The 111,152-nt window shown below is 47.7% G+C and overlaps 3 protein-coding genes across 20 annotated transcripts; all 3 read right to left on the minus strand.

The window, feature by feature from the left end:
• Positions 1 to 7,152: 7,152 nt before the first annotated feature.
• On the minus strand, positions 7,153 to 33,602 carry ST14 (ST14 transmembrane serine protease matriptase). Of its 8 annotated transcripts, XM_083808415.1 has the most exons (20): positions 33,468 to 33,602; positions 31,338 to 31,568; positions 18,987 to 19,146; positions 18,659 to 18,786; positions 18,050 to 18,120; positions 17,423 to 17,583; positions 16,881 to 16,916; positions 16,207 to 16,444; positions 15,833 to 15,972; positions 15,304 to 15,401; positions 14,641 to 14,750; positions 13,558 to 13,688; positions 13,164 to 13,268; positions 12,041 to 12,148; positions 11,500 to 11,613; positions 11,182 to 11,307; positions 10,606 to 10,792; positions 9,579 to 9,838; positions 9,157 to 9,293; positions 7,153 to 8,589 (listed from the first exon to the last, which is right to left on the minus strand). In XM_083808415.1, exons 3-20 carry the CDS (start codon positions 19,141 to 19,143, stop codon positions 8,428 to 8,430), a joined length of 2,469 nt encoding a protein of 822 aa, XP_083664541.1. In that variant the 5' UTR covers positions 19,144 to 19,146; positions 31,338 to 31,568; positions 33,468 to 33,602; the 3' UTR covers positions 7,153 to 8,427. The 8 variants fall into 8 exon arrangements, with proteins under 8 accessions (XP_083664541.1, XP_083664540.1, XP_083664544.1 ...); XM_083808414.1 differs by lacking the exons at positions 31,338 to 31,568; positions 33,468 to 33,602 and adding an exon at positions 31,001 to 31,244; XM_083808418.1 differs by lacking the exons at positions 31,338 to 31,568; positions 33,468 to 33,602 and adding an exon at positions 30,771 to 30,939.
• A 9,231-nt stretch (positions 33,603 to 42,833) lies between these two features.
• On the minus strand, positions 42,834 to 61,485 carry NFRKB (nuclear factor related to kappaB binding protein). Of its 2 annotated transcripts, none has more exons than XM_083808410.1 (26): positions 61,278 to 61,485; positions 60,483 to 60,636; positions 59,832 to 60,033; positions 59,615 to 59,742; positions 58,377 to 58,551; positions 58,057 to 58,158; positions 57,407 to 57,480; positions 56,913 to 56,997; positions 56,280 to 56,460; positions 55,436 to 55,544; positions 54,825 to 54,951; positions 53,859 to 53,924; positions 52,987 to 53,066; positions 52,857 to 52,900; positions 52,338 to 52,395; positions 51,282 to 51,456; positions 50,565 to 50,671; positions 49,975 to 50,098; positions 49,437 to 49,516; positions 48,544 to 48,764; positions 48,166 to 48,439; positions 47,622 to 47,840; positions 46,326 to 47,111; positions 45,495 to 45,601; positions 44,609 to 44,744; positions 42,834 to 43,843 (listed from the first exon to the last, which is right to left on the minus strand). In XM_083808410.1, the coding sequence occupies exons 2-26, from the start codon at positions 60,615 to 60,617 to the stop codon at positions 43,718 to 43,720; spliced, it is 3,921 nt and encodes a 1,306-aa protein (XP_083664536.1). In that variant the 5' UTR covers positions 60,618 to 60,636; positions 61,278 to 61,485; the 3' UTR covers positions 42,834 to 43,717. The 2 variants fall into 2 exon arrangements, with proteins under 2 accessions (XP_083664536.1, XP_083664535.1); XM_083808409.1 differs by having other exon boundaries at positions 52,338 to 52,398.
• A 270-nt stretch (positions 61,486 to 61,755) lies between these two features.
• Positions 61,756 to 106,591, minus strand: PRDM10 (PR/SET domain 10). 10 transcript variants are annotated; one of them, XM_083808422.1, is made up of 25 exons: positions 103,371 to 103,561; positions 101,205 to 103,270; positions 97,656 to 97,770; positions 97,384 to 97,573; positions 95,369 to 95,533; positions 93,655 to 93,714; positions 90,746 to 90,865; positions 89,514 to 89,721; positions 88,907 to 89,148; positions 87,648 to 87,851; positions 85,510 to 85,582; positions 84,916 to 85,033; positions 83,846 to 83,975; positions 81,455 to 81,682; positions 76,560 to 76,907; positions 74,584 to 74,739; positions 73,387 to 73,566; positions 72,515 to 72,625; positions 71,228 to 71,428; positions 70,503 to 70,646; positions 69,242 to 69,412; positions 67,954 to 68,094; positions 66,982 to 67,150; positions 66,240 to 66,352; positions 61,756 to 65,261 (listed from the first exon to the last, which is right to left on the minus strand). In XM_083808422.1, the coding sequence occupies exons 4-25, from the start codon at positions 97,474 to 97,476 to the stop codon at positions 65,025 to 65,027; spliced, it is 3,612 nt and encodes a 1,203-aa protein (XP_083664548.1). In that variant the 5' UTR covers positions 97,477 to 97,573; positions 97,656 to 97,770; positions 101,205 to 103,270; positions 103,371 to 103,561; the 3' UTR covers positions 61,756 to 65,024. The 10 variants fall into 10 exon arrangements, with proteins under 10 accessions (XP_083664548.1, XP_083664551.1, XP_083664549.1 ...); XM_083808425.1 differs by lacking the exons at positions 101,205 to 103,270; positions 103,371 to 103,561 and adding an exon at positions 106,340 to 106,587 and having other exon boundaries at positions 97,656 to 97,767; XM_083808423.1 differs by lacking the exons at positions 101,205 to 103,270; positions 103,371 to 103,561 and adding an exon at positions 106,340 to 106,587.
• Positions 106,592 to 111,152: the final 4,561 nt, after the last annotated feature.

Genomic DNA, 111,152 nt, shown 5'->3' on the forward strand with positions numbered 1-111,152 from the left:
GCACTAGGAAGCTGTAGGCAGCACCAGGGGTGCTGGGAGATTATTGAGGGGCTCTAGAAAATACTGGGAGGGCACTGGGAGTGTACTAGGAGGGTCTAGACAATACTGGGGGCTGCTAGGAAAATCCTTGGGGGCTGTAGGTTGTACTGGAGGGCACTGGGAGAGTACTGGGTTCCCTGGACAGCACTGGGGGACACTGGGGCTACTGGGGGAGGGTACTGGAGAGCTACAGGCAATAGTGGGTTCGCTGGGGTGGTATTGGGGTCCTCGAGGTGGTGCTGGGAGTGCGCTGGGGGAGGTTCTGCAGTCTGGCAAGGCACTGGGAAGTTACTGGGTGGCTCCAGGCAGTACTGGAGGGGAATGGGGCTCCAGGCAGTTCTGGGGTTCTGGCAGTGCTGGGTGGTTCTGGTATTACTGGGAGGGTACTGGGAGGCTCCAGGCAGCCCGGGGGGGGGTACTGGGATGATACTGGGATGATGGAAATGGCTTGGAGGAAGAAGGCAAGACCCCCGAGTCTACTAGTTTGTGAGGGATGTCAGACGCTTCACTGCTTGCGCTTATTTTTTGTCTAATTGCTTTCTCCGGCGCTCAGGAGCGGTGGGGACAGGCTGGTGTCAGAGCACACCTCCCTCCCTGGCAGCGTGAACGCGCGCTCTGCTGCGGGCAGGCGGCTGTGGTTGCACAAAAGGCTGCTTGCCGGAGAAGACAAAGCCCTAAAACATCTGCAGAGTGTCCCCCCTTCAGCTCCACTTAGGCAACGTGAGGTTTGCTGCTCTCACCTGCCCTTGCTGCAGTGAATTCCCCACGGTTAGGATGTGCTGTCTGCCCTTTGCCTGCTCCGAAAAGTGTGTAGCAGCTCTCCCTCCCCTTGGGTTTGCGGTGCACGTGCCAGACAAGAAGGAAGCAAAGTGGGGTCTCTAAACCTTGCCTTGCTCTGTCGCAGAAGGGAGCAAACGCCTGGGATAATGGTTGTAAAGGACACGGTCACGTATGGTGAGATACAGGGACTGGGGCAGGAGGAGCTGCTGGGGGGCAGGAAGAGAAGGCAGAGACTTGCCAAAAATGCAGGACTGGCAGAGGCTGGTCGTCGGGACGTGGGCACCCTGTGGGGTGTCTCTGAGTGAGGCTGAGCCTTCATGCCTTGTCTAGAGAAAAGCGGAAGCTTTCAAGGAAAAGAGAGCAGGAGAAAATGCTTCAGGTGCCCTAGGTCAAATCCTCTTTGAGCCCAAGAGGGCTTTTTAAGCACCCAAGGCTGCTCTGTTGGTAAAACTGCCTGGAACAGCGCCACGAGGGCTGTGGGGCAGGATGCTCTGTGCAGCTCAGAACCCGGGGGCAGACCCGGTCCTGTGCATGTCCACGGGAGCAGCCAGGCTGCCCCGCCAGGCGGTGTGGGCAGGTTTTCCAAACAATCGTGTGGGATGTTTTCCTTTGATTCATCGGCTGTAATTCCTCCCGAAGACCTGGCATGTTTCCTGGTGGCTCGCCTTCCACGTGTCATCTGTTCCCCTTTGGGACTGGCCTCTCGAGGAGCTGACCTCCCGGCGGCCCTGCCTGGGGTCACTTCCACGGGACGCGGCTTTTCCTCGTCCCCAGAGGTGTCCGGGGGGCTCCCAGCAGCACAAAACCCTCCCGGCTCCCTGTTCCCTGACCCCGGTGTTTGTGTCGGCTCCCTGGGGTGAGAGGTTGCCCCTGCGATCGCGCTCGGATCCCCGATCTCTTTACTTTTCTCACAGTTTCTAAGACAACCGGTGCAATGAGACACAAATGTCAAACCCTCTTATTTCTGTGTGCCTGGGGACCAGGCTGCCTGCGCCACCGCCAAGCTGCCGCCGGATTATACAAACCTTGTGTTTCCGCTGCTCAGTGTGACTGCTAACAGCTCCCAACCCCAGTTCCGCAACGTTTCACCCCTACCTGCTTGAGTACGAGCTCGGGCTGGGCTTACATCGCTTCTGACTTGCGTGGGATGTTTCAGGTCTCATCTGCTGCCTCTGTAGAGCTCGCGTTGGCGTTTTGCTTCCATCCCGCGTGGGGACTGGGTCCGGGGTCTGCAGGAAGGAATGCTGATCCTCTCCGGACTCTGGGGAGCAGAGAGCTGAGCAGTGGCACTTCCACCTCTCCCAGGGAGCTGCTGCCGGCCTCACTCGCGGCCCTGCCGCAGCCCAGGGCTCGCAGTCTTGCCTGTCCCTCGCAGGTGAGGTGGGACACGCAGCTGGGGGACGATGAGGCAGGGGGAGATGAAGGAAGCACAGGAGGAGGAGGCCAGAGCGGGGACTGAAGGTACCACGGTGAGGACGGTGTCCCACCACCTTCATATCGCTTAGCCTTGTGGATGCTGGGGTTCGTGCTTTGGGTTTTGGGGTTGGGCTGGGTTTAAGCGCTGGGCTGGGCTGTGCAGAGGGTGACAAGCGTAAGGCCGTTCTTCCTTCCGAGTGGTGCCTGAACCCTGCGGTACCAGAAATGCCCCGCATCGAAACGCACCGTGCAGCCTGGGGTTACAGCTCCGTTCTATAACGAGCAGGAGGAGGAGCGCTTCCTCCAGCACCTTTCAGCTCTGCGATCTGAACGACTGCAGAGGGGAAAGAGTTTGGGACCGTCTGGGGATCTGGGGAACAAACCAAGTGGGCTGCTGGCCACCAGCTCGCACCTGTAACCCGAGGGGGGGGACTTTCCGGGCTGATTCAGAGCCGCTTTCCCCCCGAAACGAGGAACTCACTGAGGCACCTGGCAGGCGAGGCCAGCTGCTGTGGCTGCCTGGCTCTCTCCTACACGAGTTTCCTTCCCTGCCTGCTCACTCTTTCTCTCTCCACTCGCTCCTCTTGGCTCCCTCCCCTCTGGCCTTGGGAGAGGTGCCTGGTGCGGGGGCCTGGTGCCTTGGCTGAGGGAGACACCTAGTGGGGCCGCGCTCCTGGGCGCAGCTGGGGTTTGCCTGGCTTTTATTTCCCCCCTCCATTTATTTTCAGTCCTAGTGAGGGGCCGGAGCAGGAGCCGAGGTTTCCAAGTGGTCCCTCTGGGTTTTTCCTCACCTGGTGCTGTGGGAAGGCCGGTTGGGATGCGCTCGGTTCCTCCGGCACCGCGAGGTGCCCGCCTGGGCCCTGTCAGTCCGTGTCCCCTCCGAAGTGGAGGTGTTTTCCATCCTAAACCCTGCCTCGTGACAAGGCTCGCTGGACCCTGGGAGCCAGGTGGTCGTCACCTGGCTGCTGAGGGATGGGGTCGCCTTCAGAGGGGCATGTCGGTGAGGAATGTGCCTGTAAAACAGCTTTTGTTACCCCCCAGGGCCTGTTCGCTCTGGTTGCAGCTGGGCCTCCAGGAGTCCCTCACCCCCTGAGCATCTCCAGGACAGGGACGATCGGTAATGTTTCATCTGAAATCCCACTCCTGGCACTCCTCCCCGCCGTGCTATATCAGGCTGAAATAAGGCAGTGAGAGCAGCAGGGAGGAGAACGTGAGGAGGAAGGTACCTCTTACACGGGGGCTCCTCGTTGAGCCTCATTGAGGAGCCTCCGTGTAAGAGATGCAGCTACGGGCTTGCAGGGGGCGTGCTGGCAAAGGCCCCGGGTATAGTGCTGGGAACACGAGAAGTGAAGGAGGAAATCGGATCCTCTTGGGAAAATACCTTCCCCTTGGTCTCTCTGCCCCCTTCCTGGGCCTGCAGCATGTCAGCAGCCAGCACCAGGAAGCCAACAGCCAAGGTAAGAACTGGGCACTGATAGCAAACCTGGGCTCTCTGCTGCTCCACTGCTTCTCTCCTGTCTCCTACAGGAGGTTTTGGATGCCCCTGCCGTTAGCTTCACCCAGCTGAGAGCGAGCTGCCGCGCTGTGTTGTACCTACGAGTCCTCAGGAGACGGTGAGCACAGAAACTGGGCAGCGGGAACCAAAGCAGTAAGTGCGCTGCTTCAAAGCAGTGAGCCTTTGCAAAGCTTTGGAGTAGAGCAACGGCACTGTAACGGCAGTTTCCTCCCTCTTCTAGGGAGAATTGCACTCGTTCTTCTCTCTGTACAACAGAAATGCCCTGGACCAGGTTATCAAACCCTGGAGGCAGATTTGAGGATACTGGTCTTTCTCTGGTGAGGTGAAGGTGACGCTGGAGTCATAGCTCAGCCATCCATTAACCTTCTCGGCTCTTCTCCCAACCACTTCTTTGAGCTCTGCTTTGCCAAACCCTCAAGACCACAACGCAAACAAGACTCATCTTGTGTTACAGGCACAGTAAACACACACCCAAATCTATGCCAGGAGTGAACGCAGTGTTTTCTCCCCTGCTCACCCCCCTCGTGCATCAGACGGTGTTACAAAAGCCTTGCAATTGCCCCCTTCTGCCTTGGGTGATGCTGGGAGCCTGCAGAGGTGGGAGGAAGGAGCTTTTTTTTCATCGGGGTCACCAAGGGGTGGTCTGGAGCAGAAGCGAGCACAGCCCCTTGCAGACAATCAGAGTCTGGTTACGCATATGTTTGGGGCATAAAGGAAATGTGCTGGCAAAAGCAGGGATGAACTTGACGCGTGAGCCAAAAAGGCTTTTAAGAAACACCCCCCTCTCTCCCCCCAATAATTCAGGGCAGATGATGCTTAGCGTAGAGCCTATCTCAAGTGATAGCTGAGACCGACAGCTGAGCTGCGTGCTCCAGCCTGAGGCAGGGCTGCACACGGAGCCAGCCTCTCGGGACCACCCTGCTGCTGTGGGACCGAGCTGTTCCCTCAGAGCCCCTCGTCTGCTTCGTACCAGTCACCGGGCTTTTAAGGAGGAAAAGAAGCACTGCGGGGCTTTTGTGCCTCACCAAGAAGGGTAGCAGCAGCTTGAAAAGTGCCGAGGGAATTGGTGTTGCTTGTGGAAGCACTTGCGTGCAGTCTGGTAGCAGAAATGCAGTGTCTCAGGCTGATGGCCAATCTTTTCAAAAATAGCAGTGGAATATTCACTTGGTGATATTTATTTATTTATAGTGAGGAAAAGGAAAAGCTTCTGTCCCACAGGAGGCTTATAGCAGGGTCTCCAGGCCCCTCTGCATGCAGAAACGTGGAATTCTCTCTGGGGTAACACCTGCTGCATCAGACACGAGCAGGATCAGGCCTCTGGGGAAGAGTGGTGCTGGGCACCCAGGCCTGGTGTCACAGAGCTGGTGCAGTGCAGGGAGGAACTTTTGAAGCCAGGTTTCTTGGTCTGACTGCGTGAGGAAGAGCCTTGCCTCCCAAGGTCAGGGGGTGACGGGAGCAGAGTGACTCTGCCCTGCCCGCTCCAGCTCTGTGAGACAGCACCAAGTCCTAAATATTAGGGCCGTTGTTCCGTTCCCTGTCCTGCCTCATGCCTGCAGGCATTCAGAGGTGGCCTCGCATCCGTGGCAAGTTGTACCAGTGGGCACAGCGTGCCGCAGCAGTCCAGCGGCTGTGGTTCAGCAGGCGTCCCCCCGCAGCGGGTGGAAGCCCCAGTGCCCCAGCCGAGGCAGGCAGCTCCAGCCCCAGGGCAGGTTCCTGTTCTCATGCTGATGAGAGCTCATGGCTGGGGATTTAGCAAAGCAGCTGTTTCCTGCCTGCTCTGCGGAGAGCCTGTCACCACAAGGGCTGGGCCCCTCTGGATGGAGCTCGATCGATCGGGAGGTGGGGAGCAGCAGTTTTGGGGCCTGGATGACTTTTCTGTTCCCATCCCGTTTCTGTTCCAGTGATGCCATCGGCCTGCTCTGGGCTGCGGGCAGCAGACGGCTCCTGCATACAAAGAACAGCCAGCGCGGGACTCATCCGCACCCACGCCTGGAGCCACGCAGCGATGAGACTGGACAGAGGTAGGAAAAACTACAGGAACTGCAAGAGGGTGTGTGGGGAGAGGGAAGACCCCTGAGCAGGGCAGCCCCCAGCAAAGAGGGGTTTGGACACAGAAGCAGCGTTGAAGCTGCACGTTGTGCCTACGGCAGCTTCCTGCCACGAGGTGCTGAGGTGCCAGCCGCAGGGCGCCGCACAGCAACGCGCAGCCCGGCTCTGCAGGCAGCTGCAGAAGCTACAGCGTGACTTTGGGCAGGGTCCTCCTGCTGCAGTCCGTCCCTTGGGGTGCAGAGTGGGTTTAGCACACCCCCACGCTGCAGCCGCTCCCAGCACTGCCGTGCCTTGCGGCAGAGGCGCCCTGTACCAGGACATCTGGCACACGGCTTCAGGGCGGCTGTGCCAGAGCCGGCGTCGCTCCCAAGGGAGCTGCTGAGAACTCGGCCAGGAGGGAGAGCTGCAGCTGGGGGTCCCCTGGCGCCCAGCCCAGCCCTGGGCCACCCAGGTGCCGGTGTTGTGTCAGACAGATCAGGGCTCACGGTAAACACTTTTCCGTTGCAGCATTGTGGAAGCACAGATATTAAAAGGTTTCTTCTTTTTTCTTTGTAGAGAGAAGCGAGGCTGAGGCTGTGTCCTACAAACCCTCGGAGCCCTGCTCCTGGCGTGCCTGGACACTATTCCAGCTTGCCGGCCATCTCCTCCTCGGAAGCTCGGTGGTGAGATTACAGAGCAGTTAAAATCCTTTTGTCACCTGGAGAAAGAAGGGGGCAGGAACAGAGCAGCCACGGGCTGCACAAAACCAGCTGCACCCTGTACCCAGGCTGGAAACAGGTCGGTGCTGTGGGGTTTTGTTTGTTTGTTTTCCTGCTTTTTCCTTAGGGCCCGCTTTCCCGCATGAGGAGGAGGCAGCGCACTCGCGTGCCCCGATGGCACTGGTGCCAGCCGTGGAGGGAAGCCCAGCAGCTCGGCGTGGTGACCTGCACCAGCTCCCACTGGTCTGATGGGAGGCGAGTGCTGGGCTGGGGGGATGCTGCTGTGTGTCTCCAGGTGGGAAGCTGCCTCCAGAACTGCCCCGTGTCAGTGCTCAGCGCCCCTCCGTGTGTGCTGTGCGTGGAGTAGTGCGAAAAACACCCTCCTGGGCCTCTCCAGCCTCTGTAAACACTGGAACCTGGCTGTTGTCCTTGAGGATGCCTGAAACAGCATGCTGGGGCCCGGCGGAGCTGCTGTGGATAGGAGAGGTAAAGGGTTTTGCAGTATTTCCATTTAGGATGCTCAGCCTCCTCCTTGGAGAGCTGTTCACAGGGAATGGTTGGGACTAGGGCTCTGTGCTGCAGGTTCCCTAGGTCAGGAACACCTGCACAGACGCCCATGAAGAACCACATAAGAATCACACAGCCAGAGGATTAGAAAATATCCCAGTTTATTAGAGCATCTCCACTTCGCAGAGTTTTACAAAAAGATATATTTACAGGTAAAGAATGGTCTGACTAATCTTGATGGGAGTGTGCTCTTCTAGGGCAAGGACCTGGCTACACAGAAAAAAAGAAATCAAATCAGCACATTCAGAAGTCACATTGTTGCATTTTTCTTTACAAAAGTAAAAAGAGCAGAAGAGTCTGGTGTCTGTCAGCCTTGGAGCCGGCAGAGCCAACCCGCGTTGTCATTGCAGGGACAAGCTGCAGGAACGCGTTCAGTCAAGCCCTTCGGCTCCTTCGCCAGCTTGTCCCTGGAGGCTGCCTTCAGCGAGGAAGTCACCGTGTGGTGGGCCTGCCCAACACGGCTACCGGAGTGCGGGGCTGCCTGGTGAGAACAAGCAGCTGCAGCTGCCGGCTACCCCAGAGCATCGCGTTACGGCACACGGGTAAGGCCACCCTGCCCAGCCCTCAAGGCAGAAGATGGCACCCAGGGAGCGCTGGCAGAGCCCTGCACGGTTTCCCTCGAGGTGAGTGGCAGCACGTTTCAGCCTCACTGCTCTCCTTCAGTGCTGCGGGCCTTGGATCCTCACAAGGCCTTGGGCGCAGAGGAGGACAGAAGCTAAGTCAGGCAAAGGACGGCAGGAAACCACGGCCCGGGACAGCGCCAGTGGTGGGATCCAAAGGGCTGAACCCCCGTGAGAAATTCTTCCCCCCACCCTCCATCACTGAAGACCAGACAAAGGGGTGCAGATGGCAGTTCAAAAACAAGCAAAGAAGGTGGAATATATTTTGAAAGCTTGATTTTGAACCTGTCACAGTAAAATTTGCCTCTAAAAACACAGTTTTTAAAAAAAATCTTTAATCTTCTTTCTTTAGTTTAGTTTTGTATGTATTTGGTTGTTCATTCACGTTCTTCATGGGAGCTGCACAAGCTTGCCCACGAAGGGAAATTTCTTATATCTAGGCATTGATTTCAAAATTGAGATTTGGGTTCAGGGCGGAAGTACTAAGGCCTAAACTACATCAGCTCTGGCTGCTCGGTACACACACGCTTTAAATATGGACAACAGTCCAAGGCTGGGAGTCCCAGGCACTCACTCACAGTGAGGTAGAGGGAGGGTTCAAGTTCACAGTCGAGGCAGCTCTCTGCTTACCACCGCCACGTGCAGGGAGGACAATGCCACGGGCCCGCTGGTTGCGGCTGGGTCAGTGTCCAGCCGGCGGTGTACAAGAGACGTTCGTGTCCACAGAGGGCTGAGCGTGTCCCTAAAGGCCCGTGTGCTCTTTGATCCACCCTCGCAGGGCGGTGAGCCGGCTGTAGACGCCAGGCTTCTCCCGCTGTGCACAGCCGTCGCCCCAGCTCACGATGCCAGCCAGGAACATCCGACTGTTGGCTTCCACACTGACCAGCGGCCCTCCGGAGTCTCCCTGCACAAAAACAAACAGTACCGTAAGCACCAGCTCAGTGCAAAGTCTAGCAAAGTATTAACGACAAAAACAATCACAAAGTAGTATGAAATAACCCCTAACGCCAGGCTTCCCTTCAAAGGCCAAAGAATTATTTTTGAGATTAAATCGATACCATTTCCTGCTCACATCCATTCCAACTGAGCCATTCCCTGAGTCAAGAAAGACTCGTACAGATTTGTAACAAATATTTAAGTGTGGCAATATGAGTCAAAATGCTAGAATAAGAACACCCAAACAAAGGGCCTGTCTTGCTAACTAAGGCTCGCGGTAGCTGTGATAAAGCAGAGGAGAGGACAGCTGCACCGCTCTCCTACCTGGGGAGCCATTTTTGAGACTAAGTCAATTTGCTGCTGACAAGCATTCCAAGTTGTTGTCTGAACCAAGAAGGCTCCACATAGCTGTGTAGCGTGTTAAGTGGGGAACTGCGAATCAATGCGCCAGAATAAAAAGTGCTGAGCAAAGGGCCTGGCTTGCTACGCCTCCTGCTACCAGCACTAAACCAGTGCTGTCGCACCACTTGCCTACCTGGCACGCATCCACGCCTCCCGTCAGGATCCCCACGCACATCATGCGTGGCGTCAGCTGCCCGGACAGCAGCTGGTTGCAGATGGTCTGGTTGATCACCCGGATCTCTGCCTTCTGCAGGATGCTGGCACCACTGCCTGCGAGGACAGAGGAACAGCTCAAGCACGTGGTCTTTTTGAGCAGCAGTTCCCTCCCCTGCGCAGACATCAACCCGTGCACTTCTCTCGGCCCCAGGCTCTGCCACAACTTGCTTTTTCCTAATACCATTTTCCCAGCAGAACTGAGACATTAACTGCGTGTACTCCCAGGGGAACCGCATCTGATGCCAGCCTCAAGGCAAACTGCTCTGCTTAAGTTGGAATCGCCCCTCTGCCCTTTTCCCTATAGCCACACGCAGCCCCAAATCCACTGCTGGTGCTCACCTCCTTCCACAGTTGCTCCCCATCCAGTCACCCACAGGTCCTTGCCCACGGGGAACTGGTGGGTGGAATCGGGCAGGCAGATGGGCTGGACGACAGAGGAGAAGGTGACAGGACTCTGCAGCTCCATCACAGCAATATCGTAGTCATAGGTGTAGTCGTTGAAGTAGGGGTGGGAGATGATGCGCTTGATTTTCCTCGTTTGCACGTTGGCGTCGTTGCGGTTGCCCTGGTCGGTCAGGCCCAGGTAGGCTGTCCACTGGCTGGGGGGGAGTAGAATCACAAAATCATTAAGGTTGGAAAAGCCCTCCAAGATCATCTGCTCCAACCGTCCCCTACCACCAATGTCACCCACTAAGCCATGTCCCCAAGCACCAGATCCAGCCTTTCCTTGAACACCCCCAGGGACAGTGACTCCCACCCCCTCCCTGGGCACTGACCGCCTCCCAGTGCCTGACTGCTTTCTGAGAAGAAAAGTCTCCTCATTTCCAACCTGAACCTCCCCTGGTGCAACTTGAGGCCTTCCTGATTTTTTTCTCTGCATGTGCTGCCAGCTGCAAGAGTCACAAGGCACGGGGCAGCGTGAGGCTCCGGCTCGCAGAGCTGGCACAGACAGCCTAGCTCGTGAACCGTGCCCGCAATCTTAAAAAGTTTTCTGGAGAAGTGCCTGTAAAAACGGTCATTTCTTTCCGAGACAAGCAAATGGCTAAAAGTGGGAGTGCAGCTGTCCGGGTGCCCCGTCACCTTGAATCCCACCACGTGTCAATCACTGTAGTGACTGCAAGAGCGCAGGGCACTGATCTGACATCTCAACAAATGAACACTTGTGTACTTCAAATGTCTGCTTCCACTTTGCTACAAGACTCTTCCCAAAATCCAGCTGTCTCTGAGGGTGCTACATCAGGCAGTGGCCAAGCCCAAAATCTGTCACGGACAGTAGCTGCAGCAAGCGTCCCCAGGCTCTGCAGCAAAGCGAAGTGGTCCCCAGCTCAGTGAGCCCGGCAGACGCAGCCCTTCAGCTCCCACCTACCTGGTGTCCTGCAGTTGCAGGAAGCAGTGCGCTGCAGACACCAGCCAGGTCTCCGAGACGAGCGAGGCCCCGCAGACGTGGCCCTGGCCCTTGACGTGGAGGCTGACCTGCCACGGCCACTCTCCCATGTCCGAGTTCTGCCCACCGACGATCCGTGACTTCCTATTAAAGGAGCGGGTCCCGCAGTCTGGGGTGAGGAAGGAGAGGGGGCACTTAAATACTCTGGTTTCTGTTCAGCACCTCCCCTTCTTTCCTCTGGGACACCTCCTGCAGCACAAGTGCCCCATTACCTACGCCAGGGTGGCTGATGCTATCAGCTTAGGAGCACAAACACCAAATTTGCTAAAACATTTACTGGCCAAGTCAGTAAATGTGCAGACAAATTACTGTCTGTTATCTGTGTAAGCCCTCTCTGAATGTGTTGCACAACACAGACACTCAGCACAACACAGCTCAGGTATTTCCAGATCTGAACTGTCGTGTAGAAATGCCCAGGGGCTCTCTCCACCCCGCTTTAGTGTTTATCTGAGGGGTCCATCCCAGAAAGCCTCGTTCCCCCTTTGCGTGGGTACTCACTGCAGTTGTCCTCATCGGAATTGTCCTCGCAGTCCTGCTCGCCATCACACTCTGGGTTCTGTTTGCTGACGCAGAGTCCACTGCGGCACTTGTACATGTAGTCCTTGCAGGTGACTGTTGCACCTCCTGCAGGCAGGCCAAAGGGAGAAGGATTAGTCCCAGTTCTGGGGAAATCGTGCTGTTCGGGAGCCCTTCACCACTTCTGCCCTCCCCAGGACATTGCCGCCAGATGCAGGAATGCTCTCCGGGACGCCCGGCCAGGAGCACATCCATAAGAGGCTGCATTTCAAGGGAGGTCCCGTGCAGACCCATCCTCACCTTTGCTACAGCTGCCCTCATCACTCCCATCTCCACAGTCGTCCTTGCCGTCGCACTTCTGCTTGTTGGGGATGCATTTCCCATTGTTGCACTTGAAGCTGCTGTTTCCACAACCTGGGGAAAGAGCAGCTCCTGAGAACAGCCGGGCACTAACACCTCACCGGGGAAGTGCAGGGCACAAAACCGACATGGCTGCATCAGCCTCTCTCTCCCCTAGGACAGGTGAAGCCTCTGCAGCTACAACACAAACACCCATCGCCTGTGCCCCCAGCCTTTTCTTCTCTAAACTGCACAGCACCAATTTATGCAATCCTTCCTTTCCCAAAACGTTACATTTCCTACACTTTTACTCATCCTCAAGCTCCCACCTGAGGCTCCTGTGTTGTCTCAAGGGAAGCTCCCCTGCAGCGTTCCAGGTGAGGCCTCTCCGTGCCATTTTGGGCTCCAGCACAGCACCCGGCTTCCTCTGCACCACGCGCCTCCATCACCCCCCTCACCTTGCTCAAGCCCTCAGCGCTGTGCCCGCAGGGACGTTACTTACTGCACTGCAGCTCGTCGCTGTCGTCACCGCAGTCATTCACGTTGTCGCAGACCCAGAACTTGGGCTTGCACCAGCCGTTCTGGCACCTGAACTGCTGCTCGGTACAGACTGCAAAGGGACGGAGAGGAATCAGGGGAGGGCCTGCAAGGGCACCCGTGGGTCACCAGCTACACATCTGCCATCGCGCCCGCCGTAACATCGCAGGAAGGTCTGGGTGGCTCCCCCAGCGGGTCTGCAAGCGCACGACCTTGTACTTGTTCAGGTGCACCAGAACATCACAGCAGCCTGGGGCCAGGCACGCGTCCATAAATACACATGCACTTGAGCTACAAAGCGGTATTTCCATTGCCCTGCAGACACAACTATCTGGAGAGCTGAAATGTCTTAAGCTAATGGCAAAGCTGAAGCTCACATTACTCCAGCAGGACAGGCAGAGGCCGCACTGCAAAGACGTTGCTATAACAGCGGGAGAGCACTCGAGATACCCAGATCACCGGGGTGGCCCCTCACCACCACCCAAGGCAGCGAGAGGGCAGCCAGGCCAGCAGCACACTCCCTCAGAAAACAGCCCCAGACCGGGGACCAAGAACCCGAAGCAGGAGATGCTCTCATCTCTAAATCTCTAATTAACTTCAGACCCTGGACAATCACATTTTCTACGGGATTGCTCTGTGAATCCAAGAGGAAAAACTGTTGCACAAAGAAACAACACCCATGCATCACACGGGTTTTCCACATGTACTCCGCAGCTCCTGCCCAGTTCCATAACACAACGCATCCACCCAGCTCAGACAGCCTCAGCCAAACCCTCAAGAGCCAGGAGGATTAAATGGAAAAACACATTCCCAGCTGGGAGGGACCGGAAAGCAAGGGAGATCCCACTGGGAGAGGACTAGATTGGCACGAACCCACGTCTCCTGTATTGGAAAGGATCCCGAATTGATCCCCACACCAACGGCCTCTCACTCTGGCGTGCAGGGTGAGGCAGTACTGGTGCGGGCAGGCAGCTCACCTGCAGGGCTCAGCACTACAGCACGTTAGCCAGAACAAGCCCAGCACCACCCCCAGCCCCCTGGGGCACTGCACCCTTCCGAGCAAAAGCCAAAAGAAAGGCCAGACTTACCGCAGGACCTCTCATCGCTGCCATCTACACAGTCCAGCCACCCGTCGCAGCGCATGCTTTTCTCAATGCAGCGGCCCGTGTTGCAGGCAAACTTGCCAGGGCAGGCTGAGAGGGAGGAAAGGGGTAAAAGATGTGAGCCCTCCCCTCCGGGGCACCTTCCCGAAGCACACAACAGTCCTGGTGCTCTGGGTGGCCTGCCTACAGCACCCACCATTAAAAACAGCTTCTCCTCAGAACGGAGGAATACAAGGAGTTTGCAGGAAAATAAGGCGTGCTCCTATCGCCCCCAAAAGCGTGCTTCCCGATTTACAGGGCAGCAGAGGAGAAGTTATTTAGTCTGCAGCAGACATCTGGCAAATTATTTTCCCTCTGCAGCCTCAAGATTTCAACTTACGGTCACTGGAGTCGTAGGACAGGTACTCAGCAGAGAAGCCAGTGTCTGTGTACGACAGGTCTGAGTGGAACCGGACCTCGATTTTGTTGGTGGTACTGGCCACCACAAACTGGGAACGCTCCCCACAGTACCTGAAGGGAGACAACACAAAGACCGGTGCAGTGCTGTAGATCAGCACTGCGCAGCCCTTCTTCCATCCCTGCATGCCCCGTCGCCACAGGGGGTCACTCCTCACACCCAGCTAAGGCAGCAGGGAGCAGAGCGCAGGTCCAACTCCAGCACGAGGCGCTGGACCTTGAGGGCCGCACACGGGAGCTGAATTTTAGCGCAGCTGGCAGAAGGCTGGGGCCTTGAAAACAGCCAGGCACAAGTTCATCTAGATCCATGACGGCACGCTGATCGCTCTCTCTCTGATCTCGGACCCATCAGGTCTCTGGGTGTGTGCAGCCCCTAAAGCCCCCGGATCCCACCCCATGGCAGGCTGGTAGAAAACCCTGTTACACAGGCACCGCTGCGGGAACTAGAAGGGCCGCAGCCACAGATTCTGACTTTGAAACCCTTCCTCCTCAAGGAAGGGCCAGCTCTCTGACCAAGAATGTTGTGAAACAACCCTGCTCACTTCCCATACGCAGTACCAAGCTGTATTTTCAGTCCAGCTTCCATTAGGTTGCGTAAGAGTTAACAGTAAACCTAACAGTAAGTGCATCACAGAATGCAACGCAGTCACCCTAATAATGGAGAAATACTCATTCAAGCGAAATCGGGCCAGATGTTTCTGCACGGATCTGCCTTTCTGCATGTGATGCCTAGGATGTGATATGTGATACTCCACAGCCTGCCTTTTGTGGTTTTTTTTTCAGCTGCAGCATGCAACAAACCCATTTGTCTGATCCCCAGACTGGGCACTGAGCTATGGGAGCAGGTCAGACCCAAGCACTCTCCTGCCTCATCATATTCCAAAGAGCTGCAACACCTTTGCTCCCCCGGCAAGTGTAAGGAACGCACAAGGTGCCATATAACGAAACGCAGCCCCTCCACTCGAAGGACTGAAGCCACAGGTCAGACAGACAGCCTGACACCTACCTCGTGCTGTTGATCTGAACGTAGTCCTTGGGGCAGGAGCTGACTGGGATCCCCGGCTCCAGCACAAAGAACATGTTGAAACGCACCTTCACGTTCTTTACAGAGGGAACCTGCAGATGGAAGCAGAGGCACGCTCTTTTTCTGAAGCACAGAAAATGGGAATAAGTTTCATGGGATAAAGGTTGTGTTTGAGGGGAGGGGCAGAAGATAGCTGAAAAAAAGAAAGAAGTCAACAGAAGAAGAGCTCCCTTCCCCAAAAGCCATTACTGCTCCCCTTGTCATTCAGACAGCCACTTGGCTTGCTCACCCCAGGATCCCAGCACAAAGCAGAGGCTGAAGCCAGGCCTTTGTCAACAGTGCCTGCTCCCCCAGGGCAAAAGGATGCCCTGCCACCGGTTTTACCAGCAAGCGGGAGGTCCACCCCGAAGCCCAAATCCTCAAGTGCTCTGTGTAAAGTTACGGCGACTGGGGGCTACGGTGAGCGTCACACAGGGTTCAGGCCTCTCTCAGCCTCTCCTGCCTTGGACGCCAGTCCTAAAGCCTCCCTCCAGCCACGTCAGGCTAAGCCTCTAGGCAGCATCTGCTGTGAGCTCATTCGCACTGTGTCCTGCACGAGCAGGTTTATTTGACAGACTAAGTCAGGCTAAGAGGGGACTGTGTTACCTCAATGTTCCAGACGCAGTCCAAGGCTGGGGGGTAGTGTGCCGGGTAATAGGGGGTAGTGAAGGTGCCGCTCTCTCCTTTCAGAGTCCCACCGCAGACTGGAAGATGAAAACAGGTTAGAGATTCAAAGAGACGCGGCTTTCCCAAGGCTTTGCTGGCTATGGCCTGAGGCAGGAAAGGAGGCAGATGCATCGGCCTCTAACAAGGTTAAGTTGATCTCTAGAGAAAGCAGCTCCTGCTCCAGGACTTGGAGAGAACCCAGGAGATCAATTAGGTGCTTCCTGCATACATCCATCTGCATGTCTAATCCAACATAATTCTTATTTTGCCCCCCTCACAGGACATCATTACAGCAGCCAAGAGCACTGTGCACAAGGCAGGCTCAAAGAGCCAAGATGAGACCTGCTTCCACGTCTCCCAGCCCTGGAAACATCCCTGGCAAACTGACTGCAGCCACAGCTGCACCTCCGTTTTTAGCTGCCCCTGGCAGAGAGATGCTGAGGGAAACTGGGCCAAGGCCTACACCCACCTTTCATCTTCGGGAGCTGGAAGAACTCAGCCTTAAAGCCAGGGAATCTCCCCTCCTTGTTGGTAATCAACGTGACGAGCATAACGTTCTGGGAGGACAGGAAGGTCAGGTTGTAGGAAGGGGCATAATTCCCACACAGCCTAGGGAGGAAGGGACAAAATCTATCAGCTGCAGAGAAGCTTCCAGTGGCACCGACCACCAAGGAGCAGGGACGGGAGCCCCGCTCCCAGCAGCACTCCTGTGCGGCTCACCACCACCCTGCCACCCCACTCCAGCGCCATGCAGCAACGTAACGGGGAGCTAACACGAACCGCCCTCTTCCCCATCTCGCCACCCCACGGAGGAGCGCCGAACCCTGGGGATGCTCTGCTCACCTCACCAAAGCGTGGGGCTCCACAGGGCTCAGAGAGTTGTACACCTTGATGTAGTCACCGTCATCTGTGCACTGCTCCAGTTCCAGCGTCCTGAAGGTCAGGCTGATGACGGAATTGGCGTCTGCCCTCAGCGTCCAGTAGCAGCGCGCGTTGTTGGGGTACGGGCTGTTGGGGAACCCCGGCGTGGTGAAACTGGTGACCTCCCCTTCCTTGGCGTGGAGGGCAAAAAGGCAGCTATCTGCCCGGGAGAACGGGGAAGAGTTAGCAGGACAAACGAGGAGGAAGAGAGATCTTTCCCGTGGGTGCAGGGTTCAAGGAAGAGGACAGCAGACACGCTGGGGTTTTGATTTGCCTTTCCCCAAGATGCAGAGCGTGGCACTCATTATTCCTCGCCTGCCTGCGGGGCGTCCCTGGGGAGATGCCTCCTTTGGGGAGCCACCCTCGTTATCTCCCTCGGTCTACAAAGGGCAAGGACAGACTGGGCAACCCACCACTGCTAGATAACAGCTAGTCTGGCCAACCCCAAAGCAGCTCCAAGCAGCACACGGAGGTCTGCCCCACAGGCAGAGCACCTCCCTTCAGGCTTCTCCTCGCCCCAAAAGGGAAACCACCACCCTGGAGACCCCTGGGGATGCAGAGAGGCCATTAGGAGACTGAAGAAGAACCATACTTACTGTCCCGAGAAGTCTGAGCTATGCTGGGGTCAGCAGCTGCAGGAGGAAACAGAAGCGGTGTCATCCTTTGAGCTGTAGGAAGTCCCTGTGCGCAAAGCTGCAGAGGTCTCTGGGGTCTGCACTGACGCGGCTTTGCTTACGGGGTGCCTCCTGGCAATCTGACCAGGGGACAGCTGCTCCCTCCCCTGCCTCCACGAGCAGAGCCCCAGTGCGTGCCCTAGGAACCCGAGCGACCGAACTTATCCTCCGCAGGAGGGAGGATTGATCCCCGGCCCTCTCCAGAGGGGCTCAGAGGAGAAGACAGTGTTCAAATGGGCGGGAGCAACCCGCACGCCTTCCTCCATCTTCGTGGACCACCAAAGCAGCGCCGTGAAAGCCGGGTCCTTACGCTCACCCTTCAAGCTGCCCTTGCAGCCAAAGGCACCCAAAGGAGGGCTGCAGCTGGCAGCAAAACCCCTCCAGTGAAACGCCAGGCGCCTCGAGCCCCCCCTTTCCTCCCCAGTCCCACGCAGAGGCCCAGGAGTCACTGAGACAGCACTCACGGAAAGCGACGATCGACTCCACCATCAGCACGGGGTTTCGCAGCCGCGGGTTCAGCTTCTGGATCAGGCTCTGCTTGTCTGCCATGGCCCTGTCAAGATCCTTCTCGCGGTACTTGGGGACGAGGAACTCTGACCAGTAGTAGGCAATGACGCTGCCTTCGCTGCAGAGGAGGGAGATCACGGGGTGAGAGCAAGGCCAGACACAGGAGGGCTGATGTATCAGAAGAGAGGGCCAGGCTACTTGGTAAGCCCTTTTTGGAGGATGGCCACGGGGAAGGGAGAGTCTCAATAACAAGCTGAGCAAACTGCAGCCCAGCAGAGGCCTCCACCAGCCCGTGGAATCCCTTCCCGAGCTGGCAGTGGTTCACAGGGCTGTCCTGCACCACACCTTGACTTCCCCAAGACCTCTCCTTGCGAGAAAGAGACTGGCAGAAAATACGCTGTCCCAGCACGAGGCTTTTGAGGTTGCTTTTCACTGCCCACCCTTTAAAATGTCACTTGGGGTGGCTACTGCACCTCAGCAGCCACCTCTTCCCAGAGCAGCCCAGCAAAGAGGTCTGTGGCCGTGTGACACCCCAGAATTTCCCCCTACACTCCCACCCCGGGGCAGCATCTCCTGACACCCACCTGAACGCGGTTACTATCGTCTCCTTGTGGTACGGGCCAATATCTGGATGACTCCTGTAGATCTCCTCCACCTAAAAGGAGTTTAAAGAGGAATGTTCAGCACGGCTAGAAGCGAGGGGGGGCGGAAGGCTAAAGACAGACAGAGGAAAATCAGAGCACATACCCAGCATCCCTGGGGTGCAGGAACCTGCAGGGGCCAAAAAGCGGAAGAAGGAGAGCTGAAAGAAGGAGAAGGGAGAAGTGTCCTGACTCCTGAAGCCAGCTCTGGCCTCAGCCCCCAGCCCCAAGGCCTGCTCAGCCGCAGAGCTGCATTTCTTCTCTGACCCTGACCGCCAGACCTGGCTCACCCTTCGGTGCCGGGGTTTGCCCAGGCAGCCCCGCAGGCACGCTGAGCTGCAGGGAGGCACGGCGGCACTGGGGTGGAGCTGTGCCACCAGGATCCAGGTGAAAGGCACGCTCCCCGTGCGCAGCTCAGCGAGTCGAGCAACTCGTGACGAGCAGGGAGAGTTAAGAGGAGCGAGACAGCTCCAAGCAGTCTTGCATGTAGCAACCCCGTGGCCACGGGGCAAGAGAAAAAAAGCAGGTGGAGGGATCCGAGAGAACTCTTACCGTGCTCTTCACCTTCTTGGCCAGCATGGTGAACTCTGGTGAGCTGGAGTTCTCGTAGGCATCAATGAAGTCCCAGTTCAGAACCCGCAGGTGGCCGTTGAAAACCTTCTGGACAGGCGCGTTCCTGTCTGGAAGGCGACGTTTCACAGAGAAAGGCAGTCAGAAGAAGTAGAAACGGGCTCCCTGCTTTCTGGAGCTGTCACTGCCGCTAAGGTCCCCTGTGAGCAACGCACGGTAACGAAGCTCCCCCAAGCCCAGGGCAGCAGGGATATGCCCCCGGGGCATGCCCCCACCCCACCTCTTGGAGTTGGCTGAACCTCACACTCACATTTGAAGTGCCAAACCAGGAGGCCGGTGACGAGGGAGATGAGCAGAAAAGCAACGATCACGATGGCAACGACCACACGTCGCTTCGGGCCACGCTTCTCCATCTTCTTGGAGTTCATGGCCGGGAGGAACTCCACCCCTTCCTCCACGTTGTTCATGTCCTAGGAGGGGCAGGGAGAGCAGCACAATGGAGAGGCCATTCCCAAAGCCTGCCCTGCAGACCTCCAGCCGCAGGGCAGTCCGCTACGCGAGGACGGAGCAGAGCCACCCGGCAGCTGCGGCCTCGGAGCATCACCAAGAGCACAACACGCCTCGCTGCCAGCGGCTCCGCAGCCACCCACGGCAGGGCAAACCCCGAAGGCTTCTGCCCGCGGACACGCAGCGCTAGCACGTGCCTCTTCCTCACCCGCCAGAAGGAAGTAGCTGCTTCCTTCTGGGCACAACCCAAGGTGATCAATCCGAGCAAACTCCGGGGCGAGTCCCTTGCACACCCCATGACCACGGCAGGTCGCAGCCCCAGAACCTCCAAGATCTCTGCCTCCCGGCAGATGAAACTGCAGACGCGGGTCCAGCCCTCCGAAACGCCCGCTGTGTGGCAGGCGCGTCACCCTCACCCCGAGGGACACAGCCTCTGCTATAAACAGCATTCCTGTAAAGGAAGAAAACGAGCTACTTCTTCCCGATACATCCACGCAGCTCCGTGCATCCGTGGGGCCAACGCTCCTACAACTCTGCCCGGATTTCCCCCTCGGAGCAAACGCCTGGTAAAGGAAAATAAAACAAAAAGCCGACCACAGAACGAATCCCCACAGCCAGGCCCTCGGGACAAAGCGTGACGGAAAATAAAGAGCGGGTCCCCGAGGCAGCCACCCGATGCCACCTGCAGCACGCAGCCGTAACCGCCCCGCGCCGCCCGGCTCACCGGGAGGAAGGTCTCAGTCACAGCCCAGGGCCCTGCACGCACGGGATGAAACCACTGGATGGGGAGGAACGTCAGCAAGCCCTCGGCGCCCAGGAGTTTCCCTTTCTTGCACCTTTTGGCCCTGGTTTACCTTCTTCCATCCTTGCCCTGCCGACGTACCTGCGCCAGCCGGAGAGGGAAGCGGAGCAGCGTGCCCCATCCTCAGAGAGGGGCAAGGCGGGAGGGACAACCCGCTCCCATCGCAGCGCTGCCCCGATGAGACAGGCTCGCCTCGCGTGGCCGCTCGGCCCATGCAAGAAGGAGGAGGGATTACTTCACGCTCTTCTTGCAAAATCTGGAGGGCGTAGCTGGGAGAACCGAGCCACACGCCAGGAATTTGGAACTGTCCTCCAGAAAGAGGTTTCAGTCCCTCCTTCCCTGCCCCGTAACACAGGGAGGGCTCTGGCACACGATGCAGGCCCGGCTGTTTCCAGAGAAAGCCCGGAGCTCGCTTGGTGCGGGGAAATTTGGGGCCCTGGACCTGCTCCCCCTGCCCCAGCTGCTTCCCCGGTGCCTGCCCCGGGCAGGAGCATCCCTCTGGCCGCTGCGAGCTGCCCAAAGCAGGGGACACCTCGCCGTCCCTGCCACTGCCCCGCCGTCCCGAGCCTTACAGGGATCTGGCAGCTCGCCGGCTGCGTGGCCAGGCAGGGGCACAGGGCTCTGGATGACAGCGAGGACGCGACAACACACAGAGCCCACCGGCACGCGTTCGCCGCTTCCAAACGTGCTCGTGCGCTTTGCAAGGGGGGGGACGTCGTCCCTGCAAACGTGGGGCCGGGTCGGATGCTGCTTGCCCTCTGTCAGCCGGTGTAAGAGCTCAGAAACATCACCGGCTGCACGAAGACGAATGTCACAGACGCCCAGAAGCGCGCAGAGCACACGGGATGTTGGCAGAGACCTCTGAGCCCACGGCACCCCCACGAGGAGCAATGCTCCCTGCTAGGTGCGCTGTCCCGGCAGGACAGCCCGTCCACCTGCATCACCCTCCCGCTCCTCCTGCCCTTTCCTCACCCAACCTCTGTCCTCTCCTGCAGCATCTTTTTTTTTTTCTTTCTTCCAGGCTCCTCCCAGCCTCTCCTCCCGACGCGTCGGCGGGAGGCCCTTCGCAAACCAACTGGGACAGGGCAGGGGAAGCACCTTGCCCTCCGCTTCTCTTAGGCTGCGTGCACGTAACCCTCTGCAAACACTGCCTACGAGGCCGCCGAGATGAGAGCCACCTGCGCGTTTTCACATCACTTGCTCTCGGAACAACCTGCGTTTACCCTTGATCGGCTCTCCGCTCCAGCGCGGGGGAAGGAAGCCTCCACTCGTGTTAGTTATTACTGCGCAAAAAGAAACCAGCACAGACCGCGGCACCCCGGAGGTGCCCGACTGCTTTCTGTCATCACCATCCAGCCACCGCCAGAAGGAAGAGAAGGCTCTGCAGAGCCACGAGGACAGCGCCACGGGGGTGCTCTCGCCTGCCTCCCTTCTACGATCACACGGGAAAACTTGAAAATACAAACCGAGGAAACTCCTAACAGGAGGCACGCAAATGGAACTTAAATACACGCGTATGCCTCCGATCAAGACACTCTTCAGTCAGAATCGGGGTTGCCCGGAGTCTGGCACACCCTCCGATGTGCTGCTGTTAGCAGAAGGCAAGTGTTGAACCCGCTTCTAACACCTGCAGGAGCCTGTGGCAAGAGAACAGCCTCCAGGGCTTCGGTGGTGTTCGTGTAGCAGCAGCTTTCGTGGGGCGAGCAGGAAGAGCCGCCTGCCCCGGCTCGGAGGGGAACGCCGTGTCTGTATCCAGCCTGGGTAACAACTTCTGGGCACGGGCTGCTAAATTTCAGCCTAACGATGCCCTCCCCTGGCAGGCCGAATTCGGCCAGAACGCGTTTCTTCTCGGAGAGAGGGATCCTGCGCTGCTTGCATAATATGGAAGGGTTGCGGCAGTGGTAAAACGACACGAAGGAATCGCCTCCTGCAGCAGCTGGGAGAGCAAAGGAAGCCCTGTTCAAAGCCTGGCCGCCCCGAGGAGCTGATCCAAACGGCGTGTTGCCATCTGTGCGGCGGTGCTCACAGGGGACAGCGAGCACGGAGAGCCAGCGTCCTCCTCCCCGAGCGCTGACCGCCCGGCCAGCATCGCTCAGCGGATGCGACGCGCTCCAGCTGCGGTCCCTGCGAGGAGGAGGAGGAGGAACGTGGCCACGTCTCCGGCCGCGGGTGCTTTCAGCCCTCTGCACGATTCCCCGGGGCTCAGTTTCATCGAGCCAGGTGAGGGGACCACGCTGGCGGAGAAGTCTGGGGTTCGGCTGCGAGTTTACGGTACTGCTGTACGAGGCCAGGCTGCGAAACACTCGGCTCCGTGGCCCGAGCGTTTTCACACCCTCTGAGCTCACGGCTGCGTCTTTGCAGAGAGAAAGCTCTTAGACAGGAACAACCAGAGTGATTAAATCAGAAAGCAAACGCGGTTTCCTTCCCCCTCTACACACAAGCACACACACCAGTCCTGCGGCTGCAGCAAAACCAAAGCAAGTTAGGCAAAAGATCTTACAAATAAATCTGTCTTCAGACAACGTCTCTGCTTATCTCGGAAGAAAGGACGAAGGGTATTAAAGCCGGGAGTTTGCAGCGTGTCATTGCCACACTGCTGAGACAGCGGTGACATCCGCAGCACCCAGGGGAACTGGAGGAGCGTGGGGACTCTTGGCAGATGAGTTCTAGTATCGTTATTATTTATTATCATTATTACTCCTGTATAAGGTGCATAAGCCGTCACTGATGTTTTTACTGGCTAGACATTACTCGGTGATTACAGTCAGGTATGAGAACGGATTCCAACAGGTTCCTGCCCCCGCCCTCCGGTTTGAGCACCAGGCCTCATCCCCTCGCCCCCACTCCCACCTAGGACCGCTGCGGCCCCCAGCCTCCTCTGGCACTTGTGCCAGGCCGCTTTTTTGCACGCAGCAGGCCGGGCGAGCAGCAGCAACCCCTGCGGAGATCCTCATCAATACGAAGGATCTGAAGCATCTCCCAGGCACTACGGGAATGCCGGATCGGATCGTGCCAGGAAGATTTCAGATGAGGCCCCGTCCTGACCTCTGAGTAATCGTCCCTGCCCTGCTCAGCACGAAAAGCACCCGCCTGACCTCAGGACCGGACGCGTCTGTATCCAAACAGCACAGCTCAGCCTCTGCCCCTCACACGCACTGTGCCACGCAGCCCCTCTGCCGCTGCCGCTCCTGCCCGTCAGGGAGAAATAGCTCGTGCTGCTCACCACTGCTCTCAGCTAGGCAGAAACGGGACAGAATCAAAAGCAAAAGCAGTCAAAAGATCACAGATATATCGAGAGGCACCCAGACTTTTTATCTCCTCGCGGTTGCTGGGCATCTCCCTGGCACGTACTGAGCATTCCCTTCATCGCGACGCATCTGCGGATGGAAATCAGGGAGGATGCGAACGCACGCCCTGCTCTCACCTTGTCCATGGCTCCCCAAGAAGCAGTCGCCAGCACAAATTGACTCAAGGTCTGACTCCTCGCACCCGTCCCAATGAAACTACTTCTATAAACATTAATAGAAAACCTTTCCTGATGTTCTCTCCGCGTTAGTCACGGGTCCAGTTACTTCCTCTTGCTCCTCCTCGCTCGGCCCTCAACGTCACCGCTCCCTGCAGCAGGAACAGAGGTTTCTGCCTGGAGCATCAGCTGGGCTGGTGCGGCGCCCTGGGAGGGAAGTCTCATGCCAATCGGGTGGAGGACTCACAGAGAAATCCCCATCGGGATGAGAAGCCGGGACACACCACCACCGGACTCCCCAGCAGCAGCAAATTCCCTCTGCGCAAGCCAGAAGCCACTAGATGACAAAAGGGAGCTGCTTCTGTATCAGGATGTGCTTGGGTTTCTCAAAAATAGCCTTTGGGGGTGGTAACGAGTCAGGAATTCAGCACTTAACTATCCGAGCCTCTTCCTGAGCTGGAAGAGCAAGTGACAGCCCACGCTGGAGCTGTGGCGTGGGGAACCGCAGTGTCCTACAGCACCTCCGACACGTCCCTCCCGTCTCTGTAAAGCCTCGATTCTCCCACAAACAAATCACGGGTTGGGAATCCTGTGCTCTACATCTGGCTTTCGTGGGCACCCCGCTTCTTCCACACCTCGGTTTCCCCCGGAGCAGAAATTCCCTGAGGAAGGTTGGGAAAGGAGCGTGCACGGGGGGATTCGCATCGTGCCTGGAGGTCTCCCACATGCAGCTCCTCGGCGATGAGAGCTCCGGGAGAAGTCCCGTGCGTAAGCAGAGCTCTCCACTCCTCCGTAACCCAGCCGCACGGTGTATTTTTAGACAGCAACTGCAATCCGCCCGACTGGACAAACCAGAAGCTGCAGAAGTGACTAATTCTGTCAGCAGGAAATCCAGCAGGCACACGGGGAGGGTGGGAACTGCCACAGCACACTCTGGACTGGAGATGTTTTACTGGAAAGCAGAGATCTTCCCGCGATGGGGAATCCCAGAAAGGCCAGCTCTCTCCCCAGCAAGAGGTTTTGGGGAGGTTTACGAAGCACGGGCCCATTTGGGATCAGCATCTCACACACAGGCTGGTTTTCAGGCCACAAATCCACACAGATCACGGGAGGGAAGAGCCAAGGCAGTGTCCCCGGGCTCTGCTCGCAGCCCTTTCTCCGCAGCCTGGCTCCTTCCCTCTGCTCCACGTTTGCACAGGACAAAGACTCTGCCAAAGGCTGACACAGGTGTCCACGGCCAAGGAAAGGAACCTGGGAGAGGTCCCCAATGAAGCAGAGTCATCGGGCCGTGTGGCTTGACTCTCGGGTAATTACACCCTTCAGATCCCAGGCTGTGATCCGAGAGGTAATTCCCACCTCCCCTTTTCCAGCCACACCTGCCTCGGGAGGCGTTCAATAAAATCTGAAACAAACATCCCATGAGCAGCGTGGTACTGGAAATGAGGGGAACGAAACCCCTCGACTCACCAACCAGCAACCCTGGCTCACAGCTTGGGACCCTGCAGCCTTCAGGATCAAGGGGGTGGGCTCGTGGACCTCCCATCCCTGCTTACAACCACGTCCAGCTGCTTTGCTGCATCAAAGCTCCCTCTTTTGGAGTGGGCACAAGTCCCTCACGTGTCTATCTGAGCAAACCGTGGACCCCATCACTTCTCACTGCAGATCTGGAAACGGATTTTATTCTCTCAAGCCTGAGGTTTGATGGGGGTGCAGAAAGGGAAGCTACGGCTCAAGCAGTGTGTGAGCACCGAGTGCATTCCTTGAGCCTAGCCGAGGCAGAGAAATGGACGTTTCAGAAGGGCAGTTCGGATCTTAGGGACCCCACAGGGGTTTACACCATGTGAGGCTAACCTGTTGCCGTGCTGGAAGAGCACAGAGTTGTTTTTTCCAACACCCCAAGTTTCCCAGATCACGCTGAAAGCCAAAACCAGCTTTATGGTGTTGGCATTAGAGGAACCAGCTAGTTTCCAACTGAAAACCACCACCAACCCAACAGCAACAAAAGCAAACACACCAACAAAACCTAAAAGCTGCTGACACGCGGCATGCACAGCGTGCAACTCACTTCACCCAGTAGCTCAGGTACAGCTCCGCTGCTCTCGAGATCGACGCCTACACCAGCTCTTGCTGAAAGCCCTGGTGTTGCTCCAGAAAGAGAGCCGATAAGAATAATCTTCTCTCAAATTCTTGATAAGAAATACATGGAAATAGCAAACAGAAGAGCTGTGTTTCTTTAAGGCATATTCATGCCGTGTTGCCCCGATATTGGCAGTAAAACACTTTCGAAACGTTGCCAGTGTTTTATTTTTCTTCAGCAGTTCCTTATTAAGGGCGATTGCACTATAAAACGATGGCACCCGAACCGAAGAGGGAGCAGGGAGCAGGAAATAAGGGACACAGAGTCCTGCAGACAGACTGCCCACCATCCAGGCACTGAGGGCAAGTGCAATAGTGAAAGGCACAAGTCACACACCTATCCCACACACGGATTTCCAGCTCAAGTCTCTATAGCGTTCAATTGTCTTGTGACCATCCTGAGTCATGCGAGAAACTCAATTCCTTTAGGTTAATTACAGAAGAAACTAAGTTAATGTTTGCACAGGACAGCACAGGCTTGGCTTGCTGCCCCGCACCGGGCTTATCAGCGCAGCTGTGTCATGCAATGCAGCAGCTCATAGAAGTGACCCCATTTATTTGTGTTTCTGTTACAGCAGTGATTTTTTTTTTCATGTAAGACTTTGTAATTCCTGTGGAGAGGAAGGAATTAAAGCTGCCTTATAGGCCTGATACATATAGCTCTGAGCCTTGAAATTCTTCCCTATACGATGCTTATTTCCAAAGACCAGAAGAGAAGCACACCACAGATGTAAATAGCTTATTTAAAACACTCTTAAATCTTCCATGGTGCAGAGAGCACTGTCTGAACAACAACAATACTCTCAAGGAGGCTCACAAAAACAGCTGCGCTCCAGACCTCGATGAAACATCCTAAGCTCATCATTACATTTCACCCACGCTCTTTACTGACTCGGGCAGTTTTGACGTGGCCCTGGGCCAAGGCATTTGAATGCTTGGGGTCAACAGCAGGGGAAACACCAGAACCTCCTCCGGGCAAAGCCTTCTCCTAGCAGGTCCGTCCCTGCGAGCCGTTGGGAGCTGCTCTCTCCTCTGCCCTGGTATATTGCCCAGATACCACAGCACACCTGTGTGTGAGGCTGGCCCTGGTGGCCTTTGGATGGAAACGGCAAGGCGAGAACCTTTGGTCTGATACGTTCCCCGGTCAGGCCCTCAATAACGCTCTCGCTCTTCCCTCAACAGTTTTACAAAGTGATCTTTTGTTTACAGAGCAAAGGTCTCGCGTACTCTCGATCAGCCCCAGCCTCTTTCTCGTCGTGCCTTCCTTATCCCTGTTTGCCTTTGGCAAGAAGAGCAGCAAAACTGGCCCGAGCAGCAGCTCACCCACCGGCAGAAAAGCTCTGCACCTTTCCGAGGGCGAGCGGAGCGGCAGCTTCCCCTCGCGCTGCCCCGAGAGAGCCGCAGGAGGAAGCACGGCCCTTGCAAAACACTCGCGTTTGCTCTGCCGTGATATTTGTAGGCCCACTGAGCCCAACAGCAGCAGGGCCACCAGGGGCGTTCAAAAGCACTCGTCTTGCAGGGGGAGACCTCCCAGAGCAGATCGGCTCCTCCTGTACCCAGAACCAGGGGAGGGGACGCGGTGCGTCCTGGCAGCTCGGCCCTGGCACAAATGGGGTGGCTCCGGTGCCTGGCCCTGCCGTGAGGACGTACCAAAGCCACGGCTGTCCTGTGACGTTAAGACACCGTCAGGGTGCTCCTCGGCCGTCAGATACCGAACACCCTTTTGCAGAACAACCCGCTCTCGGCACAGGGGGGACAAGGACTTGAGGCAGAGCGGCGGCGGCGTGAGCGACTCCTTGCGCTCCCGGCAGTCACCACAGCCCCGATGCACGCAGACCACGGGGCTGGAGGCAAGGAAAACTGTTTTTCTTGCTGTAGGGCAGCTTTCTCAGTGCTAAAACAACCTGCTGCCTCGCCGCCGTCAGATAACAACCGCCAAACCCTGAACTCGGGGACCTACACCAAACAGCCTGCAGGTGAGCTGGAAAACACTACGGTCGTGGTTTAATTTAAAAGTCCGGTTTTCAAATGACTTTGTGGCACTGAACAAGCACTGGCCGCGCCACCCCAAAACAGTGATGTGGTGTGCCGTCCCTGCCCGACCCTCGGCCAGGAAGATCTCCTCAGAAAGCAAAGACTGCAGTGAAAAGTCGCTCCCTTTCAAAGCCCAGAGATAATACGCCGGTTAATTAGCAAAGCCCCAAAGCCCCGGGTTAACGCGAGGCGTGCTGGCGACTCAAACTGGTTTAGTTGGGGCTGTTGCTAAACAACCCGGCTTCACTCACGGCAAACTGCTCGCCTCCCCGCGGCTCACCTGCCTCCGTCGCACCACGGCGTGCTTTATAAAAATACCCGAGGTGGAACGGCGCAGTGACAGAACCATAAAATACCCTCAAAAAATACCCTCAAAAAAAGGGACCCTCAGGGAGTGGAGCCCGACTCCTGGGTCCCCAAAGGACCCCCACAGAACCACACCGTGTGTCTGAGAGCGGCGGCTGAGCGCTCCTTGAGCTCTGTAGGGCTCGGGGCTGCGCCCCCGTCCCTGGGGATCCCGTCCCAGCGCCCGACCACCCCTGGGTGAGGGACCCTTCCCCGATACCCACCCTGACCGCCCCGTCCCAGCTCCGCGCCGCGGCCCCACGCCCTGAGCCGACCCCAGAGCCGTTTCCACTCGCCGCTGAGGGGATTTAGCACCGCCACAGCCCGCTGCCTTGCGGTGCCCGGTTCCCGTGGCCGGGGGACAGCGCCCCGCTCCCCTCGCCCCCCGAGGGCTCCCCGCTGGACCCCCGCGGCACCCACCTCGGGCCGGGCGCTGTACTTCATGCTGCCGGCGGGCTCCATGGCGAGCGGGGCCGCCTCAGGCCGCCATGGCGCGGCGCTCCCCGCGCTGCCGGGCCCGGCCCCGGCCCCGGCCCCGGCCCCAGCCCCGGCCCCGGCTCCTCCTCTCGGCGCCGCCCGGCAGGTGCCGGCAGCAGGAAGGGGCCGCCCGGTGCCCGGCCGAGGGGGGCGGCCGCCGGCCGCCGCTCGCCACCGGGCTGCCCGGGGGAGAACGGCCGCGGCCCTTCCCTGCGCCCCGCCAGGCTCGGCACGGACGGGCCCGTCGGGCAGGAGGGTCCCTTCATAGCGGGAGGGCTCCCTCTGCACAACCCCTACCGGGGGGACAGCGGCTGTCCTGCCTCGAAACCTCCCCGCAGACACAACCCTCACCGCCACCCCGCACGGTTTTCCCCCAGGGACGAGCCCACCCTTTGCAAACGCTCACATCGGGTACGCTCGAGGGCTGCCAAAGCCGAATGTTTCCTTAATGGCAGCCTGAAGGCTGCTCTCTGCCAGGCTGCGGCACCTGAGGAAGGAGCCGCCTCCGACCAGGGCAGACCAGATGCAAAACGACAAGCAAGGCAGCAGTAACGGCACGTGCGTCCAAATCGTGCGCTGCGAGGCCTGCCCACGGATCTGCAGTCTCCTGGATGGTCTGGTATTAAAGGGTGCTCCCAGACGAGAAAGGGCAAACACCTGGGGTTTGAGAATGCTCTAATGTAGATTTGAGAGAGGGCTTTCAACACCAGGATTTGCATTCCTGACACGGTCTTACTCCGTCATTTTCCTCTTCTCGGAAAGGTGGCCGCCACACACTAATTTCTAGGCTTCCTACATTCAACAGTTAGTCAAGACTAAAGACAGCTGAACCAATACCATCTTTCTTGGAAAACTTTTCCCTCCTCTGTGTTACACGTGACAGACTGTGCCAACATACCAAGTCTGAACTGGCCATCCTTTACACCAATTTCAGCCCTGAAACTGATTTTTTCCACAACCGAACATTCACGTGTCCCAGAACTGTTTTTGGCCTAAGAGAAGTTGTTTGCTGATTGCCAGTGCCTCAGGGAGATGTCTGCTGGGTTACCTTTGTTTGCCCTTGCTCTAAAATGTCTCCTGCAGAGTGCAAGTTTCCTGTCCCGTTTGTAGGTGTCTCCGCGGGGAAAAAGAGACGATGTCAGGTCTATGATCCTGCTGTTTTCTCTTTAGGTGAAAAAACTCACTTCTGCGCTCTTACAGAAATATTTCTGCCACTGCTTCCCAGCCCCCTCATCAGCTACCAGAATCCCCTCTGCTTGCTGAGCACAGCGCAGCAGGAAGTGTCTCCGGATTTAAGGTATTCCCCTTCAAAAGGTGGCTTTGTTAGTCAGCCTGCTGAAACTACCTGGCTGGCTGATGTCAGGGCTGCTCTCAGCTCTCTCGCTGGTGCCCAGCCCAGCCCAGCGCTCCAGTTTTACAGCCACTCCCTCCCTGGCTGACTGCAGGTGCCCCAGTCTGATTTAACACCCCAGTGAAACAGCATATTTCAGGTACAAAGTAGCTACCGCGAGCTGAACCACCGCTCTTTGTTTCTGCAAATTTCTCGTCCTCTCCTGCACATCAGTTCATCTCCTCCAGGCAGGTGCCAAGCAAACACTGTGCTCTGGGATGTGGCTAATGAGGGCTAGACGCAGACTCACTCTTTGAGGCCCAAGGTGTCTTGCAAAGATCCACAACTCCTGGTTTCACACGGAGCTGTGAACGCTCCGTGCTTCCTGTTATTCAAGCCACTGACATTTTACAAACTAATTCATTAGCCCAGATGGGTCTTTGAACAAGGGGATGTAATCGCTGCTGGGAAAACAAGAAAGCAATACATGTGCTAAATATAAAATATTATATAGCTGGGAGGCAGTCAGTCCAGAGTCCTAAATGATAGGATTCCCATTTCTTTGCTGGTGAAGCACAGTGATTTATTTAGTGGAACTGTAGTACTGGCTAAGTCACCACGGTAGATGATGGCCCCCACCTTCTGACCACTATAAAGACCCAAAACATCAAAGCAGCAATTCTCAATAAGCAGTCTGCCACGTGCTTTTGCAGTAGTAGACACTTCCATGTGTCTCTCCAGTCTGACTGAGCCCAGCAAGTCAGAGTCTCCACTATTAAGAAAGATGTAATTGAAGCAGAAAGATCAAGCAACTTACTCACTTGGAATGGTAGTAGTCAGCAACAAACAAAGCCTCCATTTCTGCCCACTTATATCAATTCATTCAATAAAAGCTGTCACCTCTTCCACCTAACCTCTTTGTAGCAGTATGGCCACAACAGCAGCGTGAGAGCAGAAAGTCAAGGTTTAACACACCTTTAGGAAGAAGGAGATTACTTACTTTAGGTACAACCAAAACTCGTAGAACCAAGTCTGCCTTTGTTGTAAGCGTACACAAGTTGCAAGAGCTAAACCACAGTGAGCTCGACCCCCAGGAGAGTCCTAAAGGAGACGTGGACTGGCTTCTGGGATTGGCAGCCAACACTGCCTGAACTGGCAGAATACTTCCACATCAGCTCCCAGCCCTGGAAATGCCATGCAGGAAAAAGAGGGGAAAACATAGCTGCTTACACAAGGAGCGAAGGAGGCTGCCTGCAGGGGAAACGTCGTCTGGTGGAGGCGGTTCCCAGAAATTCTAGCTCCACCAAGGAGCACCGTCCATCCACATGGCCACACCAGAGAAGGGCTGGATTCGGTCAGTGACAAAGGGTTTTCCTCACTGCAGTGTCTCAAGGATTCTGTTCTCAGTGTGACTCCTAAATTCAAATTTCACCCACAGTGCCCTCCCACCCAGATTCCTGCCAGACAAGCCTGAAACCACCCCACATATGTCTGCAGCGAAAAACTTTCAATCCGGTTTGGCAACTTGGACAGCGATACAAAAGATTGGGAGAGAGATAAAACTCACAGGGTGTCCTGTTACTTTGCATTCCAATGAGTAAATAAAGGGCTGATTCAGTGGGAGGAGAGGAAAACGTCATCCAGAAGCACCGTGGTTTTCAGCTGAACCGGCAGCCCCCGGAGAGCAAAGGAGCGTGACCTGGTGGTGAACACTGGGTACCACTCAACTGATGATCACAGGCACAGCTCTTCCTGCTTTCAGGCCTGAAGTTGTCTTGGTGTGATTCAGCCCCTCCATCTGTAATGCAAGGAGAATAATTACTGACCTTGGAGAATGGGACCTGTAAAAGTGCAGCAAGTTGCCTTCAATTGGCCACTTGATACGATGAAGGCAGAGCTGAGCTGTGGTGCTACTTTTCAGAAAGCTTTTCAAGGATTACTGTCTAATTTGGATGGGAACTTAACCTTTGGTCTCAAATGCTTCTTTCAAGAGCTCTGGAGAGGGAGTCCTGCTTCCAGAAGATAAGTTTGGCAGGGATCACAAGTAGCTTTGCCCCTTACATCAGTAATACCAGCCACTTCCACCTGCTTTAGTGCTTAGCCAGATCAGCGCTCATTACAGAGCCTTCCTGACATCATGAAAGCTGGCCAGAACAAAGGGCACTAATGACCAGCTCCATCCTGTGGAAGGTATGGGCGTGAGCAGTGAGCAAAGGATGTGATAGCATGAAACCAGTCTGCGATGAGAAAGTCCACCCTCAGCTCTCCAGCATGCCCCAGACAGCTGAGAAACACTCTCAAAATTAAGGAGGATAATTTCTTTTGTCTCTGTGGAACCAGCCACCTGACAGTTGTGGGACGGGGAATCCAAAGGGCTAGGAAATACGTCACAGGATGTGAGCTTGCTGCCAGGACTCTGCAGTTTGCTGGGTCTTTCTTGAGCGCTTCCATGGCTCGTGAAAAGGAGAACCTCTTCAGTGAGCTCTGAATCAGCAACAGCAGAGTTTGCCAACCAAACTGTAAGTGCAATAGAGTGGACAAGCTTGACTGCCAGGTTTCTGTCACTGTGTGTTTTGAAACCCAGCTGCACACTGAGGCACGCCCAAGATTCAAAGTCAGTTAAGGTTCTGTCTGCCTGACAAGCTACAAATGCGTAAGGGCTGAGAGAAATGCAGACAATGCATTGGAATTGCCTATACCTCTTTGGCTTGTTAGAAACAAGTAGATCTAACTTGTGCCCACATGCTACGCTTCCTCATTTTCAACAGAAAATAAAAGTTCAGACTTTGTGGGGGTGTAACCTCAGCTGTTTACAACCGGAAAAAAAAAAAGGATGCAGATTTGAGTTTTCACTTATTCCTCTTTATTTCTCTTATTTCTCTCACTTTGCTGGTGAGGGATATGGTATATACTGGGTTATATAGGCTTTTTTTTTTTTCTTCCCAAGTTTGTATGGTCCAGCTTCTGTTGCCTTTCAGCCAACACACTGCCTGGTGTGCTTCCAGTTATCCCTCTAGTGGGGTATGGCGAGACTGCATGTGCTGTCAACCTGCCCACCCTAAAGCAGGAAAACTGGCGTGAACTCACCCACAGAGTTCAGTCTGCCAGAGGTGAGAAGCGATACGTGCTGTCCTAGGTGCTGCTAGTACTCTCCAGGATGAGGTAGCAGGGTGGATGAAACACCCTGCTGGCTAGATCAGGCTTGCGGACCTGCTCTAGTCCTTTCTCCACCCCAAAAAGTAAGATCACTATGCACGTTTGTCTGCCTCCCCTCCTCCCAAGACAATCTATTCTAGCATTAGGTGACCTTACTTTCTATTTAGCAGAGCAGGAGCAGAAGCAGAACGAGGATATGGGCATCCTGGGAAGGACAAGGACACTTCCACGGGCAGAAGCTGATCCTTTAATTTAGGGACGAGCAGCCTTTGGCATGGAAGACCAAGGGAGCTGCAAGAGGGCTCTCCACGTTCAGCAGGGGCTGGGAACCACTGCTAGGCATGAGATGGGGTCCTGGAAACCTGCTGAGCAGCAGCAGCTCTCCTCTAACACACACACACACCATTTCTACCCAGTGAAAAGATTAGAAAAAAAAAAAGAAAAAAAAAAGCTTGTTCAGGGATGGGCAGCAATGGCAGCCCTGGTGAAGATGAACCTCTGCCACAGGGGTGTGAGGACAGTGAAGGAAGAGGCTACGTACCTTATACTGCTGCTGATGGAGCTGCTTTTATGTCACTTGATAGATCTCCTGGGTGGCACCTGAACTGTCACTTGTCTCAGCCCCAGCACAGCGCAGCCCTGCAGTATTCACGGGGAAGTTTTGACTGCAAGCAAGCTGTGTAGATCTTGCTGCAAAGGAGAACACGTTGTGGGAGAGTGTCTAGCATCTGCAGCAGCACTCACAATAGGAGGCAGCAGTGCTAAGTACAGTGTTGGAGACAGCAGATTTATAAACACAGTAAGAGCTGAAATATGTCCTTCCTACAAGCAGACGGCATCTCTTGACTTCTGTGTAGGGCACAGGTTAATTCTGTGATTTGTATCAGGGTTTTTTGACTTGTGCTCTCATAACAAAGTAATCTCTTCAGCTACATTTCCTTGAAAATCTATATGACGAGCAGGGGATCAGTAGGCTTATGGCATCAAGATACAGCATACATTTAAATCCAGTTACACAAAGGAGGAGCATACACTTTGTACCAATAGCAAAAGCACAGGGAAATCTCACAGAAAAACCTACGTGGAAGCAAGCAGCATTTGTCATCAGCAACTGATTCACCTCATAACAAACCAGGATATGCTATGGTACAAAGAACCTCACCTATAACTTTCTCCTGGTGGGGCCCTGGAGCAGGCACAAAACCCCTCGGTAGAGGTACCTCGTCTGGAATATTTCAAGTTTAAACCTGGTTGGGCCGAAGTTTTAGTTAGTCCCTTTCTATAATGATAGAGTGAGGGATTTTGTGCCAGGTTTTTGCTTTTAAAAGCAGACTTTCTTATTGGAAGTTCTCACATCCATATCCCTGCAGTTTGTTTCTGAAAGACTAAAGTGCTTCCCCCTGCCTTTTAGAAGTTAGCTGAGGCTGTACTGAATATCTGTAGCAGGACTAGCACTTGGCTACGGAAGAAAAGGAAATGAAGAACCACTGATCTCAGCATTTGCACCTAGGTCATGCAGCCAAAACGGCGACCACACCTGACTTAAAGAATAATGCCCCTATTGTGTAAGAGCAGACATAATCCTCACCCTCATTTCTGTCCTGTTCCGTGCACAATTTAGACTGACAGATGCAAGCTATCAACTTGCTTGTGTTTGAGTGGGGACAGACCTCTTGGTACCGAGCTCTGCCCTGAACAAGTTGGGAGAGTTTAGATTGCTCCTCAGGGGGGCCTGGCACAGACGGGGGAACATGGTGGAAAACAGCAGCTGTCTGCCACCAACCTGAAGCACGCAGCAAGAGGGAGAAAGGGAACCTGACTGTGGTAAGCTGCTGACCGAGAGGACTGGGTGTGACGGCACTCCTAGCACAGAGGTATGTATCGTTAGGAGCTGCTTTATTACATATATCCTACATGCATATACATGTACATACATATATGTGAATTTATACATACGATGCAGGTGATCCTCCTGCAGGACACATTCCTTTGGCAGTACTATTGATGAGCAGCTTGGATAATTCCAGTAATTCTCTTTTTAGCATTTCAGTACTCTCCCTCCCCCAGGCCAGAGGGTGCTGATTCAACCACACCAGTGTATGTTTCTGACTGCACAGTAATAGCTACAAAACGTGAGCAGCACTGGATACAGGCAATTATCCTCTTTTTACGCTGTACTGAATCAGAACAGGTGGATGTTTTATTGTGAATTCTCTGCTTAAGAAACATCCAGGGCTTTGGTGAAGTCTGCTTGCTTAGTATTGCCTCCCAACCCAGAAGCTTGTCCTGAATCTTCCAAATATTTCTTGGTGCAGCCCTGCCAGACAACGCATGACTTATTCATACTCTATCACATCACCTTTTTCAACAAGGGAGAAAACAGCCTTACAGCAGAAGATGCACAGATGCTGACAGTTTTTCCTTAAGAAATTCATCAGAAATCGCAAGCCTGCCAGCAGCTACGGATTTGGTTACCAGCAGCTATGGCAAGGCATTTTGGTTGCCCTTTGGAACAACAACAGTGTGGTTAAGAAAAGATAACTTGCACAAGGAGCGCCATGCCATGCAAGATGATTTGATATAATAAACTATCTCAACATCTCCGTCAGTTATCACTAAGGGCACGCTCACCTTCTCTTCCGAGCCTTCCCTTAACTTCCCATCTATCAGCCAACACCAGCTCCACGCAGGGCCAGCTGCTGCCTACCCACCCTGCTCCAATCTGATCTCTTTCCACAGAGGCAACACAAAGCTGGCCAGAGCTCTGTGGGGTGCTCTGGCCAACCCAAAAGGAAATGCAAGCACGTGTGGCACCTGAGCTAGATCCAGCCTAACCTGGGATTTGCTGGCACTGATTCTTAAACTGCAGCTTCACTCCAGACAACATACCTGTCCTGCAGGTCACAGGAGCTTGTATAGTGTGTTGTAGCTCAAAAAACGTGTTTTAAGTTTTAAGGAAAAAGAGCCAAATGACCTTAAACAACCTTGGCAGAAAACAGTATATCAAGGAGTTCCCCGGCTCTTGGCATGTGTCAAAACCCATCAGTAGCATCCTTTTTTATCACGCTAGCTGTGCCACACAAAACAGGCAGAAAAAATGGCCTTGACAATGGAGAGATGTGGCCTAAAATGGCCTTTGTTTTCCTGCTAGTGCTTCTGCATGTTCCAGCTAGTTAGGAAACACTGTTGCCTAGCCAACTGAAATCAGAAATATGGAAATCTCAAGTGTACTGGAATTTTTGTCGGCTCATTTATACTTCCTATCTTTTGCTGATATTTCTTACTTGTTCTGTTGGGAAGAACCCTTTTGCAAAAGGAGCTAGTCATTCACGACAAAAAGATTTTGAAAATGAAGGTCACCTTGCCACCATCCAAAATATCTTCCATACACTGTAATAGAATAAAAAAAGGAAGCTGATTAAAAAATTAACCTCTGCAGATGACTTTGAATCAGGAAAAGAAAGTTGTGCCAGCAGACAGCTCTAATGCAGAACTGAGCAAATGCCAGAATCCTCATCTGCAGTTGCTTTTAGCAGAGATTGAGGTGCTCGCTCTCTAGCAAATGTGTGTTATGACAGGGAGTCTGGAGGGATTTCACCCATCTCGGTAGCGCCTTGGGATCAGTGTATGCCATTACAAACAATAAATACTAAGTTCCCTCAATAATGGGAAAAGAAGGAGAAGCTGCTTAATGGGTTTTGAAGAACTTCTCCTGCCATAGTTCCTAGATAAGCTTTAAGCAGATGTGTCTGCTTTCTAGCTTCAGAAAAATTGACAGGTATTTACAGAGTTAAGACAACCTATTGCCTGTTTTTTTCCAAGTATATATGTATTTGTTCCAAAAGAGACACTAACTTCCTATAGAAGCCTGCCCTACGACAGATAGTAGAGCTGTTCTTCCCTTCCCTCGGTTGCTCTGTGTCTTTGGTCAGGATTTTTGTCCCTGCAGTTTATTCCTGCGGGACTCTCCTTGCATCGCTACAGCACGAACGCTAGCAGCTGGGTGAACCTGTTAGCCTGGCTGCACGAAGCCAACCACCTACCTCGTCCACAGCCCCTCTGGCACAGCAGAAATGCTCAGCACTCTCCCACCCGGGATGCTGCCAGGGTTCAAGGTAGCAGCAACAGGACCACGACAGCCAGCGACACGGCTGCCGTACGCCCAGCAGAGGCAATCCAATCCACTCAGCTACTTACGGCCTGCTCTGAAACACGTGATGGTGGTGTGGGCTTGCCTGAAGCTGAGAGCCATTCCGATGTCTCCTGCATCTTGCAAGAGCAGCACTGTTTTGTCCCTAAGGAAGGAGCTCCTGAGTTTGCAGACTCTGGGCAGATACAGCGCCCTTTCACCGTGTCTGCGTCACTTTGACTCACAGCCATAACACAAGTTTAAAAACAAAACCAGAATAAATCCTATCAAACCAGACACAAACCCAGCTTTCTAATTACAAAGTGTAAATAAAAACATAAACAGCAGCTTGGTTTACGCTTAGCAGTGCTCCTTACTGCCTGTATTTACACGTGTCCTGCTCTAGCAGGAGACAGAGACTGTAGAAGTACTGCCCCTGCAGGACTCACCCTCTGACTGTGGGCTCTTCCTCCTGGCCACAGCTACCTAAATACACCTTCACGTTGCCTTTCAAAGACATAGGGTGCTATTTTTGTGACAGCAAAGCACTTAGGGCTTTTTAGGGAATCGTCAGTTTTGCATATTAACATGTTCCTGCCTGCCCCGCTATCCTAGCACGTTTGGAACAACTCAGTGAAGTTTATGATTTTTGTTAAGTTGCCAGCATCCTGCAGAGACCGCATATGACACTGTGACAACCCAACTGCCAGAACAGATAACTGTCTCTCTCTGCTTTTCACCAGCTCTAAGGCAGCTTCAGAGTCATTACACGACAACCTGAGTTGGAAGAGTTATTTCAGTACAGGAACACTGTTAAAAGCAAACCGTGACACAACAGCTCACCAGCTTACTGCTTGGCATTTACACTACACACACTCAGGTCACCCAGCTACGAAATAGAACTTATTTCCATGCAGAATAAGGCAGTGCAAAGAGATGTTAGTAATTTATAAAGTTGCAGTGACTCAAGGGCTTTTGACTGTCTGCCCATACCCATATCTTCACTGTGTAACTGAGAACAAGGAAGAAACAATTCTCACCACGGGCTTTTCAGGCAGCTTGCTTAAGTGGTCAAAGAGCCCTCAGTGCAAATGTTTTTATAAGTAATCAAGCATATTTTTGCACGTAGTGTTTCCCTCTGTCTCATAAATACCAACTAACCACTGTTTCCCCAGGGACAAACCAAAAAATGTTCCCGTTGCTGAAAATTCATTCAGAGTGACACATCACCACGTTAAAGTCACTTACCCAGCTCCAAACAACGTCAGCATCTTTCCAGGTCCTTGCTTCCAGGTCCTTGTTAACTCTTTCTGCAGCATCAGCACAGCAGGTAAAACGACACGACCTTTGGCAGGTTTGCTCTTTTACTTTCAGGGCCGCCACTGCCTTGCTCTGGATCAGTGCATCCACTTAGCAGTGCCCCTTCCTGGATTTGGTGACGTCTTCTGTTTTCTCTAAGCGTCATTGCAAAACCGTCTGGTCCTGGAGCTATTAAAGACCAGTATGTTCCTCCCTCAAGGATTTTGGTTCTGGAAGGTGAGTTACTTTGCTCCAGGCTTTGCAAACTGGAGGACAGCAAGAAAAAGTAACGTTACAAGACACAGATATAAGGCTTACCAAATTAGTTTGGCAGATACTTCTAGACATAAGTGAACAAATTGGTCCTTAAAACTTTTACCTCCGATTTATCAGTTTTATCAGTCCTGCCTCAATGCAGGACACCTTACACAAGATTAATCCCTGCTCAAACTGGAAATTGCTGGTAGCATTTATAACTGAAAATAAATTAGGGCTCCTCTAAAAGACGAATGAGAATGTCAGTGTCTTACCACAGTTCACAGGTATGAACTCTGTTGGACGTGTGGGAAAGCAAGTGTCAGAGATCATTTTAAAGGCAAAGTGTTTACACTATATTGGGAAAAAATCACACACTAAAACTTTGAGAGCTCTATCAGCTGACAGGCTCATGTCTCGGGACAAACGAGAATAATTTAGCAATAAAACTAAATGGAATCCGAGAGATCTGAGTTTAATACCTTGTACTACCACAATCTTCCCACATACTCTTGGATTGGTCACTTTACATAAGATGCATCATCCCTAAGCTAATTACTTAAAAGCCCAAATTAGTTAGTCAAAGCCAAAAGCTAGTCACCCAGAATTATTTTTATAGTCCATGGAAAAAATTGGTTATATCCAGAGAGCGATTCATCCTACAGGAAGAATCTGGGAGAGATCAGATGAATCGGCCTCTGGAGGTCTCAGTGGCGAGTAATTCAGATTCTGTACCTAGAAGTTTAAAGCACAAGTTAAGGAAGATGAATCCAGCCTACCATCTCTGGAAGCCATCATTTCCCTTTGCAAACAGATGCCACATCTCTTCCATACCTCCTGGCAGCAAAGACCGGGAGATACGCTGTGCCACTGTAAGATGCTGGAGTGCTAATGGAGTCCAGACTCAGCATATTGTCCACCCACACTGCACTTTCAATGTTGATTACCGCCTGCTTCTCCTGGCACGCTGTTATTCTACTCCTTGTTAGCCCTGGCTATCCCATCACTTACTGGTACGCAGCAGGACTGGACACGGAGAGGCACAGTGGGAGGAACGGCGTCCATGGTTTGCAAAAATGACCCTCTATTTCAGTACACGTTCACAGAACGCCCATTAAATGACCATACTCAGGTTGTATTCAAAAGTTTTATCAGCTACAGCAATGCCACCCTGAGGTTTTTATCGAATGAAGCACCAGGTCAGTAACTCAGCGCGGCTCGAAATACAAGGTTAACAGACGATGGCGAGTTCCAGCACTCACCAGTTGCCTGGCTCACGGAAGTTTTCGCACCATTGTACAAACATCTGAACCAGCCCATGAGGAGCACCTCAATATGCAAACTAACCATCAAGGCACAGAAGTACTTTTTTTTTTTTTCTTTCTTTTTTTCCTTGAGTTATTTAAGGCTAGGGCAGAGGACAGTGTTAATGTTTAACCATTCTGCTGGTGGCAATTCCCACAGCTGCACTTGGATGTGGCCATAAAAAGGAGCAAATGATGCATTTAGCCACCACTGAATGGCCCAGCGTAGCACTGTGGATGCCATTTGATTTACAACACATCTAACCTACCACGTAACTATGATTCAAGTAAGTTTCAGAATGAGGTTAGTTCGTTGCTACCTAACTGCAGTACCAAAACACATCTCTGTTTGAGGTGGTCTTCCTGCTGGCACGTAGGACACAGCAGCACATTCTCCTTTCCCCACGTCTCTTCCCACTTACTGTCACAGGTCGCTGCGTTTAAGGTTGTGGGGGAAAAGCCTAAACAGCAGACTGCCATCATATACTGCACAGTACTCAGACAGAAGGGTCCCGGTATCAGGCACTCACGTGAGGAAGAACCAAGTGCAAAAGCTGCATCTGCTGCTACTTTGTTCTTGTTTCTATGGTTCAGTTTTGCCCTGTGAAAAACAAGTAACAAGGCTTCTGTATTTACCTAAAAACTGTGCTGGTGACTTCAAGACAATTTGGAAATGAAGATCAGCTATTAAAAAGGTTGTTGCTCAATTTACTCTTTGCTTTTAAGAAGGAACATTTGACGCAACGCCAAGGAGAGTTCGTTAGGCTATGAGGGCATCTTACTGAGGTATATAAATACAGATTTCCCCCACGATTTAAATAAAATGGGCAGTTGTTAAAACAAAGGTTAGAGTGGCTTTAAATGGCCTGCGGCAGTTTGTGTAGCATACTCAGCTCTTGTAAGCAATGATTACGTGATACTCTCTTGGTAGAAATAAACCTACCCCACAACTTTTAAGAAACAATTAAGGCTCTTGTGAAATTCTAGTGAGGATCTCACTGTGACGGAAACAGGCTGCACTTCCATTTTTTAATTAAAAAAGGTAATGGCAGAGATGTATCAGACCGAAAGCCCTTTCAGTTTCAGGCCTTTGCTGGCCAAACTGTTGGAAAAGGGCTACTGTTGGCATACTGCTTTCTCTTGGGCTTCTACCCACGCGTGTGTGCTCCTGGGTGCAGCTCAGCAGTACTCATCTGGAGCAGTTTTCACTCCCCAGTGCAAGGGGACATAGGAGCAAACACCACCTAGACACACAGCCTAGCTTAAATATACCCTCAGCTAGTCCCAGCATACACCCAAAAAACTAACTCGAGCCCTTCTCTGCCCTTCAGTATATTGTGTGGAAATTAAGTTACTTATTAAAACCAAAGGCTCTATACTTGCAGTAGCTTAAAGGTTATTTTTCAACCAAAGTGGAAGGAACTCATCAGACAGGTGGCAGCTGAACCATGGAACAGGCTGTACTTTGTTCTCGCAAGGCAGTGTGCAATTCCATCCAGCATGTAGCTCTTCCACATCAGAAACTGACAGTGACTGATGCTCTTTCCCCAAAGATCACAGGCTTCAAAAGCAAAGAGAATGGGCTCCAGTCAAGCAGTCATGCATGTCAAGGTAGCTCACGAAGGCAACCAGTTTAGCAGATGGTTATGGAGGGAAGGAGATGGCGATGATTCAAACAAGACTCTTAAAACTCAGCAGCAACAATCTCGGAGACGCACTGAACTCATGCAATTAGATGCACATCTCTTGTTTTGTTAAACTTAACGCTGGAGACAAAGTCACAGGGCTACTTGCAAGAGGATTCACAGAAATCTAAGATGCTTCACACTGTAATCATCTTTCAGCACTTGATTGTAAGTTTTGACACTGAGAACTTTATTATAAATAGAACTAACAGAGCGGGATTATCTTTGATTATTCTTTGAATTTAGAGGCTCTTTCACATAAGCAATACAAGGAAGTTGTATTTCTTCCGCTTCTCATTTTTAGCTTCACAACTAAAAGGATTTGTACAAGGACTTAAGAATGTCTTCGCCTACCTCCTAGTCCACAGCCTTTTGGCTGTCTACTTGTTTGACAGACTTAAGGTACAAGAGGCACAAAAATCGACAAAGTAAGACAGGTATTCAAAAGAGCGTTATCACCCCATATCCTGTGTCTGTGGCATAGAAACTATTTGAAGCGCTTGCTTTAAAACGGTGTATTGGCGTTCTGCTTATTCAATGCTTGCAGCTAGCTACTTTGTAAATTTAAATACCCAGTTTCCTCCAGCCCACCCGTAAGTAGGGCAGCTACTGTACAGACAGACTGACACACCCAGCCCAAAGCTCAGCAGAACAATTTGCTCTGCCTGATTGCAGTTGGTCCGAACAGCAACACACAAAGCTCCAGCTGAGGCTTCTGTCATGAAGCTCCACCAGCACTGGAAAGCGCTGAACTTTAAGGCTTGGCTCTTTAAATGTATTATATTTAATAAGACGTAACTCAGAGCAAAACACATTTAAAAAAAAAAAAAGAGACCACAAGAGAAACCATGTTAGAAAGAACCATCTTACAAAGGAAGATGGACAATCTATTAGCCCTTGACAAGCTAGACAATCATGTACATGAAACAACAAGCTGTACAAAACTGAATGGAGATGGCAGAGAGATTCGCAAGGCTTTCTGCACTTTTATTCTTCTCGTGGTCCAACATTTCTTCAGATCTCATTCTGAGATAGCTTCAAGGTCACACCAGAACAGCAACAAACTCATCTCCGGTATGTGCAAAATTCAAACAAGTTTATAAAGAGAGAAAATTGTAAAGATAAAAACCAAACTGAAGGCCAGGATCATGGGTTAAAATATCTCTTCTGAGTCCAAGAGACTACAGTTGGGGTATATTTGAAAACATATTCCAAACTTTTAAAACAAGCTAGTCTTTTTTGACTGATAAAAAGATTTATTTGTTGTGGAAAATTAAAAGAGGATGCTTCTGGTGAACATTTTCTTTTTCCTTTCCAATATACTCTCATTTGTTGACAGACTTGTTCACACAGTGACTCTTTGCATCTCCTCCACTTCTCATTCTTCTCATGGGTACTAGCTTTTTTATTTACAGCAAGAACCGTCCTGAACAGGGACTCTCATACTACCCTTGACAGAAATTTGACACAGAAGTGGTATCTGCTCAACCAGAAGTTTGAGCTCAGAGATAGGGCAGAGGTATTTTAAAAGTCTCTATATAAATATTACATTGAATGTGCTAGGATTCTACTTCCAGGATATGTTACAAACAAACCCTGGTGTCCAAGCCACAATCTTAAGTCACATATATAAAATCAGTGACAGCTAGACTCCACTGAAAGGATGCATGATGCCTCTTCTTCATGACTTTGAAAAACCATTGAGCTACCCCTTCCAAGCATGTTTTCCTGGTTAAGGAAGACCCTTAAGGAAGATTAACTGCTTTGTCTACAACCCAAAATGCACAGAAATGACAGATCGCCATTTGTAAAAAGACTTTCAGATGGAAAGAACAAAGAAAAGGAGGACATTTCTTAAATGCTGAATGCCACAGAACTTGGCTCTACAACTCTCGACTGAAACATCTTCTTTTATAGATACAGCATCTTTTGCTGTGGAATTTCTACCTAGACAACACAATGCTGACTCCAGACAAGCAATGTGTGTTGCTTTCAGCACGTGACAGAATCCAGTCCAATCCCTAGCCATGACTGTGGTTGGTTGCCTTGGGCGGTAGGATGGAAGATGACAACAGATTCAGGGAAGCTCTTGGAAAGCAATCTGTTTTCAAACCAGTGTTCATAGCTGATCCTGGGTCTGTTTTGGAGATGGAGCTGTTGTCACAACCACAGTGGAAACTGCTTTAGTTGAGCCAGACACCGTTCCCTGCTGGAGATGGGAGGCTGGTACTGTTTGAATTCGGACCTGTTTGAAATGGAAAGAGAAAAATTCAACTCATGTCAAGAACAACCTGGTGACATGTTGCACCTGCACCACACTGCTAACTTAACTGCTTCTGCCACCAAAAATTCAGTTATGTGAACAAGACCAAGCACCAAAACACATCAGGAGCAGAAAATGGCACAAGAATATCCTTCCATCCACTGTACACTTGGGAGGGTGGCAAGAAGTCTCAAGACTAGAGAAGAAGAACTAAAATTTAATTTGAATAAAAACCTATAAGTCAGCTGCTATTACAAGTTTTCAGAAGGACTTGTATCCATTGGATATTTCACTTCTGAAGACTTGTTACTAGCAGCTCTTAAAGTAGATAACTTTTTTTGGAATTACAGAACTCTACGTTTCCAGACTGAAAGATGGTTATACAAAGAAGCGATGTGATTTCTTCAAGAAATGGTGACCTGCAGAAGCCGAAGTAGAGAGCACTACAAAACAAACAAAAAAACACCAAGCGTGTAAAAACAATCCTTCAAACAACTGGAAATGTTTCCTGACAGGACTTCTAGTTTTACATTCATTATACTATCAGAACTTCAAAAACATTTAAAAACCGTAACTGGATGCAGGAAAAGTAAAGGAAACGATGCAGTGCACGTACTTAATGCAGACACTACAGCCAAGCCGTGCACCTGTACTTTTTATGGAAACCCATGCATCAAACGTGAAGTCCTCGTGAATACGTCAAGTCATCAAAAAAGCAAATAACAACATCATTCTCCTTGCCATTACCTGTGTGGCTTGGCCTTGCTGCTGCAGCTGCTGCAGTTGCTGTGCAGTCAGAAAACTCACAGGTTTGTTCCCAGCGATCAGTTTTGTCCCTGCTGGCATCGTAGTCAGGATGATATTTCTACCTAAGCCACTGATGCTAAGGACAGAGAATTGTTGAAAGGTCAATAAACAGCAGAGCAGGCTAGTTCTACAAATTGTTCTTCAGTTGCTAGGAGATTGCAGTTACTTAGCTAATTTACTAATGATTTTAATTATTATTTTTTTTTGTCTCACAACACTGGCAAAAACACAAGTGAAAAGATTCTGTCAACATTTCTCACGATGAGAATTACCTATCACACAAACCAAACCCTCTAACTCTGAACTGTGTCTGCTAGTCTGACCAGACCCAAACACTTCCCAAGGAATGCAGAAAACAGCTAAGCGCACAGCGTTCTGCCTTGAAATATTAACCGAGGCAGACGCTACCAGAATTTATGGAAGAATAAACAAAAAGACTGCAATACCTGACTGCCGAAGGAACCTGCACTGAGGCAGTTAACACAGCACTAGTTTCTTTAACAGAGATGGTCTCAGATTGCAAATATTTTTAGGTACGTCACCAGCTTAATTCTTGCTCAAACAAAGAACTAATCTAATAGCTGGTTTCAAGGCAAAGAACATTTTCTTCACTGTTCTTGCTAGAACCTACATCTCAGGGCACCTACACAAAGACTCCATTCTCATTGCCAGGCACCATATTCCTTCAGTTTCTTGCTGTTAATGGGCCTGTCAACAGATTTAAATCACTACCACCGCCTGCTTGCTAAAGCCCCAGGAACCTAACTGAGCAGAGAACTGCCTCAGCCTATTCCTAAAGCAAAACTACCGGATGCAAAGTACTCACTTGGCCCCAAGGTTGCCCTTGATGATGGGGGCAGTCACCACACTCTTGCCTTTCACGGGCTGGCTGATCACTGACAGAGGCACCGTTATTCGTGCTGGTAGCTTGCCCTAGAGAAGTTGAAGAACACGTGAGGAGCCACAGGGAGAGAAACTGCTTGACAACATGCAATTACCACTCAGCTTGCTGCTCAGGAGCCCCGGGAGTAGAAACCAACAGCAGTGTTGCTGATGAAACCTGTGTGCTGTTTCAGGCTAATTAAAATTCACCTCCATTTCATTCACTTCCCAGCTGCCTCAAACCTGCAAACCCACGTCATCCTTGCGCCACAATATTTCTCTGGGAAGGATCACTGCATCTGCACAGAGTTTTTATCCTTACGAAACCATGGCACTATCAACTAGCTTATTCAACTTTCACGATACAGCTTACAGTACATTCAGCTTTGGGCATTAAGATTGTATTAACGTACGAACCAGTATAAATGTTAATCCAAGTAACAAGCACTTCTAGTTGTGACCCCATTCCAAAAGAAATTATTTCAGAGGCGTGGGGCATGATGCTGAACTGCACTAAGCAGAACTTTAGATGAGCCAAGTTGATCTCACTCACTCTCTCAACAGGAGTTTATGGACGACAGACAGCTGACTGTTGTCTGGTTATTCAGTATTTAGTTACAATCCCAATACCATGAAATTAGTTGCAGAGCTGCATTCTACAGTACTTAATTTGAGCTTTTGTGGACATAAAGAGAAGTTTTCAGAAAGAAACCATCACTCATACACCATCATTCCTTTTCTCACCCACCTCCACAAAAAGTTCAGCGTTACTTACTGCCTGTGACGTAGATACTACCGTGGTGCTGACAGGCACCTGCCGCACAGCGGTGGCTCCTGTGCCTATAGTTATTGGAGTCCCTGCAGCTCCCGAGGCCACAGCAACTGCTTTTGAAACTGTGGCGCTCATGGTTGGTAACGAGACAGCTGAGGTATGGACTGTGCCAGCCACGGTCACTGCTGAGGAAGAGGGTACTTGCTTTGCGTGAGTAGCTACGGTAATAGTCTGCCCAGCTTTGGGTGGCATCACCCCCAGCCCCTGCACTATTCTTATAGTAGCAGCGGGCTTGGCCTCCGTGGATGCCACTGTAGTAATGGCTTTGCTCTTCTGATCTGCTACAGTCATGCCCAGAGCAGGCATCAGCCTGAAAGCGGAGCTTGTTGGCTCTGCAGTCTTTAAGTCAGGAGTCACTTTAACCACTGTGCTGCCAGCTGGGCTGGAAGAAGAAGAAGTGGCCGTGCTAGTCTTGGCCGGAGAATCAGCAGCCTGGACAGGATTGGATGTCACGTGCAAAGTTGCAGAGATGCCTTTGCCACTACTGCTGCTTCCAGCAGCTGCTGTGAAGAGGTCCTGAGTCAGTTTGACAGTAGTGACTTGAGATTTGGCCAGGGTGGCCATCATGTCCGGGGTGATACGCAGCACAGTCTGTCCCTTCGCATCCGTGGTGATTGAGGAAGGCGGTAGGCGCAACACGTCCTTTCCTTGGATCCGAAAATTAGTAGCTGTAAGTGGGATGCCACTTCCCGGCTGGGTCTTCATGCCAAGCTGCCCTGTAATAGCCACCTGGAAAAGATCAGAGAAACAACTACATCAAACCAGAATGCAGTCCAAGGCACAGCCAGACAGAAGTAAAACTTCCCCACAGGCTGATGTTTGCACAGTGTTCTTTTCTCCTGGGAGGACTGGAGCGACTAGCATTCAACAGGATACTACTGCTCACTACACTGCTGAAAATAGCTTCGGCTGCTCATTCCATAGCTTTCACAAAACCGTATGAAAGACTCTGGAATTGGTTCCTTTTTCAAACAACACAAATGAAAAAGATCAACATCTGAAGATGGTAAGTTAAAGAACCTAAGTTAAAGAACCTGCGCTAACACATTTTGCTGCGCTAATACTGTGCAGGAAAATGGGGCTCAAATACAGCAAACCAGCACTTGCCTAAAGCTGCATGGTCTGTCACCCCAGACATTAGAGCTCACTGTAGTTTTCACTCTTTTCACATCTGCATATCATGTCAGTCACAACAAATGGAAAACAGCTTGGTCACCCTCGTCTCTCCCTCCCTCTCACCTGCTTGATGATATTCTGGCCAGCCACGTTCTGGATGACAGTGGTAGAGGAGGTGCTCGGGGCAGAACTGCCTGGAGAACTGGTTACTGGCTTTACAGCGGGACTGGGCGCTGCGGACAGTCCTGTCACGGTGATGCCTGTCTGTCCTGTCACGGAGGTTCCTGGTCTTTGCACCTGCACTGGGCTGGTTTGAGCTTTTACTGGTAGAGTCATCACAGCCTAAAGCAAGACAACACAGAGGCAGCTTATGAGCAGGCTAACACAAGCCTGACTAATACTTGCTCTTTCTGTCTCGTGCCTTAGCATGCAAATTCTTTACTTTTTACTGCAATGCACAAATTAATGGTGCCATATAAACTGGCAACAGGGACAAAAAAGGGACACCAAACAGCATTATTTATACGTAACAGTTTCTATGCTTTGTAATGCATTTACTGCACGTCCCAAGAGAGCAAGTAATCCCTGAGCACCGTACTGAAATACGAGGGAGATCCACAGGTTAGAAGTCAGAGCTACTCCCGCATTTCCATGCAGCCAGTCTTACCTGAGGCAGCACTTTGGTTTGCGTGGCTGTAGCTGGAACACGGATTTGAGGCACTGATGTAGGCTGCTGCTGCGTTACCACCGGGGCTTGCTGAGACACAGCTGGGAGGCCGGACTGGGCAGCGACCACCCGGACCTGCGGCAGTCCCGAGGACGTGGTGTGACTTACCACCCGGGCGGGAGGTGCCTGGGGCCCAGGCTGTGCCTGTGAACTCTGGGCTGTGGAAAGCAACGTCCCAAGCTGTGGCATGGTAGGGGATGATACCAGAAGAACACTATAGAAAAGATAAAAGCCAGAAGGTCAGTACAGATGCAGAACGTAACTGAGAAAGAACCAGGAACACTCATACGTGATGTATGAGACAGAAGGGGAGCATACCTTTGGCTGGGTTTTGCTGGCTCTGAGCCGGCACTAGATACACTCTTGCTAACTACGGACACTGGTGGGGGTGAAATAGGCGTTGCTGGCAATGCTGGTGCAGTTGGTGTCACAGGAGTCACTGGAGTTGGTGGCATGCTGGAGTCACTAAGGCTCAGCTGACTGGGCTCTGACGCGCTGCTGGGGAGTGCTTTCACAGAACTCTCCTTGCTACTAGATTTCTGCAAAGAAACCATGCCAAACATGAAGGTCTTTACAAAAAATGGCTGCGACTGTTGCTCTCTGAGGACTTTAAATGGATCTGTACAGTTACAAGTGATGCCCTGGTGCAAACTCCTGAAGTCACAGATGAGTGATGGCCTGCCTTCCTCACCTGCAGCCACAAGTGGGCTGGTCAGTGTGGCTGCTCGTGTTCTCAGGGAGAAGGGCATCTCAGCAGTGACAAACATTCAAAAGATTCAGATATCCACCTTGGTTACTTTGCCAGCTGTGACTGTTTTGGAGGTATTTCATATCAATACCAAAAAAAATAAAAGAAAGACATCCAAATCCTGACAGCCCACACGCTCTGTTACAGATTAACCTCAAAACTGGATCTGAAGAGACCATCCCTAAGATGAGGAACCCAAATGAACTCCGTTGACCTTTCTTCTCCTAAGATCAACATCGATTACAGTCAAAGCTGGGAGACGCAAAGCTCCTTCTCTCCTACTTCGTTCTGTGCACTGGTACTAGACTAACTCTCACATTCATCAATATAATGAACTGTTAACTCAAAAAGCAATAAAATAGGTGGTAATTTTTTATCAGCCTCGTTGGATACAGAATTTACAGATCAAGTTAAACCCATACCTCATTCCCAATCACAAAAGCATCTGTGCAAAGAAATTTACCATTTTAGCTGGAGGTTTTGGCTTCTGCTGAAGAGCTTTCTTGGCCTTTGCTGCAGCAGCTTGAGCCTGATGGATCCGCTCTGCAAATACAAATTACTGGTTAGGGATCCTGAACACAAGCAAACTGAGTTACCAAAGGGGCCATCCAAAACTGTAAGTTCATCTTCAGAAAAGAAATCAAACACACATGCACACTGGGACGTGTAATAGCACAAAGAAAAATACCAAGGCAAATCAGCCCAGAAAGGCTGGAACAAAGATGTGTTGGAAGTTGTCAACCTAAATAAATCTAGAGTTGCAGAGTGCTATTTTTGTAACAAATACTCATTACAAACTAATACGCTGCTCTGCAAGACTCGATTTAAGTGTTGATGGACTAACACTAGCAAAGTGACTAGAGAAAAAGGCTAGACCGTGAGTCCATTATCCATCTGGACTGAAGAAGCTCAAGAGCATGGCAAGTGAAAAACAATATGAGATTTAGACATCCTCAGTTCCGAAGACACAGAACCAAGCAGTACCACCAAGCCAGGCTTACCAAACTCTTCCTCACTCCTGTCCCGGTGTAGATAGATCCACAACTTGCGTCCAATATCATATTTCACACAGGGATCTTTCTCATAATGTAATCGATCCAAAGCACCACTAACAACAGTATTAACCTGAAATTCAGAATTCACGGGATTACAAGATGTCCCAGGTCGGGCTAGCCAGAGGTCATGTACAGAAAAGCCAATCCTATTTGGCACAAAACCAGAGTCAGTTGCTACCAATCTTCATTTGAGTAAGAACTGACTGAGAGCAGATGTTGCAGCATAGGGTTCTGCTTGCCTTTGTGGATTAAATGGAGCTTCACCAAACCTGAGGGCTCTGAAAACTGCCTGGTTCTCAATCTCATATTGGAGCAGCTGTATGACATAGCGTCAAATCTGTGGCTTTTCCAGCTATTTTTCTTCCTCCAGAATTTAGTACAGATTTGCAACAGCTCACCATAATACTACAGAGCTCTCATTTTCCAGTTGAAGCAGCATAAAAATTATTGGGCTTCTGTCACTGCATACTGCCTGGGTCTCAGAAGTGTTTTTCCACGAGAATACAATTGATTCTCCTAGATAGCATCCAACTTACTTGAGCACTTGTGACATCAGGAGCTAGGAACTGGGAATCTTTAAGCAGCTCACAGATTTCAGCACGGGTTCCTTCTCCATTAGGAAGGCGAGCAGCAGCATCACGAACTGAAATAGAAAATTAGAGCTTAAGCTTCCATCCCTAACCTGATAGCTATATTCAAATACTTCGACAAATACGTTTCTGTACTGCTTTCTTGTCTCCCACTCCTATAGTGCCCACTTGCTCACTAAAAGCTAGTACCCATGGTCTCTCAGGGCCTCTGATGACTATATGAGCAGAGAATAAAAATGATCATTTTAAAGTACATCAACTGAGCTGGCTTGGTGCCTGGAACAACGAACGTGAAGACCAGCACTCAAACCCTGAATGACTTCGCAATGCCCCAATGTCACAACGACAGGCTTAAACCACCACTCTTTGTTTTCCAGTTATGTGAGCCTTAGCTTCAGCCAGCCTCATGGACTCTCCTCTTCGCTTCCCATTTTGTCTCAGATGAAAAGTAACAGATGCTTCCTTTTCTAGTTATTCCTGCTCCCAGCATTTCATCAGCTTTATTTCAAAAAATTTTTTCTTCTTTCTTCTTCACTTACGTCACACCAGTTCATCCACTTTTCCCTTTATAATGTAGATTCCTAAAGTCATTGTTTGGGTGGACAAGGGTGCCTTTTTCTTTTGTTTAAAAAATATTTTTGGCAAAGGATGCCATCGCCTTACCAAGAGACAAGATGGTGACATATGCCGGTCTGTCTGATCGCAGGAGAGAATGCTCTCGGGCTTTGTTTAATGATGTTTCCTTGTCAAACACCCCCTTCACAGGACCAACAACTGACTCAAAGCCGTGCATACGAAAAGTGAAAGCTTTGTGGGGCTGGCTGTAACGGTATCGTTCCTGTGTTTTTAAATGAGAGGACTGAATTTAGCATATAGAGATGCAAAGACTTGAAGCTTGCAACTGAATATGGGTTAAATTACTACCATTCTGTAGATAAAGTGTGGGTTTTTTAAATTAAAAGCTCAAATATTGCTGTATAAACTTATTTTGGATCAATACAAGTGTTATCTACTTCAAGGAGAATATAAAGCAGCACATAAAACAAACTGCCCAGGTGCAATATATCAGGTTCATTCTTAAGTAGCTGCGCAGACCACAGAGGTGCCAGAGACAGGCATTCTGCCCAGCAAACAGCTCTGCTTGCAGTGGCAATGTGCCATTTCTTCCTCCTCTCATCTGGCAAAAGAGATTCCCAAAATTTAACCCAGGTGGTCTACCATGCAAACAGCACATGTACCCAGGGAGAAGACTCCTCATCATGTGTTTACCCTATAAAATACACATTTTTCCAGCAAGGCCACAAGCCTTAAAGACACAATGAAACTTGTATCTACTACAGAAAAGATGACTAAATGCATGGGTGCACTTATTGCCACTTATCTTCTGCTTTTTACACTCATACTTGTTCAAAAAATATAGATATGTCATCTTCATCTGCTAGGAGAAGGCAGAGTAGAGAGAAATGCTGGCACTAACAACATCAATTTTGCCCAATACCCATTGGAAATACAGCTGGTTTTGAGATAAGCAGCTGAGCTATATTGTTAGCAAGTTATCTGAGGCTGAGACACCTATTTCAAGGCAGAAAAAACATGTAAATCTTTTGTATTAACAAAGTTTTTGGAGAGTATACAACTCCCATCCCATACAAATTCTCTTGATTTAACGGCCACATCTCTCAGTATGTGTATTTAAAATTAAAACGATTATCTTCTCACCTGTTCCTGAAACACGCGTTTCTCTTCTCCAGTACTAGGCCGGACTACGTAGTCAGTCCTTCTGAAACAAAGATCACCATCAGTTCTGAGCAACAAGCCCACAGCAATCACAAAGACTATCCCAAAGGATTAGCCACCTCACCCTTACTGCAAATTCTTCCGGCACCACAGAACAAATTCTGAAAGCATTTATGCTGATATAAGTAAGTCCCGCAGAGATCTTAAAGTACACTCTATAGCCTACCTGAAAGTAAGCGAGGACTGTAAATAACCCAGTAATCAGGATGCAAGTTAGATTACACGTCTGCTCAGATAACAGGCAAACTTGGGAAAACTCAGCTGACTTTGCAAAGTATAGTTAACACATCTATAAACTCACACTAACAAATTCCCTCCTGCCCCACGATGCAAAATATTTTTCTTTTAAGCAGACAGCTGCTCAGATCTAGAGGTGCAAGGACCAAACTCCACAGCTTTAGCACATACCGCAGAAGTTTTTAAGCAGCATTATGTACTTACACTCTGGGAATTGGTGTTGTGGCATCTGAACTGTCTTCGTTTTCCTATCAAAAAAAACCAAACAGACATGTCAGCATTGGATAGAACCCATCAGGTTTTAGGCTGCTAAAATACCATTTTTCTGACTCACTTTGAAAAAAGTCTGGTCCTTGGTCTCCAACCAGAGCTGAAACAGTGCTGCCAATTCCTTCTCATGATCTTGGCAAGAACCTAGTCCAAGAAATCAAGACACATAGGAAACAGAAATAATTTGTTATTAAGCCAGCTGCTGCTTGTACTTCCCAACCACCTCCTACTCCCTTCCAACCTCTATGCATCACCAGTCACAAGGCATCTTACACACTTCACAGATGCTCCAGTTTCACTACTTAAGCACATCCAGGCTCAGGAAAGTGCTAAAACCTATTAAGTCCCCTATGTTGGTATGAAGGATGGTGCTCCAACTCCAGTCATAGCAGCCAAGATATTTTTTGAGATACAGCAACGTTACATTTGCAGAAGGTCCCCAGTTTCCAAAGTGAACCCAGTCACCAAGTCCCTGAGCAGAAACAAGTGCCTACATAACCTCCACCAAAGGCTGTGAAGGGGCCGGAGGAATACCTTCCTGACTCCAAATCTCAGCCAGTTTAAGCCTGTGAATATGACCAAGAGTCACTATAGTTACGAATCAAAAATTCTGCCTAGTAGCTAAAGCAAAAATAAAAAATGCTAGACGTCTGTAATTCACTCAGTATGAGTCTGGGCAAATTTAACATGGTTATGTCAGCAACATAAATAAAGTTCAATGCCTTTGCTCATTTATTCTTTGTCTGCTCTTGAAAATAGCGTATTGTGAAAGCTTTGAATGTAAAAGACATTTTTACTCAGCTAAAAGAACACAAAAGGCCTAACAACTTAAGTAATAACTCTGCTGGACTTTCTCTCTGGGCTGTAGCAAGCTAGAGTCCTGGAGAAAACCACCAACCTTTACCATAGTAGAAATCATAGAAAAGTACAAGTTACCAAGCAATTTCCACTGCTGAGTTTTTTCCTTGAATTCAACAAAAGGCGAGAAGCTGGATGGAACATCTACAATGAAAGATGTGCATTTCAGAGACAGCAAACAACAAGAGCAACCCTCTAAATCCTACTGTTGTAACGCAAATTGTCAAGTTAGACTCATAGTGACAAATAAAGCATTTTAAAGTGATTATGTAAGCGCACCTCTAAATTTATACTTGCCCAAAGGGAAGGTTAGCATCTCGGAGTAACAGTGCAATCCCAAGAAAAGAACAGAACAGGATAATGAGCCTTTCTTCTACAGGCTGTCAGATGGGATCCTGTTCACATGCTGTGAGGCACAAGGAACTGCTGCTGTATGGTAACTACTTCCTGAGCTCACATGAAACGAACTTCAGATTTATGGTATTCACCAGTATTGTGGGGAACATTAAGGATCCACGTTGCAATGACCACAACAATATACGTTGTCTCTCCCTTTAAAACTTCCAACTAAGCAAATCAGAACCACAGAATAACTTAGTTTAAAAGGAATATGTGGAGCTTAGCTGGTCCAAGCCCCACGTCAAAGCTGGGCCAACTTCACATTTCCAGTAGATTGCTCAGGGCATCATCTAGTTTATTTTTCATTATCTCCAAAGACAACCATAACCTCTTTGTACTGGGAAAAGGCTAATTTCTTCCCGCTCCAAACATCCTGCCTGAAGCACACAATCTAAACAGGAGAAACTGCCTGTTTCAGTTTCACATACATTGGAATCGAGCTGGGTCTTATCTACTATCCACATGCAAACTGAGTCTACCACAATCAAGAAAAAGAAAGCCATACAGCTTATAATAAAAACACTGTCAACAATGCAATGATTTATTGTAATGATGAATTAAAATTTGATTGGAGGTATAATATAAACCAGCACTGATTGGAACTGAGATACAAGCACCCTAAGTATCTTTAACAGCCATTCTTACCTCTGCTGTCACCTGTTAGGTACTGTAAGGCAGGTAAAACCAGTTCAGACCAGTTAGGGGCAAAGGAGAACCAGTTATTTAGTGCACTGGCAGGAGAAGATTGCCAATCTAGAACTTTATCCTCAAGCTGAAAAGGAAAAATAAATATTCTATTAAAGATCTCACACTTTAATCTATGAATTTTTTAATAGAAGAGGAAAGCAAAACAGCTAAACGCGTCCAGGGAAAGAAAGATTTTATATTCATAAAAAAAGATCACCTGACTTTTTCAAGTAACCATAAAATTGTATTTCAGACAACAGACACCAAAAACAGAAAAAATTCTCCACCATCACCAGCTTTGATATAAAGAATTTATCTAATTGCGATCTAAAAACAGATATGGAAAGATTTACGTATGCAATAGACTAGAATTATGAAACATGTTAAAAACCAGAATGTGATATGCACTCCCAAAGAGTTGCCTTTTTTCTGTGTGTGTGGAATCTACACTAATGTAATTTAGAGCAGGACACCTCTGGAGAAAATCACTATTACAGAGCTATAAAAAAAATCCTAAAACCTAATTTTGCTTTCTGCAAAGATTCCTAAATACGTGGGTGGTTCCTTACCACAGAGAGACTAGCAGGTCCTTCCAGAAACAGTATCTCCAAAAGAAGGAAAAAGAAGCTGGAAGATATTTCATTTACACCAAGGCATGGCTTCATCTCTTCAAGAGGTCTTCAAATGAAAGAAAACACAAGCAGAGTACAAGTTTCCTGAGTAAATATACGCCTTCATACACAGAGATGAACATTCCACATTTTACACATTCCAAGATGCACAAAACCAAAGACAACATCCTTCACAGAATGGCTTTGGTTGGAAGGGACTTTAAAGATTACCTAACTCCAACCCCCCTGCCATGGGCAGGGATGACACCCACTAGGTAGGTTGCCCAAGGTCCCATCCAGCCTGGCCTTGAGCACCTCCAGAGATGGGGCATCCCCAGCTTCTCTGGGCAACCTGTGCCAGAGCCTCACCACCCGTACAGGGAAGAATTTCCTCCTAATGTTTAATCTAAATCTCTCCTCTTTTAGTTTAAGACCATTCCCCCTTGCCCTATCATTATCCACCCTAGCAAAGATTCCTTCTCCATCCTTTTTGTAAGACCCCTTTAAGTACTGAAAGCCCGTAAGGAGGTCTCCCTGGAGCCTTCTCTTCTCCAGGCTGAACATCCCCGGCTCTCTCAGCCTTTCATCAATAGCAGAAGGCACACCTCCAAGTGTGCCTTCTCTTCTTAGCTCTGAAATTCTGCTGCTGCTTCATCCCATCATGGGTGAAAGAGCCCGACAAAACAGAAACAGAGGTAACTACACCTAGTAAGATCTGCAAAGGTACTGCAAAAATCTGAGCTGCAACATCCATTGCGCTCTTCATCCCCTCAAAGTATTCAGGGCCCCCTGAAGCACTTACTCCTCTTTGACAGATGACAGAGGGATGGGGGAAGGATCCTGAGACAGCGATGGGATCCCGTCTGCATTGCTAAGAGAGTCAGCCAGATCTTCCACCTCAGATTTAATCATCTTCAGCTTTTTCTTCTTCTTATCTTCCTTTTCTTTCACCTTTTTCTTGAGGGTTGCAAGGTCAAATAAGGCTTTAGGTATGACAAAAGGTAAGAAAAATAATGAGAAAACATCTTACTGTATTTCAGTGAGGATCATTAACTATATTGTTAAGCATATATTCAAAAATGTAGGTAGTGCAAACTCATTCACTACCAGTCCATTCCATCCTCCTACTTACTTCCAAGAGTTTTTTTTCCCCCCTCAATGCACTGTTTTTATAGAAAAACTTGATTTCTTAAACCAACATATTTGGAATCAGAAAGGTGAAGGTAACTGCTTAGAGCAGAAATACAAGTTAAATTCCATCAATTAGTTGGAAGCACCCTCAATAGAAACTGGAGTTACCTGTGTGCAACTGCAACTTACAATTTCAGAGCAGCTAGCTAGCTACCTAAAGAGCATTCAGAAGAGACTTCCTCCATCCCCAACTTTTGATACCCTGTGTTTATGCAATGCACAAGGACCAGTTCCAGCCACTGACCTGCTAAGGAACCTTTCCTGCCGGCATTCACACGAGTCATGATGTCCTCAAGAGTCAGATCTGCTGTCATTAGATCTGGGTGGTCCTACACGGTACAACGGGATAGAAAGGAAAATCAGGAAAGCAAAAAGCAGTAAAATAGCAACAAGAGTACAGCAGATAACCAAATACTGAAACGTGTCAAACGTATCCGGGATCAGCATATAAAGTTATTCACTGCAATAAAAACAGGGAAGGCTTCCAACCCTGAAATCCAATTTTTTCATTGACTAAGTTTAGTAATCACACATCAATAAAATTACAGAATACTTCTAAGCAGGTAAACATAAACAAGAGTTGTATATGTCTTCCAATGATTAAATATAGATTACATTAAAGGACTGAAGGGTGGCCACACACACTTCTTGTCACCCAGAAGCACTTTACAGCTAAAAGAAAAAAGACAAACAGGTAACATCTAGTACCAGCCCCCCCAAGACTTTTTGTCAACTTACAGGTTGACGTTTTCGTTTCTCATGGTGCTTCCTCAGCATCATCTTCAAGTCACTTTCCCCAAGTTCTATCCTGTCTGCAAAAACAACAACAAAACAGTCAGATAATTTGCAGATTTTTGTTTTTCTTACTTTATAGACTATAGAATACCATTTTCTATTTGTTCCCATTCTCAGTAATCTTCAAATTTCAGTAAGTCAAGGAAATTCAGTCTTTTAATCAACCAGTTTGTTTCAACGCTTTCTTCCTTGGTTGATCAGATTTATTCGCTGATGCAAGCACGGAAATGAAAAGTGAGAACCAGGTGTGTTGCACAAAGGCTTTGCAGGCTTGATTACAGCAACCTTCAGAGGGAGTCCCTTAGCACATACTCCAAAACAGCTCAAACCATGCTATACTAATCGCTCATCCGTTAAGGAAAAATACAACAGAAAAATCAGTAGCATTACACAACCTGTAAAGACTTATGTTAAAATACTAGCTTTTCAAGGAGAAAACTAAAACGTGAGAAGATCTGGACATTTTGGGGACAACAAAAAAGACGCATTACATGACTTCCCATGAAACAACAGACTTTCCCAGCCAAATCCTTGCAGGTTCTCAAAGTAATTCTCATCCCCAAATCCTTACTGACACCTGGTTTGGTTCTCACCTGCCGTTTTCATATCCAAGGTTGATAACGTGGGTATCACTCTCAGGGGAATCGGTGGACTTGGACAACGTGCTGGAGAACTTGGAGGCCAGGTGCTTAGATCTTAAATATGCAAATAAATAAATAAATGAATAAATACATTTCTGCAAGACTTATCACCCCCAAACCTAGGTAATCCTATTCCCAGTTCATTAGCGTGCAGCCAATAAAACTGGAGTCCAGTTTTCATTCCTCTATTGAAGAGGCTATCCTCACATAAAAAAAAAAAAATGTTTTTTCTCCGTTCACACCTAAATCTTTCCTTGAGTACAGGGCATTACCTTCTTCATCAGAAGACAAGGTGGTATCTCCACACTCCTCTTTCACTTCCCTCAGAATCTTCAAGTAGCGCCGATGTGCCCGTCTGTCCCGTTCTTCCGCGTCATATGATGGTGAGAAATGCTTTCTCCTCAGGGTCATATCAGGGCCTCCTTTCCTAGCTAACTCCAGCAAGTGCTGGAAGATGAGATACGAGTGACATCAGATATCTTGGTTACATGTCTCTAAGTGAGAGTGGTTAAGCTTAACTCACATTTCCAGGATATTTAACATTTGGAGCTGATGTGCTAACTAGCTCAGTTCTTTACAACCCTTAAAGCGTAAGGGAATTTGTCAGATTGGCAACTTTAAAACCAGTATTTTAGACCATCATTTAAAGTGGTGAAAAAGGCAAGAAGGGAGCTAATAAGAAATTTCTGCATGTTCATCTGCACATACAATGCCTCACCGTCACTTTACGTGGACTGTTCAGGGGCCCCTAACCACTGGTCTTGTATCCACTTGTACAGTTTCCATACCAAACGTGTAACACAAACATGGAACACTCTTTTGAAGAAAAGATTTATCCCTTATGACTATACAAGAAATAGCTTCCTATACATTTCTGTATTCTTTTTCCTGTTTCACTGTGGGGTGTTTAATAAAGCCACTTTCTTCTTCATCCATGCATACCGTATGTTGCGATGCCTAAGCTTAGTGAAATGATAAGCAAGCATTTACAAAGGACACGTTTCAGGTGGCAGAGATAAGCTGACAACACTATCTACAGAGGAAGACTTCATCAGGGATTTACAGCACCAGAATCAGAGTTTTTTTATCTATTCTATACCAGTCTCCAGTGAGGCTGTGGAATTAACACAAATACCTAGTTAGCAAAGTTACTTGTTTCACAATGACATAAACGGCAGAAAAATTGAGGCAGATTCACTTGTTAAAATGAAGTGCCAAGAAGGAAGCCAGGGGGTGAGATGGGCACGGAAAAAACATGCTACGCTACACAAGTGAGAGCTATGAGAGATTCAAAATCCAAAGTTTGATACGCATCTTTGCAAACATAACAATGCTTCTAGTGTTCTTATATTATACAGGCCACTGGAAAAACAGAAAAGCAGCATTCAGTAACAGAAAGTCCTCTGAGAACTAGGAATGCACAAACACCAAGACACTTCGCTGTAAAGACAGCCTATTCATTACAGAACACAAGAAGGCGACGACCAGGCCCCAAAGACAAGATACTCACGTTGCGGGAAGCAAGGATCTGCTTGAGCAGGCGGTAGAAGTACTGCTGCTGAGAGCTTAAGTAACGTTTATACTGGGACTTAAAACAGAGCTGCCGGTATTTCACAACTTCAGGATTGAAGTGCCCATCTGTAACAAAAAAATTGCCTCAGTTTTCATTAACAGCAAGTTAAGAACTTAACACCGAAAATACACAGAAGAGTATCACACTCACTGACCCCGAAAGAGTTTCTGGGCAATGTGCAGTGGATTTCCAAAACGGAAGTTTTCGCCACCGAACAACGCAGAGATGAGTTTGTTTTGATGCTCTCGGTTGTTTTCAGGAAAGCGAGGCAGGAATGTTTTCAGGTGGTCTCGCTGCGCATCTGTCAGCACCTCCTGCCATGTCGACAAGCTGACAACTTCAAAGAAGATCTCAGGCTACAGAAAGGAAAAAACAATAGTGAAGAAAATGCGTACACGTCTTTAACAACTTTCTATCCCTCAAGGCTTTTTGCAGTTAAGTAACACAGGACGCGAGACAGTGTTTCATATCAAACACAGAAAGCAACAACGTAAGGAAGAAAGCTGAGGAAATAAATACTGTTATCAAGTAGCAAATAAACTCAAAACTTTTAACAAACAAAATTTTTATTCTATTCTCAAATATAACTGTAAAATAAAAGGGATCTTTATCTAGAAAAGTAATGTGACAGAAAGGTCTTTTAAGACGTTTTACTGACATGATTCAAAGTGCTATTCAACACCCTTTGCAGGGGTCAGAAACATGTCCCCTTTCAGTTTGCTCTCCTCTGTAAGCCCCAGGACAGGAGGTAAACATACTGTTTGTCAAGGCTCTGGGAACGTAAAACATTCGTAGTGCTACTCACATCTTCCAGAAGGTCCTCGGGCAGACTAACCCTCGTTGTGCCCAGCATGCAGTCCTCCATGATCCGTGTGCCATTTCCTTCCCCGCATGGCCCCAGCTCCAAGGGGTCGGTCAGCATGTGATCCAGGGAGTCCATTCTCCTCCCTCTGCGGCTCCTGAGCAAGGGCAGCAAACCCTCACCTCACCCACCGGTACCCACCAGAGCCCCCACACCGGCTCCATCCCAGGCTGACAACATCTGAGCGAACACTGCACTTGGTGAACCCAGGAGTTGGACTCGATGATCCTTGTAGGTCCCTTCCCACTCGGGATATTCCACGATTTTAAATGCTGGTTTAAGCACAAGCTGCACAGCCTGCTGAAGGGACGCAGACCCCAGGAAGACACGAACTGCCCGTGGCACCAGAGGGGTGCTCTTGCCAGGGACACGCCGGGCCACCAGCCGCGACCCTCCCAGCATGACAGGAAAGCGCTTCATGCCGCTTCCTACCCGCGGCGGCTGTCACTAGCAGGAGGAAGCACCGCAAATAAGTCGCTACGTTTACATCTTGAAGGGTTTTGAGCACGCAAAGCTCAAGGCGGGTCTAAGTTCAGGTTTCCTTCAAGCTCAATTTACAGCCCGGGATTTGGCCGGGGTCAGGATTTGGGAACAGCTGCGCAACCCTCAGCTTCCTCAGACCCAAAGGCACAAACCTCGCGGAGAAAACACCAAAAAAAAAAAAAACACTTAAAACAGGGGTCCCGTCCCCCCCCCAGTCCCCCCCGTACCCCCCGTCCTCGGAGCCCACCTCCTCACCTCAGCGGCGCCGCCCCCTCCTCACCCCGGGGCCGCAAGGACCGAGGGAGCCGAGCCCCAGCCGCCCTCCGCCGAGCCCCCGACCCCCGCTGCGGGGGGGACGCGGCCCGGGGCCGGCGGCGCTGCCCCCCTCAGCCGCTGCCCCCCTCAGGCCGCCCGCTGCTCAAGGCCCCGCGCACGCGCGCCATGGCCCCCGCCGCGCCTGCGCAGAGCCGCGGGGGGGGGGGGGGGGGGGAAGGCGGGCGGGAGGCCGCGTCGCTTCCCCGCCGCCATGACGGGGCCCGGAAAGGGCAGGGCTCTCGGTGGGAAAAGGCGGTTAAAACCGGAACTAATAAATAAATGAACGCGCAAATCAATAAATAAATACAGAAATAAATAAATAAAGCCCGGGTTTGGATAAAGAAGTAAATAAATAAAGCCCCTTTTTCACCCAAGGGGGAACGCCAGGGGAAGCCCGCACAGATCACACTGCTCAGTATTTAGAAAAAAAAAAAAGAAATTTATTAATTTCGTTTTTACACCTGCCAGGTAGCACAAGACTATTAACACTAGAACAGTCACTGAATGTACAATAAACATACACATTTAAATAACAGCGGGCAGAGCGATGTGGGACAGCCACTGCAGCATCCCATGGAAACAGCCACGTTTCGTCCCAAGTGCCCGAGCAGTCTGAGAGGCGTAATTTCTTTTTTTTTTAATTTTGATTTTTAACGGGGTGGGGGTACAGAAACTGACCTAAAACACCTACACAGAAAAGCCTGTGGCCCCAGAAGGGCCCATGGCAATTCCCATCTTTGAGCAAAACGTGCCCTGTGCAGGTAGCAGAGTACTGCAGCATTAAGCTCCAGTAGGACATTATTTTAAGAGACACATGTTTGGGGTGGTTCTGGTTTAAAAAAAAAAAAAAAAAAGAATAAAATATAGTAAATCCTATGCCTTCTGCACTGCAGAAACTGGAAAAAAAATGCAAACTTGGCTATTTTTTGTTGTGTTTTGTTTTTGTCTTCTTTTTAAAAGCAGTCCCTGTAGCACAGCTGTGCTGTGGGGCTGTTCTGCTCTCTCCCCCAGTCTGGGTAATCACTATATTTTATTACTTTGGAATGAGAACTCACAACGCTTGATTTCCAGGGACGCTTCTCCCCCGATGAGGCATCAGTTTGACTTAAGACACAGTGAATCACTTAATGCTGGTGTCAAGCTGATGGATAAGTATACTACTGTTACTGTGGGACAGAGCAGAAACTCTGACAAGGAACATGTGAGTTCAAAGATGCTGTTTTACAACTGTTTTCTGGAACACCCTGTAGTTTTCAGCTTTAAATAACTGGTACAAGAACAAGCAACCTCATTCTGTGATCCTTTCTGACAAAGTTGAATATAACAAAGTTTTTTTATTTTCTTGTTTAATCCCACATTCGCAATATCACTAAAGACAAAGTTTGATCATCTCTAAAGACTATAGAGCTTTTAAGACTTAAAAAATGCTCCTGTAGAACAGTGTGCATTTGCAATATCCCATTTCCAGGTTTCCTATTTTCCTATTACTCGTACCACATTTGATTCGTGTTATTAATCTAGCAGTCTGAAAACAGACCATTTTCTTGAAAAAGATGCCACAAGGCAAAGCCAAAACCAAGAGCTCCCTTCTGCTCGCCCAGACGAACATCGTAATGGCCTGTTACTCAGAAGTGCTCAGCAACATGACTTCAAATGAATCAAGGACAACTGCAGTTGCTTGGCTGCATTGCTAAAGTAGATGACCTCCCAAATCCATTGAACTGAAGGACTCATCACTGCACTACACTAAATGGGAGCTCAGGTCTTCATTAACTTTTACCAATCTTGTTAATGCCCCAATTGTTAGTTAATGCCCCAGTACAGTGGTTGCAGTAAGAGAAGAGAAATCCCAGGCACAAATTAATCTATGTTTTGGCAACTCACTTCAAGCTACCTTGAAACAGTTCTGAGCTGTCCAATATTTTAAACAGGATTTATCTCATCATGCACAGTCACTATTTCCATACCATATTTAAAATGTTATTTACCGAAGCAATACATGCTACAAGGCTTTGCCAGCAAGTAACAAGACATCCACTTTTTGAGTCTGAGTGTTCTCTCATGTCTAAGAGCTTTAACTCCATAAGGCCTGACACCACAACCTGTAAACATGTGTAACACCTACTCACATGGTTAATCCTCATCTCAATCTGTGGGAGTACAAACACAAGAGTTCCAGATTCACACTTGATGCAATGTAAGAAGAAATTAATTTAAAAAAAAAAAACAGATCCTCTCTTAGTTGTTCTGGCCTTTCTCAAGGGCCATTAAGACAAAATTTACTTCTTTGCTTTTGTTTTATAAATAAATGTATCCTATGGTGCACTGACATTCTGGGATGAGGTTTCAAGCAGAGTGAATGGAGGTTTAGACACAAACAGTATATCCCATCAACAGTAAATGGAGATGTAGTCATATTCTTGCAAATACCAGAATGCATTAAATAACCAACCAACAAGACCCATGAAGGGGAATTATGTAAGAAAAAAATACACTGCCTTAAAAGATAAAACTTTCCCTTTCTCCTGGTCCCTAAGAATAACATGAGTTCTGTACGTAGACCAGGTCTACCAAAGCAGGCAACTCTTGCAGATGGCTTTCTGTGTCCCATAAATAGTGGTCCATTGGTGTTTTTCTTGTACTTGTTTCCTGAGTCCAAGGCTGGTCATTTTATGAAACAGTGCATTGTTAACAAGGTGTTTGGAAAATCAGCATAACCAACTCTCCATTCAGTCTTCAAGAGAAAAATACATCCACTTTGAGGTGGCAACAGAGATAACTACCCTGCATCTTCAGAGGTGTACTCCTGTACCTGCTTCTCCTGGCAAAACTATCGCTAGAGGTCACAGCAGAAGCTGCTATGCAGGCTAAGGTGAAACTTTTTTGTTTACAGGCAAAAAGGCAATTTTCCCTGCAAACTCCGGAGGGGAAAAGAGATAACAGTGGCTCTGTATTACCATTATGTGCTACTAGGGTTTTGATCAGTTTGTTCCAAACATGGGGTTAAGACTGCACTTTTCCTTCTTCTGGAACTGCTTGGTAAAGTAGGGCAGGGGAGACAGCATGTAAACAGTTTGAGGGGTTGGAAAAATAATAATTTAATGGACTGCTTCTGCACGTCTTCACAGCTTCATTGCTATATCCATCCCCACACACATACACAGTCACTGCTTTGCTGCTGCCCTTTTTCTTCAGGCAGTCTGCTCTCAAGCATATATTCCCTTTCACCTTGGCTGTTGAAACAAAGACAGAAGAAGCGGTTCTGCCATACTCTTGTTTAACAGCTCCTATTAAAAATACACATACAACATAATCTGCCAATTAGCCTTCAGCTGGACAAGCTTTTCCCTTCCAGTTGAAATAAGAGTTGTTTACCAGAGACACTTCCCTGCAGGAAGAAACAAGGGTCAGCAGACATGCCAAAAAAGTCCAGGGCAAGCAGGTTTAATTTCTCCTTTTGTCCTTTTTGTTAAAAGCTGCATAAAATAGTATCCCAGAAGGATTTTGAGGGTACTTCTTCATGGTCACTGAGGACTTCAACCCTCTTAAAGCATTAAGAAGAGCTCCAATATTTTAGTTGAAGTTAAGTGAGCATATACTTTAAAACATATTGAGCTCCAGGACACCCATATATTTGGGCTTCTGGGGGAGGTGGAAAGTACAAGCAAATGACAATGCAAGGCTTCTTCATTCATGTTCTGCTGAGAAAGTTCTTGGTTTAGTGATGTGCACTTCACTGCCCCCATTCCCATTGGTGGTTGTAGTGATTATGTACTGGGTTGTTTGCTGCTGATTACTCGTTTGAGATTCCAATGTATCAGCATGGGCTGGCGGCTGGGAAACACCAACCTGTACCTCACCGGAGAGCGAAGAGTTTTGTTTGACATCCAAATCAGGTTGACCTTCAGATATCACATAGTGAGTCTGCATGAAGAATATAAAAAATAAGTAATTGTTTCATCTTCCATAACTTTTTTGTTGTAACCATCTTCAACTTTCCTGCTGCTGTGCTGAAAGACATTGTGGTATGAACAAGGAATTTTGAAGTTGAGGACATAATGCTTTGAAGTGTTACTTCTGAGACCAAGGTAACACAGATCAGACCCTTGCTTTGAAGTACATTGGACTACTTCGAAATTTGGGTTAGTTATGAACAGTTAAACTATTTATACAGTTAATCCACCATTAGAAATTAAAATAGCAATTTATAATGCAACTATTCTGAAAGTTTCTTCCATTTTCCATATGTTCTAGCAGCAGTTTCATTTCTAGTGTCCAATATCAGTGTAGTAAAACTACCACACTTCCGTACGCTGGATTGTTTCCTAGGTGAGATAGTAATTCTCAGAAATGTTTATGAAACTTGGCTTCATGGATACAGCTTACTTGTAAATATTTTTACTGCACTGAATCATACCTTCTCCTACAAATGTGAATAAGTGAACACTTTAAACCTCAAGGAGGTCATACAAGGGTCTGACAGGCATGGGCCTTGCAAATGTCTACGTGCAGAAAACTTTGTTCTTGACACATGAAGGAATATGATGCTACCTCAGAAAAAGGATATGATTTCCCTTACGCATAGAAGATTACGTCTTGCCTTTTGTAACCTCGAAGTCCACAACATTACTAGATTTCACCAGTAGCAGTTTTCGCCTTAGCCTATGACACAGCATTTCTTAGCTGTTTTGCCTAGAGATTCTACCCGGCATGGAACTCACTACAATCGTTACAGAAAGCCGATGTCCTTTCAGACAATACACTAGGGACCTCTCTAGGTGCACCGTTGCTCTCTGTGGCCCTGTCATCATTTTAGCATTCCTTTAACCTTCAATCTAAAGGCTTTAAAAGCATGATACATTATTCTAGACAAAAAGAAAAGGCCATGATTCTTTTGCTTACCTGAGTAACTGCTTTCACTTGCCCTGTGTTGACAGTGGTGACAGGTGTACCTACAGCTGTCTCTGTGATCACATACTGGCCTTGAGGAATGGCCATCATCTGAATCTCAGATGCTGAAAATTGAAATTGGAGAATCAAAATATTCAATCAAACTCAAAGACCACCTTGAAAGATAATAAAGTCTTGCATCAATAACAAGAGTAGTTGTTGAGGCCTGTGGAGTTTTAAAAGGCTTTTTGCAACCTGAATTTCTGCTCAAGAGAATTACACCGGATTAACACTGGCTGAGGATTCTCTTCATGCATATAACTAACAGCTTGTTCTACCCCCAAGAAATCACAGAATTATCATCCAGAGCTTTATGGACATGAAATCATTTCATGTCACCCTCATCTCCTGTATGACTCTTTGAAGCATCCATCCAAATTTGAACAAGCTGCTATCCACTATATGGATTCCTGCTGAATGCAGGATCCTTGCATTAAAGGTGCCCAGTCTGCCTGTCCAGACTACATACCAAGCAATTATAGACATATAGTTAAAAAAAAAAAAAAGCTAATACAACCATTTTCATTTGTCTAAAATTGTTTAATATTCATAAAGATCTAGGAAGACATGCTCTCCCATTTGGAAGACATGCTCTCCCATTTGGAAGACATGCTCTCCCATTTGTTGGCTGGTATAACGGAGAACACAGCAGTTCTACACACTAGCCAAATTTCCAGTTACTGCTGACACTTACAGTAGCTCCGAAATGAGTTCCATGTGCTGGGAAGATATGTGTGCTGGACTGAAGACCCTTGCTGCTGCTGGAGGGATTGGTTTTGTGTAGATGTAGCTGTCTGCATCTGCGAGGGGCTAAGTTCCTGCTGAGATTGTTGTGAGGAGGGACTCAAAGGTTGACCCCCAACCTAAAAAAAAAAAAAAAAATGGTAAGTGTTCTCCAGCATGCCGAGGGTTGCATGCTTCTGCACTGTTATAAGCATAGCCTCCTTATCAAGGGAAAATGGGGGTATGGGGGGTTTCTATAGCATATTGAGTACAAGAACTGCAAAGCTCTCCTCCCTCCCCCCAGGCTTGTGTCTCTCTGTGGTCAGTAAGAAAAGATTGGCAAAGAGAGACCTGGCTTGCCAAAGGATACATGGGACCCAAGGGAATGGCACAAAGCTGCATCAGGGGGGTTCAGATAGGATATTGGGGAAGGGTTCGTCACTGAGGGTGGTCAGGCACTGGAACAGGCTCCCCTGGAAGTGGTCTCAGCACCAAGCCCGTTGCAGTTCAAGAAGCATTTTGGCAACACTGTCATACATATGCTTTAATTTCTAGGTAGCCCCGCATGGAGCCATGACTCAGTGATCCTTGTGGGTCACTTCCAACTCAGGATATTCTATGATTCTGCAATAGCAAGTCTGACAGAGGATGGAAACCAGAGGCTTAAAACTATCCCAGAGCATGAAGATATTCAATACCAATATATTGAATTTATTTAACCACAAATAGCTGCAAACTTGTCCGTTTCTAGCCATTTATCTCTACCACATATATGCTCTAAAAACTTAACAAATAGCCCTAGGAACATTTGGGAACCACCTGATGATCTCAAAGATGCTCAAGTGGCAGTCATTTCATGTGTGGTCCTTTAACTGACATAGAAAAGACTCTGTCCTGCATCACAGTATGTAATATGCCAGCTGCACAGAGAAGAGTGAAATACCTGCGACGATGGCTGAGTTGCTGATGATGGCTCTGTGACCTGGATGTGCTGCACCTGGATGGCATGCTGTGTGTACGTCTGGGGGTCATGAAGCTGCCCAACATCTACTGTGGAGTGCTGGGACTGGTGAGGTGAGGTAGCCTAGACAGAAAATCGAAGCAGAGGTGTGTATTTTGCATTCTTTGCAGAAGCAGCCATTTAAACTTCTTTGTTTAGCACTGAGGTGGTCGCATCCTGGTGGTATCAGCAGAAAGGACTTGCCTATGGTCATACAAGTTGTCTGTAGCAGAGGCTAGATGGGAACCAAAGGGTCTGAAAAACTGGATTAGTGTCACAACCACTGGGCCATCCCTCTTTGTAAGTATCTGTCCATAAAGTACACACATACTCAAGAACTGCATCTCTTGTACTATAGTTTGACATATCTGTGCCTCAAGACAAAGTGTTCAGTCTTACTGATTAAAAGCTTTCTGGAGCAACACCTGTTAATAATAATTAGTTTAATTACAAGTCTCAGATCTTGATAAATTTAGTATCAGCTGCAGGAATTTGTGCTCCTGTATTGGATTCGTGCTCTTATGTTGTAAAAACAACCATGGTCTATGTTAACTAGGGCAGTTGTTTAGGCCTTTATCAACCAAATTCATAACTAAATTGGTAATAATTAGGTGAGAGAACACTGAATTTCAGACTCATATACAAAGACATAGTAGTTCCAGCTTCATCCAGTACCTACTGGATTTGAAGGCTGTGGTGATTTCTTATAGTTGCCTGAATACAAATTTTCCTCAGCTCACTTATTCTAGCTACACTCTGTTTTTATTTTTAGGAGGCTGTTGAGCATCACAGAGAAGGAATATTCTAATAGATAATACGAATGAAAAAGCAAATGCTTTCTGTACTTCTAAATTTTGGCTCTGGCTCACTGAGAAAAGGAAGTACAAATTAGTCCTCACAACCACAAAAGCAGGTCACCCACTGACCCAGTTTTCCAGTTGCTGGAAAGCCAGCCTAGAGAAGACTCAAGTGAAGTTGGCCAGATAGAAATAAATTAGGACTCTGTTGATAAAGTCTTCATCAAGGTGACTAAGACTGATAGGAAAATTTATGCCCAGTACAGAATGTTTCTGATCGAACCTCTATCCATCATCAAGCAATCTTCCTACACCACTTTATTTTTTTAAGTAACTACTCCTTAACAAACCTCCCAGCAATACAGCCCCAAGGAAGCACAGGCCTGATATGAGAAGGTCAAAAAGCAGATAAAGTTCCCCAGCTGGTTACACACCTGGGCCACTTGAACAACCTGCAGCTGTATGTGCTGAGGCTGTTGCAAGCCCGTCGTGGACTGAGACACTGGGATGTACTGGATCCGCTGGTAATCTCCCTGGGGAGTTCGATAGTCTGTTGTGAGGGTCTGGGACAGCTCCGTCATCGCTTGCGTCAGTAAATCTGTTGTCTGTGCAGATTGAAAGAAAAATGTCTCATAGTGTCTTCTGGACTGAATACCTCTGCAGGGCTGTAGTTCTTTCACTGCACTGAATATAACACTTATACCATTGAGCCTAGTCATTTCTTTACAAGAGCTTAAAGCATATAGAGCATGGCTGATGGGGCCACACGCCATCACCAGGGATCATCTGCTAGTTTTGCTCTATTCTCCAAATGCTACTCAGGATCATCCAGGGTAAACTTAACATACAATAATCATTAAAAAAAAACGAACATTCTGACTTAACACTTTTTTGTCTGGGAAGCTAAAAGACAACGCTTCCAAGTGCAGGATTTTTGTTATCAAATACAGTACTGCTTCCTCAGACATACTCCACCTTTCCTTCTCACCTGCCAGAGTGATGCTTTTCTTGACAACTGTATTTCTAAAATTTGCAGTCACATTTAATGGGTGAATCTGCCCACTATCAAGCCAAACAGTCTCTTATCCAGTTTCAGTCTTCAAATAGGAGTTTTAAAATGTTGCTAATATGGTTTTTAAAAACTTTGCAGCATCCCAGCATCATTAAAGGACACAAGACTGATTTTCTATTCTCCACTTTGACTTCTGCAGCAGTTGATGCATTAGCAGTGGAGAAATCAACCACAGAAGGTTCACAACACTCAGTACTGCACTGCCCAGAAGATTACAGAAGAATTTTGACTCCTCTGAACGGAGTTTGATCCAGTTTTCTGTCTACCATTGTTTAACATGTCCTTGTAATCATCAGCACCCCAGGAGAACAGCCCCAGTGAAAATCCATGCGATGTGAATTCCTGAGTTAATTGGGCATATGTAAAAGTATTACGTGGAGTCAGTAGCACATGTCTGAAGGGAATGGAGTAAGAAAAAAGGTAAATCCTTAGAGCTCTAGAAAGAACTATAACTCCTGGACGAGTAAAAACACAGCACAGATTCAAGAACATAAGTGACCTCGAGTAGTGTCCTAACACATGCTTTGAAATGATATCTGCCAAGAACACGAAGACTACAGCCAGAGGGCTTCTGTCCTGTTTGTTTCCCTCCATTGGCCTGATTTAACATCTTCAATCCTTACCACAACAGTCTCTCCAGTAGTGCTGTCAGTGGTTAGAACGGCAGGAGTGGAGCTGATGACAGCTGTCGCCAGCGGGGCATGTATTGTGTTAGGGAGCTGAGCAAACTCCGGGTGCTTCTTGCGAATGTGCTGTACCATCTTCGTCTACAGAGATGCAAAAGAGCATTAGAAAGATGGTTGGCCTCTCAGCTTCGGGTCAACTGAAATCTAACAGCCACGCAGACTGCAGCTTTTAGGTTTCCCTCAGTAAAGCAGCATGAAGATTCATACTACAGAATTTTCTGGTCAGCAAAAAGGAAACAAAGATCACAAAAATTCTGTTGATTAGAGCTAGCTGATACTGAAGCACTGCCTCAAAAGAACCCATGAGCATTTTTTTAACCCCAACATAGCTAAATATTTTGGGGTCACTTCCCTCCCCCCTTTTTGTTTCCTTACCCTTCTCCCTTGCAACTAACAAGTGCGTAGTTTCCGAGCTTTTCTGTTCGTGACCACATACTGGCAGCATTTACATTTCTTCTTTCAAGCTCATGTCCTCTATTTATGGAACCTTTTTGCCACAAAGCTAGCAGGCTGCGCCTGCATTGTCAGTACGCAGCACGAAACCAGCACTGTGGCTCAGAATAAAAGAGCTTTGCTTACAGACTGACAGATCACAAAGACCAAGGTGAAAGAGCATCGCCAGGGAGAGGCTGTGCTTCGAGGCCAGGAGATGACCCCCATACCTTACTGCTGTACTGTTTGGAACAATGAGGACAGCAGACCGGAGGGGTGGCTATAGTGCCTGTCAGCTGAGTGTGGGTGCTCAGCATGGGATCTGGCTCTCCCGGGCCTGCAGGGCGCAGCTTCCGGATGCTTGGAGGTAGCTCAGCACCAGGATGGTTCTTCAGGATATGTGCTTTGCGCTTGCTGGCACTTTTGTACACCTGCGGGGTGAAAATTTGGAATGAAAATGGTATAAGCCCAAGGTCAGCACAGAAAAGAGATACCAGTTGTCTTCACCTGGAAGGTTTGCACGTTGCTTTAGACAGTACGTTTAGTTAAAACCCCAAAGAATTACATCGCACATGGACAGACATACACATTCTAGTGTTTAATCAGCCTATAAAAGCAACTACTTGTGTAGGACGCAGAAGGTATTTGAGAACATGCTGTCTGCCAGAACAAAGCATCACAGCAGGACAGGAAGTGAAAGGAAGACCTTTTTAGTTCATTCTTGAAGTGCAAATGTCAGGGAAGCCACTGGTAAAAGTTGTAATTTGTCATGAAGGGTGATGCATCCACTCTTGCATGAAGCATCAAATTGCTTTAATAGCGTTCAGTAATTGAAATATTTTTTTTATAACAACTTAGTAGGCACAAACAAATGAATATGCTATAGCATTACTTAAAAACTATCCTTTTTTTCCCTTTAAATGAAAGGAAGGAGTCATCACTGAAGCATGTAGTAAGGGTAAGAACAGTCAGTCAAAATATATTTCCTGGTAAATAAAGGCCCACATACATAAAAAGCAAAAGGCCAGAGAGTAAGAACAGAAACCAAAGTGCAGAAGCAGCTTCGGGCTCTACTGAACACTGGGAATTACTGGCATGTGACTAAGTAAGCTGCTTAAAATAAAAAGGAGTTACAGACTCACTTTTAGAAGTGATACAGAAACCAGAAAAAAAAAAAACAGTGCTCAGGAATTATAGCTAGGTAGGATACTTAGTCCTGTGTTGCAAAAAGTGATATAAGACTAAGGGCGGGTCACTGCTTGCTGGATCAGAGTATTTACATCGTACCTACTCCAAACACAGCAACCACAGGAGGACAGCAATTTTCTATTAGTATTCAGATGTCTTGGCCTAAGTGCATTTCATCTCAATTTCTTTTGGACAGTGCCTGCAGGAATGTTGCTTGCAAGCTCCTCAGAAGAGCTGCAAACCCTGCCAGATGTTGCTATGCAGAGACAAATTGCCTGCATAGGGGTCTAGGACTGAGCTACCCTCTGAGGGCTGACTTCCTTACATACCTTATCACAGTACTGACAGAAATAATCCCTGTTGGGTTTGATGATGGGCAACGTGAGCTCTGGCACCTCTTCTATTTTCATGTCTGGATGTCTCTTTGATAAATGATTCACCTTAGGAGAAAGAAACAGAAGAACAAGAGAGCATATTACGTCTGGAAGCTAAACAATTGCTCCTTCTCCTAGACATGGATAACTGCCAAACCAAAACTGTAGCGATGTTAGCCAGCAGCACCAGAAGCATTTTCTGCTGCAAGGGTTATTGTGCATTCACAATCAGCTACTGAAGGTAAACATGGCCTTGCTAGATCTCATTTACAGTCTCTCTCAAACTAAGATGGGAAGGGGTAAAGTAACTTGTCAGAAACCTCACGTAGCTGAGAACAAGGTAATGCAAAGGACCTCTGCTAGGAGAGATCACAACCCTCATAAAATATGCAGCAAGACATCTTATTGCAAACATCCTGCCACAGCAGCAATTACGGGGCTTGGCCAGCAGAGGCCCCACTCGAGAAGGAGGAAAGAACAGGGAAGACCATCGTGAAAGCTGAGCGGCAGTTAAGGCTGAGCTAAGCGATATATTAATCACATATTCTGTTAAACGCGTTCCAAATCAATCAACATTACACAGTGCTGAGATATGGCGGTGACAAGCAGACATACAAGACAGGCAATGAAATACATAAATGCACACATTTGCTGAGGAGGGAAGACGTACAGGTTTAAAGAAGATGCATAACCTCAAAGCAGCTACAGAATTATCCCAGTTTCACAGCATCCTCATGTTCCAGCCATTGGAATTGTACCTTTATTCCTCAACTACTCAGATGTGAGTACAGTATTTGTGCGAGAAGCTAGAGCACACAGACACTCACCAACATTCCCCTCCGGCGGAAACCCATCATACACAGTCGGCACTTGAACATGAAGCTTTCATAGTCAGTGGAAGCTATGCGAGGCTTGAAAGTTTTTGAGCGGCTGATTCGGTCAGCTTTCTTGGCCTCCCTTTCTGGGTTGTGCATCCTCTGCATGTGCTCTCGCAGTTTGTCTTTCCTCTAAGAGAAGACCAATCACAGGGAATAAATAACAGTAATATCAGCACTGCTTCCTGCTTCTCCTGCTTCACTCCTTCCAGGAGTTACGATGTAAGCCGTTCAGACTTCTCTTTGACTTCTCTCTAGTGCTGCTGATAGAGCTGCATGCGCTGGACAGCACAGCAGGAACCCTTTGGCCTTACTTTTATCATTCAAAAGAAGCTGAGGTTGCTCAGCCACAGAAGCAGAAGCCAAGCTAATGCTAATTTAGTGGCTTCAGTAAGAATGAACCCCTCCACTCTGGCTTTTCTCTGAATTAATCTAAAATATTATATTCTAGGTGTAATTCTGTATGCCTAGAAACTTGCATCGCTTAATGCTCTCTGATGATGGATGGCCTCATGCCCCACAATGGTACTGAGCCTGTCCAGATGCCACCCTGCCTCTGTGGGCACGTGCTATGTCCAGAGCTTCTTCACCAAAAGTCCCTTAGTACCTCATGGGAAACTAAGTTAGCAAGAAGAGGCTGCTGCCACCACGGTTTACGTGGCTCAGCCTGCTCCATCTGTTCTGGAGAGATCTGGAAAGATGTCTGGATGTTACGTGCTGGCAAGATGCATTCCACGGACCCAGGCACCTCAGCCATGAATATTATTAATCCACTGATATCAGTAAGTTTTCTTAGCTAACTTGATAGAAGCAATACAACACAAGCACTTGGCAATTGAGCTGTGTAATGAGCCAGTTCTTAATGAGCAGATGAAACTGCTATTAAATTAACTTATCAGAAATAAGATCTGATACATGAGACGCCCTATTAGGGCAGAGAATGCTGGGCTGGATCTTGCCCCTTTTCCATCAGAAAGGTATGTTGTTAATCCCCCGCTACACAAAGCAGTGCACCTTGCAGGCAAGTCTCGCATGTTTACACGTTGGTTTCGTCCACCTCTGAGAGAATGACCTTATCTATTTGAAAGGGGGGTAAAGAATGTCATTCTGCACCTGTATCAGGAATGGTCCAGTCAAGAGTCATCTCACCTTGAACTGCTTGCCGCACGTGGAGCACAGGAAGTCTTTGCGGTCTGAGTGTCGCAACATATGGAGGCGCAGCTTGTCAGGACGGCAGAAAGCCTTGTCACATTCTGTGCACTGATAAATCTTTTCTGAATGGAAACTGCGTACGTGTTTCTTGACCTAGAATTGCAGATCACAGAATAATGGAATTTATTCAAAAAAAAAAAAAAGGAAGCGTGTGTGGTAACAGGTAACAGCCTCAGAAATCCTTACCAAAAAAGAAAAAAGGGTTCTAAGAGTTCTCTAATCTGCTCTAGCTTAAAAGGAAGTTGAAGTTTATCAGAACAGCTGGTATCTTGGTGATACTTTCTATAAAGCCATGACATCTCTTATGCATCTGGATAGACGATTTAATTTCCTCAGGACTGATTCTTGAAGGCATCAGCTACTGCACAGTTGAGTACTCAATGGCCAGCAAAAGTCCATGATGTACTGGTTGTACTGAATCATCCTTGAGTTAACATGTTCATATAAGGTTCATTATCTTTACTTCATTTGTAAGAAATCCAAGTGCAGGGACTAATTCCTTTCAGTCAGGAAGAATGAGCTGTCAATTACAATTGGCAAAAAAGCAAGCCAAGAGAAAAGCATTTGTAAAGGATTCCTGAATGGCAATTACTTTTGCATACTTTGGGACTACTCTTGACCTCTTGAAGCATCCTTTTTTTTTTTTTCTTTCTTCTTCAATAAAATAACTAATGAGGTTTGACATGAAATCCAAGCACTATTCAAGAATTGGATTTCCAATGAAATCTTTATCATCTTCTAATGCTGATCATGCAAGGAACAGCTCTGTTGCTCAGAGAAGCATTTAAGAAGTAGGCGGTGATCTATGGTGACTAAACTTAATTATTCATGTAACACCAAATGAAAAATTCATCTTTAAGTTTCAAAACAAGGCCAAATAGCTGGAAAAAAGCTGTGCAATCTTCTGCCTTGGTCAATTTCACAGGAAAGTTTAAGGGGAATTAGGCTGCAGAAAAGCATTTCTGAATCATCAACATTTTTCCTTGTTCAACATTTACAGAAGATGAAGTTTCTTTGCAGTGATGGAATTATATTAGTAAACCACTTTTCCCCATCCTTTCATCTCCAGCCTATCGAACAGTCTATCAGTTCCTATTACTTGACATAAACTAGATTTCTACATTTCAATTTAAGTCAAGCAGCTCAGCAAGACATATGGACCTCTTTGTCCATATGAAGTGTAACGACTGCGTGCACAGTACATCTCAGCTTTTTTTTCCTTACCAACCATGAAAATAACATACTTAAATTCTATTGATGGTCTTCTCCAACGCTCAAAGTAGGTACATTACTCACTACTCCAGCACAACTCTCCTAAGCATCATGCAGAGAGAACGGGAAGAATAAACTACCCAGCCTGAGGGACAAGTCAGGAGGCAGACTGTACTGATCTGCCCTGGCATTTCTGCAAGGTTTTCAGAGGAATTACCCTGGCAAAAACAGTCAAGGGATGAAAAAACATTTGTAACATGCAACACCATTTTTTTTTTGTTTTGTTGTTGTTGTTTTTTGATTCAGAGGTTTAACAAAAAGGACAAGGTGCATTTGAGTATAAGCTGGATCCAGCAAAACACAAAATTCCTTTTGTGCCCTGGATTTGTGCTGACTAAAGGTAGTTGAGACCTCTTTCTTTAGAGATTTCCAGGGGATAAGGGACTCCAGCAGTACATAGCGTTCTAATGCATGTTGAAATACCACATCTAACGATTCAGTGGAAAAAGCATTTTAACAGCATAAAACAACATCTAGCAATGCTTGGTCATTCTTCCTAATTTTGGAAGACATGGGCCCCTTTATTTTGTAAGAAAGCCCAGACATGCAGTACTATACAAAAACAGTACTGAAAAATTCTTAAACAGAGTAGCTTGCAAGAAACCCAACAGGCAAGACTTTAAATCAGGATGGCATCTCACCTGGATAAAATCTGGAAAGCGCTTTTTGCAGGTAGGGCAGGTGAAATACCCATCGTTAACGTGGATGGCCACGTGATCTTTAAGCAGATCCAAGCGGTCAAAGGACTCAGGACAGAAAATGCAGGAGTACGTTTTCTGGTCCATGTGGAACTTCATGTGGCTCTCAAGAGCACCACTGTTGATGAAGCCCTTGTTGCAGATGTCACAAGTCAAAGGGCAGTTCCCCTCCCGTCCATGAAACCGCAAGTGCTGATCCAGTTTGTCCTTTTCCCGGAACGCCTTCCCACACTGGAGGCATTTGAACGGGCGAAAGGATTTCCGGATAAACAGGTGCTGAAGAGCCGCATTCTGAAAGAAACATCAGAGCATTTATTATTATGCACAGAGCCCATATACAAATATTTTCAAGATAAAATACAGAAGATCAGTGAACTTAAACTTCAGAAAACACTTCTGAGTTAGTCTCCATCTCACAGAAGAGGAGGCTGTGACGGACAGAAGTTAAAGGAAATACCTGCAATTATGCACCAACTTAGGAAAAGAGAATGCCAAAGTTCCCTCTTCTGTCCCTGTTTCCTGCTGACTTAGCTAACCTTTGTCTTTAGCATAGCATTCTTCTGTAAAATAGAACTAAATCCCTCGCCAAACTACAGACGTTGGCCTGAGAAGAGAGCTGCAGTTCCAGCTCATTTTTCAGGACTGGGCCATGGTTCAGCCACCATCCTATTGCTCTGCCTTTCATGCAGGAGCAGGGCTTATGAAATTCGACAGCCCGTTCCAAAAATCAGCTTCTGCAGAGATCACCACAGAGATGTGCAGCAGTGGTTTAGCATTGCCTAGAAAACTTCTGGTGGAATATATACATTCGAGAGGTGCTGGCCTAAACCTTTTTGCTGTTATTGAAAGGAATAGTTTCAAAACGTTACAGCAGGGGCAGAATGGCAGATTTACAAGCAACAGGTAGGAAACTTGTGAGCAGTTTGTACTTCTTTGCCATTTAGCATCTATCACGTGTGAGAGCCTGAAAATGAAGAAGATGAATGAAAAAACACACAGTGCTAAATCAAGAGAAAATCCAATAGATTTTGTTGGCTACTCAAAAGGGTAGTTGATTATACACAGTCAAACTTGAAATTGCTTTTCTTGGTATTGCAAGAAACTAAGAATATTGTGAATTGAGCATAATGTGAGTTGTGCAAATATTCATTTGAAGATTTAATACACTAGACTGCTCTTTCCCTTTTTCTGCACTTTTCTACTGTATGTAATTTCGCTTCCCAATCCCTGCTTTGTTTTGGTGTATGCTTTTCTGCAAAATTTCATTATTCTTCTTCCCTCCCCCCACTTTAGATTAAAGCAATGGAGCCATTCCAGTCCCAATACCAGAGCTGTGAACAGCTAGTGATGGACAAGCTGGCTACAGAAAGAGGTGAGGATGTTCCGGGCCTGCATATCAATATCGGATGATAACTTAAGTTGGTAAGTTGCAAAGCTTGAAGTAAATCGTATGTCTGGATGCATGAAATATCACAGCAGACTGTCACCCATATGGTATGGAAAAGAGACCATGATACTGCTATTTCTCTGCAAGAAATCTGAGGAGCATTTACTCTTCTGCAAAGTAAGATCTACACCCTGTCATTTACTGATGCCTTCTCTGTTCAGATGTTATACACAGGATCTACATCATGATAGTTAGGAGAAATAGTGCTAGAATATTGCTGGCACCTATGCTTACCCACATTCAGCGTTACATACTTCTGCATGAGACACAGTCAAGACTACTGCAAACAGATTTCCCTGGTTTCCTCTCTCCTTTTCTTGTGGTAATGCCTGGGCTGCCATTTGCTGTGTCCCGTAAGTCTGCACCAGCAGCTGACATTGAGAAAGTCAAGTTAGGAGCTCCTCTGCTGTAATGAGGAAACAGCTTGGGAATACTGTGAAATGCTGTGCTAGAGACTAAATTAGTGAACCTGAATAATCCTTTTTACCATGTGAACTGCAGAGGTAAACCTATATTTCCATTCCAGGAAAAGGAACATGATAGCGACTGTTTTACTATCAAAGACCATAAAAAGCAAACAGTTTCAGACAGGAGAGCTAAACGAACCCTTCCGGCCATCTCCATTTTACAGATGACGAAATGGAGACAATGGGAAACACAGGGGTCTGCTGGAAGTGACACCAGACGTTTGTAAAATGGAAACATCCACCTTCAATTTGTAATTAGTTAATATGAAAATGACTAGAAAAATGTGAATTGTTATTCAGGTAACAGTTCTGGACATTGGTTGCTTAAAGAAGGACAGATAAGACAACTGATGATGTGGGGGGTCAATCAGGAGACAGTACACAGAAGCTGGACAAAACACGGAAGGCAATGTTGTTACGTACCATTTGATTAGATACAGCAACAAAAACCACACAATGAAACAAAAAACAAACCTACCTGCAGCTCCAGCTGAGCAGGCAGCATTGAGGGAGAGAAAAATACTTATGTTATGCAATGGACTTTAAAACAGAAGCCTTGACTTCTGCAGTAGTCCTCCTTCTGTGGGTCACTATGAGGGCCAGCTCTTCGAGCTAGAGTTTTCTCTCCATTGAGATTTTTGCCTTAGGAAACACTAAACAGATCTTCAAGGTTTACCCTATAGTTAATAACTGCCCAAGAGGAGTTAAAGGGCAAAGATAAAAAAGCACAGATAATCTTGAAGGTGTTTTGTGTCCTTTTATGTTTTCTCAGATTCAGAGTTGATTATAATGACGTAATGTGTACTGCGGAGCCACAGTGAGAATGAAATGCTTTTAGCAAAAGGGAATAGTTAGGGCAGGAAGACAAGGAGACAAGGATTGGAAGGGTGGAAAGTTGAGGCATGGGGACTTTTTGAACCTCATCTTACTGATTGTACCCTTTGTTATACAACCTGTTACATTTCTTCTTTCAGAATGAAGGAAATGACTGTACCTTCCGAATCATATCCCTATCATGCCAGTTGCTTCCTCTGAATAAAGCAGACACCTACATGAAGGACATGTTAGGATCAGGTCCGTGCGTTAAAAAAAAAAAAAGCCATTTGGAAATGCAGGAGGTTTCTGAAATCACCCTGTAAGTACTCTGCATGCTGCCCAGAGCTGAAATTAAAAATACATATATATTCCTTTTGTCTGCAGACAACAATGCAGCTCTATTTTCTTACAGAACTTGGGTGGGTGTATCTCTTTTCAATACTAAGGAAGGACTGCCATACTTAAGGTCAGATCTCCAAGGAAACTCCACAGGCTCTAAAGCAGAGGCTGAAAAATGAACTGATCCTATCAGGACTTGAACCTAGGGCACCAGAGCTCAGTACTTCCAGCTAGAATGAAAGCACTCTCAGAACATCACTGCCTTAAACCTTAGAAAAGCTGGAGCAATTCACAAAGGATCATTGTTTCTGCAAATGCAGTGCTACGAGTCATAAGTAAGAACTAGAGCTACACAGGTCTCCAGATCACAAGCAACAGTCAAGACTTTCGACCTGTTCTTTGGAAATTAATGACATACTACGCTCTTATAAAACCAAGTATTTGCTCTTTTATAATACTACGTTCGTGCTATTATAAGAAGGTGCTGTGAATAGTTGGACAGAATGAGCATGTATAGGGTGCCAGAGCTCGATGTGATTTTTCAGTGGTTAAAAAGTAATGCAGCTAGTTTCCTGTTATCTCAAACTGTTGTTGCTCAGCCTGACGCAATGTGGAAAGGTGCTATGCAACAACCCGTGTGCCATTCTGCCAATGCCCCTATCTTGAAACATCTCCAGGACTCTGCTGAACTCAAGCTGCTGCATATATACAAAGCTGGGGGGATTTGGTGATACAAACATGTCACCGAGGACTAAACCACCACTGCACTCCTCTTATTTGTGATACATTTGTGTAAGTTTTCAGGGCACAAAAGCTAAGCCACAAAACAAATAAATAACTTCAGAATTTCTTTCCTTTTCTTCCCACATTTACTGTTTGCCAAAATCTTCCTTCTGTATTTATGGGGCACCATCACCACTGGTCTTGCACACATATTGCTCTAAACTGAGATCAAAATTCGGCTCAGCATCTTCCTATACAGAACAGTTACTCAACTCTTTTCTAATCCTTTCTCATCCCCTAAAAGCAAAAGTCTTACCCCAATTGCAGCTGTTCCTTTCTGTAATCAAAATTTTACACATGGAAGACACACAAAGATTTTCGGCTAAATAAACCAATCTCACAGTTACATGGCTTGAAGGATTATTTGCTTGAATCATTTCCCTCCCACGCACAGTAGAGAAAAAACAGCTCACCCAGTTGACACAAAGCTCAGGTTTGAAGCATTTTCTGTCTGTACACAAAGTTGTTAGCATAGGTTTTAATCTCACAAACAGGCAGGTTTGCTACCCCAAGAAAGTATTTTATCACTATCATCATCAAGTAAGTGGATCTAAACAGAGGTCGTGGTTCCTTTTTGGCAACTATTTGCAAGCCAAGAGTTCTGAGAGAGACAGATGGTGCTGTGAACAAGTCATTAGTCTGTGCCACAGTACCATGATCCAGCCGGCTGTTTGAAGCACTCCTGCTTGCCAGCTCGGATGGACTGTGCTCCTGTGAAAGAATTACTGTGCTGGAATTGAATCAGCTCCAATTGGTGACCAGTTCTCGATAGCATCTCATGAGATACCCGTTCTTTACATGGTATTTGTCTTACTCTCAGAAGAAAGAAGTTTGCTAGGAATGAGATGCTTTATTCAGGACTTGGAAATGGATACTACAGTGGGAAAAAAGGACCAGCTGCTCCTTGCGGGCAGGTCCAGCATTCTGTGCATTACAGCAAGTGGAGAGGGTGAGAGAAGACATGAGCCGCCATCCTCTCTGCTTACCCTGATACGTTTTGCTCGCCTCATGTCATCTGCTGTCATGGTGCTCTGCGTAGGCACCGTGCTCTCATCGTGCTGCGGCTGGATCTGTAGTGGGTGGTTTTCTGACTGCTGCTCCAGTGCCGACTGTGTCTCTGATGGCACTGGAGTCTGTTCCTGCTGCTCCAACCCATTCAGTGTTGCTTGTCCGGCCTCATCAAACTGCCCCTTGCTGGAAAAATGCAGCAAGTCCTGAAATCGCAAATCATACAACCAGTGATTATTCCCCCCACCCACTGAAAAATGCTTTGATATTACTCAGCAGACAACCAGATTTCTACATAATCACAAGCTATAAACAAAATGTGTCTACACTAACTCTTTGCTAATGTGTTCCTTTGATGCTCTCAGCAGTTCCCCTCCACCTACAGCAACAACATTCAGAGCACTGGGGAAGAAGTGCTGCAGGTAGGTGACTTTTTTGGCCATCGTATTATCCACAGCTGATCGGACACGGACAATCAGAGACCCAGCTGTTAATAGCCAAACAAACTCTTCTGCACTAGTGACTCCGTTACTGCTTTAATCAAAGATGATGTAGGTTGACCTGTAAGAAATGTTAAGACCAAAGTGAGTAGCACAGACCGGGCCTCCAGGAAAAGCAGAGAAATTCTCTCTTGTTGAAATTGTTGACATTTTGAAACATTATCATGTATTGATATGCAGTGTCTCTCCTTTCTAGCAAACTAGCTGGAATGATGAACTGGAGAGTGACAAACGAGATCATTATACTGTGCAGTGTGTTTTACTATCCAGTTTCCAAGCTCTGCATACTCTCATCTGCCCAGCTGCATACATTACTTATATTTATCACACAAAGCTGTTTTCCTCCTCCTTAACATTATCATAAAAAGAGGGAGGGTGTTGGGAGCAGGAAGTACACGCCACAATCTACATTTGTTTTCCTTATAAATTCCAGTAACTCCTCTGGGATGTAAGCCTCCAGTATTTGAAGGAAAAAAAAAATATAGATCCTTATGTGAAGTCACTTACAACGCAACTAAGGCAACTTAAAAGCACAAGCTACAAATACTGAGCACCAGAAGTATCAGCTCAACGCTGGTGCTATCAAAGTGCAAAGGTAGGCAAGGGAGAAGAAAACCAGTGAGATGCCAGAGGAGTGCAGCTGTTACAAACCATGAACACTTACCAGACAGAGAGACTTGCAGAGCAGTATACTATTCAAAGTCCAGTCCTGGTCTAGGTGGCAAATTTCCTCACTCGCTGACACTAAACTGTGGTCATGACATCTCGAATCTCAAGTTCTCAGGCAGATGAGCTTGTGCCTAGTCATTAGCAAGATGGGCAGACCTCCAAAGACCTGGGACATAACCATTTCCCTGCTCATCTGTATAGACACATGTGAGCTAACTCTGGGCCATGCTCCAAGCTCAGAGGATGCGAGCCACCTCCAGCCCTGAGGCCACTCACACCCATTAGTGTGGGACCGTGCCCAATAAGCCTCGTCTCTCTGGAGAGAAGAGTTACAATGCAGCATTATGTTTACTTGCCTAAATGGAGCTGATTTGTGGTTCAATTTGCAAAGAGGGTGATGTCGTCTGCAACTGTCTGCATTTAATGTCAAATTTAGGGCAATACTGCATGCTCAGAAAACAAACAGCAGGCACTCACAGGCAATGTATACATTCCTTCCTCTGAGGCAGCACTGACCATGACCTAGTGAGATGCCAGAGGAAAATTACCACTCCGATTATCAGCTTTCAGCTAAGTCATAAAACTGAGCCATTGATTCCTTGTGATACCTTTCATAAAAGGACTTGGTGGTAACCCTAAGCCTGGTCAGCATTAAACAGACTTTAGCATTTTACTTATATCCGTGCATCGCATTAGGTCCCTACAGAATATAACCAGCAGCCAAAACCAACTATAACCAACTTATTTTACAATAACTTTTTGCAGTAACTATGCCTACAGAAGGACCTTTTGTTAATATTAAAACATTATAAAGAATCATAGCTCAAACTGATTTAATTCTACCAGCAACAGTTATAAGAGCAGACTCTGACTTCATGTTCCAGAAAGGACAAACGTGAACCTAAATTCCCATTACAGTTTTATTGTCTAAATTACTTCTGTGATGCTGCTAAACAGCCGCAATAACCTATCTCACTGCTAAGTGCTTTGGGATAAAAGTTGCTGTAGAAATGGAAGAGGTTTTACAAACTTTAGAGATGGAAAGTGGCATGTTCCCCTGGCAAAGAATCACAGCTAGAAAAAACAAGATTTACATGGGGATAAAGCAGTACACCCTCAACGATGCCCTAGTTTTTCTCGTTGGAAGTTTATAACCCACGGTATCTTTTTTTTCTCCTCCTCTCCATCCCCCAAATATACCTGTGTTCCTTCTTCACACTTTTCTCCGTTTTCACTGGTTACTTCCATACGCATGAATTTGGGAGGGCGCCCTGGGCGTCTGCCTGGTCCAAACCTCCTCTTTCCTCGCCCACGACCTCTGCCCCTGGCTCTGCAGAACACATTGTGCTCCAGGTTAGAGACAAAAAGAGATGAATTTGGAATCCCCACTCATTTTATTCATTCTTTCTCAGCAACTGTTATTCACCCATTCGACTCAGTAACAATGGCCTGCAGTAAATAACAAAACTTGAAGAAATTCTGGCAAAAAAAAGTGCATCGGTTGGTACTTATTTATGTTGCACTCTGAGAAATCAAAGCCCAGAACACATTAAAATTGTGGGACCGAAAGGACTACTGCCTTCTAGCAAGTCCTCAGCCATGGCAACTCTCCTACTTCAACACCCCAGTGTACAGTGTGTTGAAAAGCACTTTCAGGTAGATGGAACAAGTGCACAAAGAAACCAATTTAAAACCTGAAGCCATAACATCCCTCCCCAAAAAGGCACTTGGCCACTGATGTCAGGCAGTAAGCTGAAGGGAACAACGTTGTGTAAAGGAAAACAAAAGCAACAACAAAAAAAGCAGCCACTTGCTAAGTTTCAGGAAAAAGAAGGAACCAATGTCTCTTTCTCCCTGAAAGATGTTTCTAGATTCAGCTTTTAATAGGTTGGGGTAACTATCTTCTCAGTTCAGTGGGGAGCCAAAGCACTAGAGGTCTCACTCTTTGAGCTCTGCATCTGGGTACATCGGAGAAGCATCAGTATTTCACTAGTTAGAATGAAATACTGCAGTTTAAGTCTGGGGAAAAAAACAAAACCCAGAAAACTCACCAATTTCAATGGGGGTATTTATTTTCTTCAACCTATTTCTTTTGTGAAGCCCCTCACACCAGTCAGCTTCCTAGTGCCATATTCTCACCTTCTGGTGCTGAGCCATTCTCTCATGTGTCCCCAAGTTGGTTAGTAAGATCTGTAGGGCAAAACCCCTTCCTTCTGCAAATTTTGGGAAGCACCACAGTGATATAAAGACAAAGCTAAAGCTTTCAGTACCTGCTGAAGAAGTCCAGCTTCTCATCATGGGAGTTAAGGTGCTGCTGGAGTTGCTCTGAGCTCATGAAGCGACGGTTGCACTCATAACACGGCCAGTTCTTCTCTTGCTCTCTGAGAACTATATTCCATCGGAAATGTCAATAACAGCATTTCAGTCACCACCAATTAAATGCTTCATTTTTTTTCCCAAGCATTTCTATCCTCTGTGGGCCATATTTCTCCCCTGAAGGTAAGACAGACTGCAGAATACCCAGCACAACTCCATTTAGCTTTGCTTTTATCCCCCCTACACTGTGATATGATTGCAGCTCATTGTAGAAATATAAAAAGGTCACTGGGGAAAATTCACATGGACTCCATACACTGCTTGAAATTCAAGAAGATTTTGAAGCAAACCCTTGCATGGAAGAGCACCTACAGGACTGTGTGGCTCTGGTATAAGCTAGGTGAGGTCAACAGAAATTTCTCAATCTAAAGCAGTAGCACAGAAACACACTTCTTTCCAGCAGCATATAGGCCCTGTACTTGAAACCGAGAAATCCAACACCCAAGCACCATTACACCCGAAACACAGAAAGCAGAAAAGCCTATTACCCTTCCTTTCCTCCTCAGATATGTCATGGATCTTCTGGTTCACAAATTCTGCGTACGAGGCAGCGTACCACACCTGCAGCAGGAAATACAAGGTAACGTAACACTTTCTTAGACGGAACAAGAACTAAGAGGAATGTGTTTGTCAACATTTTTTAGGCAACACATTTACTTTATTCACCTCAACTCTTATTCTTATTGCTCCTTTCATTCTCGATAATAAAGCCTGTTGAGATCAATATACCCCTGCTGACGAATAGAAGAGCTTTGCTTAGAAAGCATATCCATTTAATTTTAAGGTATAGCCTCCTAATACGAATGTTAATCTCACACATGGCTACCAGTAGTTCTAAAGGAAATGGGATTAATCTCTTTGGATCTGACTGTATGACTGTAAAGCACGGATGCCAGCAAGGCACTACAACTTGAGAGGGCAGTTCTACCACGAGGAATGGAGCAGCTCTAAATTGAGGGGATGTCCCATTTCTTTTCTGCTCTCTTTACACACAGACAACAGGCAGCACGGTCTGCAGAGACTCATGTAGAGTGTTCCTCCACTTCCAAAAGACTGGAGCAATACGGTCCTGCTTCCCAGAGCAGAGGACTGGCTGCCAAACTGCAGCAGGCTGGACCCACTTGCATTTTAAGAGCAATTTGGGGAACACTTTTAGCAGAGACCAACACAAGGGAGAAAGACAAAGGTTACTGGAGCCTAAAATCAGACAGTTACATTTAACTAAGAATTTTTGCACCATTTCTCGTCTTATCTTACTGTTTTATTACAAAAACTCAATTTTGAAAGAGATATTTTCAGGAAGGCATTAACAGGTTTTCAGCATGAGAAACCTGGGCAAGTTTAAGCTTGGAGTGGGCCACGGGTGTTTTCACAGCAGCGGTGAGAGCAACACTTCTAACCCCTTCGAAGACTCACTCAGCAGGTGTGTGTTACTTCGCAGCCACCTCACCAGCCGGACAAAGGTGGAAGCCTGGAGCTCCTAAACTACTCACCTGACGTGCAATGCACAAGTTTCCACAACTTTAACTGCCTGATCCTCCTAGTTCGATCTTTGGACTGAATTTGTATCGATGCCTTATATCCACTTAGCGAGGAAAACACACTGTACAGCTTGGGTAATTTGCTGCCAATTATCAAACTGATTTTACCCCAAAAGACATTACTAACACATGGAGCAAGAAAAATGGTGCTTCTACAGGCAGGTCTGTACAGATTTAATTAAGGTCTGATTTCAAATTGATTAAAGAACAGTTGAAAAATGATGCTTAAAATGGATAAACAAGGTTCCTAGTGATTCAGTTTAAACAAATTGAAGACTGATTTCAGGGGAGGAAAACAGATCCTACTCTTAAAAAAAAAAATCAGCAACAAGTGTGTAACCAGGCTTGTGGTACAGCTACGTCTGTTCAAAACTTTTTTTTTTGTTAAATTGTTGTTCTTCAAATGTTTTTTTCTTGTACGTAAATTCCAATAATTTTCTGCCTTTTTTTTTTTTTTTAATTCTGTTCCTCCCCTCCCACCCCCCTGCTCCAGTTCCCTGGATGTTAAAAACGAAGGCCATCTAAACCAGCCATGCTGCTTTGAGCTGAAAGTAATCAATACATTTTTAGAGGGAACAAAAAGTAACTCACAGGGAAGTCACAACATCCATTATCATTTTCCACATGCAAAGTTTCAAAAGTTCCAGGAAAGCCAGGTAAAGTGAAAGACCACATTCACTTAAGGCACCAGAAAACATGTCAAGGGCACATAGGACTAACTGGAAAGGGCATCCAGAACTAAAAAGAATAAGACTACTGTAATAAAAATTAGATTGCATCAGCAAAATATATGCAGTGTAAAGCATGACAGTGACAAGCAAATCATTTACATACTCTTATTTTAAGCTTCCTCATTTTATATCTGAGCCAAAGCTCATTTAAAATCCATAAGTGACTGACTACTGACTTCAGTGGCATTTGATTCAGGCCACCATGTGCTTTATCAGAGGAAAAAGACCTAAAAAATTGCTCCAACTATTAACAGCAATCATTTCTGACACTTGGAAGTACATTTATTAGGGAATCAATCTCAGAGTTGCTACATCAGTAGAAAAATAAGTCTCAAAACATGAGCAATGCCATACCTTGAGTTCCTGTTTGGGCTCCACATTTTTAATGGTTGTGTAATAAATATGGTGGCCGTACTGATACGCAACCAGGTTCTGCTCCAAATGGTTTTGAGCTGGACGCACAAACATCATCCAGTTACAAAGAGCCTCACTAGAAAGTTCAAACCACAGGTCCTCTTGCAAATCTCTGTCTTTTCTGTCACCCTTATCAAGAGACACCTGTAATAAAATCCCATTACATATGACTAACTTTCTGGCAGCAGGTTCAAAAGATTTTGAGTTTCAAAAAAACGCTACTATGACTACACAACTTTTACATTAGGAAAGATGAAGGCATAGATTTTCTCTTTACTAATGGGGATCCAGAAACAGGCAGCACACAGGAAAATACTTTAAAACGGGTAATGATTTAACTAGAGAGGCACAGCGCACCCTTCCATGGCTTTCATGAGCAAGAAGCATTCATTAAAAGGGTCATGCACAGTACTTGATGTACGACTATAACTGAGGCACAAGGAGCTGAAGCTTCAGTAGGCTATAAGGCATCTGCTGTCAGATGTTTCTATCTGACTCACCCACTTCTCCCTTTATTCCCTGACTCGCAATGCATCAAGCTGGAAGAAGCACTTCTTTAGATGAACTTTTGTTTGGTTACCGAATCTGCCTGTGGTCCTTGTTGGACACTGACCACCACGGAGAGTAGTGCTCTTAAGACTGTGGACCTTATCTCCTGCAAGCAATGGACTAACTCCTATAATCAAGCCAGTAAATACATGGCTAGAAGTTAGTTAAATCCATTTACCTCATGCCAATAGACTTGGCAAGGGGAGTAGGAGAGAGAAAATCTCTTCTCCCCCACATCCTGTGGGAGGAAGGAGGGAAAAGGGAAGAAAAAAATATTTTTAACTTAAGTTACGGCATGATGCAAAATGGCTGCAAAACATCCTCAAGACTATTTTTGTCTACTGCTATTTTTATGTCCAGATGCTGCTTCAGCCTATGTGAGAGTGATTCACAGCATTTTGCATTTCATATTATGAGTACCATACATCACAACACCATGATGCCGGAATATTCACCACGGTTGTTGTGTCTCCCTGGACAGCAGAGCAGACTTGGAGCAAAGCAAGCTGGATGCTTCTGAATTACATTCAGAGATGAAGTAAGAGAACATCTCTGGAGAACTAACTGAGCCCATCAGAGCCACAGGTTCAAATCCATGGAAATCGAAGTTTAAACACAAATTCCTCCCTCCTCCTCACACACCCCCTTACCTTCAGGTGGATATAGCAGTCTTTGAGTTCAGTTTGTCTAACCAGAGGTCCTTCCACAGGTCCAAACTGTGTGCGTTTGGGGATACGCCGTTTGGAGAACACGCCTCCCAAAAACCTGTCTATATAGAGCACCAAGGGGAGGCTGGCTCTTGCCCTAGTCAGCACAGGCCGGTTTGGGATTGGATGCAGAGGTCCATGTTTCGGACACACCGAGGGATGCGCGTTATTACACTCTTCACACCCTGTAACACAGAGAGGACACGACTGTCAGGTGGACACTCACGCACCTTATGGTCTTATCTCTCTGAGCATCTTTGGCTCAGCTGTGGGAAAGTTTATTCCAACAGTTTGTCTACATTTTAAAACACGCAGGCCAGCCTCCCACAAAATAAAGAACAAAGCAGTTCACAGTTTCCACCTAAGACAAAAATCTTGTCTTTTAAGTGTGACAACTGAATATGAACATACATTTCCGGATATAAAGGACTTTAGTCATTACTGCAAAAGTCTGAACGGTCTTTGACTCCATTTATTAGAGGGCTGGTGAAAGCAGAAAACAGAAAGGGGAAGGGCGGCTGATACACTACACACTGCTTCACACGCTTACACAGATCATTGGGATCAAAGGGTCGAGGTGGATCTGGATCCCATTCATCCATGTCAGTGTCTTCCCCGTCTTCATCCTCATCTTCATCCTCGTCATCTTCCTCTTTCGTTTCCATCCTTCCCATCTGATTCTGCAGAGGTGCTAAAGGGTCAGAACCATCCACCGCCTCCATAGGAGGTAACACCTGGTTGTGCACCGGTAACGATGCCTGAGGACAGAAGTCACAACAAGAAGTCAAAACCGGTTCACAAGGAAAAACACTCTTACCAGGACAAGCAATGAAGGCTCTTGCTAGTCTACCCCTTCTGCTTCCTTTGGTAGCGGGAGGAGGAAGGGAAGCGAAGCTACCTAACAAATGACTGCCGAGGGATGTTTCACACCCCTGCTGCTGACACTCTCGCCCAGGACATTTGTGTCACTGCCTAATTCAACCCTGGCACAAGGGCTGACTTCAAGGGAGAAGAAACCAAAGCGAGAAGTTTCTGGACGGTTCGTGGAAGGTTTCCAGCAATTAAACAAAGTCCAGGCTCTGTGGAAATTATCCAGAGCCTAAAGCTGTATTTTAGCTTCTTTTGTACGAGTTGGAGAGTCCTGTACTTTGGCACATGATCTTTTCTCTCCTATCGTACAATCAAATGAAAACAATCCCCAGAGCACACATGTAAAGATCAATAAGGGAGGAGATAACACCAGGACTAGATATAATCTATGAGACATGGAAGACGTTTAAGGGCATTGTATTCTCTCACTATTTTTAATGAAGATTTTCCTTTGCTTTCCCTACAAAAAAAAGTTAAAAAACAACTGGTGTGCGTTGCACAGAATATCCATCACCCACAGAGGTTTCTCAGGTGTAGAACAAGAAACACCACACACAGTAAAGCTGTCTTAAGAGACTGGCAAAAAGACCCAGTGGATGCCGGTCCTATGCGACAGCCAGAGCTACACCTTCTGTTAACTGTGTTTTTCAAAGCTGAGAAGAGTATTTTAAGGTGGTTGCTCAAGACAGGACAATCTGTAGAACAGGTTTCTCTGTATATTAGGTACATGATCTCTCCTAAAAATCCCCACACATTCCACGGTGAGATGATGGAAGACAGCACAAATCTGTGCTACAGCTTTTTTTTGTATCTCCTCCCATATCGCTCAGACACGGTTCACCACCTGAGACAATGGAGCAACGAAATCAGCGTACTTTCACATTGAAAAGAAAAGGGTGCCTGGCGACTTACTCTATCTGCTTGTTGACCCTGCTCCAGAGCCATTTGCTGGGGGGATTCAGCAACGCTGCCAAGCACAGACAGGTTGGTGGGATTCATGCTCTGAGCAGCAGCAGGCAAGAGCACAGTTACCTAAAATTATAGGCACTCATTTTAGCACTGCATCATTTCCATCAGTCACTTATATATGGGCAGTGCCCTGCATGCAAAGCTCCCTGAAGTCCTACGTTAGGTCAAAAACTGCAGCATTTTAATGATGTTTGAGGCAGGGATGATGGATTTGCACAAAGCCTGAAAAGCCAGGGACAAAGAGAAAAGCGTCAAAACTCCATCTAGGCTTTGCAGCTTTTGGGTTTCTTATGTCCCACTCCTGGCTTTAAATTAAGGTGCCATCCAGCCTGGAATTCAAGCTGACTAAAACCAAACGTGATGAGCTCTTTGGCTCTCGGTAAAACCACTGAGTCAAGTCTTGGTTTTCCTTTTCCATCTCCATCTTATTTTTCCAGAGAAAAGGAAAAAGGAAGAAAGTAAATTTGAAGAAGCATCTTCTCCTGATTTTGCCTGTATTTCTTCTTCTCAAGCAAACCAAGACCCATTATAAAACAAAATGGTGCATAGACCTTGTTGGAAGTTCCAGCACTCCAAAGTGAGAGGATTCCAACAATTATTTATTACATTATTCGGTCACACCATACTTTTTTAGTTGTTTTTGCACTCATTTATATATGTAGTAAGAAATTCTTGCATACTACTCACATACTGCTCCCATCCAGTGATAAAAAGCAGATCAGAATTAAGATCCTAAGAATCACCTCCCCTGTCTTTTGTGTCTTGCTTATCTATACAGCCACTTGCACGGTTATCCTGCATGATTTTTCATCCTTCTCTACAGCTGACATTACGTGGCTACTAGTTTGTGTCTCTGACTTTTAAACAGCTTTTACGCAAAAATTAAAGGTCCTGTCCCTCTACAGAGTGTTTAATAAATATCGATAACTGAGAACAGTGAAGTATGCCAACAGTAAAGGAACAGACAAGAAAATCCATAACATAGGTAGACAGTTTTAAAACTTAAATCTAGTTGCTAAAGATATATTAAAAGTAATTTATGAAACTGCTCAAAAATCTGCAGAAAAAAAAAAAAGACTTCAGGGAAGCATGTGAAAGTGAACAGGAAACCTCCAGGACAACGGCTGACCCTGACTGTCTGCTATTGACATTTTTGATGCCAAGTGGCAACAGAAAAGTCACCATTACTCAATAGCACACCTCCAGGTCTGCCAGCAATGAGAAGTTCATACAAGCTTATGTCTATTTGTACCATATATTAGCATTTCTTTCTACTAATCACCCTTCAAACATCTCTACTTTCATTTCCATGTCACTTCCAGACACTGCAAGCAATATAAGCATACAAAAAAGCACCAAAAAAAACCACCACCTTTCCCTTTCTTTTTAAAGTAAATTTTTTTCAGAGACAAGAGGGGCTTTAATTATTATTTTAAGCTTTGTCATTAGTTCAGGGATGTCCTGCACGAAATGCTGATGTAAAAACACCTGCAAAGGCAGTAACTGCCACGAGACCACGCTGCTGGGGCTGCTGTCATGGGGTTGGAAGGGAGGACAGGCTGAGGACACACGGACAGGTATTTATGCCCTTGATACTCAACACATTATAGCAACAGCTCACATCCTCTGCCGTCAGAATGCCATTTACACTGCACATAAGTATTCTGTCCTTCCAATTTGATCATATATTTACTGATAAAGCTTGTTGAATAAGCTTTGAGACAATCAGATAGCATTTTTTGGCTTCCTTATAACAGGAGAATGATGTGGTAAAAAAATCCAAAACAACACCTTCAAATATGTTGAGAGAACAGGAAGAAAACAGCTAACACCTTTATTGAGTCATTCAGTTTCCTGCTTGTGCCTCAGTTTAGGCCGCCTCCTTTTCGCAAGAAGAAACTTGATTTTCAATGCGCATTCAACCCTTTACTCTGCCCCAAGACTGCCGATAAGTACACATTTTAATGATAGCATTAGTAATATGGTAATGATTCAGACCTAACACTTTGATTCACACATGCCATTAAAAAGTCAACAAGCAGTAATGATTTTAAGTCTCTATGAAAAGAGTAGAATTTGAACTCGAAATCTAGAACTGCAAATACCTACACCTGACCACCACAATGCAGTCTCCAAAGATAATAGTAAAAAATAACAACAAAACTCTCATACCCATACTGAATGAAAAGAAAAAGTCATCAAAACCTTTGTATCATCAAAACTTTATAAGCAAAGCCTCCAGTTTTGTTCTGCTCCCAGTCTACTTCATACTGGCATACACATCAGACAGAACGCCTGGGATGCCCTGGTAAGATAAGGGAACCAGTAATTGAATTTCTTCAGGTTTCATGGTTATTTTCCTGTGAAGTTTCTGGTAGATCTGAAACTTGAATCAAGACCAACTTCTATCCCTTGAAAGCCTTTAATGAACATTTAGGCTTTTGGATCAGAATCTGCATGAGGACAACCACAAACACAGTCTTCCCAGAATGACATTAAAATAAAGTCAGCTGCATCAGTCTGTCGACTTATTTAAAGCAACACTGTTGAAAGTTTTTTCATGATATCTGTGGCAGTAAATTTGTATTTTTGCTGAACAAGAATTAAAAATTAAATTCAAATTCTCTTATCTTTTCATTGACATTCATGCACAAAGAAGTCAAGATAATAGCAGCTTGTTAACATGCACTTCTTGCTCATGATCACTCAGACGACTGTCAATGGCTGAAGACTGCCGTTTGACAAATCCAGAGAGAGAGCTCATTATGCTCTATCACCACAACAATGTCCCTGTACCTTCTGTACCAGTTTCCTTACAGTTCCAGGGCCAAAGAAAATGATGTCTTTCTTACCTGCTGTGTAGTGGCATCCTGTTGGACGTAAGCCACTTGGGACGGATCTGTAAACAGAGTCTAGACAAAGTGAAAAAGGCTTATCAAATTGGCCTCGGGGTTGTTTACTCCCACCTCACACAAATATCACCCTGACACCAAGAAATGATCCATGTAAGAATAACTCCTTTGCTAGGTTTTAACACAGCAGATGAATTAATCTTAACCATGTGAATCTACACGCACAGAAGTTAAACTGAAATTGGGTACTGCTCCTGAAAAACAGTATCACATTTATGTTGCACTTCTCATCTATATATCCAAAATGCTTCATGCGATTTATTTTAAAACACAGAAATCACTTTGTGAATTGATGATTTGATAAATTCTACAGGATGAAATGCTGTGTGAAAGCTAAATAATACTGAGGGCAAGACAGAAGATAACTCTTAACTTTATCTTTCCGCAATCACAACAGAGCTCTTCAAAAGAGAGCACGCAGATATCAGGCACATCCTCCATGTGAATTTGCTATGGCTAGGGTGTTGGGTTTTATTTCATAAAAGACATGGCAACACCAATATTCCTATGGTAGTCTGCAAGAACAGCCCTGGTGGGAGAGCTTCCATCTAGGAAGAGCAAAACTTGGAGGAAAACTATGCACTGACAGTGGTCAGCCTTGCTTGTTTTGCCAACATTCAAAATACTAAAGCTTGAAGCAGTCTGGCACCAATAAAATAAAGAATATATAATGATATAAGAAGATATAAGAAGAATTCCCTTGTTGCTTTTTGATGATTTCATCCCAATTGCATGGCAGTGTCTTATTACTACAGTCCATTTTTAATTTAGACAAGGTGATAATATTCAAAGAGTTCTGGAGTCACCTGGTCAGTAACTTACTGGGAGACATCCTCTCACAATACCTCATCCTCTCAAAACATCCCACCACGTAAGAATTGTTTTTATGTAATAGCTAAGGACTGCACAAGAGAAAGACCACGCCACACGAGGCTATGCCAGCGCTGCTGGTGTCAAGTACATGCACTTCGTGGCCCTACTAGTCTATTCTGTCAAAGAACATAAAACACTCTTGATGAAGCATGTCTATTTGTGTTTTTGTTTTGCTTTAATCTGTCCACACAGAGGTACAGATGCACACTATATGAACTCCATATAAATGCATGCTGTCAGAGGGGAAAAAAGCTCTTTAGTATTTAAACTAATTATGAAGAAAAAACCTAGGCCTATGCACTCAACAACTTCTCTGAAGAGAAACTACAAAATTAGATTGAATACACTGAGATCCTCTGCAAAAAAGCAAGGCTGTTAATGTTGCAATCAATTATTAAAGCTGCACTATGCAAAACAAGGACTCTTCTTCCAGAAGACACACAGATCTCCCAGCTTTTTACTGAGCACTGCAAAGGCAGAATTTCTGAAGAGATTATCGGTGTTTTGGAAAACACCTTTGATTTAATTACCATCTCGTCCATCTTTAGTGAAATAACAAGCATTTCACAATTCATAGCCTCAACATCCTTTGATTACCACATTTGCACATCAGACTGAAGCGAACAGCATGAAGTCCCTGTTCAGCAACAGGCAGATAAAAGCATTAAGAATAACTGCCTGCTATTTTCCAGTCGTATCACTTGGCTGGGAATTGGCTTTAATCTCAAGATCGCTTCATTTTCTCGGTGCCAGAACAGGGTGGGCTCAGAACCACACATGCCTGCGTAGCTTCCACAGGATGGATGTAAACTAGCGTGTGCTCCGAGGTGTCCACGGAGGTGTAGGAGGTGCCATCCGCCGTGTAGACCACCTGCTGCGAGGGACGGTCCTGCTCATCGCTGTACACAATTTGTGCCACTGCCCCCCCTTCGGGGACAAAGTGCACCTGAAAGAAAAACAGATCCTGTACTGAAACTTCTGCAGAGATACACCTATGGAAACAATACAAAACACATCAGCGACAGCAGCACCTTGGAGAGTGTAGAGAAGCTTCTGCCCCAAACACCTAACCAATTGTTTTGCAAACAATAAAAATCTCACTATATAATACAAACTGAAAATCTCACCTAAACGATGCTAGCAAAACAGAATTCTGGACATAAAAACTACCATTGGTTTCTGTTTCTACTCTGCATTATAACTCAAGACCCAACAGGTATAAAGGATGCCTTCTAATACTTAGTTCTTGAATCAACCTTTGTAAATTCATAAAAGTTCAGATCTGAACTGGTGTTATGTGTAAGATTCATTGGTACATTGTTTCCGTTTATTTTCAGTTCGCTTTCTAGATTTATGATAATTACTTCATTCAGCTAGCTCTGTAGTTGGAAGAATTTTTTCTGTTTGACAAATGGCTAGCAGTATCTATTAACTTTGATTGCTGCTTCAAGTAATACGATTGCACCTATCAAGAGGCAGCAATAGCATGTGTTTGATGGCTTCTTTGTAGCGTGTACATGCAGTATCAGTAGAAAATTAAACTGTTTAAACAGAAAAACATATAACTGAAAGCATTAAGCAGTGATTCTGAAGGCTACACGAACAAGTTACCTCCAGGGCAGTTGTTCAAATCCAAATAAATTGATTCTGATAGAACATTATGATCATAAATGATGATCAGTGGCCTACCTTAAACAAGGTAGAATACCTAATTCCAGTGGTAATAGGAATACTCATCTTTTGACACCTTTTATACACTAAAAACCAGTTCTAGTGCATGTGAAAAAGTAGCAGCTATCAGGAAATGTAGCTTTAGCATCCACATCCACAACTGTATGTTTCCACATAAAATGAGGCCACATTTACATATTTTATTTACTTTGTTTCACCTTTTAGCTCACGTTTCAGAAGACAGCTGGTACTTCCCAGGGGATGCTAAGCACTGATTTCATACAATAAATCCTTATGCAAACACTACGGTAAGGATGCACACAGCATTTCACATTTGGAGAGCACTCTGCAAAGACTAACCAAACCTTTTAGCTGCCATGTGCAAACAACAGCATGGTGATCCCCACCTTATAGATAATGGAACACAGGTTACTAAAAGCTGTTTTTCTTTGCAAATTTCAAAGGTGGAAATTACCAGGAAAGACAGGATGTCTCGGCTTGTGGCTCAGCTGACATGCAGCACCCTCTTCATAACATATTCAGAAGAATAAATCAAATTACAGTCTTCTAGAAACTCTCAGCTGCATTGTCTCAGAGACAGAGGGACTAGCTGCATACATCATAATCTGACTGCATTAGTCAGTGAAAATTAACATTTCTCCCTTCCCCACTACCCAGATGTCTGACTGGAAAAAATTACTCATGTTACTTTCCTGAAGGTCCACCCACAGTTCCAACTGATTCGACTGATGCCAACAAAACGGGCTGCCGCAGACCACAGATTTTGTTAATATTCATTAATCTGAATACCCTTTCACTTTCCCATGTGGCTATATATACGTATACATGTATATTTATTTTTGGACATTGAACCTTGTATAGCTACTAGCTGGTTCCATTCAGCTCGTTTCAGATGTCTGTGTATTCACTGCCGCAGCCTGCGCAGCTCGCTTTCTGAAGCTTTAATCTGGAATCACCGCAGACGTGTTTGTATTTCTTCTCAAACACAGACTGAGTTTCCAGACCATAAAAACCAGCCGAATTGGAACGCCTGCTTGCTAAGCCACCACGCCAAGCCTAATTCAGCGTAAGCAGAAACCAGGAGCTCTGGAAGGCAGTAGTCACCTGAGCAGTATTCTGCTCCTGCTCAGCAGAGTCAGGCCACACCTGAGGACTTTCCTCTTTCGAGTCCATCTCCTCCCTGCCGTGGTGCTCCATGGTGAGAAGTATCTACTGGAGGAATGTCTGGCTGGGTAGATTCATCTCTTCTCCGTGTTTCTCCTTCCAGAAGACAAGGGGATCTTCAGTAACATGGCTACAAAGAAAGGAGATGGAGACATCAAAACAAGAGTGCAGCAGTCAGTTCTCATTGCAATGGAAGGGGGCTATGAGGTTACCATCAGCTCCTGCGCTACAGGAACGCACTGCCAGAGTAGAGCCGGGTCAGCTTTACGAGCACGTGGATTCACATTTTCCATTCTCGATATGCCATATACTATTTTCCACACCCTACTAAGGAGAAAGCAAGTCAACCGCTGCCAAAGTTGCACTGAACGATACCTCCTGAATCCCTCCTGCACTTCCTTCCTCAGCCGCCAGCAGCCCACAGGCACACGGCCCGCCTGGCACACGCGGGCCCAGAAATCAACACATGGTGCAGAGCGGTGACCTCAAGCTCCTAACAAGGAAACAATACGTTCAGAGACACAGTGCTGGTTTCCCAGCTCATCTGGAAGAGGCTTTGATCAAGAACCAAGCGGCTTCACACTTACGGGCAGCTTTCACCTTGCACAGAAGTGCGGTGCCCGTTGGTATTCGGGCAGTGTTACAAGAGACAACTTCCAGAAAAAGAACAATGAAACTTTAAGTGACGTAAGCCTGAAGATCCTGACAAATTGCTTCCAAGCTAGGTTTTATTCACCTCTTGCAATTTTATTGGGGCCTCTCAATCTGCCATTGGGAATCTCGGAAGGGTAATTTACAGCTCTGGTGGTTCGTTTAGTCGGTGGTTCAGCACCTTCCCAGCTCTTCCTCTCTAATGTCGTATTAAATCACAGGCCCAGGAATTAGCATGAAGCTGAGCCCATTCCATTTTTCAGCTAGTCCAATTAACTTTATTTTATACTCAGTGCCTTGCCGGGCTGATCCCGTGCCAGTACCCTGTCTGTGCGCCACGAAGAAAGCAGAAGGCTCCTTGCTGACGCTTTCATTCATTTGCATTTTAAATGCAAATTATTTTAGTCATAATTTATTCCCATAAATGCTAGCAGTTGGCTTGTCATTGACAAGCTAAAAAAAGATAAGGAAAAAAGCAGCAGGCACTTTCTGTCTTCTGCTGGTTTCACCAGCAACGAGCAGGCTTTGTGGACCCGAGCACGGGCTGCACCACACCACGGGCCTCGGCCAGAACCCATAAATTAACGGTGCAGAAATGTCTCAGGCTAACATCACTGAACAGAAAGAGGAGGGAAGGGATCACAAAAATCACATTACTTCCACATATACAAAGGGAAGCTTTGGGAAAGGTATTTCTAAGATATTCCTGGGCATTGCTAGAGCCTAACGTGTGCTGTCTCACGCTGAGCAGCACCCACCGCACTGCAGGCTGATCGGACTTCTTACTAGGCTCCGCATTTCTCAACACAAGGCATCCAGCAAAGCACTGAAAAGGAAGAAAATACATGTACCTGCTGGCTACGCTTTAGCTAGGGGATCCCATTAGGATGAGAAGTGAACTGGAACAAACAATGATTGGGACAAACACCCAGCCTTGCTCTCTGAGTACTGAACTGGGTCATTTACAAATATTATTTATATATTCCAGCTCCCACAAGCTCTGCTGTATTAAGAAGCATTATCCATCCCTACGCAGTACCTTTCATCCAGCGATCTCAAAGCTGTGTTGTTAAGGATTAATTCAGGGATTTCCTCCTATCTAATCCTATCGCTTTCACCCAACTCCATCGCTCGCTCCACCAGGTCTGGGTGATCACACAACCGCTGGGAGAAATGTGACCGCGTTTATGGCGGTGACACAATCTAACAACCATTTTGCATAAAATTAAATGCCTGTCCTGTCAATTTTGTCTGGCTTTGTTCGTCCCAAATAGCTCTTTTTTTTTTTCTTGTCTGTCATGAGATGCCACGAGCCAATTCAGGTAATTGCACTAGCACTATCCAGTAGTTTAATCAATTAAGCAATACCTAATTGCTCAGAACAATTAAAGAGCACTAGGCTTCAAGGTTTTGCTGTTGTTGTTTTGTTTTTAATATATAATTACCTTGTTAGCAAGAATGCAATTAAATTAACCAATGATTAAGAGAAAGGTATGGCTATGGCCAATCCCATATGGTGCAACAAGTAGCGGGATTTTTGGCTGACGTCCCCACAAGCAGACACTGGAGGTCTGTGAGAAGCTGCTGACTCACTCCTGCAGACTCCTTTAGGCACAAATAACTTACAACTTGAGCAGAAAGGAGACTCAAGGTTTCAGACAGGTCTTTCACAGACAAAATTGGACACGAAGATTCGTATCTACGAAAAATAGCACTAAAAAGTCGGAAAGGAAAGAAGACGATGGTACTTTCAGGTTTTGCAGTGGTTCTAAGGGTTAACATCTCAAGCAAAATCTCAGTCTTGGGGGAAAAAAAAGCAAGGTGGAGGCAATTGGGTGGCTCAGTGCTATAGTTTCTATAAATGGTCCTGTTACATTATTGCTGTTCTTCACAGAAATAAAAAGGCTATATACTGCTCAGCCCAGCCACCTGCGTAGCAATACCAAGCAGACGATATCAGGAGCTGCGGGATTTGCTGATGCCTTCAGCTCCTGTACTATAAAATCTAGCCTCCGGTACACGTTCCCACAGGAGACAGGATCTCTGTGAATCCTTAGCATTTCTGCTAGCATCACCAAAGCACGCAGAAGGACGCGTTTCCCTGGAAGCCTGGATCTGCTGAGTAAGAAGGCAGCGCAACAGCAGCCAGAGTCCCACTGAGGTCCCCAGGAAAGGCAGTGGAGAGGGCACGAGGCAGGAGCAAGCTCCGAAATTTGGCTGGTCAAGGTCAGTGAGATGGTTAGGGCATTGAGAAATGGTCAAGCTGGAGAGCACGACCCAGTCCAAAGTCAGAGACAACGAAACTACCAGAAAACAAACACCTGAGTAGGTCTGCCAGCGCTGATGACAGACAAGTCACTTGCTCTGCAGCCCTTTGATGCAGGACACTCTCCCTCATTAATCCCACGTGATCTTTTCTCCTCCACATCCCCCTAACAAAACCCATTACGGCTGTGACACTGACAGCCACAGTGCCTCGAGACACTAATTATTTCCCTGGGGACTTGTCTCCGCAGAGATGTCTCACCGCACAGGGAAGCAACAGATGCCCAGCTCAGCACATGTACCCACGGTATGTATTTATTATTTTTTTCCAAATTAGCTGCAGAGGAATCAGGATGAGCATGTTAGACTACGTGGTGTCTACGCTAATCAGTTTGGGAGATGTGTGTAAGGAAACATTCTCTCAAAGGGTCTACCTCAAAGCTTTGTTAGTTTTTTTATTTTAGGTCTGTCTGTCTGTCTGTCTGCCTGCCGGGGCTCTGATTACGGCGCTCAATCTGAGATAGCACCCATGGGTGCAGCCCTCGAGCCCCTGGGGTGTTGCCCGCGTTTTCCAGGGGCAGAAGCACGCTCAGAGGTCGGCAGGGATGCTTGCGGGCAGCTCCGCTTCTCCCTCAGGCTTCCCTGCACAGGCACCGGGCACCAAGCACCGCTGCGGAGCGCGCGGGTCGGGGCTGGTGCGGCCGGCAGACACGCGGGGCAGGGTGAGAGCTGCCCTGCCTGCGCACCCAGAACATCCAGCCGCCTGCCTCATCGGGTGAGCACAAGCAAACCAACAGCCTCTTCAGGCCAAAACAGGTTCACGTCTGGATGCAATTCACATTTACCTGCCTTTCTTAATACCCTCTGGGGACCTGCAGCTGGCAAAGACCTTGGCCTTCCTCTTCGGTTCCTGCCTTTTCCATGCGATCCCGAACGCCGCTAACGGTGATGCCTCCCCTCTGCAGCTCCTGATGCGTGGAAAGCTCCTCTGGGTCGTTGTCTGAGCAGGTCATCTTTTGGAAATCTCCCTTGAAAACTCCTTTTGACCGCCGCAACACACCCCAACCCCTCTCCTGTTCCCGCAGCACCTCGTTTTATCTGAGGCTGCGTTATTCAGCCAGCAGCTCTCCCCCTTCCCTGGATTCGGCTCGGGAGGATGAGAAACTGCTGCTCAGGGGCAAAACCTCGTTCCCCATCCTACACCAACGTCCTCGTTAGCCTCGCTGTCCTCAGCAGGAGACACCCTCAGCCACCTCCCGGAGGGTGGGAGTGCTGCTGAGAACCCTTCCTAACCCCTGAGAGCAGCCCAGCACCCAACCACGTCACCTTGGTGGTGCTCTGGGACCCCCACCAGGCAGGGAACGGGAAGGAGAGGTGTTTTAAGACCTCAGAAGACAGCAGGCGCTGGTCTTTTGTACTTGGCACGCAAGAATTTTTGACGAAAATCGAACACAATGAAAGCACACGGCGCTTCAAAGGGAAGCTCAGTTCTGAAATTCAGAGAAAGGCATCACCAACAGCACCTGTGTTTCCTTGCACCCCTGCTGTTAGGGAAGGATGCTTTCTCTCAACAATGGGACTCTACGAGAAGATGCACAGACAAAAGCTCTGGGGGCTTCATCTGCAGCGACCTCTCCAAGTCCAATTAAGAATATTCTGCTGAGAAAGCACCCGAGCCAGCAGCTGCCAAACATCCATTCTTGTCCCTCCTCTGAGATGACAAGAATGGGGGAATATTAAAGCTGGGCAAGGGGAAAAGTCTGCTTCCCTTCTCGGGGAGCCATAAAGCCACTGCAGTATCTCAAATGAGAATCCACTTTACAATAATGGTGCATAAAGCAGCTAATGTGATTTACTCCCTAGTGTAAAAGAGGCTCGCATATAGATTGGGGTTCCCTGCAGCAATAAGAGCAGCGACTATTAGCTTAATCCTTTAAGCACTGAGCTCACTGACCACTCTTCTTCACTGTTAACCACATGCAAGGACAGCAAGATTGTTACAAAAGGGGTTTTATGGCTGTGGGTCTTCCTCCAGCTTTTAATATGAAAATGATTTATGATGCTCAAAAGGAACATCACATGTGTCTGCAAAAGCTATATCCCACACTTAAGTTAATTACCCCAGCCTGCCTAGAAGGCAGAGTTGGTGCATTTCCTGAGATCCCTTGGCAAGAAGATGCTTTCATTGCAGCAGGAGGGCTGGGAAGCACGCTGGGTTTCTAACCTCATTGACTACTGAGTCACGACTGCTGTCTCTTCCTCTGCATCCTCATTCATCAAAAGCACATATTGTTTCAAGGAACTCTGGCTCCCGTGCATTTTGGCTGACTGTTAATAATCAGGTAATATACGAGCCCAATATTTATGTTTTACTGGTGAGTTAGAAATGGAAATCATACAGCAGGCTGGGGCAGCGGAGATTATTTATTGCCACAAAAGGAAAAATGGCTTCAATTTATTTAGTCATATAATAAATAGAAGAACTCAGCCAAACACAAACTCACTCTTTACTCAAATTGTGCATAATGAGTCGATCTACCCATATCCTTGCATCACATCCATCATCACAGCAACAGTGCAGGAGGCCTCTTGGATCTCCAAGGCCAGCCCTCTGCTACGGCGTGCAACAGAAAGGACATTGCCCGAGTGCCAAAATAGCAACAGCACTTACTGAAAGCATGACAGCATGGTGCAACCACGCTGTTCTCTCAGTGCATCACGTAAGTAGCTAAAAGTCTAACTGCTTACACCACAAAACCCAGGAGATCATCACCCAGTGCAGGTGAACCCCAGGAGGTACTGACATCCTACAGGGGGCTCCACGGACAGCGTTGGAGACGCGGCTCCCTCTTTCTGTGTATCTAAGTTCTTGAATAACCAAGTGTTTCTCACTGTATCTGTCCTTCGCCTTCTGTGTAGGACAAGAGACAAATTCATTAGATTTATCCAGATACACGTGATGCTCTTTGTAGTCACCTCTCCTCCCACTTGCTCCACCACTAGATACCCACTCCAATAACCGATGTCTTCCTCCCATACTCAGCTTCCTAAACGTGTTACCGCGTTCTTCACGTCGCCTTCTTTCAAATGTTTCGTATTCTGAAGTCCCCATGATATCACTGTCCGCTACCACCACACACCGCAATTCTCAGGCTTCAGCTGCTTGGGGCAGTGACCCCATTCACTTAATTGATTTGGCTGACTAATGATAGAGGGAGAAACATGGTAAGGGAACAAAACAGGGAAGACACCTACTCGAGAATAACACAAGCAAAAAAAAAAGGAAAAGAACAGGCCTGTATCGAGATGTGATCTACAGAGCTGCAAATGCAGTTTTCAAGGAGACACTCTCATGGCTCAGGAGAAGACAACAAAACCATACCACCCCCACAGCACTCAGTTTCACTCCAGCTTCCTTTTGCCTCCTATTCCTCCTCCTGCTCAGGCACCTTCCCAAAACTACCTCCACTTCAAGGTGGAGTTCGCTCCCCTTCCTGCAGGCTGCTCATGCTGCTTTCTCCCTCCCACCTCTCTGCATTAAATCACTGCTGCGCTTCAAGATCTCACAAGACAGAACTACCACTTCTCTGAACATTAAAAAAAAAAAAAAGGCAAAAAGCTTGCCTGTTTCAAAATAGCTGCTTGTCTGAAATGCATGAGACCCCAGAGGGCAAATCAGGCTATCTGTGCATTAAAACAGGTGGCTACTTAACACACAAAGCCAGTTGAGGGCTGTAATATAACCTCTACTTCTCTGTTCTACTAACATGAAAATAAAAGTGGCAAATAGACCTGATCTCATGTTTAAGTCAAAACAAAATTCACAATACTAAAACAGCCTCCATAATTAGGTACACTTACAAGTCAATTAAAATTCAGTGTACACAGCTGACAGCAGCTGCAGGTGGTCAAAAAACACACTTGAAAGTAGCTGCTAACAACAGAGCAAATTACCATAAGGAGTTTCTTTGCAGGTTAACAGTAAGGGTGCCAGATGAGAGCAAGCTCCTCACACCAACACCTCTCAAAGAGCAAGTGGTCAATTCTTCCAACAGATATTAACAATTACACCTGAATTTCTTCCTATAACCAAGGAAATAAAGCTGTCTTCACTTGAAGCACCTAGTACACAAGAGAAGCATGCATGCAGCAAAGCGCCAAGAAGCATCACAGTTCAGGAGACAAGCTCTCCATTTCGGGACTGGCTGAGAAACACACCTCCTTACTTTTTTTCCCCACTCAAAATGAAGGTGTTAGCTTGAGATCGTCAATTGCTATTTCCACCAAAGACTCAAACAACCCTCTTGTGAAATCAGCGTTTGAAATGAAAAGTGAAAAAGCAAGTGAAAGCGTTTGATCCAGTCTCCATGAGAGACTGGATCCTTTACAGAGAAACATTAACACGCGTTTCACAGGGAGACCCAGCCTTGAGCTTGTTCATTCTCCAAAGAACCACGAATACATCCCCAATGCGCCAGAAGCGTTGGTGCGGTTACCAAAAAGCGCATCCCAAAAACTGACTGCTCTGGGGGCTGTGAAGCTCAGCAGCCTAAACCAGAGGGTTTTAAACTTTGGAAAGACCACTTCGAGGACCTGCCACAAGCAGCTGAGAGGTAAGAGGTGATTCTGCCTGGCTTGAAAGGTTTCGTACAGGCAAAGTGACCCTTTATGGGACCGGCTGGCCCTTTAGGGCTGCCAGGCAAAGGACCAGGGTCTCTTTTTTTTTCATTCCAAGCAAGAAATTTAACAAGTTGCCACTGCTTCAACACCACAGTGCCCCAGGAAAGGACGTGGCACCTCAGCACCACAGACCTGACAGCCGTAGGACCGAAGAAATAAACAGGAATCAGACAGCCACACGTTGTATCTCTATCACAGGTGTATTTAGCAGGGGCTAAAACCAGTACAAAGCTCAGTATTGGCACGGCAGCGCCAGACTTCACAGCCCCACGCCCAGCCGCGTGGCTGCGCTCCTTCCTTCGAGCCCGCGAAGCTCCGGGCCCCTCAGGCAGCGGGAGGGGCACCAGGCCCGGCCCCGCCACAGCCCCGGGCCCTCCCCCGGGTCCCCGCAAGGCTCGGGGGGAGGGGGGGGGGGGGCTCATGGTGGCCCCAGACCACGACCCCACTCCCCCGAGCCCCTCACAGGCCTGACTAGCGGTGCCCCCCCACTGTCTCCCCCTTATATAACCTCCGCGTCCCCACCGGCAGCCAATCCGGGGAGGGGGCGCAACGCCCCCCTCCTCCCACTAGGCCAATGAGAAACGGGGGCGCGAGGCACGCGGCCAATCAGGAGGGGCAGGCGCTCCCCCCCATCACGCGGCGCCGCTCCCCAGGACGGGCAGGCAGCGCTGTCCGCCCCCCCCCCCCCGGGGGGGAAAGCGCGAGGCCCCGGCAGCCCCCTGTGAGGGCGCCCAACGGCCGGTCGGCCCCAACCACTGGGGCACGGGGGGGCGGGGGAAGGGGGATGCCAGCGAAGGCCGCGCTGCGTTGCGGAGGGGAGGGGAACCGGCCTAACCACGGGGCGAGGGAGCCGAGCCGCCCGCCGTCACGGAGGGCTGAGGCGCCCACAGTGCTGGGGGGGAACAAGATGGCTCCAGCATACACCCCCCGCCCCCCCCGCTACTGAGGTGCCGGGGTCCGGACCGTACCATCGGGGGAGGGGGGGGAGCAGGGGTGGGGGCAGCCCCCTCTCCCTCCGGCCGGGCCGGGTGGGGGATCCCGGCTGGGGCGGGAAGGGGGGGGAGCGGACCGTACCTCTCCCGCGGGGGGGCGGGGGGGGCGGAGGGGAATGAGTGCGCGCTGTTCCCCCTCCCCCCCCCCACTCGCGGGAGCGAACGGTTTATCCCGGCCGCAGCGCTAAGGAGCCGCCAGCTCCGGGCGCCATCTTGGGTGCGACTAAAACAACAAGTCCAAAACCCCCGGCGGGGCCCCGCGGCGCCCCCGGGCCGCGCTTCCCTCCCGGACCGTCCCATCGCGTTACCTGAGGGGGTCCCGTGCGGGTGGCGCGTCCCGGCCGCCGGCGGCGGCCCCGCGGCGGCCCCAAACCCCCCCACCTGTCCTCACCTCACAATGGTAGCTGCAGAACGGGAGGGGGGGCGGCCGCCCGGGCCTCATTACCATAATCTGCCCGGCAACAGTCTGCGGCGCCGCGCGCTGATTGGCTGAAACGCGCCTGCCCGCCAAGACGGGGCGCAAAAGTCGTCAAGAAAAGAGTCGGGAGGCAGGCAGGTCAGGGGGCCGGGGTGCAAGGGGAGGGGGGGGGCAATCCTCACGGGAGGGGGGGGAGAGACCCCTACCCGGGCCTTCACTCCCCCCGGGATGCCCTCCACCAATCAGAGCGCCGCTCTCATCCGCGCTCCTCTCCGCCGGGCCCCTTCCCGCCAATCCGAGCGCTCGTCTCATGGCGGCGCTCCGCCCCCCGCTGAGGGGGGCGGTGTGGAGGGGGGCGGAGGGGGCGCCCCCTGGCGGCGGGGGCCCGCGGCCCTCAGCCCCCGGGGCCGGCGGACGACGGGGCCGGGGCCCGGTTCCCCTCCCAGCCCCTCCGAGGGGCGACCCCGCAGCTCCCCGTGGGCTCCCGCCGCAGGGGGGCGCCTCACCCCCGTCCCTTTGCCCCCTCAGTGCTCCTCGCGGCGGGCTCCCCTCGGAGCCGCGCCTCAGCCCACAGCTAGCAAAATGTGTGAATGGCCAAACCCTGAGGAAATGCACCCAAAAAATGCTCCCCGGGGCTCCGGGGTCCCCTCAGGGTTGGCACGGTGGTACACGGGTCTGAGCACCACATGCCGGCTCGAGCAAGGGCAATGATTACTGCCGCTGGGAATTTGGCTACTTGGTCATTCCGGTGGGGTTTATTGCCGTATTTTTGTCGCTGCTCCTAAAGGAGCGTTTGTATTATGGCGGCACGGAAAAATACAGCTTTGTTGATTCCGGAGTTGGGATTAGCGTCTGCTCGGAAAGCCATTCGGTCCAGCAGGGATTTCTCCAGCAGAGATTTCTTCCAGGCTTATCGCCGAGCGCTCCGCGCGCCGTGTTCGCGCACCAGCACGCACAGCGAGCGTTGGTCCTGGCTGCACACCCTGCGATGGGCTCTCCTGGCCAAGTGACCCAAAGCCCGGTGATGGAGGAAGGGTAGCTTTTGGTTAAAGATGACTCACAGCTTCTACAAAAACTGGTTCTCCTCCTACTCTGCCCTAGGAGAATAACAACAGGGTCAGTTGTCGGTGCAATTAAGCTACTTCTCCACTTTGTCTTTAAAAGCCTGATGCAGTCTTTTAAATTGAGGCCCACGTGTATACTGAAGTCATCTCCATTTGTACTGACCTGTCCCTTCCATGAGCAATCAAGATAAAAATCAGAGATGCAAATTTTCTAACTTGTGCTTCGTAACTTAAATCTTTAGCCAAGAAAGATTTTTAAGACTGAAGCAAGTGGAATTGCTTACCCGATTTGGTTCTGTTTTTTCTCCACAGTTCTTCTCAGCTCCTCTGAGCAGTTCTCTTAACTTGAATTATGGAAGCTATGGAGTCAATTTCTTCCTCTACCCTGTATAACAGTTTCAATTTCATTATACCACGCTGAAATACTGGGATAACAAATAGCACAAGAAAAAATATAAGACCAAACAAAATTGCTTTATTTCCCATATGTCTTAACAGCGATTTGTACTCATCTTAGAAAATGAAAGCGTTTTCATGCTGTTGTATTTTTATCTGGGATTTCTGAGAATCTCCCTAACATTTTGAAGACCTGAAACATTTTAGAACTGACTTGGATACAAGTGTGGTATTGTCATGTTTTCATGCAACTATATCATTCTGCAATTGAGCACAAAACAGCCTAGGACTTCAGGGCTGTCCTTTCCTGGCACGTGGGTCTTGTTCTCAAAGTTATTTGGGGATATTTTCTTCCTTTAGCTTGGAAAGACTGATTCAGGGCAAGTGCACAGTGGATGTAGCAGGCTGCCAGATGCAGAACAAGCATGCTGCTCTGATTCATCATCTGCAGTATCTGGAATCTGATGTAATGCCCATTGTATTTCCCACATTTAATGTGTTCTTTCTGATGCTCCAGCACAGGCTTTGTTTTTCCAAAAGCCTTGTGCTGCCAGAGTGAGAGAAGCCTTCACATTAGGTTAATTTATTTATTTCTAGTCCTCATAGATAGTCCAAATAATTTCCCTGTTCGCCTGTCTGGAACGGTGCTGTAACCCTTCATTGAATCCTCCTTTCTCTCATCTCCTGGGTCATCAGGTCTGTATCTCCATCTGCATCGTCTCGTTTGTATACTGCTGTTTCAGCACTGCCTCTGCTGCATGTGTCCTGCCTTGCCTATTTTGTCTTCCCCACGGCCTACACGGCTCGTTTTTCTGGACCGCAGCGCTGTCTCCCACGCAAGCGTGGGTATTCTCATCCTCCCAGCGAGGGCCGTGCTCTCATTTCAGGCTCCAGCTGGAAAAGGATGCTGCAACCCCGCCCTGTTTCATTTACTTGCAAATATCTTTTTGACCCAACTCGTCTTCTTGAGCATCTCCATCGCCTAGTAAAACCACTCTCACAAGTCTTTGCCTTAACAAGCAAACCCCCAGACCCCCTCCCTCCAGGACCACCGCTCCCTAAAGCTCCTCGGTGACCCTCCAGCCTCCTTTCAGACCGCCAAAGCTTTTCTGTTCTTTTCCTGTCCATATCTCTCTGTTGCTGCTTTTGTTGGGGGCTGATTTTTCATGACGTTGTCCCATTCCGAGAGGCATGTAGATTAAAACATGACAAAGAAAAATGCTCAAGTGCTGTAAACTCATTTGAGTTATGTAAGCAGACCGTGCCTCGCTGGCCCTGTTGACCTCTCCAGACTACATCTGTGCATGATAAGTAGGCACTTGCATCCAGGTTTGCAAATTAAACTGTGCATGGCATTGGGCTGTGCATTGTAGTATCCATTGAACTTCCCTTGTGCAAGGCTGATTTAAAATACTAATCTAGAAGATGGAAGAAAATGTTTGTTAGAACCTTCTAAATTATATTGCAACTGAAATGTGATTACTTTACATCCTGCATGGAGAATACAAAACACGGTGAAGGTAATGATATGAGTTTACTGATTTAGAGTAAGCCAAAGAAAATTTAATTAAGATTGCTTCATGTAAAACATACAAATGTAACAAAATGCTCCTGTTTTGGTTTCCAGAGTCATTCCCTGCAGAGAAGAAAAAAAGTTTCTTTTTAACAAGGTAAATTATTCCCCTTATTCTGCAAGGAAAAAGTTTCACTAAAAAAGTTTGGCTGTAACTGTGTTTTAATAGCATCTACCTAATAATCTCAAAAGTGCTTTGGCTTAAAACTAAGTGAAAGGAATACCATTAAAGAAAGCATTTCATCACATACATTCACTTTTGACTACCTCTTTTTTTTTGTCATTCATTCCCCAACATTAAATAAATATGGTCAGCAGGCAAAATAAATGAGAAAACAATTTACATGCCCCATAACAATCCTTATTGTGCCTTTTGTAAGAAGCTCAGCGAGTTTGAGGAAAAGGCAGCTTTTCAGTTCACCATGAACACCTACTAGGAGCCATGCCGTGGTGTATGAATTGGGAAAGTGTGTTCTGGCTGCAGAAATGCCTGCAGGAAAAGCCCTTTGCCATTCGCATGCCACCATCTCCCTCCTCCGTTACAGAAGGCCGCTGCTTCTGAAGGTGTCTTGAGAGCTGAGTTCAGTAGGAGGGAAAAATCAACCACAAAAGTTTGGCGTTTCACAAGATCCGAGGTAAACTGCATTTGTTCACAGGCTTCTCCAGAGCAGGGACCATTTTTCATTCTTTTTGTGACTCGGGAGTCCTGGCCCATAGGCAAGGCAGCAGCTTGTGGCCGCGGTACATGCCCGCGCTCACAGACACATACGGGAACGCTGACGCACCAGAGGTTTTTTTGCATTTCAAGACTTTCTAATTAGAGCATTTCCCAGAAGCCTGCACTGGACAGATGTAGTTCAACTTCAAATCCAGGTCAGCCACTTGATCTCGGATTACCGTTCATTTAGTCCCTACAAACCCTTTCCCCGAGAAGGGCGTTCAGCCTGCACGCGATTAGCCCCGCAGCACTTAGTGGGACGCAGCCAGGTTTGCTCAGGTTCGGGTGCCACCACCAGCCAGTCCTGGTCACGCAGGAGCACTGCCGTTATGGGAGATACCTTGTGCATCAACCCCACAGTAAACAAAGGATATCTTGATTTCCTCTCCGTTAAGCAGGCTGGGATGATTGCAAACTATTCGTGATGTTTGTTGATATTTCTGAATTTGCTAGAAATAAAAAGGTTGACCAGAAATATTTTCTCTCAGAATTAGTACTGTATCTAGGCATCAGAATAAAGACTCGTTGCAAAGGATTTAATGGACTTCATTTTTCTAGAGCATTTTCCTGTGTCCAGCCCTGGGAAAGGACTTGTTAGTACAGGTCCCTTTGACAGCTGTTTTCAAAAAAGAGAGTGAGTTGATAAAATCAGGCTTAGCCAGCCTCTGCTGGGAAAGAAGGGATCCTTCAGAGATATTCCTCTTACTTCTGGATACCTTTAGTTGATAAAAAAGAAAGGCAACATGGAAAAAGTTTGGTGATGTTATGTTTGATGCTTGAACTGCAGCCACATTTTCTGAAAACCTTGTTTGGTAACCTAATTTAGGTATGCGCCAACCACAGATGCTGTGTACCCGGGCTTTTTGTAAAACAGCAAAAAATAAATTTCCCGTCTGGGGAAAATCCACCATTAATTTCAATATGTACCAAGATGGTTAGTCTGTCTCCTCCC

Source organism: Anser anser (assembly GCF_964211835.1).
Source record: "Anser anser genome assembly, chromosome: 22".
Lineage (NCBI taxonomy): Eukaryota > Metazoa > Chordata > Aves > Anseriformes > Anatidae > Anser > Anser anser.

Bases quoted from the DNA above. Each gene is read 5' to 3' on its own strand.
- NFRKB (XM_083808409.1), bottom strand. From the start codon at position 60,617: ATGGACTCCCTGGATCACATGCTGACCGACCCCTTGGAGCTGGGGCCA. The intron at 59,743-59,831 runs GTCAGTGAGTGT...TTTTTGTTACAG, and splicing joins TGCCCAGAAACTCTTTCGGG to ATGGGCACTTCAATCCTGAA. The intron at 58,552-59,614 runs GTGAGTATCTTG...CTCATCTTCCAG, and splicing joins AGATCCTTGCTTCCCGCAAC to CACTTGCTGGAGTTAGCTAG.
- ST14 (XM_083808411.1), bottom strand. From the start codon at position 19,481: ATGGGGTGTGCAAGGGACTCGCCCCGGAGTTTGCTCGGATTGATCACC. The intron at 18,121-18,658 runs GTAAGAGTTCTC...AACTCCTTTTAG, and splicing joins CCAAGAAGGTGAAGAGCACG to GTGGAGGAGATCTACAGGAG. The intron at 15,973-16,206 runs GTGAGCAGAGCA...CTTCCTCCCTAG, and splicing joins GAGCCCCACGCTTTGGTGAG to GCTGTGTGGGAATTATGCCC.
- PRDM10 (XM_083808427.1), bottom strand. From the start codon at position 97,476: ATGGAGCACCACGGCAGGGAGGAGATGGACTCGAAAGAGGAAAGTCCT. The intron at 71,429-72,514 runs GTATGTAAGGAA...TTCACCCCGCAG, and splicing joins TCTGTCAGTACTGTGATAAG to GTGTACAAAAGTGCCAGCAA. The intron at 66,353-66,981 runs GTAAGTGTCAGC...TTCAATTTTCAG, and splicing joins GAACTCATTTCGGAGCTACT to CATCTGAGATTCAGATGATG.